Below are 120,869 nucleotides of genomic sequence, written 5' to 3' on the forward strand. Positions count from 1 at the left end.
AGAAGGAAAAATGTGCCTGGGGTATATAAAATGCATCCACCTATATATTCCAAAGAAGTAAAAATAAAAAAAATAAATAAAAAAAACATACACTGGACTTCGTTTCCAAGTTTGAAGAGGTTTTGCTTCCCATTTAGGAAGATTTCTCAATTCAAAATTTCAGAATTTGAGGCTTTATAGAGTGGACAAAAACAAAGCCTTATTTTGGCTTAGAAAAGATGCAAAATTGAGCTGGAAGAGGGGGTCTGCCGCTTGGGACTGGGGATTGTTTGGGCTATTTGTGAGCCTGTAATACCCGATACTGATCTCTGCCTCTGGAAGAGGGGTAATTAAGGAGAATTGTTGACCTGGCTTAACAAGCAAGATGTTCTGGTCCCCTGTAGGGGGTGTGGTTGTGATAATAGTTGGTAGGAATGAACTCCCGTAAAAATTCAAAAAATATCCACTGGACTTGGTTTTCAAAGTTTGAAAACGTTTCGCCACCTCTCCAGGAAGCTTTCTCAATTCAAATGTCTGGATCCGCAGTGAGTTTGAGTCTTATATGGACAAGGCCTTGTATTGCCTTGTATCGACAAATTCCGGTTCGTCAAATTAAAATATAGCAGCAACCGATCGGTGACTAGAAATTATAGCACAATTCTTATATATTAAAAAAACAAACTAACACCGTTTATTTAAATGATTGGATCCAAACTATTGGTTATTCACCAACGAGGAAGCAGATTTCTCATCTCCATCAAAATATTTATTTTATACCGAGGGACTTAAACTTTAATCAAATCCATTCAAAAGAAACTTCTTATTACAGGAATGAAAAGAGATGTTTGGGAGAAGAGAACAAGTTCATTCAAAAAAAAGCAGTTTTGAATTATCCTTATCCCCGTTACAAAAATCTACAAAAATATAAATATATATTTGGGCAGAAACTGAACATATGCTGGATGATGGTGGGATTTTTTTAATATGTCATATTAAATTAAGCGCTCACAGGGTTCATACAGGAATGAGTGACTCTAATTTAATGCTATTTGAAATGATTTTAATGCCATCAACAAGAACCATGTACACAAGTTATTAGTGTACATGAAATATGAAGGAGCTGTAAGCAGAGTTCCATGACTCCTGTATGTATGTAAACACACACACACACACATATATACGTATATATATATCCTCTAGCTTTTTCTCCGCCTGGAGCGATATAATATATCTGACGAAATTGTTTTTATAAGCATTTTTATTAAAGAATTATAAATACTTCCATAAACATATTTAAATAATTTTAGTGCCAATTAAGGCCTTGATTTAAAAAAAAAATTAATGATTTTTTAATTATTTTCATTGATCCGCAGAAACCCTGGTTCATCTCGCGCATGCTCTTTACGATCTCCAAGAAACTTAGAGCGGCACGGTGTGCAGCCACAGTGGAGGATGTATGCTTTGCTTTGTGCAGGCGGTCTGGAGCGTCTGGATTTCGGGGTAAAACTCCTCTTGGACGCGATGGCCACTCTGCATCGAACAAGACGAACTCAAAGAAGAGATGCTAGCGGTAAATATATGTTCGATTACTGCCTGCTAGGCTAAAAGCAACCTGGCCTAAGCTACGGCTAATAGCAGCCTAGCCTAAAGCTACTGCTAATAGTAGCCTTGCAAGAACAAGCTTTATTAAAGTGTATTTTTTGTGATTCACAGGAAGCAGTACGCCGTCTTCACAACTCGGAGACTAATTGCAGGCGCTATGAACCGGAGCAAGGGTAAGATTTAAAGAATATGCTTTCATTCTGTGTTAAAAGGCAATGGATACGGATGGATACCGATCAAAGCATAGCATCATTTTGTTTTCACAGACTACTGTCGCCTCACAATGAGGCGGTGACCTCCTATTTGCTAGGAGCCATATCAGCAAGTCCAGATTTGCACGATGTTGATAAAGACGACATTGTGTGTAAGTGACTTGTTTTAATGTTTTCTCCTTCCTTGTTACTGTGACTTGCGTTCGATTTTTTATTTATACCACTCTCATTTAATTGTTTTCCAGCTGCCTGTAAGACGTATTTTCAGACGGTACGCAGGAGCTTCAGATATACGCAGCCAGCCAACACGCTGCGTGCGGAGGCAATCTGCTCGGAGTCGGGCCAGAAGAAAGAGGGTAAGACTTTATTTGGTGACTATTTTTCAGGTGCATTAATAGATGTGTTGTGTCCATACGCAGTGCGCTGATTCATTGCTTTTTTTCAGCTGCTGAAAGCGAGGCAGAGTGTGCTAGCAGATGAGGAAGTGGAACTCTGGAAGTCCGCCGTCATCGGCGGTGTCTCTGGATGGATTGTACGTAGGGTGGCCATTTCTATAGCACCAAAAAGGAGGACATTGTGCGGCATATCAATAAATTACTAAGGTGTACATAAGAATCGGTTAAAGTCACATTTATAGCACAATTCTTAGTAGTTTAAAGAGGATGCTTGTGTAGCTGAATAGAACAAAATATTAAAGAAATGTAAAAAAGAATTGGTTCCCAGCAATTGTATTTATTTAATACATTTAAAAAGTGACCATTTTTTAACACGATTAATTTGCGCAGAACTGCTGCAATTGATCATAAAGCAGTTGTTTGGAAAAGAAGCTCGAGAAAGAGCTAGAGAATAGGACGATGCAAACTGCAAAAAGTGGCTGGAAAAGAGGAATTCATGACATGGCTGCAGCCTGTCGAGAGTAAAGATGATTTCACCATGTTCTCTATCTATCCATATCTATATATATATAGATATATATATATATCTATATATATATATATATATATATATCTATATATATATAAACTTGAGTCATGGAACTGTGCTTACAGCTCCTTATTTCATGTAGACTAATAACTTGTGTACATGATACTTGTTGATGGCATTAAAATTATTTCTAATAGCATTAAAAGAGCATTAAATTAGAGTTCCTCATTCCTGTATAAAACCTGTGAACGCTTAATTTAATCACACATATTAAAAAAATCCCCATCATCATCCAGCAGATGTTCAGTTTCTGCCCAAATATTTTCTTTCTGTTGTAGATTTTTGTAACAGGGATAACTAGGATCATGCATAGTTTTTATGAACTCTGTTTATTCTCTGCTTCCAAACTCATCATCTCTTCATCCATTCCTGCAATAAGAATTTTCTTTTAAAGTTGTGAGATTCACTCTAGAATCTCACAACTTCTTCCTGGTCTGTTGAAGCACCAATAGTCTGCATCCAATTATTTAATTAATTGCTCTTAGTTTTTGGGAATATATACAAACTATGCTCTAATTTCTAGATACCGATCTGTTTTTACTATAATTTAATTTGACAAACCGGGTCTTCTCTACATTCTTTTTCCTGTTTGGTGCGATTGCAATAGTGGGTCTTGATCTGGACGGACCGGAGGGGAGCAAAAAATAGCTCAGCTCCGTATTTTGATGGTGAAGGACGGAGAAGACGTACGTGGGCGGTGACGAGCGGAGGATGTGGAACAGCTCTCATTGATTTACATGACAGACAAGGACTCCGTACGTGAGCGGGGCGGAGCGCTGACAGAGTATATGGAATCTGGGGGTAAAAGAGGACAAATACACGTCCGGCTGGGTGCAGCGCCGGACGCCGGACAGTGCAATGAAAATCCGGACTGTCCGCCCTAAAGCCGGACATCTGGCCACCCTAATTGTACGGTCGCCGCCATTTCGTAGGCCGGATCTCACTGAACTATGTGTTAAGCTGCAGTCCCGGTTAGAAGCGATGCCGAAGTACAGGGCCGCGCACAGTAGGCGTCTGCACATCGGACCTGCCTCGGAGGGAATGCTGCCAGTTACCTCCAACCCCGAGGAAGCAAACGGACCGTTCACGGACTTTTAATTTTTAGAAACGCATGTGTTTGGATACACGTTGTATATAGTTGTGTGTGTGTGTGTGTTTCAATAAAGCTCTTTCTTTGCATAAACAGCTTCCTGCAAATGTTCATTTCCTGTATAAATTCATTCATGTCCTTCATGGTAGCATAATAATTGTGTAGTAGTGTAGGATAACATAAATACACACCATATGAATGAATAAATATATGAATGAATAAATATATATATATATATATATATATATATATATATATATATATATATATATATGTAAATTTATATGTAAATATATATATATGCCAACCAATCACGAGCAACTTTACTTGTTTAAAAAGAAGTGGTTCCGTCCAATACTCAGTAAGAAACTTAAAGCCTGGCGTGGCCACGTGTGGTTTTGCTGCCAATCACGAGCGATTTCATTTGTTTGAGAATAGTGGTTTCAGCCAATACTGAGTAGGTTATTCAAGCCAGACCTGGCCAGCCGCGCGGGTTTGCTGCATTCATATGCTAATTAGGGCCATTAGTACAGCTGATCGCTCTCCACATACGTCAGAGTCCGTTTCCGACAATTTGTGGCACGACAAACGCGGACAAGCACGGGTTGCAAATTGTCGGAAACTGACGAAAATCAGGCAGATCTGCGGGAGTTTACGGGGGTTTACGGGGACGAAAATCTCACTTTTCATGCAGTGCGTTAGCCTGTAATATCTGATGAACTGAGGAATGAACTCTATTGCTGCATTGTAGGTTTTTGAAAGCGGACACCTGAGTCCACCCCACTCTATTTAAGGTTGGTTTTTCTTTCTTAACATAAATGGCTTCCTTCACACCCCTCTCAAACCACCTGTTTTTTTTGTCCAAAATGTGAACATTCTGTTCCTCAAAAGCATGTCCTTTGTCCATAAGACGTAAATAGGGGGAGAAGGTCGTATCTCTTTTGTGTTGGGCCATGCATCTGTGGAGAGTCTGTTTGGTTTCTTCGATATAAAGATCAGACCATTCCTCAATGCATTAAACTTCATACACCACTTTGCTCATTTGGTCTAGGCATTTTGTCTTAAGGATCCACTAGTCTCTGTTTAAAGGTCTTTTTTGGTTTGAAATGTACCAGGATTTTGTGCTTGGAGAAAATCCTTTTTCAGGGAACATGTTTTTGTGTCCACCCTATCTTGCTGTCTTTTCTCAACATTATGTTCAGCTGCATGTTCTTTGTATTTCCTTGTTGATTTGACAAACACCCAGTTTGGGTATCTACAGGTTTGGAGAGCATCTTTGATGCTCTTCAACCCGCTTGTCCGGTTCAATTTGTATGTTTTCTAGGCCATAACAAGGCTTTGTTTTGGTCCAGTCTGTAAAGCCTCGAACTTAACACTAATTCTGAGTTTTGAATCGAAAAAGCTTCCTAGATGGGAAGCGAACATTTTGTCAAACTTGGTAACAAAGTCCAGTGGATTGTTTTTTTCAATACATTTTTTTGGAATGACTAGGACCTGAATGACTGAGAATCTTCATTGGCATAACCACATATATACATAGTCAATCGAGAGAAAAAAAAAATTGTTACAAAATTGTTTTTATTAATTGTTACACCTACAGTATATTAACGTCAGTGCACCCTACCACTAGAACTGAAGAAGCTTCTTGGATGAGAGGCAAAACTTCTTCTAGAAAACTTCAGTTACCTAAACAGAATCTTTCACACCTAAACATTTCATAGTAAAATTGCAGAAAAGAAAAAACTGTCTATGCTGTCTTTGCTGTCTATTTAATGAATAGAAACATTAGCTCTTATCAAAACAAAACAGCCACAAAGTCTGTACAGCTTCTCTATAATAATTATGGTTAATAGATGCTGGTTTTGAGAGTAAACCATTTCTAGTTAGGGCAAAGATTAGGTTAAATATGGGGCCATTTCTTCTATCTTTTTGCTCCTGCCTTGATAATTTTTGTGTTTTTTGTTTGTATACTTTTGATACTTTTCTCTCAAGTTAAACATTAACCAGACATTGTAAAACTATATAAAACGGGAAACAACACATCAGGTCAATTAGAGTTCTGGAGGCACTGTAAGAGAACCAGGATGAATTTCAGAGTGTGGTTGTTAGTGTGGTTTTGTGGTTTAACTTTGGCTGAGGATGAGTTAGGTGAATCACAAGTAACCACTGATATAAAGTCCTGCTTTCCTAACATGTGCAAGCTCCTTAAAGAATTTAAGGCCATGAAAGAGAAACTAAAAGCTATGGAAACAAATATGAATGAGAAGCAAGAAGCTCTCGAAACAAGGCTGAATGAGAATGAAAGTCTGGTTCTGGAGCTGAAGAAGAAAGGTAAAGTTCTTTCTGAATTTATCAACAATGTATTTTTGAATAGATGCAGTTTTGCAGTTTTTTCATTTCTATTGAAGAAGCACAAAAGGTCGCATTCAGCGCTGCAACAGGTGGAAATGGAGCATGTGGGCCTTTCACCACACATACAACCATAATCTACAGAAAAGTGATAACAAATGTGGGCAATGCCTATAATCAGAACACAGGTGAGTCAATTTATATTTGTAAGGATGTATTTTTTTAGATTATATTTCTACTTTTAATTCTTTTTCATAGAATCACCACTTTAGTGGAGGAGTTAGTAGGGATAATAAGAAGTCCCCATCGGCCTGCCCTAGTTTTGGAATCCTGATTTTTGTGCCAGAGTATCAACCCTTTATGGCTTTGATTGACAGGAGGGAAGTTTCAGTCCAATTGCTTAGCCTTCTAAGGATTTTGGCATAATGACATAAAAGGGGTCTAATTATGAAGAATGGTTTGAGATGAAACAAAGGCAAATTAAGTCTTAACACATTCTACCTACATTTCTAAATAAAAGTACTAGAAATACATGTAGGCCTATAGATTTTTCTTGATCCGAATACCTATGGATAAGTTTTATTTATTTCCTTTGGTCAATAAACCTATTAGTGCTGCTTAAAAAATATCACTCGAGTTTTTGGTATAGAGCTGTCCAACTTTAGTAAGTGACAAAATAACTAGAAATATATCGCTAGAAATAAATTGTGAAAAAAAAAACTTGCACGTCATTTCAGGTACCTAGCGTATAGTATGTCATTATTGTCAATAAATTTATTCCTTTTTTTTGTTTTTTTTTAGCACAATTTATTTAACCAGGTAAACAATATTGAGAATAAAACCATTTTTAGAGTTTTTATTTAAACAATCTGTGTTGGGAGGAATTGCAGCACATATTTAATGGCATTAGTAGCCGAGCTGCTATTGGTGTTCATATATTGGTAATGCCTTTAAGCTACTTGCAAACTAAAGCAGCACTTTACTTATATGCATTTAATCAAAGCTGCCCTCTCTCTGCAGCAGGAAGAGATTTTTACTGCAGAACCACCAGCAGGTTGCTGAAATACACATATGTGACACTGATTGGTTTAAAGGACCAGTTTATTTGTTCTTCTTAGAAATGTACTTCTCCACCTCTACACCATGCAAGCAGTTTTTTGATGGCATTCGTGACACCATCATGTAGAATGTCTTACATTTACATTTTTTAAAGTTAGTATTTGACATATAAACTACTAACAAATGCAGCAATTAATTATTCAAAACAATGTACTACAATCAAAGAGGACTAATACAGAATTCTTGCTCTTTTATGAATTAATGTTTAATGGGGTAGAGTTTGTCTCTGCAGTCAATTAGGAGTTTTACATCTATTAATATGTTCGTAGGTTTTATTAGCAAGGGCCTCATCTAGATCTAAATGTAGGTCCAATGTTTTCAGCTATATAATCTTTTTAATAAATTATTTAATTCCTTTATTAATATAAGACTAATTGATTTCATAATTGAACTTCCAGTTATAATTGAAATCATGACAACAGTCAGGTTTTCAAATTCTTTGACATTTTAAAATGTAAAAACTTTGTAACTTTGAGTAGTAAGTAGTTACTTTGCGCAGTAACTGTGCTACTAACTCAGTTACTTTCTTGAAGAGGTAGTTACTGAAACCATAACTAATTACCTTTTTAACTAACATTCCAAACACTGAAACAAAACTCTAATACTACTGATATTAAACATGCTATCAAATGTACCAAAGTCATAAACTGGTTAATCACTGCAAACTAATAATAATAATTTTATTTTATTGATCTCACATTGGAGAAATATACCTCTGCATTTAACACATCCCCTTGGGGAGCAGTGGGCTGCCATTGTGAATGGAGCAATTGGTGGTTAAAGGTCTTGCTCAGGAAACCAGAGTGTAGGCAGTGGGATTTGAACTGGGTTCTTGCAACCTTTTCAGAGCACAAGCTCTGCTCTAACCCACTAGGCTACCCCCCCCCCACCCCCCCACCCCCCCGCCCCCCCCCCAAAAATTATGCATTGATTTGCAAAAATATTCAATGTAATTCATTGTCTGTTTTGTAAATATCATGGTCTCTATTTGTAAAACAACAGCCCAGTTGAGAGAGAGTCTTACCTGGAGAATGCTGAAGTGCCTAAGAGATTAGTTAAGTTTATAGATAAAACTCCATTGCTACAGTATCAAATATAGGTGGTGATGATGATTATATTTTTAACACAAGCTATCCAAATATAGTATTTCAATTCTAATTGAAAACAACATTCTGTCCATGTTGTTTTCCACGTCACATATTCATAGTAAGAACAATGTAACAGTTTTTCAAACTGGCATTTAAAATGTTAACAATATCTATTAAACTTATATGTGGTTTCTTCCAGGTATTTTTGTTGCACCTGTTGCAGGCATATATTACTTTACCTTCTTTTATCATGCTGGAGGAAACCAACCTGTAAGTCTAGCCCTCATGAAGAACAACGAACTTATTGTGACTGCCTATGATCTTAAGTCATCTTACGATGGGTCTGATAATGGTGGAAATGCAGCATTTCTGCAACTGCAGCAAGGAGACCATGTTTATATGCGGCTGCTTGCTACCACTCATTACTTTGGGAACAGCCACATCACTACATTCAGTGGGGTTCTTCTGCATCCACTGTGAAATGTATACATGAGTTTCTTTTTGTTTGTGTTTGTTTTTATTAATTAATCTACCTGCAAATAAAACTGCATTATCGTAATAATATTTCTGATCCTTTTGGTAATGTATGTGCACACACTGAAAACAACTAAGATTGTAAATTACATCCAATTAAAAACAAGCCTTAAATTTAATTAAATAATAAAGTCTTCTGTTTAAAGATGTTTTACATGTTGGCATTATTTTAAGAAAAATTCCTGATCACTTAAAAATAAAATGGACTTAAATGGACAGCTGGATCAAGCATTTTGTCTTCATCAAAAAACGTGCCATATTGACCACAGTGATACACCACATGCCAAGCTGGGGCCTGCGTGGTGGCACCTGGGGTTTTTCTCCATGGAGTTTGCATGTTCCCCTGTGCATGCGTGGGTTTACTCTTTGTACTCTAGCTTCTTCACATAATCCAAAAACTTGACTGTTAGGTTAATTGGCATCTCTAAATTGTTCTTAGCTGTGTGTGCGTGTGTGTGTGTGTGTGTGTGTGTGTGTGTGTGTGTGTGTGTGTGTGTGTGTGTGTGTGTGTGTGTGTGTGTGTGTGTGTGTGTGTGTGTGTGTGTGCAAGGTTGTAGGTCTTTGAGTGTCTCTATGTTGCTCTGTGACCGGCTGGCAACCTGTGAACAGTGTACCGTTCTCGCCCATAGAGTGCCAGAGATAGGCACTGCCCCCAACGGAATAGGCAGAAAAGATAGAATGGAAAACAACAACAACAACAAAAAAACAGTTTCAGCTGTGAAATGTTTTTTTGTGAAATGTTTTTTTCATTCATGTCATTCTGTCATAAAAGTTTCAATTAACTAATTACAAATTTAGTTAATTTCTAACAAAATATTCAAGTCTTTCTAAAATGATGATTGCCTCAGTGCTGTCCTTCAGTACAACTCTGTCTAGCCATTGGTAGGATTTCCTGATATCTGCCACTTCGAATATGTTTTGGTTGCACATCACATTTAGGGGCTTATCCTCCCATGATGGAGTCTCTGGCACCTCATCTTCTGTTTCCCATTGTCTGAGACATTGACAGAGGATGCCGTCTGTTGGAGCCTTGTCCTTTATGTACTTATGGATCTTGGATGTTTCATCGTGTATAGTGGCTCTTACGCACATTAGTCCTCGGCCTCCTTCCTTACGTCTGGCGTAATATCATAAAATCTAATGATTTAGTTTCCCCTTTGAGATTGCACCCCAAATAATTCTTAGTAGAACCATATTTAGTCATTGCTAACATTTCACTATAACATCTGAAAAAAGAAGATAATGAAAACATGGAAAACACAAAGTTCATATTTTTCTAATTTGTGATGCTTCTTTTTTAAGCAATACATACATAGATAGACAGACAGACAGACAGACAGACAGACAGACAGACAGACAGACAGACAGACAGACAGACAGACAGACAAGCAGACCTCACGATTCCTGATGGGGAGGTGGCCGTGGGAGGCTGATTGCTCCTCATTACCCCCTGCACACTACACAACGCACGATCAGGCTGAAAGTCAACCCCAACAGAAAATTCTTGCACGACTGGAAAATCACACCGAACAGGGCAAGAAAACAAAACTCGTACAGTTTATGGCCATGGAAGTGAGGGGGAAAAGTGGTCCTGAATACCCAGGGCCCACCTAGGAAAGGAGGCTAATGAAAAACATTTTTTTTTTAGTTTTTATTTTGAATAAATCTGGCCCTAGAATTAACTGGTGTCAAAATGTATTTAAAATGTATATATAGATTACACCAACTGAGAGAACACACTTAATGTCACAGTCCACCAAACCCGTTCTGAAAGCCCAACTTGAAAGTGCAAAATGGTTTAAACCGTTCAGTCAAACAATGGTGAAAAGAATAATGTCAGTGAGACAAGACTGAATGACCTGGAGGCTAGACATCCATGTTGCCCAAAGGAATAAATCAAGGCATCAAAAGAACAAGAAAGAAAAATACAGAAACAGAAAGAGGGGAGGCAGCTAATGACTGCTTTCTTTTCCAAAGGCGAACCCAGTTTGCCTGTTATGCAAAGTCAAATTAAAATTCACTCCAGAGAGCTGCTGCTGTCATATTCTCACCTCAAGCAGCTATTTAGCTTAGCTTGTTGCCAACCAGGCTACTTGCTGCTGTAACTATGCAGACAATTATGGGCCAGCTAACCTTTGTTGTTAACATTAACCAGGTTCAGAAACTAATACTGGTGCTAGATCAGATGTAGCAGCTGGAGCAGTGGTGGCCAGTCCTGGAGGCTCTTCAGCAAAGACAAGGCAAGATCAATGTTTAGGTATTCAAGGAAGAGCAAGTGTCCTCTTGTGGATGCTTAATGATATGACTGCATGGTTGACACCCTTAAATTTCTGCCCCTACCAAAACAAAAATTTACCGAATTTTAAACATAAACAATCAACATTATGAATACATTTTAGACCATATGTTTTATTAAATTTAGCAGTTGCTCTTGTACTGACATGCCTCTAGAAATACAAAGTGAGCTTGCTCTAAAAAGCAGGGTTATTTGTATGTTAAGAATCTAATACCAATTATTTTTTCTTGCTGGAAAATTAGTTCTGCACCAGTTATTAATTATAGTTCTGCACCAGATGCTGAAGTCAAGGGCGGGTGTGAGCCTGAGGATGTGAAACAAGGTGAGGTCATTGAGGCAACATGAAGGTACTTGCAGCAATTGCGTGGACATCTACTAGCAGTCTGCCCTAAAAGAGCATCAGCCTGCGCTAATGTTAACTAGGATGTATCTAGGGATGGGTATAAGCACAAAAATGTCAGATGCATTCAGCTGGTGAATAAAAGAAACATTCTACAATATATTAAAACCCTATGCTTCAGGCACTGGCACAAATGGAGGCCAATTGGCACTGACTGTGTACAGGGCCCACAATTTGGTGTTAAAACCCTGCTCAGGCTACTTCTGGAAAAAGTCTTTGTGTGTTTCTCCCTTTTAGCAATGATTTGACAGACCAATAAAAAAAAAAACTTATTTAAAAATCTGAGATGAACATAAAAAGACGCATAGGGTTCTAAAAATGCTACCAATGAAAGTGTGTGAGATGTGTGAGCATTTGTATTAAGCTCTTAGCTGTGCTACCACTTAAATAATAATAAAAGACATTCAGCAATATATGAAACTTGAGCATTTGCTAGCAAAGAAGCCAAGAAGCATTATCCATAGGAGCTGCAGAGATTCAGTGCTCAGATTAATGTGTGCTTTGAGAGAGCTCTGATAAATAGTGAGAAGGCCTTTACTGAAATAAAGACATAAAGCTCCATTTAGTTTTCTACTTGACATGTAGCAAATACAACAAACATGTTGAACAAGGTGCTCTGGAACTCTTTGGCATTCATAAAAATATGTTGTGTTGGAAAGCTGTCGCCGCATATCACCATGAATATATTATGTTTACCATGGCAGTGTCATAATGTGCATGACGGGGCATTTACTAATGAAAGGGAAGCTACTCAGAGATGGATACAGCTAAATAGGGAAATCTCTGAAGAAAACCAGTAAAAGGTGGATAAAAGTATTTGAGGTAGGGTGGAGGTTCATCGTCAGCTGGATGATAAAGGCTGAAAAAGGATGGTCGACCCGGTGGGTTTTGCATAAAATTCCACAGGTAAAATTTTTACCAGCAGGTGGAGCCATTGTGCGCAGCTCCAAGCTGACACCAAAAGTTCCAATCCCATCAGTTCTGGAACTGTTATAGCTAGAGGTCTAACATTTTCAGCACTTTTGGTTGACATGATGTAGAACAAATATAATACAATAAAACATGCTTTTTCTCAAGAATGTCTTAATTACTGCTGTTCAAAAAAGACCTATCATTTCCGAGAATAAAAAAACAACTTTGAGTCATGTTCATTCTTTTTTTTTTTTTCAACTCTTTATTTAGTCTTTTTTATAATACAAAAACAAAAGAAAAAACAAGAAGAAAAAACAAAAAACAAGCTGGGGGGAGCATACATTACCATATTTTCCAAAGTTTTTTTTTTTTTTTTTTTTTTCCTCTTATGGTTGGGTTTTGACCTTGAACATAGACAACTTCTGCCATTTTTTCTCAAAGTCTCCTTCTTTAAGGCTTAGACGAAAAGTCAAATTTTCCATGGCTTATATTTCGTCTACAATATTCAGCCATTGTCCATGCCCATGTGGGTCACTTTTCAACCAATTCCTTGTCAATGCCTTTTTGGCAGCAATCAGTAATATTTTGCAGAGGTAAATGTCTTTTTTTCCAATGACTTCATATGCCATAAGTCCTAGGTATACAAAGCTCGGATCTTGGGGTATAGATAAGCATAACATTTCCTCTACTGTCTGAATGACACTGTTCCAGAATAACTGCAGTTTAATGCATGACCAAAAGATATGGGAGTGATTGGGATCTACATGTCCACACCCTCTCCAGCATTTCTGTTGTTGACTAAGTTGTTTAGATTTTATATATGGGGTGATAAAAAAACGAATTAGATTTTTCCATCCAAATTCTCGCCATCTTCTTGAGCTGGTTGAAGATTGTTGTGTTTTGCACATGGAGGACCAGTCACTCCCAGTTAATGTAATGTTGAATTCTCGTTCCCACTTTTTTTTAACATAGAATGAATTTCTGCCATCGCATTTTTGGAGACTATTGTACAACTTTGATACAATTTTTGAGGGAGTTCCACCATATGCACGTGTCAAGAGTATAATCACCTCACTAATTCCTTCTAATAGGTCCCTGTTCACCTTTTTTTCGTAAAAGTGACGCAATTGTAGGTAGCGATATAGGTCTCTGTTTTCAAGATTTAATTCTTCTTTAACTTTTTAAAATGATTTAAATATTTTCCCTTCAGTGAGTGTACATATTGCCGTAATTCCCCTCTCCATCTACCTGTTAAATGTAAATCATAAATCATCTGACCCACTTGGGCCAAAACTGGGCATTTGAGATGGCCATATTAACAATTTAATATCACCTTCAATTTTGTTTTTCTTAACGACCTCGTACCATTTTTTTTTTCGCCCAGGATAGTTCCCTCCTCTTTACTATCTGTTAAGATTTTACACCCCAATTTTGCAGGAGGTGGTATTTTACCCAGATTGAATTCGATTTGCTTCCACTTTGCGCTATATGTTGGAGAGCACCAATAAACAACGTATCTCAGTTGGGCCGCCCAGTAGTATTTTTTAAGGTCAGGTAAAGCGAGTCCTCCTTTTTCTGAGTCTTACCCTAGGTTTAATACCCCCCCAGAGAAATCTAGATAACACCTTGTTTCATGTGGAAAATTGGGTTTCTGGGAGCCTTATGGGGAGGGAGAGGAAGACATATAATAATCTAGGCAGCAAATTAATTTTTATCTCCTCTATTCTTGTGCTAAAATTTAAAGCCAACATTGACCAACGTGTTACATCTTTCTGAATTTGATCACTTAGAATACCATAGTTTGACTCATAGGTCTTTTAGATGTTGGGTGATATTCACACCTAAGTATTTTATTGATTTTGTGTCCCATTTTATTTTATAATTACTCCTCATATTACTGCTAGGTGTATAATTCAAACATAGTACCTGTGTCTTTTTAATATTGAGTTTATATCCTGACATCTCACCAAAATTTTCCATAATGGAAAAAAGTTTAGGGATTGTTATGTTTGGGTTCTTTAAGTAAGTGATAATATCGTCAGCAAACAGGCTTATTCTATGTTCCTCTGTTGCTATGTTGATCCCCTCCAAATAATCATTTTGTCTAATATCCTGAGCCAATGGCTCAATGAATAATGCAAAGAGGGAAGGACTAAGACAACAGCCTTGTCTTGTACCTCTTTTAAGGTTAAAGCTGCCAGACAATGAGCCATTAATCCGCAACCTGGCTGTAGGATCACCATAAAGAGCTTTAATACAGCTAATAATTTGATCATTGAAGCCAAATGTCTCCAGCACTTTATAAAGAAAAGGCCAGCTAACTCTATCAAACGCCTTCTCTGCATCAAGGCTAAGCAACACTGCACTGAGCTTTTTTTTATGTATTTGATCTATGACATGCAGTGTGCGTCTGATATTATCTTGGGTTTGCCTGCCCTTTATGAATCCAGTTTGGTCTTCATTTATTAGTTCAGGGAGGATATGCTCCAACCTTTTAAAGATTATTGATGTGAATATCTTGTAATCTACATTTAGTTTAGAGATGGGGCGATAAGATTCGCATAGTGTTTTATCTTTGTCTTCTTTTGGTATCACTGATATCACTGCTTCTTTCCATGACGGGGGTACTTTGGCGTATTTGAGAGTCCAATTCAGAGATTCAAGTAGAGTGGGCGTAAGGTCCTCCTTGAAGACCCTGTACCACTCATTTGGAAAGCCATCGCTCCCTGGGCACTTATTATTTTTCAAATTACTAATGGCTTTATCCAGTTCTTTCTTTGTAATCGGAGTGGTCAAAGACTCATTTTGGACTTGTCCAATGGAGGGAAGATCCAAGGATAATAAATATTTTTTGATCATCACTTCATCTACAGGGTCTGGATTAGAGTATAGTGTCATATAGTATTTTTTGAAGCAGTTTTCAATTTCTTCAGGTTTAAAAGTCAAATCTTTACTCATTGGGTCCCTAATCTTCGATATACAATTTTTTGTTTGTTGTATTTTCAGGCGTCTTGCTAGAATCTTTGTTGCTTTAGGACCTGATTCATAAGCGGTTTGTTTAACATATCTAAGTTTCCTTTCTAATTCATCTGACAGTGTTGCATCTATTTGTTTTCTGACATCCTTCAATTTTTCCGTTAGCCTCATATTATTAGCTGTTTGTTGTTGTTTTTCTAACTTTTTTAGTTCTTCCTGTATTTTTTCATATCTTAATCTCTTTGCCTTAGTTATGTATGCCATCCGTGAAATCAAGTTCCCTCTCATAGTGGCTTTAACTGTGTCCCATAATATTGTTGGGTCAACCTCACTATTTATATTATCTTTAATACAATTTCTAATTTCCCCTTTAATTTCATCCATAGTTGTTTTGTTATTCAAAATCCCAATATTCATTCTCCACAGTGTGTTTTTACGAACACTATCTAGGTGTATAGTTAAATAAACCGCATTATGGTCAGAGACATCAGAGGTTCCTATTGTACATTCTATCACCCTATGTCTATCCACAGCACTCATCAGGAAATAATCTATTCTAGAATGAATCTGATGTGTAGCTGAAAAATGGGTAAAGTCTTTTTCTGAAGAGTGGAGATTCCTCCAGACATCAAACAGGTTATATTCTCTCAGTAAAACATTGAGGCATTTTGACATAGGCAGTTTATGCTGTTTTTTGCTTGTTGTGTCTAAGGAGTAGTCCAAGACTGTATTCCAGTCTCCTGCATAGACTATTATACCCTCACTGAATCCGACAATTTTTTCAAAGAGCTGTATAAAAAAATTTTTTTCACATTCAGGAGGTACATAAACACAAGCAAATGTGATTAATATGTTATCAAGTCTTCCCTTAACTAAAATGTATCTGCCTTCCTTATCTCCTTCTTCCTTAATTAGGTCAAAATTCAGTGTGTTTGACATTAAAATAGCCACTCCCCTTTTTCTGCTATTTTTACAGGAGCTGTAAAAAGAGTTTGAATATCCAAACCTCCTTAGCTTATAATGTTCTTTATTAGACATATGCGTCTCCTGAAGCATTACAACCTCTGATTTATCCTTTTTTAATTTTCCCAGCACCCTGCTCCTCTTAATTGGATTTCTTAGGCCATTTACATTCAAGGATGTGATCTTTAAATTACTTGGCTTTGGCATATAAAAACTTCTAATTAAACATTGGTCTCCCTCAGAAAAGTATGTACTTTCACAAACACAATGAAATAACATAAATAAACACAACAGAAAAGTGACTCCCAACAGTGGAAGAGATCTAACTCTTCCAGGCTGACCCAGTTGGAGGGTCGAGGGTGTAGTCTCTCCTCTAGAGAGGGCCGAATACTAGAGATGGTAATCAATTTTAACAAAAGAAATAACACCATCCTATAAGTCCAACTTAATAAAGCTACGATTGCTATCTCTCCCCCTGATCAAAAAATGAGGTCAAATGATTAATTAATTAACAGGCGTAGTCCGACAATGAAAGCTACCTCACCAGAATGTAGTAAATTTACAAGAGAGCCTCAGCTGTTCTCCTCCGCGTCGTCTTTCTGAAACCCCTTCAGTTTCTCCCTCGCTCTCTGCGCCGTAGAGTTACTCCTCTCCTGACGATCTGATCTCCGCTCCCATCCGAGAAGCTCCGACAGAGCGGCGTCCAGCGCATGTTGGCTGTCCCTCACCCGCGGCGGGTCCACTGAGATACCTCGTTTCTGTAGCTCTTTCCTTGCTGCTTCTGCGCTGCTGTAGGTCTTAACTCCAGTGTCCCAGTGGATTCTTATGCTTGTGAAAGGCGTCTGAAAGCGCACTCCTTTTTCCTTTAAAGCTTTCTTGACAGCGTTGAATTCTTTGCGCTTTTTTACAATCACGGTTGCGTAGTCATGATCAAAGTAGAGAATACGATTGCATTATTTTCCCCTTTTTCCAAGCCTCCCTCAGTATCAGCTCCTTGGTTATGAATTCCTGAAAATTAATAATAATTGGCCGAGGCGGATCTTCAGAGCGAGGTTTCTGCGCCAAGGAGCGATGTGCCCGTTGGATTTTCAGATCCACCTCTTTCAGGAGTGGCAGTTCACGTTTAAGTAGGGTCGTAATGAACTGGGAAACCGAGCTTCCCTCTTCTCCCTCTGTCAGTCCAAACATTCGGATATTGTTTCTTCTAGATCGGGACTCCAAGTCCGTCACTTTGGCTTGGAGGGCCTTCTGTTGTTTAACTGAGGCAGAGATCACGGCATTTACCTCTGCTGCCCAGTCCTCCATGCACCCCACACGAGTTTCCACTTCATTAATCCGGCCAGACAAGCTTTGAATCTCTTTTGTAAGGTTGTCAAGTTTGCCGTTGAGTTCTTGGCCCATAAGGTTGATTTCTTGACGTAGGGAACCGTGATCCTTTGTCAGATCAGACTTCAGGTCTTTAATCGCTGCCATTAGGTCACTTGAGTTCACGTCAGTCCCAAGCGTCGGGGCGTCCTCTGAATTGATAGCGTTAGCTTTTGCCGAGCTGCCTTTTTCTTGACTTTTTGGCATATTTTCTTTCCTCTTTTTGCCTCTTGTGAATCTCTTCCCACTCATCAAACATATAAGCCGCACAATTTTGGTTAACGAGTTTTTGGTGGGGGAAAATAAATTTCTAACGGGGGAGCAATCGTAACAGCGTCTGTCTAGTCCATAGGTGAACCGGAAGTCCGAGTCATGTTCATTCTTATACTATATATTAGGAAACTAGAGGGTGTTAGCTTTCAAATAATATATTGCACATGTAATTTGGGCTTACAGTTCCTAAGATATTTGCTTTTCCATTTGGGTATGCAAAATAGGCGAGGATTATCCAAAAGGAGGTGGATGTTAAGAGGTTAATGACAAGGTCACCAAACATATATTTAGAGCTTCAAAAGAATGGTCGATATCCAGCAAAGGAGACAGAAGCAGAAGCAGAGATACAAAAAGCAACTGTCAAACTAACTTAATATTACTTTTTGGAGGTGTTATGCTGGTAGAGATCTACTAGTGACTGTATTAAATCATTGTTTTACATAGTTTTAAATGAACAACCACTGAGAAATTAAAGAGTATTTGTTAATCGGAAAGAAGTCATAATCTAAAAAAGTTAATGAACTGCTATTTTGTTTTTGCAGTTAAGTTTAGTAACCACGTAAAACATATAATTAAAAACCCAATCTATGTTTTATTACAAGTCTTAATATTTATTATGTGTACAAAATGTTGCCCAAAATGTTGCCCACCTTCAGATCTGTGCCATCTGAAAGTGAAGTCCTTCAGTGGGAAATTGGAAATGCCTCCTCCCTTTTATACTTCTGCTGGTCTATAACAAATGCCCAACATTTGATGTTAAAATTCAGACATTTTGTACCTCAGAGGGTGTACGTTTCCTTTTCCTTGAAAGAGAAGTAATCGTAAAGAGGAAGTGAATCTTTCTCTACGGTCTGATTTTTAGACCTTGCGTTTTATTGGTCACTTGCTCTTTTATTCTGTTATTGTTAAACACTGATTACTGGAACTTCACCATGATGTAAGTTGTGTGGCCACCAAACTCCTCTGCTTTTTTGGGGGGGGCAAATCATAAAGTAAGTCAAGTATAGTTTCACAGAAAAAATAGTTGCAATTTTTTTTACACAAAATGAAAAAAAATATGAGTAACGTGTAATAAGTATTCAGCTGTTAGATGGCTAATTAGTTGAGACCTCTGGTCATGTATCCAGCATGGAAGTGCTACTGTACTTCACTTCCTATACCGTAGCCACTTGATTTTGATGGGATAATTGCTGCCGTTGACAGAGGCTAGCTTAAGAGGCTAACTGCAAAGGATTGATGGAGGACAGTAGAGGATTGATTAAGTCTTTCAGGGAAACAAAGGAATGGTGGAGGCTATGGATGGCCAGGAGGAAGACAGCCGTATTTTGGAGAAGCCTGTCAGGTAGACTGAGCGTGGTCAGGCTAATGCTGGCCACGGCTAGGCTCTAGGCTAACTATGGGAGATGGAAAGAGGACTGCAGACAAAGCGGCTTCCAAATTTTGTAAGGACACTATTGGTCTGACGTCATTGGTCCTATACAAAAATATGCATGCTTGATTTTTTTTTTTGCTTGACTTGAAAATCGGTGTATTTTGTTTAAAGAAAAAAGCAGCATTTCTTTTTTTTTGTCCATACAGAATTTACATCCAGGATACAATATTATTCTTCTTTCTTTTTCTTTTTCCCCTTAACCCCCCCCCCCCCCCCCCCAAAGAGAAAAAAAAATAAATAAATAAATAAATACATCAGCCCACCCATTCTCTCTATGTGGCAACACACTTAGTAACATTACATTTAGCAGTATCCATATTCTTGAAAGGCCAGATTAAGAAATAAAGGATACAACAAAAGTATTAGAGGAATTAAACAAGACAGTAAAGACCAATCCGGATCAGTCTCTCAGGTCAAGGCTAGTAAGAATGTTAGATATGAAACGTTTTTTGTGGACTTTTATGGACCTTTCTGCCTCGGGCGCTGGGCACCTCCATTATTTGAATGTCAGCAGACAGCAAGAAGCCTCCCAGATTTCCAGATGCATTTGAGATATCAAAAAAGTACTCTAGGGTGTTGTTCAGCATGGGGGTGAGTAGAAAATGAAGGCTAATCATGTTTTGGGCGTACTATTCCTTTAAGTGGAAACGCTTCACTTTTGGAGTAATTGATTTTTTAGCCAGAGACTGCACTGTATGTCCCAAGGCATGCCAGTAAAGGTGGAAAGGGTTTAGACGGTTGAGATATAAATGCTAATAGATCGTCTGCATACAGCGCAACTTTATGTTCTTCTGTACCTACATTTATACCTGTAATGGATGGGTCAGAACGGATAGCAATTGCCAATGGTTCTATAGCAATGGAAAATAGGCTAGGAGAACTTGGGCAGCCCTGCCTACAACCTCGAGAAAGCGAGAAGGCGTCCGACAGAACCCCATTGGTCAAGATCTGTGATCTAGGGCTATTAAAAAGTGTTCTTACATATCTAATAAAGGTTTCACCAAAATTCATAGCTCTCAGGGTCTCAAAAAGGAAATCTGGTTCAATTCTGTCGAACGCCTTCTCAGCGTCCATAGAAAGTATTACCAGGGGGTACCTCTGTCTTTTAGTAACATCAATAACATGAAACAACCTCCGAATATTGTCCGCTCCCTGTCTGTTCTTAACAAAGCCTGTTTGGTCTGCATGAATAATTTTTGGGATTATTTTCTCCAGTCGGGATGCTATTATTTTAGACAAGATGTTATAGTCGGAGTTGAGAAGGCTCAAGGGTCTATAATTACCGCACTTTTGTACATTTTTTCCTAGGCTTTGGAAGCAATGTTATTGTTGCCAGTTCTAAAGATTGAGGAAGTACTGTCTTTTGGAATGCCTCCTTAATCATACTTGTAAGGGGAGTTAATAATTTATTTGAAAAAGTTTTAAAATATTCAATTGGGAAGCCATCTGGCCCTGGGGCTTTATTACTGTATTTTGTAATGATTTAACAGCAAGGCGAACCTCTTCCTCACTTACCTCACTGTCCAATATGTCTTTATTGGTTATATTAATCTTGGGTAAAGGTAACTGATTCAAAAATTGTTTTATATCTACATTGTCTTTGTGAAGTTCAGATTTATATAACGATTGATAATATTTTCTAAATTCCAAATTTATGTCTTTTGTAATTTTCTAAATGTCTACCATCATCCGTTTTGATACTCTGAATAATTTTTTCATTGTCCTCTTTTTTTATCTGCCACGCCAGTAGTTTGCTTGTTTTATTGCCGAATTCATAGTAATGATATTTTGTTCTAGCCATTGCTGGCTCAGCTTTTACTTGTACACAAGTTGTCATATAAAATCCGTTTTTGTTTTAAAGCACTAAGTAATTCTGGGCGTTTTGTTCTTGAATGGTCAATTTCCAAAGTCCTTATATCTTTTTCTATTTGGGAAAGCTGTTCCCTTTTTTGTTTGTTTTTATATGAAACATATGAAATAATATGTCCCCTCATATAAGCTTTCAGCTCTTCCCATATATTTGAGTGTGAGGAGGTATTTAAATTTACTTCTAGATACATATCTATTTTGGTATTCATGAAAGTAACAAATTCTGGGTCTCTGAGAAGATATTCTCTGAATCTCCATCTAGGAGAAGAGGAAACAGGTTGATAAAATTCTAACTTCATCTGTATGGGGTTATGATCTGAAATCGTAGCTGCTAAATAAGAACAATTTTTAATTTGTGACAAAAGTGGGTGCGAGGTTAAAAACATGTCTATTCTTGAATAAGTATTGTGGACATTGGAGTAGAATGAATAGTCTTTACTGGATGGATTACGTAAACGCCAGACGTCCCCCAATCCTAATTCCTTCATGCCCCGTGTCAGAGCAGCCGCAGATCTGGACAGAGTAGCAAGTTTAGGAGAGGAACGATGTATTGATGGATTAAGAACATGGTTATAGTCGCCTCCCAATATACATGGAGCTTCAATCGCTGCCAGTTTTAGAATTAAGTCATTAAAAAATTCTGGGTTGTCTAAATTTGGGCCATACAAAGATACAAGTACTACCCTGTTTGTATTTATTACACAGTCCACCAAAATTAATCTGCCGTGTCTGTCATTCTCCATATAATTTAGCCTAAATCTGAGATTTTTATTGACAAGCAAGGCTACACCTCTAGCTTTGGATGAAAAGGAAGAATAAAATACATGACCAACCCAGTCTCTGCGCAGCTTTAAATGTTCTATATCTGTGAGATGGGTCTCTTGAATAAATATTTCAGGAGTAAGTTCTATATCTAGAGCAATGTAGCTACTGTCATGATGGGTTCACTGGTGTGACCCAATTATGCAGAACACCACTGAGACGGAAACTGGAGTAAAAGGTTTAACAGAGTTTATTGACACAAGCACAGAGATTATGACTGGTTCTGGTTCAGGCCTGGGAAACTGGTTCACCGGAGTCTGCGTGAGAAACAGTTCAGTTAGCGTTGCGCATAGGAGTTTGATTCTTGACAGTTTCAGATTTGTACCTTGAGGGTTCTTGATTAAAGCCTTGAGAGGGAGGCTGTTGGATCTGGAGAGGATTTGATCAGCAGAGTCCGTAAGCTGCTTCAGCGTCTTACTTCTTAAGAATGAGTAGACCTTGGCTTTGAGTTTCCAGCTCTTGGTCCAGAGCTGCATGGAAGTTCAGAGAGAGGCTTTAGGTTTGGCTCAGAGGGCAGGCTCGGCAGGTTAAGCTCTTCCAGAGCTTCACAGGAGAAAAACTGGTTTCCTGGAAGACAGAGACAAAGGTTAGAATCCAGTCTGGATTCAAAAGTCAACAAAGGTTCACAGAGATACTAGGCTTAGGTGCTAACCAACTGGATCAACACTGCAGCGTTGAGGCAAGGTCTGAAGACAGCTTAAGTACTGTGGATCCTCTGATGATGGAATGGGCTGCAGCTGTGCAGGAGGCTCAACTCAGGAGGATCCACGGCGGACTCTGCTGGAGAAAGGTGGTACTTCTCCAGCTCCCAACAGTACCCCCTCCTCAACGACCGCCCCTTGGCGGTCCGGAAGACGTCGATGGACAGGAACGCTCGTACTCCTCAATCAGGGATGGATCGAGCATGTAAGAACCGGGAACCCACTGGCGATCCTCCGGGCCGTAGCCCTCCCAGTCGACGAGGTACTGCCAGCCGCGACCTCGCCGACGGGAGTCCACGATTCGACGGACGGTGAAGGCAGGATGAACATCGACTTCCAGGGCGGGTGGTGGTGAGTCGGATGGTGGGCACAGAGGACTTGAAACTACAGGTTTGACTTGGGAAACGTAGAAGGTAGGATGAATACGGAGAGACTGAGGCAGTTGAAGACGTACGGCTGAAGGGTTGATGACCTGGGAAATCTTATACGGACCAATGAATTTGGGAGAGAGTTTACGAGACATTCCCTTGAGGGGAATGTCTCGAGTGGATAGCCATACCTCTTGACCCACGGAGTACTCGGGGGCGGGGCGTCTTTTGGAGTCGGCAAAGCGCTTGGTAGTCTCAGAAGATCGATTGAGGGTCGTGATGGTTTCTCTCCATATCCGTTGGCAGCGTCTGATGTGCTGGTTGACTGACTGGACCGAAATCTCTCTCTCGTCTGCGGGAAAAAGTGGAGGTTGGTAACCGAGACTGACCTGGAATGGTGATTGGCCGGTGGAAGCAGATTTGAGGGAATTATGAGCATATTCAATCCAAGTGAGATATTGGCTCCAGTTGGTGGGGTTGTTAGATGTCAGACAACGGAGGGTCGATTCCAGCTGTTGGTTCATCCTCTCTGTTTGGCCGTTGGACTGTGGGTGATAACCGGATGTTAGAGAGGACTTACAGTCGAGAGCAGAACAGAATGCCTTCCAAACTTGGGATATAAACTGGGGGCCACGGTCAGAGAGGATCTCCTGAGGGATGCCATGCAGACGGAAAACGTGTTTCACTAGAAGCTGAGCGGTTTGGAAAGCCGTGGGAAGTTTCCTGAGAGGGATGAGATGACAGGATTTCGAGAATCGATCAACGATGGTGAGGATTGTTGACATACCTCGGGAGACAGGGAGACCAGTGACGAAGTCGATAGCTATATGGGACCATGGACGCGAGGGAACCGGAAGAGGCTGTAGCAGGCCTGAAGGAGGCTGATGTGAGGCTTTATTTCTTGCACAGGTGGGACAGGCCAACACATACTCCTTGACATCTCTGTGAAGAGTTGGCCACCAGAAGCGTCTCGAAATTAAGGCAACGGTTCTACTGACCCCCGATGGGCGGAAAACTTGGCTGCATGCATCCATTGAATTAGACGAGACCTGACAGAAGATGGCACATATGTTCGGTTAGCTGGACCATTACCTGGGTCGGGTTCTGTAGCCAGGGCGGCGTTAATTAGATCAGTGATCTCCCAGGTAACCACTCCAACTCTACAAGATGCGGGAAGGACAGGTTCAGGCGTCTCAGGTTGATCGACGGAGTATAGACGAGAGAGAGAATCGGGTTTGACATTCTTGGATCCGGGTCTGTAGGAGATAATGAGATTGAATCGTGAGAAGAAAATGGACCACCTGGATTGACGGGGATTGGCTTGTTTAGCTGACTGGATGTAAGCAAGGTTCTTGTGATTCGTCCAAACTAGAACCGGGTGCTCATCTCCCTCCAGCCAGTGTCTCCATTCCTCCAGCGCCAACTTGATGGCCAGCAGCTCACGGTCTCCAACATCGTAGTTTTGCTCTGCGGAAGAAAGTCTACGAGAGAAAAAGGCACACGGATGGATCTTTTGATCAGAGTCGAGTCTCTGAGATAGGACAGCTCCTACACCTGAATCTGAAGCGTCCACTTCGAGGATGAATTGTTTGGATGGGTCAGGCTGAATTAACACGGGTGCTCTGGAAAACAATGATTTCCGTTTCTCAAATGCAGTTTGTGCCTCAGGGGTCCATTGAAAAGTTCGTTTGACTGAGGTTAGCGAGGTTAAGGGAAGAGCTGTCTGGCTATAGTTCCTGATGAAGCGGCGATAAAAATTGGCGAAACCCAGGAATCTCTGTAGCTGCTTGCGGTTTTCAGGAACTGGCCATTCCAAAACAGCCTTTATTTTGTCCTCAGAAGGCTTAACCTGCCCGCCCTCGAGCACAAACCCCAAAAAGGTGACTAAAGGCTGATGAAACACATTTTTCAGCTTTAACGAACAGTTTGTTCTCCAGTAATCTTTGCAACACAAGGCGGACATGTTTCTTATGTTCAGAAAGGTTCTTAGAATAAATGAGTATGTCATCAATGTAGACGAACACGAACACATTTAAAAAGTCTCTGAGAACATCATTCACAAGGGCTTGAAAACAGGCAGGGGCATTTGTTGAACCAAAGGGCATGACCAAGTATTCGAACTGACCCAATGGGGTTTTGAAGGCTGTTTTCCACTCATCTCCATCACGGATTCTAAGAAGATGATAAGCATTCCTCAAATCTAGTTTGGTGAAAACAGTTGCCCCTTGTACAGGTTCAAAAGCTGAGGCGAGTAGAGGAAGAGGGTACTTGTTTTTAATTGTTATTTGGTTCAAGCCTCTGTAATCGATACATGGTCTTAAGGAACCGTCCTTCTTGCCAACGAAAAAGAACCCAGCACCCAACGGAGAAGAAGATGGGCGAATTATCCCAGCAGCTAGAGACTCGTTAATGTACTTTTCCATGGTTTCTCGTTCTGGTTTGGAAATATTGTATAGTCTGCTGCTGGGTAGAGGTGCTCCAGGTAATAGCTCGATCGCACAGTCATATGGTCTGTGTGGTGGAAGGGACGTAGCAATGACCTTACTGAAGACAGGAGCCAAATCATGGTACTCAGAAGGGACAGAAGAAAGGTCAGGAGAGTCCATCTCCCCCCCACCTCTAGGAGGCCCCACCACGGGGGCAGCCGATCGGAGGCATGTTTCATGACATAACGTAGACCATGACTCCACATGACGATCAGTCCAGTTAATATGTGGATTATGTTTCTCCAACCATTCAAATCCAAGCACCAGGGTAGAGCATGCGGAGGGAAAAACAAAAAACGTTATGGTTTCACGATGGTTACCTGAAAGTAGTAGCTCGAGAGGTTGAGTTTGATGGGTAACTTGGTGGAGTCTTTTCCCATCAATGGCAGAGACACAAAGAGGTTGGGTCAGGGGAATAGTTTTAATCTGAAGTTGTTGAACGAGGTTAGAATCAATTAAGTTTCGTTCACAGCCTGAATCGATGAATGCATAGAAAGAAAGGCTTTGATTAGCACAAAACAAAGTGGCAGGAAGCATCAGTCGAGGAGATTTCTTAGAGTTAGTATGGCCCGCCAGACTCCTCAGAACCTCTGGCGGGCCCAAGCTTTTGATTTAGCCGGGCATGAAGCGATGAAGTGTCCACTCTCACCACAGTAGATGCATAGTTTACTCAAAAATCGTCTTTGTCTTTCCTCAGGAGTGAGCCTGGTGTGTCCCACCTGCATGGGTTCGGCATCCATTTCCCCAGAATGAGAGGCCTGAACAGGCAGAGTGAGAGACTGGGCTTTAGATCTCGATTTGGGCAACTGTTCTGTGGGAGAAGAAAAAACAGTCACATTATTTGAGGTAGGGGCAGAGGAAAATGATCCCAGACTTTTTGACTTGGAGCTGTTTCTAGCTCGGATTCTGTTGTCCAATTTTATCGTCAAACGGATTAATTCTTCGAGAGTGGCTAGTTCATCCTTAATGCTTTCGTTTAAAGCCATAAAATAAGCCCCTTTCAGAGAGCTTTGGTTCCATCCGGAAGCTGCCGCTTTAACCTTTAACCCGGAAGTTGATGGAGAACTCCGCCACAGAGGAATTTCCCTGCTTAATGTTGAAAAGAGCACGAGAGTCAATGGTTTTATCTGTTTCTTGATTAAATACCTGAGAAAATTCAGAAATAAACTCAGAATACGGGCAATCGAGGCTTTCGTCGGAGGCAAACCTTGCCTGAGCCCACTCCAAGGCTCTTCCTGTTAACTGGGAAAGGATGAAAGTTATCTTCTTATAGTCCGTGGAAAAAGTACCAGGCGAGTTCTGAAAAATTAAATGACACTGAAACAAAAATCCCTTACAGTCTTTCATATTACCAGAGAATCTTTCAGGCAGACTAGGGCGGTACTCGGATGACGTCACTGCCGGTGACCTCGGAGGGGGAACTGGACCCGGAAAATGGTTGCGCTGCCGGCGTGGCATTAGCATTGCTCAAAAAATTAGCATAACTCTGAAGCATATGATTGTGAGTATCAACCAAACGATATAACTCACGGAGGGTTTGGGTTTGTCCTTGGATTTGGGCATCTTGCTCCTCCAACGGCGGAGATGATCTGCTGGGCCTTGTGTTTGGCCGCAGTGTTCTGTCATGATGGGTTCACTGGTGTGACCCAATTATGCAGAACACCACTGAGACGGAAACTGGAGTAAAAGGTTTAACAGAGTTTATTGACACAAGCACAGAGATTATGACTGGTTCTGGTTCAGGCCTGGGAAACTGGTTCACCGGAGTCTGCGTGAGAAACAGTTCAGTTAGCGTTGCGCATAGGAGTTTGATTCTTGACAGTTTCAGATTTGTACCTTGAGGGTTCTTGATTAAAGCCTTGAGAGGGAGGCTGTTGGATCTGGAGAGGATTTGATCAGCAGAGTCCGTAAGCTGCTTCAGCGTCTTACTTCTTACTTCTTCTTTCCAGCTCTTGGTCCAGAGCTGCATGGAAGTTCAGAAAGAGGCTTCAGGTTTGGCTCAGAGGGCAGGCTCGGCAGGTTAAGCTCTTCCAGAGCTTCACAGGAGAAAAACTGGTTTCCTGGAAGACAGAGACAAAGGTTAGAATCCAGTCTGGATTCAAAAGTCAACAAAGGTTCACAGAGATACTAGGCTTAGGTGCTAACCAACTGGATCAACACTGCGGCGTTGAGGCAAGGTCTGAAGACAGCTTAAGTACCGTGGATCCTCTGATGATGGAATGGGCTGCAGCTGTGCAGGAGGCTCAACTCAGGAGGATCCACGGCGGACTCTGCTGGAGAAAGGTGGTACTTCTCCAGCTCCCAACAGCTACTAGTATAAAGTCAAAAAAAAAAGAAGCAGCATTTCTTGCTACAATTTAAAAATTTAATAAGCGCTACATACACTAGACGCTGTTTATCAATGTTTGAAGCATCATCGGCTCTGATGAATGAGGAATTATGACTTTTTTTCCTCTTTGAAAAGGTTTGCATTTGAAATTACCAGCGACTAAGACAGAAAGTAAACCTGTGCCTATTTAATAAAATATAGTCTAAATATGCCTCTTAAAGTTAGATTTACCGTTTTTTCTTTTGAAGATATACAATTGTGCAGAGGTAAAACCCACACTTATCTTTTAAATATTCTCTCTGTATCATGAAACAAAGCAAAATAATATATTCAAGGGACACCAAATAAATTTATTGTATTTACATGAGCACTGGAACTGACACTGAGCATTTAGAATATTAATTTCACTCTACAAGTCATCTAGGCTGTAGTTACTCTATTTAACCCATATAATGTATTTTATCTTGCTCTGAAACAATTCATTGTAATAATCGATTATTAAAATGTCAACAAATTTAGTGATCAATGAATTGTTAACTGGAGTATAGAGACCCTAAAACATGTCTTTAGCTCACAGAGCGACCCACTTAGAGCAGGAATTATACAAAATTGTAAAAAAAAATATATATATATATAAAGAAAAATTTTTTCGTATGTCAATATTCTCCATCCCCTCTACTGCTGCAACAAAGCTGTATTGTAAATTCTAAACATGTTATTCACTTCTAACTGTTGGTAGGGACAAGTAGGTGGGTCCAAAATGTTGGTAGGGACATGTCCCTATGGTCCCTATGCAAACCTATGCCCATGTCTAAAATAACCAGACATTAGAAATGAAACATGAAATTTGACAGAAATGACAATAGTGGCAGTCCCATGAAATTTTCAGGCCAATCAAGGACGATGTGCACTGGGGGATGGCCCAAAAGAAAAAAGTGGGAAATTTCATTTGTTGATTTGAAGAAGAGGATCTGGTCGTTGACTCACGTTTCCAGAGAAGTGAAGGATCTTTGACTCCAATCTGTGTGTTGTTTGTCTGATTCGGTGGATGGCCAAACAGGGTTTACCCAGAACTCGGACGGTGTAGGTGAACGGAGATGCTGATTGCCACTCAGATTTCCTGCTGTACTTGAACGGGTCGTAGTGAAGATGATTCCCTTGCTCAGAGAGTAATTTCAACGTCCTCTCAAGGAGACTGACTCAATTTAAGGCTCAGTTGATCCCTCCTAGGAGTGGAGGTCCAAAAAAGTCCAGTTTGCAGGATGACTTCCTGCCGAGAGGCAAAACCAAAAAACAAAGTTAAAACAAGAACTCAGTCTTACTCAGTAGAAACTCAGCTTGGCTAGAGTACCAAAAACTGGCAAACACTCTGGCGTCGAGGTATTGGCAATCAGCAGCTTAAGAGCACTACGTTAACGAGGTAAACGTCAGCATGTGTGTGAGGAGGCGGACCGGAACCAGGCGCCTAATGTAGGTGGAAGGGAGAGAACACAAAAACAGACACACAGACTGGAGCCTTGACACATAGGCTTCATATCCTCAAGATCTAAAAGTTGGGGGGTCAGATCTTTCAATTGGAAAGGATGTGTCAGTGGGAAAAAGTTATACATTTTTAGTTTGTGTATATTTTTATATACAGATAGATAGATAGATAGATAGATAGATAGATAGATAGATAGATAGATAGATAGATAGATAGATAGATAGATAGATAGATAGATAGATAGATAGATAGATAGATAGATAGATAGATAGATAGATAGATAGATAGATAGATAGATAGATAGATAGATAGATAGATAGATAGATAGATAGATAGATAGATAGATAGATAGATAGATAGATAGATAGATAGATAGATAGAAAATTGTGAACAGTATTATAATTCCCGAAGCTTACCCTGAATTAATCACACGGGACTAAGATAAATAAATAAATTTTTAAGCTTACCTTCTCTCTCTTGAGTTGCGTTATTTTTGTTTTGTAGATTTTCTCAATCTGTGTGAAAAACACTGCTTTCTGCTTCCACTATAATTTCATCCTGGTCAACACCTTCCCCCCGCATCCAGTTCCGGGCTGTGATTGATGCCCACTGGTGAGTGAGCTTGCGCTGGAGACTGGGTGATTTGAGGAAGCTGATAGTTGAGAGTCCGGTCAGAAGTCAGGGAGCTAGGTGGGTGGCAAGAGAGGACGCCTGGCCCGGATTTCTGATGATGAGGTGAGAGAGCCGGTTGGTGGACTGGTCGAGAGCCAGGGGGGGCTGTGGAGATGGATGGACGATTGTTGGAGGATCGGATGTTAGGAGAGGTGAAGGGTGGTTTGTAGTAGGGGAGTTGCCGGCTGCCCTAGTTCTCTGGGTGGTTGTGGAGCTGATTGAAGTGGGACCTCTGGAACCGTGGGATGTTGCGGACCCTGGAGTGGGGTCCATCTGTGCTGAGGTAAGCGCCTGTTTGCCACACCCTTTTCATCCATTAGTGAAAAGTCCCCAAAATAAACAGCTAGATTATTATTATGTGAAAAAATGTTTGCTTTTGAGGAAGAGCGGGTATCGGCCGCTGTGATGGTATCTGAAAAAAAAAAATGTTTGGTAAAGATTAGTTTTTTCCAACCTGTTTTCATTTGCTTTCTCAAAAGCCTTACCTAAATCAAAGTCTGACAGTTAAAAATTGTCAAGATCAGAATGTTGAAATAGATGGGAAAACAATTAGAGCTTTTAAAATGTGAGAAAAGAAAGCAGATCTTGTTAAAGTTTTTACCTAAGACTATTGTTGGAATTAATGGGTTAACATCGGCCACTGTGATCTACCCTTAAAAAAGAAATTGAGTAATTGAAAACGTTTGTGTTTAAATCTAAAAATGTAGAAAGAAAGACTACTAACTTCGCATCAGGGTCGGGAGGTGTCCGAAATGGGGAAAGTTTGAAAAATGTCCCCATTTTACGAGGGACGTACAATGGACGTACGGTAGACGTCCGATGGATGTACGGCCTTTGTAGATTTCCCCCTGCATGATTCAACTCTGAGGTGTGAATTAGTTGTTGTTGTTGTTTAGATGTTTTTTTATTAAAGTTACGAAGGTATATATTTGAAATGTGGAAGGGAATTGTGTTTGTGTGGGAAGTGTCTTTTTTTATTACCCTGCAAAGGAACAATGTGGGTGAAGAGCTGGCATATGTTTTTAAGATTGAATGGGATTGCATCTGTAATGTAATAAAGCCATTCTAAATCACAGTCAGACTCCAAGCAGGCTCCCTGTGGAATCGTTTGGATTGTTTTAAACATTAAATGAAGCCTTCTTCTATTGTGTGTGTGGTGATGGTGTTCCTAAAAGAAACATTGCAGTACGTCTTAATACGTCTTGATAATGAGTGGTGAAACTTTACAATAATCAGCATTAAGCAATAACTGAGATCAGCTAAGCAGTTGGACAGAACCTTGTGGACTGTCTTCTTATGTTTTTAGTTGTTTTCTTTAGTAAATCACTGATGTCATTCAATTTATTGTTAATTTAATATGTGAGTCCCTCATTTAAAAATGCATTAATTTAGATAAACACAATTTTATATTTCCGCCAATGAGAGCTAAATCAGTATTTTATCTCTAAACACTTAAGATAAAGAAAGACTAGTAAAAGAAAGACAGTACAAGTGGTGCAAAGTCACAGCAATTTGTTAAGCAAATATGCTACATTCAAAACATGTGGTAACTCACCTTATTCTGCCCAAAATGACTCACAAACCTGTGCTACCTGTTTGTATTTCTTTTTTCTTTTTTATTGAATGTTTCCCCTGAAATGAAAGTCAAGTCATCACTATTTTTTTGGGTGTGTGTTTTGTTTTGGACAAACACAAGTTATTGGAAACTGAAAGCATTTAGATTTATGTATGATGACTAACTGTTTTGCACAATTCTTCAAATGATAATCACAAAGTGACTGCCACTCCCTGTGTATGCCACCCAGTCAGGCTGCATCAGCAGTTGCACTAAGAGGTTTCTAGTTTCATTTCAGCTCTGCTATTAGAGAAAAGAGACAGAGAGTTCCCTGACAGAGGCTCAGAGACAATTCCACAGAGGTAAGAAGAATTCAGAATATATATTTCTTAGTTTATAATATGCACAATCTAAACACTTTAAATGAGCCTGCTAAAATAACCTTTAAAAGTAATATTGTATTTCTCTATTTAAAATGTAATGAAAAGCGGTATGGATATGCAGATGATTAATTATTTTGATCACAGGCGGGTCTGTGGAAAAACTGGTAGTTAGAGGTACTTTGGCTGTAATGAAACCTGCATTTTCAAAATCATTGTTAGCCTTAGCAGTAAAACACTAGAGAAAATAAAACATCTATCCATCAATTAAGCCATCCATCCATACATGGACAAAAGTTTCATGTGACTTGTTTATTTAAAGAAAACACTTGAACAGTTACAGAAATAACTTGAATATGACAAAAGTGATGATAAATAAAAAAAATCTATTAAAAGTCTAACTTTTCAACTATGTTTCAATAGCATGATTTAAAAAATTAACTGATGAATGGACAAAAATTATTCGGCCTCTAAATGAAGACTGAAAATAATGTGACCAAAGGGATGTGTTAAATCCAAATGTGTCAATTAATTAGCTTTATTTTGCCATCAGTCAGTTGGCCTATATAGAATCATATTCAATACACAATACATAAATAAATTAAATTCACCTTAGCGGCAATTCACAACACATTGTTTGTAAGAATTATACAGAGACAATACAAACACAAAGCATGTATGAGCAACAGTGGAGAGGAAAACTCATTTTTAACATGAAGAAACCTCTAACATAACTAGGTTCAATTTGAGTGGCCTTCTATTTAAGCCAACTGAGGTTCAAGGACAAAGAGGCTCACATACAAAAAGAAACAGATAAATGAAAGTTAACTAGCTCCACAGGTGGCCCTGTCCAGGGAAGACACAGCAGGCACTCGAACTCCGAGCCATTTTTTATGTCAGAGGATAAAGACACAGTTAGACACAGTTAGACACAGTTAAAAGGAACAGGACTACCCTGAAAAAGGCCAAGCACCAACATTTATAAACAGAGATGAGGATTTCAGCAGCATAGCTGACATTCAAATCCAGGATGGAGTCACAGTCAAACAAGCAGAGACTAGAGGAGGCAACTCTGACACGAAGCCTGCATGCAAGGGCGTAGGAATATGTTTACTATTGGGGGGGACACATGTCGGAAATCTGAGATTCGTATTTAACAGAAACATATCTTAAGTACGCTACTTAAAAAAAGGCTATTTAATCTTTTACTTTATTCCTTTATAAATGTGTCTTGCAAAAATAATGCATTAAAAATTTACCTAATGCATTTGTTCATAAGATGTGAGCATATCACCAGACAAAATGACTGGAGTCTTTTATTAAGCAAAGGGAGATGTCTTTAAGGGGCTTCAGCCCTTCATGTTTAGTGTCCGCATACGCACTAGAAAATCTAATATTTCAGTTGGATTAAAAACAATTCAGTAGGCCACACAAGTTTGATATGTTTTATTTTGTCAAACTTGCAATAATGGTCAAAAAGGAATTTATATAGGTTGACTGACAGAGGGAGCTGACAGTGTGTTGAAGAATTATGGACAGGGCGCTTTGAAGCATCTGGTTCAAAAACGCATTATCAACCTTTGGTAGAAATCCATCTATCCTTCCATTTTCTGTACACCCTGTCCCTTAGTGGGGTCGGGAGGTGCTGGTGCGGGATACACCCTAGACAGGTCGCCAGTCTGTCCAGACCTTTGGTAGAAATGGCGCCTTTAATTCCAGTTTGCAGTACAGAGCAGAGATAACTACAGAGTTTTCAATGTTGTGTTAATCAGTTTATAGTCTAAAAAGAGGAGCCAGCAGTTTATTTGAGGAAATAAAGGTACAGAAGTTAATTAGTTGGTTAATTAGTGGTTGCACAACCAATGCGACCGCCGCTGCTAAGAATTAAAATTAATTCTCCCCGTGGTTTTAACTAACGATCAGGAGCACGGCAGGTATAACATCTGTCCATTTTGGGGAATCAAAACCACGCAAAAAATAAAAAAATCCTCGTTAAACGTACACCCAGACCGGGCTAATTTCAACTAGGGTTGTCAAAAGTATTGATACTTAAAAAAGTATCGATACTGAAACGTTGTATCCGGATACAATACTCATTTTCAAAAGTATCGATACAGCCATCTAAACTGCAGAAAAGTGGAAAATGCACTTTCTGAACACTGTGTGATTGAATAATTCTGTGCATTTTTCAGTTTCAGACTTTTTTTGTAACAGGTGCAGCTGCTGAGAATTATTTTTGTTTAACTTGTTTGCCTAGTGTCATTGTTATGTCTGCAAAACATAGCCAAGGAAGGAACACTTAATTTTAATTTTGTAAGTTTTTTTTATCAAGCTTGCTTAATACTGTGCACAGCATACAACCTCAAAATATCATTCTTATTGTTTTTTTTATTTATTTATTGTATTTTTTTTAGTAATGAAAATATTTCTGTTGAATTTTAGAGTCTTTGTTTTTATTCTTGTGGTATCGAAAAGGGTATCGAGTATCGAATATTTTACTTAGTATCGGTATCGAGTTGAAAAGTTTAGTATCGTGACAACACTAATTTCAACACAAGTTGTGTTGTGTGACTGTTACTCACACTGACATTTCTCTTTTTAAAAAAGCTGAGTAAGTCCTGCTGCTGTTTCAGCCTTTTAGTTGGTGGTGGCATTGTACTGAAATGAGATATAAAAGAAAAAAAAAATTTTGGCTAATGTGGCAAACGTCTAGAGAAAGTTAGCAGTTAAATATTGGATGAGTGATCATCCCAAGACTACGGAAGAGGATTAGGGCCGCTGAAAAAAAAAAAAAAAAAAAGTTAAGTGATTTTTAAATTTTATTTCAGTTTAATATGGGAAAAATGTCAGAATTCTGACTTTTTTTTTTCTCAGAATTATGACTTTTTTCTCAGAATTAAGACTATTTTTCTCAGAATTCTGACTTTTTTCTCAGAATTCTGTCTTTAATCTCAGAATTCTGACTTTAATCTCAGAATTTTGGATCTTAATGTAGATGGGCACCATGAAGGAAGAGATGCGGAGCACTCAGCTTCACTACAAAGATGTGAGCTGTTTGAGGTGGCCAGTGACACATTGGTGGAAAATGATGGAATTAGGCAACTTTTTACATGCCCGAGGGGTCCCCTCATTAATGGAGGAGCAGAAGATCATTAAAACAAGAGAGCTAGTCTCTAAAACAGACATGGCTATGGCTTGATGCTAACATGTTTGTTTTAAACATACTTTTGTTATATTACATTTGTGTTGTGTTTTCCAAATAGTGTAGAAAATGAATGGTGGGTTTATAATATTTACCTTTTATGAGCAGGACAGGAAGCAGAGAAGTGTAGCATTACCTTCAACTAGTTAAACTCATAATTATGAAGTTATTGAACAAATTCCTCAAGTAAAAAAGTGCAACTTTTATTTTTTATTTCTTTTTTTTTTTTACCAGATTTGTTGATTAATTTCAAAATTATGTATTCCTTCCAAATTTCCAAATCTGAAAAATTTTTTAAACCAATATCTACATTATTTAACATTTAGTTTATGTTTTAGCAGTACTTCCTGTTATATTTCTTTATACGTATATTTTACATTTTCTTTCACAGCAAGTTCAGCAGATTTGAAATAGTGTGCTTGTGTAAACACAAGTAGTCAATCTTTACTCTAAACATATATTTTGGTTATTTTTTAGTTAGACCTTCTTGTTTTTATATATCTGTATAGTACCCCCCCAAAAAAATAAAAACACTGTAAATTGATTAGAAATATTAATCATCTGTCAGATTTCTGAGAAAAAAGTCAGAATTCTGAGATTAAAGTCAGAATTCTGAGAAAAGTCAGAATTATGACTTTTTCTTTTTCCCCCATGTTAAACTAAAAAAAAATGTAAAAATCAGTTAACTTTTTTTTTCAGTGGCCCTAATCCTCTTCCGTACAAGATGACTAAACCAAAAAGATTCAGTTTCTATATATGAAAGTGAACTGACAACAAGACGTTATAAATAGGCAATATTCATAGCAGCATTCCCGACAGACCATTTTACCTCATTCACAAGTTTCTGACTTCTGTGTGGCCGTTTCCCTCCCTTCTGAGTGCTCAAACACTCAGCAGATTAGAGAGGGGAGGGGGAGTACAGTGACGTAACGCTATGCTGCGCCTTCAAAATAAAAGCACGCTAGTTAAAAAAATGTCAAAATCTAATATTTTGCGGTACAATTTTTGGGGGGGACATATCCACCTGGCTTTTATATTGGGGGGGACATGTCCCCCCCGTCCCCCCGCTTCCTACGCCGCTGCCTGCATGTTTCGTGTCATAGTTCTATTCTATCTCATGTTTTGTGTCATAGTTCAGTTCTATTCAATTTTTCTATTTTAGTTCCACGAAGTAATAGAATAGAATTTAATGCTGGTGAAGATTCTCAGTCATCCAGGTCATAGTCTTTTGAAAAAAATAAAATTAAAAACAGTGGATTGTTTGTAATTTTATTTTTTTTGGAATAGAATTGAATAAAGCAGAATGAGAAAAAGTGGTTTTCGATCATAGTTCTCTACCATTCTTCTATCTTCTAGCAGTAAAAACACATAGCAGCACAAATATAGAAAATAGCTTAGGATAACTGGCAATTTTGATAAGGTATGAGGAAGGTAGTGCTACAGTAGGGCCAAGGTAGAGCCAAGGAGAAACGTCTGACTGGACTGAAATCTACCCTGCCGGACTGTTCATGACCTAGTTTTAAAAGTAGACAGGGTGTCTGCCTCACTGCATAAATGACCACAAATACCATGGGTTAATATATGGTACCTTAATTAGCTAATAATCCCTATCACAGTATTATTGTATTGGATAACACTGATGCAAAGACATTCAATGTGATCAAAGCAGTGAGTCTTTGTTTGGTTTTACAGTGAGAAATTGATCAGATATGCATTAACATGTAGCAGCACTGGAACAAAGGGTGTTAGCTCAGACATCACCAGGACAATGGCTTCTGGGGGTGACCCAACTAGAACAGTAGGTTCTAAATTCACAAAATGGCTTCTACCGTGGGGCCGAAGATGAGTTAGTTTGGAGCTAATGATGCTAACCAGTCAGACAGCAGCTTGACTCTTCAGACAAAAAAATAAAATAAATAAAAGTAAGCAGACAGTAACATACAGTACAGATTGTTGAGTCAGGCTCATTGAGCATTAGCATTTAGTTTCACAGTTTAGAACTCTTACTTAAAACCCATCAGCAGTTGAATTAGAAAGCTTTTTTCAGAAAAGCACTGTTGTGTTTTTATGTTATGTTCAATTCCCAGCCAGCTGGGAATATATATTTCTAGGGCTGGGTATTTTCGCCAAAGTCCTGAATTGTTGAACCATAATGAAAGTGGTTCAACTGTGTTTCAAAATACTCATGTATTTTGTTTTTTCCTGTCACATTAAACACAAAGTACAAACTTTTAAATCAGACAGTTTAAAAATGAGATGTGAAAAAAACTGTCTCAAAAGTGCAAACTTGTTTGTGAAAAGTGAAAAAGTGAAGCCTCACTCGAGCAAGCAGGTGTGACATAGCAGACATGCATGAGCTGCATTATCTTCACTGCACAAACCATTTTTGCAGTGTTGTCGGTAACAACTACAGGGTGGTTTCTGGTCAGCCCCATTTGTTAATGTCTTCAGTCAACTTATTGGGTATATTTGCAGCTGTCTGGCTTGAAGTAATCTTGAGTGCATATTTCCTGCTTATTTGAATGTGAACGTCACGCGGGTCACTATAAAATTAATCAATCTCATTCCCTAGGCATCCATTTTGCAAAAATGTAAAGGAATCGATTCAAAATCAATTAAATAGATTTTTTACCCATCCCTATATATTTCTGATACTTTAAGATGGTTATTGCCCTCCGATCAGCAATCCTACTACAGATTGTTTAGTGTGAGCTGACAGAATTAAGAAAGACTCCTAAATGAACCATTAATCCTGCAAAATGTCATGTTGTATCGGTGTCTGCTTATGTGCGGTAAGGTGATGTTTTTAGAAGTCTCAAACTGTACCCTGCTAATGATAAAGTATGAGTTTTGTTTCTCCCCTCCCATATTATGAAAATTTTTTCAAAACTGAGTAGAATCCTCCAATTTTAGCCTATATTTGTGATAACCAGGCTGACTTTAGTAATACAATATATTTAATGGTTTTGAATTAGCTGTACAAGCTTTACTTATTTCAAATATCTTCTTTAAATGTCTTTGTCTATAGGTGAACAAACAAAAGGAACAATGGCAAGAAGAATGGCACTGTCCACTTCTACAGGCAACAGCATTTACTTGGAGGAAATCATAGATTACTTTACTGTTTTGGATGTCGTTTATCCAAATCAGTTTGAAGAACACACCATAGACAAAGAAACTGTTCAGCAGACAGAGGAGAGTTTTTTCAGAGGAGCACCCCCTGAATGGCTAAACTTTCACATTAGTGAACTGTCTTACTCAAGTGGCACTGGTTTGTCATTAATCAAAAGAGATGGATATAATAGACTTGTGCAGCAGGTACATAAACGGAGGAACCAATCTGGAACTTCAGCAGTTAAACTGTTCCACCAGCAAGGATGTGGGGGGACCACGCTGGCCATGCAGGTGTTGTGGGACATGAGAAAAACCTTCAGATGTGCTGTTTTAACAGGTTCCCCCTTAGAGAGCTCAAAGATAGCGAGAGAGGTGGTTCATCTTTACATTGGAGGAAGCAAATATGAACTCAACACTGTGCTGCTTTTAATTAATGATGAATTCAATTTGGAGCAACTTCAAGACAGCATAATGGCAGAGATTGTAGGACAGGAGATCGATGTTGACATACCTGTGGTGATTTTATTCAACTGTGTGAGAAGTGACTATGCCATCCTCAAAGCAGAATATTACAGAGAAAAAGAAGGGTTAAAGGATCGTGACAGCGACTATGTTATCCTCAAAAGAAGTCTCTCACACAATGAACAGAAAGAACTGGACTCCAAAAAGGAGGACCTCCACCGGATTTATGGGGCTAAAGCCTCCCAGTTCCATGGTTTCAACATATTACAAACTAATTTCTCACATAATTATATCCAGGAAGTGTGTGCTGTCTTTAGCACCATTGAAAGGAAACATAAACCCTTGAAGACCCAGCTGGCGTCATTCCTTTCATTGCTGAATGCCTATGTACCAGGTTCATATCTGGTGGAGTCTGAGTGCTTAGACTTCCTCAGACACAACGACTCACTGCCAGATGACATTTCATTGATGACCCTAATGCAACCTTTTAGCCATCTCATTCTCTCTTTCCAAAATGACAAAAGGAGTGATAAGAAAATCAGGATGGCTCACCCAATGATCGCAAAGCACTGCACTGAACTTATGGCCAATGCAGGAGTAGCCAGAAGTGACACAATAAGAAACTTTTTGAACGGTTTTTGCACAGATGACGTTTCTCCATATTTGCTTGGGTTCATCAAAGATTTGCTGACCAAACGAGAAAACAAAAAAGATGGAATGGTTGAAGATTTGGAAAAGTTTTCTAATCTGATTTTAGAGATCAGCAAGATGGAAGACAAAAATCAGAGTGCATAAGTCCTAAAGGTTGCATCAAACAAGTTTGATAAGAACTCTTTTTTCCCCCAGGCACTTGCCAGATTTTGCTATGGAGAACTTAAAGACTACAAGGAGGGAGAAATTTGGGCAAAGAAGGCAATAGAACGTGAGCCCAAGAAATCTTTTATTGCTGACACACTGGGCCAAGTTCATAAAAATCATCTAAGAGAGAAGAAGCTGTTAATGGAGCCAAGAGAACTATTGCAGTTGGCCCAGAAGGCCATCAAAGCTTTTGAGCATGAAGAACAGCTTGCAGAAGAGGAGCATAGAAGGAACATGCCAGAAGATGATAAATCCAAAGTGCTATGGGGTTTAAATACCAGAGGGCAGTTTGGTTTCCTACAGGTCTGTAACATTCTGTTTGACAGCCTGGTCCGCCAAAATCAAGACTGGGAGGCAGTGCTAACAAAGAATGTGTCCATGGGCTTGGTGTTGAATTCACTTGGCGACAACAAACTCTTTAGATTCAGATATCTAATAGAGAATCTGAGGGAGAATGTTGAAAAAAAATTTGAATTTTTTGACAACTTCCTCACTTACTGACAGTCTGTTTCTAGAAATGACAAGGCTTATGTTTCTAAACAAGCAGCGGAATGCTACAAAAAGTATGTTGGCAATTCCATCCCTAAACACGATGACAGAGACCACCAGACCTTTCAAAAACTCAAACAAAAACTGGCCTTCAACACTGCTGGGGTTCTCTCATGTCTTGACAGAACCTGTACATCAGACATTGAGCACATTGTAGATTTGTGGAAGGGAATCCACCAAAGAAAATGTTCTAATACACATGCATTGGTCAACTTTATCTTTGCCCAGATGATGCTTTCAAACAAAAACAGAGCTACATTCAATTATGATTATAAAGACACTATTAAAGAAAGAAAGCCACCATCCTCTGCCACACAAGCAGAGTATTACATTTTATGCTTGCTTCTGTTTTGGCCTGCAGATAATGAGGACAAACCAGTCTCTGATCTCAATCAGTTAATCAAGCATGCAAGTAATGCTTATGATCGAGAATACAAGACCATGTTTAGCTCAAGATACCTACGACCCCTGTTTTTTATTGGGCCAGGCAAAGGCTTAAGCCGATTCGTTCAACGCCGGGAACTTGAGATTGTGTGGACTAAAGATGCACTTCAAGAGTCAAACATAAACTGGAGGAATGAGAGCATCTTCAGAGATCAAACAGTTGAAGAACGGCTTCTCAAATTTGAAGGAGTTGTGCATGACTACCGAGTCTATGCAAAACTCAGAGGTACTGAAGTTGAACTCGAGGCCAACCGAAAAGATAGCCTATGCAGATCAGGACAGGTTTACTTTCACCTCGGATTTACCATCAGAGGTCCGGTAGCCTTCAGAATTCAGAGGAGATTACCAGTTACTAAGGGTAAGAAAACACCTCACAAAAAAGAAATGACTACATGCTATGTCACTTTATATTATAATGCCACAGTATCAATAAGTTTTAACATGATATGAAATTTTGGTTATTAATTTTCGGGTCCCACGCAGAACTAGCAGGGCAACCGAAGTAGATATATAAAAGATATATAATAATATGTGTATGGTTCTTTGTTTTTCTGTTTTGAAAAAACAAAACAAGACAAAGACTTTGTCCGACTGTGGTTACACTAGCCTGATAAACCAGACTAAATGGGAGATTAAATGTATAATTTATTCTGGCCCCAATGAATGAGACCTTGGAAGATTGTTCATTTGAACAACCCGTTGTTTGTAAAACCATTTCTGTGCCTATTGGCCAACACTCTGACCTATGAGCGCAACTGACTGTGATGTCTTAAGTGCGACAGAAAGCTGTTGGGGGAGTGTAAACAAACCCGTCGGTAAAACAGAAAATACGTCCTTCTTAAAAATGAATGAGTGTAGAGACTCTTCCTGCTCACATTGCAACGAAAACCCCAAGTCTAATCCTTCCAAAACTGATTCCAAACCAGAGTCAAATGAGAACTGTTCAATAGTTGTACCATCTTCCTTGTGCTTTCTCCAGTGTCTTGCAGCTTTGTCGTCACGCGCTCAAAACCCTGCCCGCTTTGCATCCAGAAATTCAAAACACATCTCTGCATTGTGATTGGCCCACCAGTTCTAAAGCCTGGGGCATTGAGCGAGGCTCGAAAACTCGCAGGCAAAAAAGTATTTTGACCGCTGATGGGTGGAGCTAGTTTACTAGGCTTTGGTTACACCATTTTAAATGTGTGTCCTAATGTCTAGTAGATGTCTAGTTGCAATTTCCCACAATGGACCTTGAAAAGTAGTGATCATCCATGGTCACTAAATGAGCAAAAATATACCGGAATGCTTTCTGAGAGTTTCCTCGCAAAGTATCATGAAATTTGTTGTCAAAAATGTTGCACGCACCATACAGGGAGGGATGGTCATGCAGCCCGCAGGGAGGTGGAGTCCCTTGACCAACGGGGAGTGAAACGTGGTGATCATCTGTCTGAATGGTCAGTTAACTGAGTTCAGTGTAAAGTCAACTATATAGTCCCAGCTCTATATAGTGATTGAGGGATTTAGGGGTTAGGACGAACGTTCAGGTCTCACTGGGGCGTGGTTGGGAGGAATGGCTGCCCTGATCTGAACTCGAGTGGTGTTCTGTTGTTGGACTTCTGTGCTCGTCATGGATTGTCCATAATGAACACTATGTTCAAGCATAAAGGTGTCCATATGTGCACATGGCACCAGGACACCCTAGGCCACAGTTCGATGATCGACTTTGTCATCGTTTCATCGGACTTGCGGCCATATGTCTTGGACACTCGGGTGAAGAGAGGTGCTGAGCTTTCCACTGACCACTACCTGGTGGTGAGTTGGCTCCGGTGGTGGGGGAGGATGCCGGTCAGACCTGGCAGGCCCAAACGTGTTGTGAGGGTCTGCTGGGAACGTCTGGCAGAGTCCCCTGTTAGGCGGAGCTTTAACTCCTATCTCCGGCAGAACTTCGAACACATCCCTGGGGAGGTGGGGGACATTGAGTCCGAGTGGACCATGTTCCGTTCCTCCATTGTCGAGGTGGCTTATCTGAGCTGCGGCCGCAAGGTTGTCGGTGCCTGTCGTCGCGGCAACCCTCGAACCCGCTGGTGGACACCTCCGGTGAGGGATGCTGTCAGGTTGAAGAAGGAGGCCTATCGGGCCTTTTTGGCCTGTGGGACTCCGGAATCAGCTGATGGGTACCGGCGGGCGAAGCGGCATGCGGCTCGGATGGTTGCTGAGGCAAAAACTCGGGTGTGGGAGGAGTTTGGAGAGGCCATGGAGAAAGACTTCCGCACGGCTCCGAAGCGATTCTGGTCCGCCATCCGGCGTGCAGCACCAACACTGTTTATAGTGGGGATGGTGTGCTGCTGACCTCGACTCGGGACGTTGTGGGTCGGTGGGTGGAATACTTCGAAGACCTCCTCAATCCCACCAACATGTCTTCCATTGAGGAAGCTGGGCCTGGGGACTCTGGACTGGGCTCTCCAATCTCTGTGGGCGAGGTCGCCGAGGTGGTTAAAAAGCTCCTCGGTGGCAGGGCCCCGGGGGTGGATGAGATCCGCCCGGAGTTCCTGAAGGTCCTGGATGTTGTAGGGTTGTGTTGGCTGACACGACTCTTCAACATTGCATGGACATCGGGGGCAGTCCCCCTGGATTGGCAGACTGGGGTGGTGGTCCCCCTATTCAAAAAGGGGGACCGGAGGGTGTGCCCCAATTACAGGGGAGTCACACTCTTAAGCCTCCCCGGCAAGGTCTATTCGGGGGTGCTGGAGAGGAGGGTCCATCGGATAGTCGAACCTCGGATTCAGGAAGAGCAGTGTGGTTTCCGTCCTGGTCGTGGAACGCTGGACCAGCTCTACACCCTCAGCAGGGTCCTGGAGGGTGCATGGGAGTTCGCCCAACCAGTCTACATGTGCTTTGTGGACTTGGAGAAGGTATTCGACCGTGTCCCTCGGGGGCCCTGCAGCTCTCGCTGGATCGGTTCGCAGCCGAGTGTGAAGCGGCCGGGATGGGGATCAGTGCCTCCAAATCCGAGGCCATGGTCTTGAGCCGGAAAAGGGTAGAGTGCCTTCTCCGGGTCAGGGGGGGTGTCCTGCCCCAAGTGGAGGAGTTTAAGTATCTTGGGATCTTGTTCACGAATGAGGGAAGAAGGGAGCGGGAGGTCGACAGGCGGATTGGTGCAGCGTCTGCCGTGAAGCGGGCGCTGTACCGGTCCGTCGTGGTGAAGAGAGAGCTGAGTCAAAAAGCGAAGCTCTCGATTTACCGGTCGATCTACGTTCCTACCCTCATCTATGGTCATGAACTCTGGGTCATGACCGAAAGAACGAGATCGCGGATACAAGCGGCCGAAATGGGTTTCCTCCGTAGGGTGGCTGGGCTCTCCCTTAGAGATAGGGTGAGAAGCTCGGTCATCCGGGAGGGACTCGGAGTAGAGCCGCTGCTCCTCCACGTCGAGAGGAGCCAGTTGAGGTGGCTTGGGCATCTGTTTAGGATGCCCCCTGGAGGCCTCCCTGGTGAGGTGTTCCGGGCACGTCCCACCGGGGGGAGGCCCAGGGGAAGACCCAGGACACGCTGGAGAGACTATGTTTCTCGGCTGGCCTGGGAACGCCTTGGGGTTCCTCCTGAAGAGCTGGAGGAAGTGGCTGGGGAGAGGGAAGTCTGGGCCTTCCTTTTTAAGCTGCTAACCCCGCGACCCGACCCCGGATAAGCGGAGGAAGATGGATGGATGGATGGAATTAATAAAAAAAAATAAAAAATTAAAGTGCGCCTTTTTCTCATTTTTTGACGGTTAATATCAAGACATGTTCAATATTTTGTTTGCGCTCCTTTCAGACCTTTTAGTTCTAAATTATGGTTTTAATCTGACACATTATGTCTTCAGTCAGCACTAGAATGGCAAATGTTTTACTTTTGACATGGCTGTCTTACTTAGAAGATTCTGTGATTGGCCTGGCAACCACACTGTTTTTGCGTTCACATCAATATCCTAGACTTCAAAGTAAAAGCACACATGAGACCTTTCTAATGTAACAGAGGGCTACCTTCTTTTAAATCTTGCTCCATGGAAAAACCTTTATCACATATTAATGTGGAGCTCCACGGCAAATCGAGGTTTTGCTGTTTTTCCACTCCTAAACTAAATCAGTAATCACTGCAGAATAAGGTTTGAGTGCAGCAATTCCCAATACTTTAAAGATGCCAAGTCACGCCTTACACAAAAAAACAAATGTTTATGTTAGAATGAAGTAATAAATTAAGCAATCTATGCCAGGATTTGTGAAGAGCTTGTCATGTTTATTAATGGACATTAGATATTTACTTAATCTTGGCTTTTTCCTTTCTCTTCATAATATCACTTAAGCCCACAATACACGAGCGGTGTAAGTTTTTTTAATCTCCGATTCGATTTTTTTCCATGTCACACTGAATGCATACAGAGAGGCAACAACTAGGCAGGGTTGGAAGATATGCAAAGATATTTTTCATTTCTGTCTCTGTGCTACACACAACTTAAAACAATTTCACCACATTTGACTTGGACAGATTATGAAAAGTGTTGTGAGACTCAAAGCGGATCACTATTTTATCCGTTTTCTGTCATTCTAAACTTCTATCGTGGGTAAAGTATTATGTTGTCATGATGGGTTCTCAAATGGAGACCCAATTATGCAGAACACCACTTGACGGACACAAGGATGAAAGTTTAACACGTTTATTAAGCACAACACACAGAATGTACTGATGACAGGTTCGGGCCTGGGTTCTGGTTTCACCGGAGTCTGCGTGAGAGACAGAGCGGTTAAGGACTGCTGACAGGATTAGATTTCCAAGTGAGCTCTGATGTACCTTGAGGGTTCTTGAGGCTCTCTTTGGGAGAGTCACTGTTGGTTCTGGAGAGGTGTTTATCAGCAGAGTCCGTTTGCTGCTTCAGCGTCTCACGTCTAGCTTGAACAGACCTTAGCCTTGGTTTCCCAGCTCTGGTCCAGAGCTGCTTGGAGGTTCTCAGAGAATCTTCAGGGTTTGGCTCAGAGGGTCGGCTCGGCAGGTTAGCTCTTCCTGAGCTTTCACGGAGGAGACACGGGTTTCCTGGAAACACAGAGATAGTGGTTAGAATCCAACCTGGATTCAAAGTCATGGAGATACTCAAGGATCTAGGCTTTAGCGCTGACCAACTGGAACAACACTGCGGCGTTGAGGCAAGGTCTGAAGACAGCTTATATAGTGGATCCTCTGATGATCTAGATGAGCTGCAGCTGCGCAGGAGGCTCCCTCAGAGGATCCACGGCGGACTCTGCTGGAGAAAGATGGGATTTTCTCCAGCTCCCAACAGTACCCCCCCCTCAACGACCGCCCCTTGGCGGTGCGGAAGAGGTAGATGGGCAGGAACGCTCGTACTCCTCGATCAGTGTGGGGTCGAGGATGTACGAGCCTGGGACCCACTGACGATCCTCCGGTCCGTAGCCCTCCCAGTCGACGAGGTACTGCCATCCGCGACCTCGTCGACGGGAGTCTACAATGCGGCGCACTGTGAAGGCCGGATGGCCATCGACCTCCAGGGCGGGTGGTGGGGAGTCGGACGGTGGGCACAGAGGGCTCGAAGAAACAGGCTTAATCTGGGAGACGTGGAATGTAGGGTGGATTCGGAGGGACTGAGGTAATTGGAGACAAACAGCTGAGGGGTTGATGACTCGTGAGATCTTGAAGGGTCCAATGAATCTCGGGGAGAGTTTTCGAGACATCCCCTTGAGGGGGATGTCTCGAGTGGAGAGCCACACTTCCTGGCCTTCAGAATACTCGGGGGCGGGGCGTCTCTTGGCGTCGGCGAAACGTTTAATTGACTCGGTTGACTGGTTGAGTGTGGCGATGGTCTCCCTCCAAATCCTCTGACAGCGACGGATGTGTTGGTTGACGGACAGCACCGATATCTCTCTCTCATCTGCAGGGAAAAGAGGTGGTTGGTAACCGAGACTAACCTGGAATGGGGACTGTCCAGTGGATGCAGAACGGAGAGAGTTGTGGGCGTATTCTATCCACGGGAGGTATTGACTCCAATCAACGGGGTTATTGGAGGTGAGACAGCGGAGGGTGGATTCCAGCTGCTGGTTCATTCGTTCTGTCTGGCCGTTGGATTGAGGGTGGTAACCTGAAGTGAGGGATGGTTTGCAACCGAGAGCAGAACAGAAAGCCTTCCATACCTGTGAAATGAATTGTGGACCTCTGTCCGAGAGGATTTCCTGGGGAATGCCATGAAGCCGGAAAACATGTTTAATAAGTAGCTGGGCTGTCTGGAAGGCCGTGGGAAGTTTCCTGAGGGGTACTAGATGGCAGGACTTCGAGAAACGATCAACAATGGTTAGAATGGTGGACATACCTCGGGAGACAGGGAGACCGGTGACAAAATCAATGGCTATGTGGGACCAAGGACGAGAGGGAACTGGTAGTGGTTGAAGCAGGCCTGAAGGAGGTTGGTGTGAGGCTTTGTTGCGGGCACATGTGGGGCAAGCCAACACATACTCCTTTACGTCTTTGTGGAGTGTGGGCCACCAGAAGCGCCTGGAGATGAGAGCAACTGTTCTACTCACTCCTGGATGAGCGGTGAATTTGGCGGCATGCATCCACTGGATCAGACGGGACCTGACAGAAGATGGGACATAGGTACGATTAGGCGGACCGGTACCTGGATCTGGTTCTGTGGCTAGGGCAGAGTTGATAAGATCCGTTATCTCCCAATTGACCACTCCAATGGTACATGAAGCTGGAAGGACAGGTTCAGGTGTCTCTGGATGATCGACGGAGCAGAGACGAGAGAGAGAATCGGGCTTCACGTTCTTGGATCCGGGTCTGTAGGAAATGATAAGGTTGAAACGTGAGAAGAAGATTGACCACCTGGATTGGCGAGGATTTGCCTGCTTGGTTGACTGGATGTAAGCCAGGTTCTTGTGGTCTGTCCATACAAGAACCGGATGCTCAGCTCCCTCCAGCCAATGTCTCCATTCTTCCAACGCCAACTTAATAGCCAGGAGCTCTCGGTCACCCACGTCATAGTTCTGTTCTGCGGAAGAGAGTCTACGAGAGAAGAAAGCACATGGGTGTATCTTCTGATCAGAGTCGAGCCTCTGGGAGAGAACCGCTCCAACCCCAGAATCAGAAGCATCCACCTCTAGGATGAACTGTTTTGTTGGGTCAGGTTGTATCAGAACGGGAGCTCTAGAAAACAAGGATTTGAGTTTCTCAAAAGCAGCTTGAGCCTCGGGAGTCCACTGAAAAGTTCGTTTAATGGAAGTCAGAGAGGTTAATGGGAGGGCGGTTTGACTGTAGTTTCTGATGAATCGGCGATAGAAGTTAGCGAACCCTAAAAACCTCTGTAGCTGTTTTCGGTTTTCAGGAACTGGCCAGTCTAAGACTGCTTTGATCTTGTCTTCTGAAGGTTTTACCTGGCCGCCCTCGAGCACAAACCCCAAAAAGGTGACTGAAGGTTGATGGAACTCGCACTTCTCGGCTTTCACGAACAGTTTATTTTCCAGTAGTCTCTGTAAGACAAGACGGACATGTCTCTTGTGTTCCTGGAGGTCCTTGAAATAGATGAGAATGTCATCAATGTACACAAAAACAAACACGTTGAGGAAATCTCTGAGAACATCATTAACCAAAGCCTGAAAGCAGGCAGGAGCGTTAGTTAAACCGAAGGGCATCACCAGGTATTCGAATTGCTCCAAGGGTGTCTTAAAGGCAGTTTTCCATTCATCGCCCTCTCGTATCCTAAGGAGATGATAGGCGTTTCTTAAATCCAGCTTGGAAAACACTGTTGCACCCTGTACAGGTTCAAAAGCAGAGGCGAGAAGAGGCAGTGGGTATTTATTTTTAACTGTGATCTGATTCAAACCTCGATAATCAATACAAGGTCTCAGGGAACCATCCTTCTTGCCCACGAAGAAGAAACCGGCGCCCAATGGAGAGGATGATGGGCGAATTATTCCAGCAGCTAATGATTCGTTGATGTATTTTTCCATTGTTTCTCTTTCGGGCTTGGAAATGTTATACAATCTGCTGCTAGGAAGAGGTGCACCAGGTAAAAGTTCAATGGCGCAATCGTATGGTCTGTGAGGAGGTAGGGACGTCGCACTGACCTTACTGAAGACAGGGGCTAAGTCATGGTACTCAGAGGGAACTGAAGAAAGGTCAGGAGAGTCCATCTCCCCCCCACCACTAGGAGGCCCCACCATAGGGGCAGCAGAACGAAGGCAGGTTTCGTGGCACGTAGTGGACCATGATTCCAGAAGACGTTTAGTCCAATTAATGTGAGGGTTATGCTTCTCCAACCACTCGAACCCGAGGACCAGCGGGGAACATGCAGAGGGAAACACAAAGAAAGTTATTGTCTCTCTGTGGTTACCTGACAGAAGTAGCTCGAGGGGCTGAGTTTGGTGGGTAACACGGTGGAGTCTTTTCCCGTCTATGGCGGACACACTGAGAGGTTGAGAGAGAGGAACGGTTTTAATCTGGAGTTACTGGACGAGGTTAGAGTCGATTAGGTTACGCTCACAGCCTGAGTCGATGAAAGCGGAGAAAGAGAGACTTTGGTTATCACAGAAGAGCGTGGCAGGCAGCAACAAACGAGGAGATTTTATTGTATCAATTTGGCCCGCCAGACTCCTCAGATCCTCTGGCGGGCCCCGGCTTTTAATTTTGCCGGACAGGAGGCGATGAAGTGTCCACTCTCGCCACAGTAGATACATAGCTTACTTAGGAAACGCCTCTGTCTCTCCTCTGGAGTGAGCCTAGTGTGTCCCACCTGCATAGGTTCAAAATCCCTTTCCCCCGAATGAGAGGCTTGAACGGGCAATGGTAGAGATTGGGACTTAGACCTCTGAGTGGGCATCAGCTCTGTAGAGGGAGAACACACAGTTACATTTAGAGAGGCAGGAGAGAAATTACTCAGCTTCTTAGAACTGTTTCTGGCTCGAATCCTATTATCAAGCCTAATGGAAAGGCGAATTAAATCCTCGAGGGAAGCTGGTTCGTCGAGGGTTGCTAGTTCATCTTTAATCTGTTCGTTTAATGCCATGAAGAAGGCTCCCTTCAAGGCGCTTTGGTTCCATCCGGAAGCTGCCGCCTTAACCCGGAAGTTTATTGAAAAATCTGCCACCGATGAATTTCCTTGTTTAAGGCTGAAAAGAGCTCTGGAATCAATAGTTTGGTCAGTTTCCTGGTTGAAAACCTGGGTGAATTCAGCAATGAAGTCAGAAAAACGGCAATTTAAACTGTCGTCAGTGGCAAATCTTGCCTGAGCCCATTCCAAGGCTCTTCCTGTTAACTGAGAAAGAATGAACGTTATCTTCTTGTGATCTGTGGAAAAGCTACCAGGAGAGTTCTGAAAAATCAACCGACACTGGAATAAAAATCCTTTGCAATCTTTCATGTTACCGGAGAATTTCTCTGGAAGACTAGGGCGGAACTCTGATGACGTCACAGGTTGTGACCTCGGGGGAGGGACTGGACCCGGAAATGGTTGCTGAACAGATGCAGCATTAGCGCTATTCAGGAAGTTAGCACAACTCTGTAGCATTTGGTTATGAATTCCAACTAGATGGTATAACTCACGGAGCGTTTGGGATTGTCCTTGTAGTTGAGCATCCTGTTCCTCCAAACGACGGGTGAGGTGATCTGCTGGGCCTTGAGTTTGGCCGCAGTGTTCTGTCATGATGGGTTCTCAAATGGAGACCCAATTATGCAGAACACCACTTGACGGACACAAGGATGAAAGTTTAACACGTTTATTAAGCACAACACACAGAATGTACTGATGACAGGTTCGGGCCTGGGTTCTGGTTTCACCGGAGTCTGCGTGAGAGACAGAGCGGTTAAGGACTGCTGACAGGATTAGATTTCCAAGTGAGCTCTGATGTACCTTGAGGGTTCTTGAGGCTCTCTTTGGGAGAGTCACTGTTGGTTCTGGAGAGGTGTTTATCAGCAGAGTCCGTTTGCTGCTTCAGCGTCTCACGTCTAGCTTGAACAGACCTTAGCCTTGGTTTCCCAGCTCTGGTCCAGAGCTGCTTGGAGGTTCTCAGAGAATCTTCAGGGTTTGGCTCAGAGGGTCGGCTCGGCAGGTTAGCTCTTCCTGAGCTTTCACGGAGGAGACACGGGTTTCCTGGAAGCACAGAGATAGTGGTTAGAATCCAACCTGGATTCAAAGTCATGGAGATACTCAAGGATCTAGGCTTTAGCGCTGACCAACTGGAACAACACTGCGGCGTTGAGGCAAGGTCTGAAGACAGCTTATATAGTGGATCCTCTGATGATCTAGATGAGCTGCAGCTGCGCAGGAGGCTCCCTCAGAGGATCCACGGCGGCCTTTGCTGGAGAAAGATGGGATTTTCTCCAGCTCCCAACATATGTTTTTTAATATTTCATCAATTCAGGCTTTGCTTTGTGCAGGCAGTCTTGAACAAAGAGGTTATGGAGGATGTGGGATTTCGGTGTTAGGCTGGGGTCTATCTCAGTAGGACCTACCCAAGCCCCTTTTGTAATATTGTATCGGATGTGATCATCCCCATTGATATTCAATTAGTGCTAAACGCCATGACTTGTCCGACACAATTTTCTGTCAGAGCAGGAGCAAAATCAGATTTGGTGTGTTCTAGCTTTAGGGGGGAACATCGTTTTTTTACATTGGCCCCTTGATTTTATGTTATTACATCATGTTCTACTCACCCATATGAGTTTTGTGTCATTTGGAGCTGTTCAAAACATATTCCGTTAGGTTATATCCAAGTAACGTCTTCCTATGGGCAACGACTTGAAGGCACAAACTAAACTATTCATAATTTATCATTTATGCTACGCCAGAATTCATAACATTTAGACGAATCACTGTCCCCCATCCGCGGTTATATTTTTCTTAATTTATATTTTTCTAAAACAAAGCAGCCCATGTATGACGTCGTCCGCCCTGGAGTTGTGATAGGCCCTTCTATTCATTTGGCTAGCTAATCTGAATTGTTCAATTCCATTTCGAGAGCGAGATCATCTGTGGTTGTAGCACTAGACATCTTCCAGGCATGTCAGTAAAACTAGCACCAGTTCAGGGAACAGGATGAATGAATGGTAGCTGGCGTGCGCGGGTGACGTCAAACACGCATCAAAACGGCAAATATCCCAATTTTTAACCATACATGTGCAATAATTATTATTATGTTATCCTAAACAAACATCCATGTTTCATTTACAATATAATTTCCAAAATGTTTGTCAATGTCTAAAATGTTCGACATAAAAGAGAGACAAACCTCTATTAAAGCTACAGTGTGTAATAATTACAGGGATATACAGTCAGAAATGTAATATATTATACATAACTATGTTATTTATCATCATCTAGGAGCTCAGCCTCTTAACCTTAACATTTGCGTTGCCTTAGAATTCGTTATTTATCATTACATAGGAGCGGGTCTCGCAGCCATGGAGGCAGACATCTTTGCGCTACGGCAGCGCAGAGCCAACAAACTAGCGATTGCGAGCTCGCCCATTACGCTCGAAAGTAACTACGGCAAGTTGAGAGAGATGAACTGAGACGGTACTGAAATCTATACCCTACACAGACTAATGAAATACTATCTGTAAAATTATCTATGTAAACAAACCTCATCACTTAAGAAGGTAGGTGATGCGGACGTCATGGAAGACATTTTGTTAACGCTCGCCGTACTGTTGGGGGGGAGAAGCGGTGGGGGGGAGATGTTCATGTTGCTGCGGTCTGCAGTCTGGACGTTAGATGTCGCTGAAAATTACACACTGTAGCTTTAAATCCCTTCGTAAATAAGGTTTATTTTGTTGAATGTTGACCTCATTGTAGCACAAATCTCTTTCTAGAGAGATATATTAAAATAGCAAAAACCTAGCATTAGATTTATAAATCCAAAGAAAGAAAATATAATACTGGATTTTTTATCAGTCCATAATAACATAATAATTACATAATATTAAATTTTTACATAAAAGTTTTGAAAAGAGAAAGACATACACCGAAAAGGATATTTTTATGCAATTTTACCTTGAAATTGAACAATAATATAATAATTTGGTTTTAATAGTAGCAGAAATAAATTTAATCATAAAAGAACACACATAGGTTATGTGATAGCATATATGATGTGAAAGAAGATACCTTGTTAGCTATACAAATGTTGTTAATAAAATTTTTTCTTCTTTGATATAATGTTACCATCGATGTGGTAAACTTTTTTTTGTCTTTCATTTTAGGGGATCTCAAAATCAAAACTCCTGACAACATACATGGTAAGACAAATTGTCTCTAACGACAATGCACCCAAATCACAGCTTTTTCAGTTGCACTGCTCTTTGTAGCACTGACAACTCTTTGTTTATATTGATTTATGATTGCAACAGACAGCAGCAGAATCACTGAAACAGGACTGAATCTAGGCACAGATATGGCCTAGTCAAAGCCCAGAAATGAACCTGACACCAGTGCTGTGGGGAGAACGTATATATTCTGGGGATGAACAGATGTTGGAAAGAAGATGAGCCTCATTTATGCACTACTATAGATGACTCTGTGATACTGTCTTTATATGTTTTTTTAGGTTTTTACACACTGTTCTTTACAATGCAAGTGTAAGACTGGGTTTTATGACTGGAAATACACACACATATATATATATATATAGCAACAAGAAACAAGTGGTACATTTCATCACAAGTATTAACTGCTCGCACTTGCTTTGTTGAGCTGTGTCTTTTTTATTCTTCTTTATCAATTAAAAGTGCAAGACAGCTGTAATGTTTAGAGGGTCCCCATGAACGCTTACTGTATTCTTTTTCACTTACTCAGCTTTAAGCTACGTACATTAATCTCATAAAACTTGTTTGGGTGTTTCAATTCGTATTGAGACTTACTGTAAAACCATTAATTTTAACCAATATTCTAAAATCAGCTATTTTCATTATTTCAAAAAGATTACATTTCTTTTAAAAGAAGGCAAATTCGTACTTGTAATTTAAAAGATGCACAAAAGAGACAAATTTGTTTGACATTCAGCTTACTGAAACTTTTCCATTTTCTCATGCAAAGTGAGGGACTTAAATCACATGTCTAATGTATACTTTAGTATGTAACAGACTAAAATAATAAAAGTGTGATAAAGAACCAATCTTGTTTGTCTTTTCAACTTTTTGGTCTCTAAGTTGGCTTCTAACAGTAATTGTTGGGTTCTTTCCAGATGCTGAGACAGTAGATATTCCCTTGCATCTCCATCTCTGAGCCAGTGTGCCATACAGTATATCAAGTGTGCATGGGTGGATCACGTACAGAGTTGGTTTGTTTATTGTGGCGATTGGGCGACCTACTGCCAAAGAGAGAAGGAGATAGTAAGCAATTAAAAAAAACGATAAACCAATCAATCCACGTTTAATGTTACATTGAGTATGTTGCCTCCTATGTCCAGCCTCATTTTGGGCGATTTCAACATGGCTGAATATCGCCCTGATCTCTCTCATAGACGTTCAATTCAATTCAGTTTATTTATATAGCGCCAATTTACAACACATGTCATCTCGAGGCACTTTACAGTTCACCAGATCATACAGTCAAATTTATTCAAAATGTTTTTTATCTAAGGAAAACCGGTTGATTGCATCGATTCATTGACTCGGATGCAATCCTTCACACTAAGCAGGCTTGTAGAGACAGTGGAGAGGAAAACTCCCTTTTAACAGGAAGAAACCTCCAGCAGAACCAGGCTCAGTGTGGGCGGCCATCTGCCGAGGCTGACTTGGGTTCAAGGAGACAGAGGCAGAGATACAAAAAGCAGCTTTAAAAGGCGGCCCCGTCCAGGAAACACATAGCCAGGCAGACCAGCTCTTAGCCAACTCCCATGTCAGAGGATGAGGAGAGCACATCCAGCCAGTCACAGTCAGAGAAACAGGACAAACATCTATAACCAAGGGTGTTGATGGCAGCAGCACAGCTGATATTTCTCTCCAGGGTGGTGTCACAGCCAAACAGGAACAGAAGAGGCGAAGCTACTATAAGAAAAGACAGAGAGAGCGTAACGTTAGAGATTGAACTAACAGATTCTGCAGAGTGGAAGAATAGAGATAGAGTGAAGCAAAATGATGAAACAGGGGACCTGTTAGACCTCCAGAAGTCTAAGCCTATAGCAGCATAACTACAGAGATAGCTCAGGATAACATTTGCCACTCTAACTATAAGCTTTATCTAAAAGGAAAGTTTTAAGCCTACTCTTAAAAGTAGACAGGGTGTCTGCCTCACGAACTAAAACTGGTGGTTGGCTCCACAGGAGAGGAGCCTGATAACTAAAAGGTCTGCCTCCCATTCTATTTTTAGAAATTCTAGGAACCACTAGTAAACCTTCAGATTGAGGTCAGTGAAGTGAAGTGCTCTGTTAGGAACAGAAGGCACAATTATATATCTGATATAAGAATGACTTGACAGTTTAAGGCTTTATATGTAAGAGGGAGGATTTTAAATTATGTACTTTATTAAACAGGAAGCCAATGAAGAGAAGCCAGGATAGGAGAGATATGATCTCTCTTTTAAATTTTCATTAGAACTCTGGCTGCAGCATTTTAGATCAGCTGACGGCTTTTAACTAAAGTTTGTTGACTTCCTGCTGGTAAAGAATTACAATAGTCCAGTCTTGAAGTAACAAATGCATGGCCTAGTTTCTCAGCATCACCCCTGGACAGGAGATTTCTAATTTTTGCAATATTAAGCAGATGAAAGAAGGAAATTATAGAAACCTCTTTGATATGGGATTTAAACGACAGTTCCTGATCAAAAACAACACCAAGATGTTTTACTTTATTATCTGAAATCAGTTTAATCCCATCCAAATAAAGTGACTGGCTAATCATCTTCCTTTTTAAAGACTCTGGTCCAAATACTATAACTTCTGTTTTGTCTGCACTCAGAAGCAGAAAGTTAAGAGTAATCCAGGATTTTATGTCTTCAAGACATGCCTGTAATCTATGTAATGGGTTAGCTTCATCTGAATTTATAGACAGATATCATTAGCATCATTAGCATTACAGTATAAATCAATCCAATGCTATCTGATAATTCTACCAATTGGAGTCTGACCATATATATATATATATATATATATATATTAGTGCTGTCAAAATTATCGCGTTATTAACGCGTTAACGCGAGGCAATTTTAACGGCGATAATTTTTTTAACGTGAGATTAACGCTATGTGGTTTTATGGTACAATTTTTCCAAGTACATCCCGCTGCAGCCTGCGGGAAGGCGGGGCTATTTTCCCCCAGTCTATGCATTTCTCATAGGCTTCTAGAGCGGAGCTCCTCAAGGTAAAAAGACGCTCATACACTGGGTGACGCTAGTGCCTTTTCTTTAAGCCCCACCACCAACAAACAAGTTGAGTGTCTGGTAACTAGTAGCAACCTGAAATACGCTGAGAAAACTGATTACTGAGGTGAAATGGAATCTCGTAGCAGCCCTCTTGCCGTCTGTGTACGCAACAGGTCAGTATCGCGTGTGTGTGTGTGTGGGTGGGTGTGTCTGTGTGTGGGTGAGTGGGTGTGTGTGTGTTCTCATTTTTGTTAAGAGGCTGAAAAGTAACTTTCTAGAGAGCATAGACTACCTTCATCTAGTGATGTCGGTCTATTGATTTTGATGTATTGATTGAAAATTGTTCATTATTACCTTGGTTAATTAACATCTAATGTTAACTCTACTGCATTTTATAGCGGTAGGGTAAAATGCTTGTCTTTGTTCAAAAGACTGTATTAACTGTAAAGACTGTCTTTTACATCAGCCTGTTTTCAGGGCCTTTTTTTTGGCTACATATTTGTTATTTTTTGCTACATGCCTCCCCATCTTCTTGCCATATGTTTCTATGGCATAAATCAGTATCTGTGACCTGTTTTCATTTTAAAAAAAGAACATTAGCACAAACCTAGCCTGTATGTATTTTTTTGTATGTCATCGAGAGTATTTAAATGATTTTCAATCAGGAAAAAAATGTGCGATTAAAATGCGATTAATCGCGAGTTAACTCAGGCATTGATGCGATTAATCGCGATTAAAAAATTTAATCGATTGACAGCACTAATATATATATATATATATATATATATATATATATATATATATATATATATATATATATATATATATATAGTAAAGAGATATATTTATATATATAGTAAAGAGAGTCGGTCCTAGCACTGATCCATTGAACATGAGGAAGATTTGTCATTATCGTGAACCATTGAAATCAATCAGATAGATAAGATTTAAACCAGTCTAGTGCTGTCTTTGTGAAAGAGTATTATGATCAACTGTATCAAATACAGCACTGAGATCTAACAGTTCAAGTACAGATACAAGTTAATTATCTGAGGCCATGAGAATATCATTAGCAACTTTCACCAGAGCTGTTTCAGTGCAATGATGAGCTCTAAAGCTGAAACTCTTCAAAAAGTTCATTATGCAGCAAAAACACGCATGTTGCTTCATTTTTGATACTTGTACAAGTTTAGTTCTGACCCTGAAGCATCTCTGATGCTCCAGCTGAGCGGTGCAAAAGTGGGTCTGATGCTCGTTGGGAGGAGCTACCCTATCCTTTCTTTGCCTGTAACAATGGCAGCTATATATGCTGTGATCAGTGGATAAAAAGTAGTTTTAATATGTTTTTCAGTGAGAATGTCCACCTGAAAACTTAATCTGTGCAATCAGTTCATCCAGATTACCATCCCGCCTTCAAATATTATTTTGCTGCCGGAGCAGCTCAGACCCCCACATACCGGTGGTCAAAAGGAATCCCATTCAACAGAAGCCTACGGTCTGTCATGTTGGGTTTCAGAAGCTAAACCCAAACGCAGAACACCACAGAGACTGGATGAAAGTTTAACAGTTTATTTAAAAGAAACACAATCCAGATTATTACACTGATACTTAATGAGTCCGGGCTGGTCGCACAGAATACTCTGATCTGTGGTTCAGGCTGGGAGAGGAAACCAGAAGAGTCCAGAGGCAGAGGGATTAGCAGAGGGCTAGGTAGCAGCAGGGCTAGGCTTCTGACTAGCTGGGATTCAGGCCTTAAATACTCTAAGTTCTCTCCCAGAGAACAGGCAGGCAGATTCAGACTGGTGTAAGTGATAGCACACTTGTTTGGCAACTACTTTCTCAAGAATTTTAGATTAGAAAGAATGATTGGATATACAATAGGTCAGCGTTCAGTAGCTACCCTTGCATTTTTTTTCCATCCTGATGGATGCCCTGGAGCAGACAAGGCTTGGACAACGACAGGTGTCACTGATATGCATCATCTTACACAGAAGGTTAGAAAGCATGAAGCATCCAAGGTTCATATGGACAGTTGTCTTAAATATGCAGCTCTTGGGAGGGCAAACATTGCAACATAGTTGGGTGAGAGCTATAGGATAGCAGTGCGTCAACACAATGACGAGGTCGGATAGAATCGCCACATTCTTATCCGTCTAATTGATTGTGTGTAGTTTTGTGGAGTGTTCGAGGTAGCTTTGAGAGGCCGAGATGAGAGAGAGGGCTCTAGTAACCCTGGGCCGGTCGATTTTGTCGCCTCACTAGACGAGGTGTTTGAGGAGCACTTGAAAACTGCCACAGTCTTTAAGGGCACGTTAAAAAATTTACAAAGTTAACTACTGGATTACATGCTATCAGTCATCAGGGAACATATCGTGGACGAGATGAAATCATCAAAATTTGTAGAATAAAAGCAGATGAAACCACAGATGTTGCAGTATACCAGAATACCAGTGCTTCCATATGTAAACATTTTGCTTTCACGGCACTGAATAAATATACAGTGTATATAAATACATTTATTTTTTGACAGATCTGTGACACAATCCTGGCCCATGCCAAAGAGAGTTTCTCATTTCCTGACCACCTTGTGAGTGCAACGCTACTAGAAGGAGAGATGTTTGAAAAGCATTGCCTTGCATTCCCAGTAGAGGCTCTGAACACCACTGTTAGGGCATACCCCATGCTGAACCAGGCAAAGCTCGAGACTGAACTGTCTCTTATTTATGAGAGTCCTGATTTCAAGAGCTGCTGTGGTGCACTGGCATTGTACAGGTCTCTACAGAAGTAAAACCTGCAGGATACTTTTTCTGAAACCTTAGTTTTGCTGAACATCCTTATAACTACTCCAATGAAAACAGCTGAAGCTGAGATGTGTTTCTCAACACTGAAGAGAATAAAGACCTTGCTGAGAAATGCAATGGCACAGGAACATCTGAATGCACTGGCCATGCTTTCGATGGAAAGGGAGTTAGTCAGGAGCATGCCTACTTTCAATGAAACGGTGATTGACAGATTTGCAGCATTGAAAAAAATCAAAATTTCAAAATAAGTTAGTACATATATATATATATATATATATATATATATATATATATATATATATATATATATATATATATATATATATATATATATATATATATATATATATATATATATATATATAGTACGAACCTGTATATTTGCTAATCTGCAATTGTAAATCTGTACTGACTAAATATCTGTAATGTTTACATATCAGCTGCAATTAAAGTGAAATGACAACTGAATCGGATGATTTTGAGTACTGTAATTTTACTATTGCTAAAAGAGGTGACTACATCATAAAGTGTGAAATGTTAATTGTAAGACCAAACTCACAAAGCACTGATGGTAAACAGGGTTTACGTAGCTGTCAATTTACCCATTAGATGGGTCACTTTAGTCACTTTATAACCTCGACTATTTCTCCCCCTGACACATTTGGCAGGAGCTGCTACTAGTCATGTAGTCATTTTTGTTATCTAAAAGCTGTAGGTTTGTTTCCAGCCACCTTCTGCCACATGTCGATGTGCCCTTAGGTTATGCGTTCAACATCTAAAGTGACCAATTTAAAAAATCAAGGCTTTAAACAACACTGAACTGTTTCAACAAGGCATTAGCTGAATTTGAGATATGTTACAGTAGTAGCCATTCAAAATTTCCCCACTTTCCTTGATGGGCCCTTAGTTTGTCCGTGGCTGATCCTCTACAATTCCTATTTCAAAATCAATCTTTGTACTAAATATTCTGTCATGATTTGTGAACATTAAGATCAAAAGATAAGTGTAGACCCTGTAATTAAGTGAAATTCAAGAGGAGGTCACTCCAGCGGCTGAAAGTTACAGGGGATCTTGCTAATGCTACATTCAGACTGCAAGAGCAGCAAAAACACGCATGTTGCTTCATTTTTGATACTTGTACAAAACCCTGAAGCATCTCTGATGCTCCAGCTGAGCGGTGCAAAAGTGGGTCTGATGCTCGTTGGGAGGAGCTACCCTATCCTTTCTTTGCCTGTAACAATGGCAGCTATATATGCTGTGATCAGTGGATAAAAAGTAGTTTTAATATGTTTTTCAGTGAGAATGTCCACCTGAAAACTTAATCTGTGCAATCAGTTCATCCAGATTACCATCCCGCCTTCAAATATTATTTTGCTGCCGGAGCAGCTCAGACCCCCACATACCGGTGGTCAAAAGGAATACCATTCAACAGAAGCCTACGGTCTGTCATGTTGGGTTTCAGAAGCTAAACCCAAACGCAGAACACCACAGAGACTGGATGAAAGTTTAACAGTTTATTTAAAAGAAACACAATCCAGATTATTACACTGATACTTAATGAGTCCGGGCTGGTCGCACGGAATACTCTGATCTGTGGTTCAGGCTGGGAGAGGAAACCAGAAGAGTCCAGAGGCAGAGGGATTAGCAGAGGGCTAGGTAGCAGCAGGGCTAGGCTTCTGACTAGCTGGGATTCAGGCCTTAAATACTCTAAGTTCTCTCCCAGAGAACAGGCAGGCAGATTCAGACTGAAGATCTCCTGGTTGGGCAACCATGTGCAGGAAGGCAGGTTTCAGAAGATGAGCTCCTCCAGAGCTCCTGAGATGCGGTAGGCAGATTTCAGCAGGGGAGACTACCCCAGAGTTCCAGGGTTCAGTCAGGATTCTTCCGTGATTAACTAAAACACTCTGGCGTCGGGGTGTTGTCCACAGCCCACTTAAGTACTGGTCCCCTGATGAGCAGATGAGAATCAGCTGGTGAAGGCAGCTCCAGGTTCAGGAGATCCAGTACGCCCCCTGGTGGAGGAAAGTAGACAGCACCCCAGATCCCAACAGAAAAAAACATACAAACAGGAAGGGATCCTCGGCGCCCTCTGGAGGGCAAGCCTCTGGATCCCAACACAGTCAGGGGCGCCTCTAGAAATGTTTCATAGGGGTGGCCAGATAGGGCCTCTTAAATTCTTGGGGTGGCACACAGAAACATAATTTCAAGGTTTTATTCTATTGCTGAGGTAAAACAGCCTGTGGAAAACTATCCTAAATATCTAATTAAACACCTACTCATATATTTTGGCTTATTGTGTGATTATTAATGTTACTACTGATCTAATGTGCACAGACATAGACCAGTTAACATTGTGAGTTGATCAATAGTTGTGTTTTATTTATATTTGAAATAAGCTGTACATTTATTCACAAAAAATCACTGCCGGTCCAGAAACAGGTGGTACACCTGCTTTCACTGAGTTCTGCCATGCTTCTGTAATCAAAGGTACTGACTGTCCCTGGTCTGCTGCTGTTTGATGCTTTTCCTCATCACTGTTTTTAACGAATGCTGTCTCTGTGTCCTCATCATGCTGGTTGGTCTGTTTCTCTCCTCCATCCTCCTTCTCTCTCTCCTCCTCCTCCTTCTCCTCTTCTCCTCATCCTCCTCCTCCTCCTCTCTCCCCATCCTCCTCCTTCTCTCTTCTCCTCATCCTCTGCTCCTTCTCTCTCTCCTCCTCCTCCTCCTCTCTCTCCTCCTCCTCCTCCTCCTCCTCCTCCTCCTCTCTCTTCTACCCATACTCCTCCTCCTTCTCCTCTCTCTCTTTTCTCATCCTCCTCATTCTCTCTTCTCCTCATCCTCTGCTCCTTCTCTCTCTTCTCTTCCTCTCTCTTCTCCCCCTCCTCCTCCTCCCTCACTTCCTCCTCCTCTCCTCTTCTCTCTTCTCCTCATCCTCCTGCTCCTCCTCCTTCTCCTCTCTCTTTTCCTCATCCTCCTTCTCCTCCTCTCTCTTCTACCCATACTCCTCCTCCTTCTCCTCTCTCTCTTTTCTCATCCTCCTCATTCTCTCTTCTCCTCATCCTCTGCTCCTTCTCTCTCTTCTCTTCCTCTCTCTTCTCCCCCTCCTCCTCCTCCCTCACTTCCTCCTCCTCTCCTCTTCTCTCTTCTCCTCATCCTCCTGCTCCTCCTCCTTCTCCTCTCTCTTTTCCTCATCCTCCTTCTCCTCCTCTCTCTGCTACTTATCCTCCTGCTCCTCCTCACTGGTTATCTGTTGCTCCCCTGTCATCTCTTTCTCTGCTTCTGTTGTAATTCTCTTCTTAAAATAAGAAGAGATGTCTGTGGACTTTCTCTTCATCTCTGAAAATTGACAAGTCAATCACCAACTCATCCAGTTGGCTACATAACTATGTCAAAAACACACTAAAAGCTGCTTTAACAGTATAATGTTACAGTTAACATATCCCCCTTTTCTTTCGCAAACAAATGACTTGACTTATTTACTTACTGTTAGTTTTAGATGCTTTCTCACCGTTAAAGTGCGCACGGGCTGAGCCGTAGTTCTCTGAGCTCACAAGCGCCTTCTGTACCGGTAGCTAATATGCGCATGCGCAAGCTAATATCGGGTAGGGGAGAGGGAGAGCAGGGGAATTACAGTGTGCAAGAAGGACAGGGAAAGGGGCTGCTTTGCTGGGTGCATAATGGGGTGAAACGCTAATAATATAATAATAAGGCAACTCCTTCAAGCTATTTAAATTTTCACATCCCCAGAAGTTCTGGGCGAGGAGGAGGAGTAGCAACAATCTTCCAGTCTGACCTACTGATTACTCCCAAAACAATTAATACCTACAACTCTTTTGAACATTTAACCCTTAATTTCCCTGATCCAAATTTCAAGGCAAGAAAACCTCTTCTTTTTGTAACTTTGTATCGTCCACCAGGTCCTTACTCTGAATTTTTAGATGAGATTTCAGAGTTCCTTTCTGATTTGGTATTAAATACTGACAGGGTCATCATAGTGGGAGATTTTAACATCCATGCTGACATTGAAGGCGATAGCTTAAGAGCAGCCTTTAATGCTATCTTAGACACTATTGGCTTTGTTCAGAGTGTGAGTGGTCCCACACATTCTCATCTTCATACTTTGGATCTTGTGCTGACATACGGCATAGAATGTGAAGAAATAACAGTATTTCCTCACAACCCTGTCCTCTCTGACCACTTTCTAATAACCTTCAGGATTACTTTAACAGAGTTCTCCTCCCCCAAAAGAAGGTTCAATTTTAGTAGATCTTTATCAGATAGTGCAGTTATAAATTTTAAAGAATCTGCTTCACTTTCTCTCTCCTCTGTGTCGCTGAGCAGTGCTGCAGAGTGCAAAAGCATAGCTTATTCCCCTTTACAGGTTGATGATTTTGTTGATGGGGTTGCTAGTTCTCTGCGTATTGCCTTAGACAACGCAGCTCCTTTGAAAATGAAAACTGTTAAAAATAGAAAGCTTGCTCCTTGGTTTAATGCAGAGCTGTGTACTTTGAAGCAAGATGCTAGGAAACTAGAGAGAAAATATCGCTCCACAGGCCTGCGGGAGTCCTTCCTAGTCTGGAAAAATGGTTTACTGCTGTATAAGAGGACCCTTTGTAAAGCAAGAGCAGCAAACTTCTCCTCATTAATAGAGGAGAATAAGAATAATCCTAGATTTCTTTTTAATACAGTTGCCAAACTCACCCAGAGCCATAGCTCTGTTGAACTGTCCATTCCACCTGCTCTTAGCAGCAATGATTTTATGGGATTCTTTATAAATAAGATTGATCTTATTAAAAATAAGACCATAAGCACTCATCTATCCGCGATTGTACCTGAGGTAGTCATGGAATCTGAACCGAGTTTAGACTGCTTTGATCCAGTTGAACTTTCTGAATTAGCAAAATTATTGTCTTCATCTAAGCCTTCAACTTGTATGTTAGATCCAGTTCCAACCAGGTTATTTAAGGAGATATTCCCTTTGATCTCCTCCTCCATTTTAGATGTGATTAATCTATCTCTGTTACAGGGATATGTACCTAAAGCTTTTAAGGTTGCTGTAATTAAACCTCTGCTTAAGAAACCGTCTCTTGACCCAGATGACTTGGTCAATTATAGACCTATATCCAATCTTCCTTTCTTATCCAAAATTCTTGAGAAAGTAGTTGCCAAACAAGTTTGCGATCACTTACACCATAGAGTTTCAGTCTGGCTTTAGAGCTCATAATAGCACTGAAACAGCTCTGGTGAAAGTCACTAATGATATTCTCATGGCCTCAGATAATGGACTTGTATCTGTGCTCGTCCTGTTGGATCTTAGTGCTGCATTTGATACAGTTGATCATAATATTCTTTTAGAAAGACTTGAATATTTTGTTGGAATTAAAGGAACAGCACTAGTATGGTTTAAATCTTATCTATCTGATCGAAATCAGTTTGTTCATGTTAATGATAGATCTTCAACACGCTCAAAGGTTACCTGTGGAGTACCACAGGGATCAGTGCTAGGACCAATTCTCTTTACTTTATACATGCTCCCAATTGGTAGAATTATTAGACAGCATGGGATTAATTTCCACTGTTATGCTGATGATACCCAGCTATATCTGTCTATAAATCCAGATGAAGCTAACCCATTACATAGATTACAGGCATGTCTTGAAGACATAAAAACCTGGATGACTCTTAACTTTCTGCTTCTGAATGCAGACAAAACAGAAGTTATAGTCTTTGGACCAGAGTCTCTGGAAAAGAAGCTGATTAGTCAGTCACTTCATTTGGATGGGATTAAACTGATTTTAGATAATAAAGTAAAAAATCTTGGTGTTATTTTTGATCAGGACCTGTCATTTAAATCCCATATCAAAGAGGTTTCTAGAATTTCCTTCTTTCATCTGAGGAACATTGCCAAAATTAGAAATATCCTGTCCAGGGGTGATGCTGAGAAACTAGTCCATGCATTTGTTACTTCAAGACTGGACTATTGTAATTCTTTACTATCAGGAAGTCCACAAACTGTAGTTAAAAGCCTTCAGCTGATCCAAAATGCTGCAGCCAGAGTTCTAATGAAAATTAAAAAGAGAGATCATATCTCGCCTATCCTGGCTTCTCTTCATTGGCTTCCTGTTATATCAAGAATAGAATTTAAAATCCTCCTTCTCACATATAAAGCCTTAAATGGCCAAGCTCCATCTTATATCAGAGATCTGATTGTTCCTTATGTTCCTAACAGAGCACTTCGCTCTCAATCTGCAGGTTTACTAGTGGTTCCTCGAATTTCTAAAAGTAGAATGGGAGGCAGATCTTTTAGTTATCAGGCTCCTCTCCTGTGGAACCAACTACCAGTTTTAGTCCATGAGGCAGACAACCTGTCTACTTTTAAGGCTAGACTTAAAACTTTCCTTTTTGATAACGCTTATAGTTAGAGTGGCTCAGGTTATCCTGAGCTATCTCTATAGTTATGCTGCTATAGGCTTAGACTTTTGGAGGACATAGGGACCCCCATTTCATCATTCTGCTTCATTCTCTCTCTGTTCTCCTATTCTGCAGAATCTGTTAGTTCAATCTCTAACCTTCTGCTCTCTCTGCTTTTCCTCAGAGTAGCTTTGCCTCGTCTGTTCCTGTTTGGCTCTGACGTCATCCTGGAGAGAAACATCAGCTGTGCTGCTTCCATCAACACCCTTGTTTATAGATGTTGGAGATCGGCCTGTTTTCCAGTGTGGTCCTGTTTCTCTGACCGTGACTGAGTGGATGTGCTCTCTTCGTCCTCTGGCATGGGAGCTGCCTTGGAGCTCGTCTGCCCGGCTGTGTGTTTCCTGGACGGAGCCGCCTTTTATAGCTGCTTTTTGTATCTCTGCTTCTGTCTCCTTGAACCCCAGTCGGCCTCGGCAGATGGCCGCTCACACTGAGCCTGGTTCTGCTGGAGGTTTCTTCCTGTTAAAAGGGAGTGTTTCCTCTCCACTGTCGCTACAAGCATGCTTAGTGTGAGGGATTGTATTTGAGACAATGAGTGAATGCAATCAACTGGTTTTCCTTAGATAGAAAACTTTGTATCAATTTGACTGTATGATCTGGTTGAACTGTAAAGTGCCTTGAGATGACATGTGTTGTGAATTTGGCGCTATATAAATAAACTGAATTGAATTGAATTGAATTGGGGTGGCCAGGGCATAGTCCAGGGTGGCCGTGGCCAATCCCTGATGGTGCCCTTGCCTACGGCCCGATTGTCTCTTCGCGATTTGCCGTGGTGACTGGAAGGTGGCTTTCCTGTACATAATCTAAAATGCAGACACCAGGATAATAAAAGTGAACATGTTTTGCCAGCAGATTACGGCATTTTAAGTTAATTTAGGTGTAAATAAACAGTTTCAGAGGAGTGGTCATAATGATCTGTATCATCAGCGATGTGTCGGTCTCCCTGCAGCTCCCAAATCAGCTTCTCTGATTGGTTGATGTGGCGAATCGAGCAGCAAAAGTTCAATTTTTCCAACACCACCAGCAGCTGCGTTTGCAGAGCGTCGCATGTCAGATGCTCAAACGCTCATGGCGCGCTGCCCCAGCTGCTGTAGACACACAGCGAGATGTTTTGCTGCACCTTGATGCTCGTCAACCATTGACTTAATATGTAAACTTGCTGCTCCTGCTGCCTTTGCTGCTTTAGGTGTGAATGTAGCATTAGAGTTCCACTCATAGAGATACCTTTCCTAACCAACTTCAATTTAAAACGCTCACAGAGGAAGTTAAAAAGGACCTGGATGAGGACATTACAGTGGAAGGGCTTTTGCAGGCCATAAAAGGTATTAATTCAGGTAAAGCTCCGGGGCCCGATGGCATACCAATAGAGTTCTATAAAACTTTCCAGATGCAGTTGTTGACTCCACTTTTGAATATGTTCACCGAGTCTCTTAATAAAAGTGTATTACCACCAACGTTAAGACTTGCTACAATAATCCTCTTCCTGAAACCGGGGAAAATACCAACTATTTGCTCCTCTTACAGACCTATCAGTCTTATGGGAGTAGATACAAAAATATTGTGTAAAATTCTTGCTAAAAGGCTAGACCCACATATCCCCTTTTTGGTACATAATGAACAGAATGGATTAGTACAGAGCCGTCAGGGATTTCATAATATTAGAAGAGTCCTCGACATAATCCACTCTAAAGACAACACTAGAGACACAGCGTTGTTATCTCTAGATGCTAGACAAGCGCTTGATAGAATTGAGTGGACTTATTTATTTAATTTGTTACCAAGATATGGACTTGGGGCGAAATTTTTGAAATGGATAGAACTATTGTACACTAACCCTACAGCATGAGTAATGACGAATAACAATCTATCAAGCCCGTTCACATTGGAAAGATCAACCCGTCAGGGCTGCCCTCTCTCCCCGCTATTGTTCGTACTGGCCATTGAACCATTGGCAATTAGAGCGGAGGCCAATTTGTCGGGCATAACTATCGGGGAGCAGGAACATAGGATATCGTTGTACGCAGATGATGTGATTCTCTTTTTGTCTGATTTATCAACCAGTGTTCCAACATTATTACAATTAATTCACAAATTCGGTCAGTTTTCTGGATATAGTATTAATAATACAAAGTCCTCTATACTTTTTTTGAATAAGGAAGAGAGAACTAATCCAGTGGTAAGTACACCCTTTCTTAACGCAAGGGAAGGCTTTACATACCTTGGAATTAAGATTACCCCTCGAATAAATACAATTGTAAAAGCAAATTATGACCCACTGATGAAAACAGTACAAGACCAACTTGAAAAATTGAAAATAATGCCGATAATAATGATTGGCCGGATCAACATAATTAAGATCAATATCTTACCAAAATTCTTATATTTGTTCCAATCTCTCCCAATGCCACTGCCAAAATCATTTTTTAAAGAGATTAATAATGCATTTTGTAGATTTATCTGGAACAATAGGAAACCCAGATTGAGACTTTGATTACTATATTTGCCTTACGACAGGGGTGGATTACAGATGCCCAATTTACAGTGGTATTACTGGGCCGCTCAGCTCTGTAGTGCTATGTTTTATTTTGTCACACACTCACTTCCATCATGGGTTCTTAATGAACAAGCATCAACACCTATGCTATCATTAAGCTTATACTTATATTCTGCAGATTTTAAAACTTTAAAGAAAAAAACAACAAACCCTTTCCTCAGAAACTCTGTAGATATATGGTTTAAGGCTCATAGACATATTGGTGATACTCCTGTCATCTCTCAGTTTTCATCTATTTGGAAGAATACGCGGTTTACCCCTGGCAGGGCAGATGGCGGGTTTCAAATGTGGGCTGACAAGGGAATAAAAAAAATTGGAGACTTAAATGTACAGGGCACTTTATTAACATTTAATGAGCTCTGTTTGAAATATTTTATTCGAAAAAATCACTTCTTTAAATATTTGCAACTGAAGCATTTTATCTCATCAATGCAGCACCAGGCTACAAATGAACCAACTCTGTCCTGCTTGGAAGACATTATGCTGAAATACATGAATGGGAAAAGACAAATATCTATACTATATACAGCACTTGTCTCGCATGATGAGGAGTCTAGCCATGATAGAAGGAGAGCATGGTGCATAGATATTAAGGAAGAAATTGGAGAAGCTGAGTGGATGTCGGCTTCTTTAGAAGCTCAATCACAAATTATTGATACTCAAATGAAGATACAGTACTACAACACAAGTGGTTGATGAGAACGTATATAACCCCTGAGAAACTCAATAAATGGTCACCTGATGTTCCAGACTTGTGTGTGAAATGCTTGACTGAGAAAGGAACCCTGATCCATTGTGTATGGGAGTGTCCGAAAGTGATGGATTTTTGGAAAAGGGTAATCTGCACTCTGAGTACAATCACAGGTACTCAGGTACCTCTCATAGCAAAACTTTGAATTTTAGGAGTGTATCCGGATCGCTTTCATGTGAACTCTAAGTGTAAGACCCTGATCAACTTTGGCCTCCTACAGGCCAGGAGGATGATTGCACTATCTTGGAGAGAGACTGAAATGCCCTCTACAAAAACCTGGATCAGAGAAATATCAATGTGTGTCACATTAAAAAAGTTAACCTACCGTAAATTCTCTAATATAGGCCCGGGCCTTTATTTCACTCAAGTGCATCGCGGTCCAGGCCTTTATTGGAAGGAGGCCAGAATTAGAGACAGGCCTCTATTGCTATTTGAGCAAAACAGACTACCAGTGGAATGAATAAAAAATGAGATTTTGTGTCTATTTGAACCTATAAAACACTAGGTTCATTTATTGAACAAGAACAGTTACCATAACGGTATACAGAAATTTAACAACAAATAGCCTACCTGTAATTCAGGCTTTCCAGTGGAAAAAAATGTAGCAAACATACCAGTAGTGCAACTAGTGCAATGTAAACACTTAACCATACATAGTGATAATTAGGCTGTTTTATAACAAAAAGCAACTTACAGGTTTAGACACCTCCTCGCTCACTCAAATTGTCTCGCTTGGTGTAAAGTAAAAAAAAAAAAAATCCTCCAACTCTGTTTAATCCTCCTCCTCAGTTTCCTCCTCCTCTTCGTCTCTCCCTGTATTCTCCTCATCACTCGCGCCAGTCTCTATCACAAGTTCATTATTGTACAGTTCCTCTTCGTCCTCCTCATGTTTTGCTGCGTGTCTGTTTTCTTCCTCGCGCAGACGGGCAGCAGTCAGGGCCTGTCGTCCAGCAGTGCAGGGCTGTGGTACTTGTATGTTACTACCACAAGTATAATGTTGAGGTATGCCCAGAAAAAACATTTATAGCCCCGGCCTGTATAAGAGACCGGCCATTATTTACCTCCGCCATCAGCGAGACAGGCCATTATTAGAGACCCGGCCACTAATGGAATACAGGCCAATATTAGAGAATTTACGGTATATAATTAGAGGTAAAGCACAAGAATTTGAAGTAATATGGACACCCTTAATGAACTTTCTTAAGCAACAGTAGATTGCATTTATTTGTAAGGCTATTGAGTGTAGTAGTTTTGATTTATTTGTTTTATTTATACATTTTATTTCTACATGATTATTTGTAATTGTAATTATTTTTATTGGTTTATGTATGTACTTTTTGAAATCTTAATTTGAATTAATTTAAATCAAATTTTTTTATTTTTATTTTATTTTATTTTTGTTTTATATACTTGTGTGCAATGAGGTTGACCAGCTTTTCATTATACAAACAATGTAATGCTTGTCAACATGTGTTTGTATGTTCTTATTGGAAATTAATAAAAACATTGTTCAAAAAAAAAAAAAAGAGTTGCAGGGAAGTGGCCTGCCATTCAGCTGGGAAGGGCCATTTTGAATGGCTGCTACTGTAAATAATATTTCAGGTCAATATTAAGCTCTTGGCATGTATTAATGCTCCATGCAGGCTGCTCTTCTCAAAAACCCTATGTATCTGCTACTAAAAGTCACGTAATGCTACTTTATGGCAGTCTGACTTCCCTTTAAACACAAAACTTAACTAAGCTAAAAGTTGTTAGAAACCAAGCCTTCAGACATACACTATATTGCCAAAAGTATTTGCTCACCCATCCAAATTATTGGAATCAGGTGTTCCAATCACTTCCATGGCCACAGGTGTATAAATTCAAGCACCTAGGCATGCAGACTGTTTTTACAAACATTTGTGAAAGAATGGGTCGCTCTCAGGAGCTCAGTGAATTCCAGCGTGGAACTGTGATAGGATGCCACCTGTGCAACAAATCCAGTCGTGAAATTTCCTCGCTCCTAAATATTCCACAGTCAACTGTCAGCTGTATTATAAGAAAATGGAAGTGTTTGGGAACGACAGCAACTCAGCCACGAAGTGGTAGCCCACATAAACTGACGGAGCGGGGTCAGCGGATGCTGACGCGCATAGTGCGAAGAGGTCGCCAACTTTCTGCAGAGTCAATCACTACAGACCTCCAAACTTCATGTGGCCTTCAGATTAGCTCAAGAACAGTGCGCAGAGAGCTTCATGGAATGGGTTTCCATGGTCGAGCAGCTGCATCCAAGCCATACATCACCAAGTGCAATGCAAAGCGTCGGATGCGGTGGTGTAAAGCACGCCGCCACTGGACTCTAGAGCAGTGGAGACGCGTTCTCTGGAGTGACGAATCGCGCTTCTCCATCTGGCAATCTGATGGACGGGTCTGGGTTTGGCGGTTGCCAGGAGAACGGTACTTGTCTGACTGCATTGTGCCAAGTGTAAAGTTTGGTGGAGGGGGGATTATGGTGTGGGGTTGTTTTTCAGGAGCTGGGCTTGGCCCCTTAGTTCCAGTGAAAGGAACTCTGAATGCTTCAGCATACCAAGACATTTTGGACAATTCCATGCTCCCAACTTTGTGGAACAGTTTGGAGCTGGCCCCTTCCTCTTCCAACATGACTGTGCACCAGTGCACAAAGCAAGGTCCATAAAGACATGGATGACAGAGTCTGGTGTGGATGAACTTGACTGGCCTGCACAGAGTCCTGACCTCAACCCGATAGAACACCTTTGGGATGAATTAGAGCGGAGACTGAGAGCCAGGCCTTCTCGTCCAACATCAGTGTGCGACCTCACAAATGCGCTTCTGGAAGAATGGTCAAAAATTCCCATAAACACACTCCTAAACCTTGTGGACAGCCTTCCCAGAAGAGTTGAAGCTGTTCTAGCTGCAAAGGGTGGACCGACGTCATATTGAACCCTATGGATTAGGAACGGGATGTCACTTAAGCTCATATGTGAGTCAAGGCAGGTGAGCAAATACTTTTGGCAATATAGTGTATATTATGTTCTCTGCTGTAGGATTTAATCTAGAAGGTGTGAATTACATCTTGTCTATATGAGGAAATCAGTGATTCACAATCAGAACCAGAAGGGAGGGAGTTTAATTTAGCTACAGTGAAGTGCTGCAGGTTACTTTCTGGGGCACCAAAGATGGAGGTTAGGCCCAGCGCCCCTGGTGGCAATATCTTAAAGGAATAGTACACCCAAAACATGATTAGCCTTCATTTTCTACTCACCCCCATGCTGAACAACACTCTGGAGTACTTTTTTGATATCTCAAATGCATCTGGAGATCTGGGAGGCTTCTTGCTGTCTGCTGACATTCAAATAATGGAGGTCTATGGTGACCGAGACAGAAAGGTCCATAAAAGTCCACAAAAAACGTGTCAATATTCCTCCATACTGCTCGTCCAATGTATTCCAAGTGTCCTGAGTGGGTAGCATCCAGAATTTACTCGAAACGAAGTCATTTAAAATGTTTTTAGAGCATAAACAGTAGTGTATAGGATTTCCTGAAATAGCGCGTTCATGGCGCTACGGAAGCCGGCAGACCAAACCAGATGAAAGTGCGCATTCAGCGTCTGCTCTGCCAATAATGCAAGCGTAGAAGAAGAAATGTGCTTTTTACCTGTGCAAAGAAAGAAACAACGAAAGAAAAATGTCTGAGGACTTCAGTGTTGAGGAAGAGCATGAGTTCTTTGCCGAGCTGAATGCGCTGGTTTGGTCTGCCGGCTTCCGTAGCGTCGGGAGCGCGCATGTGCGCTCTTTCAGGAAATCCTATACACTACTGTTTATGCTCTAAAAACATTCTAAATGACTTCGTTTCGAGTAAATTCTGGACGCTACCCACTCAGGACACTTGGAATACATTGGACGAGCAGTATGGAGGAATATTGACACGTTTTTTGTGGACTTTTATGGACCTTTCTGTCTCGGTCACCATAGACCTCCATTATTTGAATGTCAGCAGACAGCAAGAAGCCTCCCAGATCTCCAGATGCATTTGAGATATCAAAAAAGTACTCCAGAGTGTTGTTCAGCATGGGGGTGAGTAGAAAATGAAGGCTAATCATGTTTTGGGTGTACTATTCCTTTAAATAGTGTTGCTTTAAGTTTCTGGAGACAAAAACAAAAAACTCTTTTAAACATTTTCTCCCATCATGTAAAGGCTGATTTTATTGGTGAAAATATTTAATGACATGCATAAAACTGAAACATTACATCATCTTGATCTGATCTGATAAAAACAGATTTATCTTTGAATATTGCAAAACACATATCGTTAATTTATAGATTGGATACAATATATTCAGCCTGTGGTTGTTGCTATCGTAACATGTCATTGGTTGATCTGAGCGATGAGGCCCTCCAGCTCCGGTCGTGCCTTGAAGTGTGCTTGAAAATCTGCCTAAGTGTGCTGAGAGGGGAATAAAAAAAAAGAACAAAAAAGAGAAAATTAACAAGCTTTAGAGAGACTTAACAGAATTAATGTTTATTTACAGCTGTTTATTTTGGTAACGAAATGTTATTGTTTGAATTCACCCACAAGCCAATTAATGCCTATTTCACACAGCAAGATATTCGTGCTGATTTTTGCTAATCTTGTAGTGCAGAGATGTTCTGATTATTGGGATGGCTTACAGACAATCAGATGAGAGCCTATGGTGTGTTCGGCCAACTCAGAAGAACACGACACCTCTCCAACCGCTGGGAAATTAAATGTGTTATCTGTATCCTAACATGTGTTGGATTGCTGGAGTGGAGTTTAGGATGCTGCCTGTTGAAATGGACATGTAGCCAATCAGATAGTGTTTCCCAAGAAAAAAAGGACTAATCAAAAAGGTCACCAGTGTAACAGTCTTCACATATTTTCATCAACATCTTCACTTATTCATGGGTGAGTGTGTGCATGAATGACTGAATGTGGAGTGAGGTGCTATAGGCCATTTACAATTTATCTTAATGTTTTTTCTACATTACAGTTAGTTCACAAAGTATCTCCAAGGCTTTTTCTTACACTGTGTGCAGAATTATTAGGCAAATTAGTATTTTGACCACATCATCCTTTTCATACATGTTATCCTACTCCAAGCTGTATAGGCTTGAAAGCCAACTACCATTTAGGAATCAGGTGGGTGTGCATCTCTGTAATGAGAAGGGGTCTGGCCTAATGACGTCAACACCCTATATAAGGTGTGCTTAATTATTAGGCAACTTTCTTTCCTTTGGCAAATTGGCTGAGAAAAGAGATTTGACAGACTTTGAAAACTCAAAAATTGTCAGATGTCTTTCAGAGAGGTGCAGCAGTTTGGAAATTGCCAAGCTTTTGAAGCGGGATCATCGCACAATCAAGCGTTTCATGGTAAATAGCCGACAGGGGTGCAAGAAGCGTGTTGAAAAAAGACGACGCAAAATAACTGAATTGAGAAGGATCAAGCGTGAAGCTGCAAGGAAGCCATTAGACACCAGTTGTGCTATATTTCAGAGCTGCAACATGTCTGGAGTGCCGAGAAGCACAAGGTGCTCAGGGACCTGGCCAAGGTAAGGAAAGCAAAAAAAAGGTCACCTTCGAACAAGACACACAAGACAAAACGTCAAGACTGGGCAAAGAAATATCTGAAGATTTGGTCAGAAATGAGAGTGATGGGCCAGATGGTTGGGCACGAGGCTGGATCAGTAAAGGGCAGCAAGCTCCTTATCGACTCAGAAACCAGCAAGGTGGAAGTGGGGTACTGGTTTTGGCTGGTATCATCAAAAATAAGCTTGTGGGACCTGTTCGGGTTGAAGATGGAGTAGAGATCAACTCCCAGACCTACTGCCAGTTTCTGGAAGACTCCTTCTTCAAACAGTGGTACAACATTCAAGAAAACCATGATATTCATGCAGGACAATGCTCCATCACACGCATCAAAATACACGACAGCGTGTGTTCTGGCTCCTGTCAGTTTTTATTAGTAGCCCCCTTCTGATGTTTTTATGTCACTGTCGTTCTAATGACCAGGCTTTTCCAGTGTTCATACATATAGCACTACATGCTACACCACAGGTTAAGTTGTCTAGATCTTGGAGCGGAACCAACAGTGAGTATATGCATAGTAGGTTCTTGTAGTTGTTTCTTACCCCTCTGTATTATTTTAGATTGTTTGAGAAAGCTCTTTTTTAAGTTTAAACCCTGCTAACAATGCTAACGCTAATCGCGAAGCTAATCACTAGCATGAGGCTAGTCAGGATGCTAATTTCAGTTCATTTTTGAGCTTCATATTTGTTGTATTGTTGAATGTGGTGCATTTTTCTTTACAATTCTGTTTTGTGCGTTCAATAGAATGAGAACTGTTAAATCAAAATTGTAACAGACTGTATATCTCATTTGTATTGCAGTTTTTCAAAAAATAACTGAGAAGAATCAGTAAAGCAGCCTCAATCACAGCTACTGGCTCTCTCATTTGTTTGCTATCTGTCAGCCAGGACAGAATAGCGTGGCTGGCCAAATAATGACATGACCCCTTGTTCACCTGATCTGAACCCCATCAAGAACCTGTGGTCCTTCATGAAATGTGAAATCTACAGGAAGGGAAAACAGTCCACCTCTCTGAACAGTATTTGGGAGGTTGTGGTGGCTGCTGCCGCAATGTGGATCACAAACAGATCAAGACACTGGCAGAATCTATGAATGGAAGGCTTTTGAGCGTCATGGTGAAAAAAGGTGGCTATATTGGTCCCTGATTTGTTTTTTTGTTTTTGAATGTCACAAATGTTTATTTCCTACATTTTTAGTTATTATATTGGTTTACCTGGTAAAAAAAAATAAATAAACAAGTGAGATGGGTATATATTTTTGTTTTTTATAACTTTGCCTAATAATTCTGCACAGTAATATTTACCTGCACACTCAGACATCCCCATAACATGGCCCAATCTAATAAAAAACAAACAAAACAAAAAAACACATCAACTTCCAAAAACTATGAAACTTGATATTAAGGAGTATTTTGGGTTGATTGAGAACACAATTGTGGCCAATAATAAAAATAACCTCTAAAAATGTTGGGATCCTGAGGCTTGCCCACCAGAGGGCGCCGAGGATCCCTTCCTCGGGATTTTCTGTTACTGTTGGGATCTGGGGTTTTTCTGTCTACCTTTCTCCACCAGAGGGCGTACTGGATCTCCTGAGGCTGGAGCTGACTTCACCAGCTGTTCTCCATCTGCTCTTCAGGAGACCAGTATTTAAGTGGGCTGAGGACCACACTCCGGTGCCAGAGTGTTAGTCAGTCACGGTACAGCAAACCCTGAGCCAACCAGCCTGTCTGATTCTCTGACCCCCCTGAAACCAGAACCCGAACCTAATCAGTTTTTGTCTTCTCTGCTTCTTAGGAAGAAACCTGACTGAACCCTGGAACTCAGAAAGAGTTTCCCTGCTGAAATCTGCTTGCCGGCCCTCAGGAGCTCATCAGAGGAAGCTAACTGTCTGAACCTGCCTGCCCACCCTCAAGGAAGAGGATCGGAACACTGAAAGGTCTGAAGTCGAGCCCTGCCATTGCTCAGCCCTCAGTCTGCCGTCTGCCTCTGAACCCTCCTGGTTCCCTCCTTCAGCCTGCTCAGCTCAAACCTCAGCCATCAGTCTGTCGTCTCCCTCTGAACCCAAACCTGGTGATCAACAAGCCCCAGCCAAGCCAAGCTGCCTCCAAGGCCTCAGCCTGCCGCCGGCCTCAGAAGTCTCCTGGTATTATTCCCCTCTGCTGCTCTGCTCACCTCCAGGTCAGCAACCCAGCCGTGACCAGCCCTGGACCTGATAACACCCTGACCTGCTTTGTCCTCATTATTCAATAAACTTTTGAACTTTTTCCCTGCCTCCTGAGTGTGTTCTGCATGTGGGCTAGCATCTAGTAACCTATCATGACAAAAAATAAAACTTGCCTAATACTTCTGGACACAGTGTAGTTGGTTGTCTTTATTTACTCTGAGCTTGTTTAATCTGTTTAATTGTCTCTTCCTAGCTGCAGCTAGTAGAGTTAGCATAGCTTTGTCTTTCTATCATTCCTTCATTCAAGCTTCATTTTCCTCACTATAAACAATGAAGTTAATGTTAGCTTTGCTCATACAATGTTCCAAATTTCACAATCATTTCAGAGCCTCACTGTCTGAACACATTCATGACTGTGTTAAAACAACCTTATTAGCTGTTACTTAAATAGTACAACCTATAATAAGAGAACAGCTATTAGCATAAAGAAACCTTGGCTAATTTTACAAGCCACAACTAGGAAGTAAACACTACTGCCTAAATGGGGTTGGATTTCCTGAATAGTAGCCAATCACAAGCGGTTTAATTTGTCAGGTTGGTTCCATCCTGAAAGCCATAAAAGTTAACACAGAAACAGGTCCACACATGTGTAGCAGAGAATCTGCAGTCACAGAGAAGCTCTGAGGGCAGAAAAGGAGCTTGGACTATTGGATCTGACATATTACTTGTGTTATGGTGTTGATTTTGTAAAGATAACACTATAAATGTGAGTGTAGAGTGATTTAGGTAAGTGTTTAATAAAACTGCTTGTTTGAGTATTTATCAATGTTGCAGTACTCGAGATCGGTCTGGGTCGGGCTGCAGCACTTTGATTGAAAGTCACAAGTGGTTTTCTGAGAACGGGATAAGATGTCGGCCAAATCATCGGTTATAAAATTCGACTAATTAAATCACGAAGAATATATTTGTAAAGCAACATTGAGAAAAAAGCATACAGCGCAATGTAAGTTCTGCAGTGCTTCACTATCAGAGACGGTAGGGACTACGTCCAACTTTTATCGACACCTTGAAAGAAAGCACAAAGAAAGGTAAGCTACGTACATATTTAAGTCATTATGTCGTGACAGTATGTTATGAGACCGACAAGCTGTGAAAATATTGAGCACTTCTGCCTTTTCTCCATGTTCCCAGTGCTAACTAGAGAAATACACCGCTTGGTCAAAAACAAACCATTTGATCCAGCAACAGGGTCTTAGAACTGAAAAAAGTCAGTCAGGCTTTTGTGCACATATTTCAGTGGGGTCTGTATTTCAGATGTCAGTAGTAGCTCAGGGAGGAAGTGAAGGAGATCAATTAAATTTTTTCAACAAATTATCTGTCTCAAAACATATTATCTGTCTCATAACATATTTTTACAACTTGGTGACAGATATGGATTTATTTAAGAAAAGTTATATAATATAGCTTTAATCTGTATATGAGAGAGAAACAAGATAAATGATTGGCATTTTTTCAGTTTTATACATTTGCACATTGTTTTGAAATAGCACATTGAAAAACAACATAAATGTATGTACTGTTCATGAAAGGCAGAGAAAGTACTATTTTGATCGACTTTGATTAATTGTTTGAAATTCTGTGATTACTACACAGAAGTACTAAATAAAGATGTTTATGTTTATTCCAGTTCTGTGTGTTAAATATCTAGGTGTTTTTATGTGAATGTGGGTCTTTTTGGTCAATTTTAGTGAATTTGATCATGTTTCACATTTTATTGTCACATACTGGCGCTGGTCTTGACTCGGTCTCGACTTCCCTCGGTCTTGGTCTTGACTTGGTCTCGGACCCTAAAGGTTTTGGTCTTGTCTCGGTCTCGATACACTCTGGTCTTGGTCTTGTCTTGGTCTCGGGTGAGGTGGTCTTAACCACAACACTGGTATTTATTACGCCTGTACATTCTGGCATAATCCTGCCTTCATATGATGTCTCTTGAGGCCTACATCTTCCTTTCTTTTTCACTGTCTGACTTCTGCTTGCTCTCTCTTTAACTCTTCTAATTAGATTTTTTTTCCTTCTCTTCAACTGTTCTTTCCATCACTGTTCATATTTTCCTCCTCTACCAGTATCCAAATCTTCTTCTCTTCTATCAATCTAACAATAATCTAAAAGAGGGACATAATACTTTTTATCATTACTCATACTGACTCCCATCCCACGGGAATCCCGAAAAAATGTCAGTCTCTAGTGTGCCCCCTAAGCCCTGTAGCGCAAGTTGACATTACATACATTTCCCCTATTTAAAAAATAAATAAACTGCTTCAAAGAGTGTCAACAATGGGCGGTGAGGTTGTTTGTGGACCCAGATGCAGAGGCAGATAGGCTGAGGTGATTTTTAGCAGTTTTAATATTAAACAAACAATAGAGGCAAAATCCAAAAATCCAACTGAACTACACAGACCAGAACCATGGAGACATCAGGGGAAAACAAGCACAAGGAGCCAGGGAGTGATAAGGTGAGAAGAACAGCGACGACAGGACCAGCAACAACAAGGAACCAACAAAGAGTGACAGCAGAGGGAGAGTATATATAGCTGGCTGAGACAAAAGCAAGGCTAACGAGCTGATTAGGAGCAGGTGTGAGTTGAGACAATGAGGAAGCAGAGGGAAAGGTACAGTACACACACAAGAGTGCAACAGAAGACAACAACAGAAAAATCTGAGAACTAAAATAAATCTAGAAACACAAAGTAGGAAACAAACCAATAAAACACAAGGATCAAAGCAAACCAGAAAGCAAGACCGTGACAAAGAGGACCTCCCTTTTGGGATAAATGACGCATTTTTTCTTTTCCTAACTTAACTTTTTCCTAAGACTAGCTCTTTAACAATACAAGTCATATCTAAATCTTTTATCTAGGCAAACCTATTGAACAACCAGATATCATACGGGTCCTAGTTCCTGAGCTGAGAACAGGTTATAACCATGCCTTTCCAACAAGACAAGGCAGAGCCTATTTATATTGTCCAATCACCAACAGACTCATTTATATTGCAAAGCTCACCATGGGAAAGAAACTTAGAGAAAAATTCAATTTTGTCTTATCTCACCTTTTTACGTCATTCAACATTTCAGCTTAGAAAATGACGAACAGAATGATTTCAGCATCGGAGTAACATTTATTTCACCCAAGGAAAAGCACTACATATGAAGCTACAATTGTCCCATTTAGTTTTCACAAGCCCCAGGTGAGTCCTTCCTGCATTTATGACAAGTATGCTTTATGCAGTGCACACAACGCTCAGTGCTGTGGTTCCAGTGGTTCCTGTTGCACCTGGCCTGCTTATAATAAAAATTAAAAAATCTTAAAAAAATAGAGTTTAGGCAAGGCAAGGCAAGGCAAATGTATTTGTATAGCACAATTCAGTGCAAAGTGCTTTACATGATTAAAATACAGTAAGATAAAACAGAAACAAAAAAGAATATTAAAAACAGTTGGACTAAAGAAATCTGTTTTAATTGAACTGTTTATCTAGAACAGTTGAAGGCAATCCTAAACAAATGTGTTTTTAGTCTTGATTTAAAGGAACTCAGGCTTTCCGCACTTTTACAGTTTTCTGGAAGTTTGTTCCAGATAAGTGGAGCATAGGAACTAAATGCTGCTTCTCCAAGTTTAGTTCTGGTTCTAGGTAAGCAGAGCAGGCTGGAGCCAGAAGACCTGAGTGGTCTGGAGGGTTGATACACTGATAGCAAGTCTGTTATGTATTTAGGTGCTAAGCCATTCAGAGATTTATAGACTAACAGAAGTATTTTAAAGTCTATTCTCTGAGATACAGGGAGCCAGTGTAAGGACTTTAGAACTGGGGTGATGTGCTCTACTTTCTTAGTCTTGGTGAGGACACGGGCAGCATTCTGGATCAGCTGCAGCTGTCTGATCCACTTTTTAGGCAGACCTGTGAAAACACCGTTGCAGTAATCAATTCGACTAAAAATAAAGGTATGGATTAGTTTTTCCAGATTGTGCTGAGATACTAGTCCTTTAATCCTGGAAATGTTCTTGAGGTGATAGAAAGCCGACCTTGTAATTGTCTTTAAATGCTTTTGGAGGTTCAAGTCTGAATCCAGTACTACACCTAGATTTCGTTTAGCACATCTTCCGAAAATAAGTTGTAGTATAAACTAGATGAGGTTTATCTATGTGTGCTACAAGTTTTGTGGCACTACACTGATCTATAGTGTAATTATTGGCTGTTATATGCTTATAATAACAAAGACAAAAACTCCAAAAATACAGTTTGGCCTATCTTCCCAAAGTAAGAAAAAAAAGTATGTAAAAAGTGTAAATATACAGTCATATGTTTACTGTATATTACTATTTTTTAAATGTATTTCTTACTGTTTTCAAGGCTGCACTTTAAAATATGAAATTGTCTAGAGCTGTTCTAAACAAATTTCTTTTTGTTTACACTTTTGTATACAAAATGACAAAATAAATCTGTCTGAGGCATAAGTGATTATTGGCTTTTCTATGCTTATAATAACAAAAACAAAATCTCAAAAAATACAGTTTGGCCTATCTTCACAAAGTAAGAGTTGTAGTATGATCCGGATTAGGTTATCTGTGTATCCTATAAGTTTGGAGGAATACAATGAGCAATAGTGTAGTCATTGCTCATTTTACTTGTTCTAATAATAGAGTAGAGGTGCCATTTGTCATTTAGGCTTTGGAAATTCCTCAGAAAAGTATTATTTTCAAATCCAATAAATGTGATAATAATCCACCTCTCCTTGGTGACGCTTTTAAATGTTTCTCTCTGATTATTTTGCAACTTGCAGACTTTGCGGAAGAGCAAGCTCTGCATAGGTTCCAATGTAATTCTCTTAGGAGACTTGTTTTTAGGAAACTACGATTGTAGCTCACTGTCTGCCCTGCTGTGGTTGTGGAGAGGTGTCTATTTTGTAGAATAAATCATTCGCTGGTGAGTTATTAATCCGGAAAAGCCAAATCTGTGAATATATTGCCAACTTTACTGCAGTTTCACAATACTGTCTGTATGTCTACAGCGGAAGAGAGAGGAGAGATCGCTTGAGTTATATTTGCCCCATAGTAAATAGGGCAGTTCATGGTCATTATTGTATAAATATTGTTGCGTTCTACAGCGTTCCAGCTCATGCAGCTATTTTCATTGTACACATCAGTTATCGTCTGATCGCTGCGCTGCTGGAAATCATTGCGGTGTTGGCGACAATGATGATGTAGACCTAGTTATATGTAATTACAAATATGATTCCCCCCCCCCCCTTCTCTCAGGTAAAACACACTGAAGAGAGAGACTTTAGCTAAAACCGAAAATGAAGGGGGTGGAATAGTTCTCCAGCCACGGCCCTGATGGGGCATTTACATCTGAAAAGGCATTCATGAGTTGTGAAGTACTGTTGGGGGGACTGGCGGCTGAAGAAAATTCTGGTATCTCCGGGATTTCTAGTGTTGAAAACCCTGTTTAAAGAAGCACTTACCTGACGTTGGCCCACATCGTTGCACCTGAGGGATCTAATTATCATTTGACTGCTCTTTACCTTTCCCCTCCTTTTCTGACTGCTGATCGCTTTCAGTTTCAATTCATCCAGCTATTACTTAGACTTATAAAACTTTATTGTCTTTTTGTGTACATAGTGTACACAAAACGAAACTTCGTAAATGATGAGACCTAAAAGGAAAGGTAGTTAGAAGGATCTGTTAAGTTAGGAGGGTTTTATGATTATGTCTTGTTGGAAAACTTTTTAATGCATCCAATAAAGAACACATTCACATGTCCTGGGTCGTCCAATGGGCCTCCTCCCTGTGGGACATGCTGCTCCATCCAGAGTGATAAAAAAAGGAGGTGCTATGTCTATGGAAGTAAATATGTGCCATCAGAATTTGAATAAAAAATACCTCTGAAATTTGAATGTTGTATATTAGTGCTTACTTTTTCAGTATTAAAATAAATTCAGAATATATTTTTAACCTAAAAAAAATTCAATGTCATTATTTGTACATTAAAAAAAATTCAGTGTAATTTTTTTTACATGGTTGCAATTTTCAGTTATTAAAAAAATTCACATTCCTATTTCAAAGTGATAAAATTTTCAATATACATATTTTTCACAGTTTAAATTTTCAGTGTTAAAAAATTCAGCATATAAAAAATTCAACTTTTCAAAATTCAAATGCAATATTTTCGTTGTCCTCCAATTCAACTTGCTCAAATTCACTGTCTCAAATTCAGCGTCTAAAAATTCGCTGTAAAAATGGCCAAGGTTACTTCAGGTCACAGACATTAGCAATGGATGTCCGATTCCAACATCCACCTAATCACGTGACACAACCGTCATATTGAAGAAGTACCAGTATCACCCAGGCTGGCGACCATGGAGGCGAACTCAAACCCAATGGTGAGTTTAATGCTTTCATATTTCTGTAGTACCTATATTTTATTTTGTGCATGAAGTTTTGAATTTTTTATATGCTGAATTTTTTAAGAGGTATTTTTATTCAAATTCTGATGGCACATATTTACTTCCATATATGTCCTCCAGCAGTCTAAGCCAAGCAGCAAACTATAGAAATAGCTCAGCAGCACAAAGACAAAGGAAAGCAACAGACAACTTGAAAAATATGTTTTTGTTTTCTAAAAGCAGGTTAAGCTAACCAAACTAAATCTTAACTTCATTCAAAAACCAATGTCCAATCCATCATCTGAAGATGGAACTTATAAAAAAAAACCTGAGGGCTGACTGCGACACCTGTCTTCCATCTGCTCATCAAGGAAGCCCTATTTAAGGAGGAGGAGGCTGACACTTCCTTGCCAGAGTGTTTGCCAGTAATGGTAGAGCGAGACCTTAGCCAACCAACCTGATCTGTATCTCTGATTTTTGTGAACCTGCCTGACCCTGTTTCTCTCTGCCTCACAGATCGAGTCCTGTCTGAAAACCTGAAATCCTGGAGATTTATCTCTGTCTGTAATCTGCCTGCCTGCACTCAGTTAAGCCTCTGCCTTTACCCTCAGCCCTCTGCCTGCCGACTAGCCTCTGGACCCTCAAGGTTTCCCCCCCAGCATCTCAGTTCCACCTTTGAGCAGGTATTTACCCCTTCATCTGTAAAACTGCAGTTTACCTGGATAAACTCTAACTCCTCTGTCCTCCTCAGTGATGTTCCTCCCTTGACCTGTCTACCGAGCCAAGAACCTGTTCACAATAACTGTAAATTTGTAATTAAACCTTTGAACTTTTTCTCTGTTTCACGAGTGTTTCTGCATGTGGGTTAGACGCCTAGAACCCAACATGACAGAACACTCTGGCCAACCAACTAGCCCCGCGGAAGCACTCAAGAGGACTTTGGAACAACAGCATGTCTTCATTCAGAGCCATGACTCCGCCCTCCGTGAGCTTAATGAACGCCAAGCTGAAACCAACCGCATTTCTTGAATTCCCCCCATCTCTCCCTGAAAGATTCTCTGGTGATCCAAGTAAGTGCAAAGGATTTTTGATTCAGTGTTCGATTATTTTTAATCATTCACCTCAGAGCTTTTCGTAAGATGGAAGAAAAATTTATTTTAGCACTTTGAGATTTTTTTTAAATGTAAAGTGCAATACAAATAAAATGTATTATTATTATTATTATTATTATTTTATTTTGTCTCATTTGTCTGGTAAAGCCTTGGAGTGGGCAGAAGCTAAATTCTCTTCCGAGATAAATTATGGTTGTACTTTTGAGGAATTCATTAAGGAATTCAAGCCAGCTTGCAACCAAGACACAGATAAGACCACTGAATCCCGTGGATTGCTTGAAATAAAGCAGGGAAACAGAACAGTGGCTGAATTTTCTATTGACTTCCGGGTTAAAGCGGCCGCTTCCGGTTGGGGAAAAACTGCGCTTAAGAGCGCTTATTTTCACTCCCTAGATGAGTCTATTAAAGACCAGTTGGCTACTCTAGATGAACCTAAAACCTTGGAGGAGCTGATAAAACTGACTATCCGCCTAGATAACAGGCTGCGAACCAGGTCTGTAGCCAGATCCAAGAGCCGAATTTTCCCAGTCTCTGTTCTTCCTGAAAGAGCTAATGAAGTCTCTTCTTACACAGAGTCCTCTGAAGCCGAGCCCATGCAGATCGGTCACACCAGACTCTCGTCTGAACAGAGACAAAAGAGGTTCAAACAGAACCTCTGCATGTACTGTGAAGAACCAGGACACTTTGTCTCAACCTGTCCCGCTAAGGTAAAAGCCGGGGTCCGCCAGAGGAAATGAGGAGTCTGGCGGACCATCTTCAAACTGAAAAATCTCCTCGACTTCTGTTACCCGCAACTCTGTTTTTCAACGATCAATCCCTCACTCACTTCCACCTTTGAGCAGGTATTTACCCCGTCATCTGTAAAACTGCAGTTTACCTGGATAAACCCTAATTCCTCTGTCCTCCTCAGTGATGTTCCTCCCGTGACCTGTCTGCCGAGCCAAGAACCTGTTCACAATAACTGTAAATTTGTAAATAAACCTTTGAACTTTTTCTCTGTTTCACGAATGTTTCTGCATGTGGGTTTAGACGCCTAGAACCCAACATGACAGAGGCTATATAACTAAAGTAGCACAATCAGAACTTTGAGTCAATAGATGTGTAAAAGTGGTAAAGAAATGCCCAAAAAGACAGCTATTTCTGAAAACTCTTTCTAGAAAGTGTTTTGAGAAACAACTCATTGCTCTATTACTACTTCACAGTGATGCTTTACTTTGCTACTTTATTACTACTTTTTTTACTAATGTAGAATAGTTCAAGGGGTATGAATTACTTTGAAAGATATTATTTTAATTTCATCACAGTCTAAAAGCTCCAAGGTACTGATGACCAGATAATCTGTACAGAACCACTGAAATAAAAAATACTTCTAAGCACAGTGGGTAATATTTATATAATAACAAGTAAACCAGTAAATACTATTGAGCTGTCAGAAGGTAGAAACTCACAAACACAACACACCCACATATTGTGGTTTCTCTTCCAAGGAAAACTGAAACTTAAAACCTCATGGAGCAGAATACTGACTGCAAAGGAATCACATGGAAACTATTTTTGTTTTCTAGACTTTGCCTCTGTGGTTTGACATGCCCCAACAGTGATCAGTCAGGTTGCTCAACACCAGTTCCAACAGAGAGTCGGGCACAGGTAGAGCTGCTCATCCTGATGATGTCAGCAGCAACAAGGTTAGATATGTAGGGATCTCTGCTGGTTTTTAGAATAGAAAACAATAATCCTTTATTGTCCCAACATGGGGAAATTCTGGTGTTTACAGAAGCAAAAAGATTATAGAAAAAATAGTCACACAAATATGGACCTTATTTACCTATATAAGAATAACATAACAGTAAAGAGTTATAAGATAAACAACAAAATACTGTACTGTAAAGTGTTTTAACAATATAAAACTGTACACATGAAAAATAAATAACCAATATTCAGCTATGGACATTTTTACAGTAATGGATATTTCAAAATAGCAGCAAAATCAGAGATGTGCAAAATGACAGCAACATGTTATCTAATGGACTAAGGTAGAAACTGTGCAAAATAGGCATGAATGTAACAACTTATTGAGATTGTTGGGAACAATGGTGGTTATATAGTCTTGCAGCTGCTTGGAAGAAGGATCTGTGATAATGCTCCCTGGTTCATTTAGGTTGCAGCAGTCTGTCACTGAAGGAGCTCTCTACTTAAGCAACAGCTTCATGCATGGGGGGAAACATTATCAAACAGAGATGTTAATCTAGTTAGAATCCTTTTGTTTCTCTCTTCCTACACTGAGTCCAGAGAGCAATTTTAAAAGAGATGAAAAAAAATAAAATTAACAAATGCAAATAGTCGTTTATTTGCTTATTCACTTATTTATTTATACTTTTATTTATTTAAATGCATACTTAGTTCTAGATTCATTTATTTATACTTTTATTTATTTATTTTAAATTTTTTTTCATATTTGTACATTTCCACAAGTATTTACTTCAGTCTCCTCTTGATGAGGTGGGTGATTCTAACATTTGTCTTCAGTACTATTGGATAACTGTGAGAATCACACAGAAGCATTATTACATGGATGCACATTCATGGAAGACATAAGATGCATTCAGAATGAACCTTGCCTCGCTGGGAATGTGGACTGTGTCACTGAACTTATTGATGAATAAAGATAAGCAAAAAATTTGAAAATAAATTTCCCTTGGAATGTATTGAGTGTGTCTCATAGTTCTATCATTATTCTGTCTATTAACAGAAACTTGTATTGATTGATTTAATTTATTTAATTTCAGACTCAAGGGTCACACACTACTATCAACCAAAATACAATGTAAAACAGGAAAGAAATGTAGAACAAAAAAATTATTTAAACATTATAATTTATCCAATTTTTTATTTTTTTTTTGTAAACCTACCTACAATCAACAAATAGCCTGTTAGTAATAAGACTACACCATGCAACACAAAAGTATTGAACAATTAACTATAGCCTGATACTGCATATTCATTCTATTTGTGGATTTTTTTTTCACATTCTTTATATAACATCTGTAAGTTTAACATGTATTGCAACAAATAATCTCCATCTATTAATCCGCAGCCCCTCTCCCCCACCTTTAGATCTCTCTCTGCCAGGCAGACTGATCCGATCTGGCGGACTTATCCAATATTCCGCTGTACCTCCGCGGTTAGCCTCTAGCTTGCCCGGGCCAGCTGTAGCCTCTTCAGGGCCAACAGTGTTCTGTTTGCCCAGTAGGCTTCTAAGATCTAAAGAAAGCCTATGATGAACAAATATTTGGAATAAATATGCCACTGATAACTTTTTTCAGTACTGCACATTTTGAAATAATGAACTGAAGGAGGACATGTATAGGGGCTTTTTTATTTACAAAATTTGGATGCAACCTGTCCATTTACCAGTAACAGAAGAGCATTTTCCCATAATGCACCATTCATTGCTGTCACTTTAGTTGCTTCAGATCAACTGTGGCTGCTGTCTCAAATGACTGGTCTTCGTCTAATCTCTTGAGTTTCTGATGTGTTCCAGACGTCCGACGCAGACGGGAGCACATACATATAAAAAGTGATCAGATAGGCTGCTGAATCACATGATTCCCAGGGGAATCCAGTGGGGCAGGAATAGATTTGACCCATGATCATATGGTCGGGAGCATACAGCTCTAAAAGGTTAATGGGAGCAGGCGGTAGTGGGAGCCTGTATTAATTCATCAAATTAATATTCAAATAAAATCATGTATCTTTTGATTTTATAAAACATGACACCGGGCTACAGGAGACCCAGTATTCAGCCTCCTTTCTTTCCCTCTTTACCCCTCAAACCCCACTAATGTGCTTGTAGAGTTGTCAAACTCCCTAGCCAACCGGAGCCTTAGCGTCATTATGTCTGCTATAAAAATCATTGCGGGGGAGAGGGGCTGAAGGTCTCTAAGCAGATACACCCCCAATCGCTTCAGTTTTTTGTTTTGTTTTGTTTTTTTGCTACATATAAGAACCCAATTTCTGCTTTTCAGAAAAAAATCTGCATGTGTGTGTACTATATTAAAAATCATGACTAAACTTTTATTTATTTCTTGCATTAGAAAGACCTTGTTGATTCAAAGCTTCGGAAATTATAGTGAGATGTATCATTAAATTAACACAATGGAAACAAATACAGTAAGTTTGCATATGACTTTATCTAAATGAGAATAGGAAAAGGGTCATGGCAATAAAATGACCATTATTTCTTCCCCTTTAATGACTCATAAGTTTACAATTTTTTATATTTCTTTTCAGAGTGGACTTGCTTCTTTCTTGATCCACGTTTGTTTTGGTCACAGTTCTCAAAACGGGGATGAATCACCAGCAAAACAGAGGTACTGTGAGATAGCCTTCCTGAGCACCTGGAAATCATTGTGAGAAAAGCAGCTGAGAGAGCTCCATGACCGATAAAAGGCAGCCAGCTGTGCCCCCTCCATTTCTAAGGAACCACAGCGGTAGAGGAAACAATTTGCAGCTCCTATCTCTGAAAGGGAGCTGAGAGCATAGCAGCAAATCATAGAGGGCTACCGGGCAAACAGAGCGCTATTGGTCTGGAAGATTCAACAGCTTGGCCGGAATACCTGCTTGGTTGACAGAGTTCTTAAGGTAAGGAAGAGGTGTTGCTTCTGACTATAAGGAGCACGGCGGGACATGGGTGAGGCCTGCTGTGCGGGAGTCAGAGCAGGAAAAGATGGTGGAGGCTAGAGGCTACCTGCTGCAGAGTAAGGATCATAGGCTAAGGATCAGAGGAGCCTGCGGGCGGGCAGAGCAACAGAGTGGGATGAGAGAAGGCATCAGCCTGTTGGCGTCCGTGTTGGAGGTAGGACGGTGAAACAGCCCTTCTATGGCTAAATAAAAAAAAAGCTTTTTTAAAAAAAAAAAAAAAAAAAAAACATCCACCACACATCTCTTGAGAACATTCCCAACTTTATTTATTTATAAAAAAAATAAAACTGGTGTCCACTGCCTCATCGACTAAAACAGTGGTGAACTCAGTATTTTTTCAGCTCCTAATTTTTATAACACAATGTCAATCTAGTATTGAAGAATTTATTAATTCGATCCTGTCAACAAATGTTGTGGTTCATGTTGATGCATTCTGCAGTTGTGCAATTTTATCAAAATATATGAATATGAATATATTTCAATCTGAAAAACTCACACAGAGAGAAAAGATAATTAGAAGAATTTATTGATAAGTAAGTATAGTCTTTGGCGCTCAGACCTCGGCATTAACATTCATGCAACATTATGCTTTAACATGCATGAGTAGATGAATGTGAATAGGGATGTTCCCCCAAGGCTTGTCCCGATCCGATACGTGGATCGGATCGGGACGCCGATATTGGCAAAAAAATGCGTATCGGCAAAGCATGTAAAATGCCGATCCAGACTGCCGATCCAGTTTTTTCTTAAAAATCCGGTCCGTATTTTCCAGTTTCGCCGATTGAAACGATCCATTCCACTATTTTGCGCCAGTGTTCCCCTGTTTTGCATTTTTATTAAAACTTACAGTAATACTTGCACCTTTAACTGTTTACGGTTTTACTGTTCACTGTGCAATTTCAGATTGCTATTCATAATTTTGTCCAGTTTGTGTTTATCTCTTAATAAACAGATAAGTTTGTTGTTACCAAGCATTGTGTTTTATTCAATCTCACCTAATTTAGCTGGCTAGATGTTATCAAGAGTACTAAAACCCTTTTCAACATGAGTCTTACAACTAAGGCTAAATACTTTAACTTAAACTTAAACACATGCTCGGATAGGCTGGTATCGGCCAGTATCGGTATCGGATCGGAAGTCCAAAAACAATATCGGTATCGGATCGGAAGTGCAAAAACCTGGATCGGGACATCTCTAGTTCCCCCCGGCCTGAAACTGGTGGTGGTTTGATCTGAGCTGGTTGACAAGGTGATCTGCTGGGCAGGATTGTGGGACTAGAAGACTGAGGGAGCTGACGCCGGGGCTTCACTCAGACTCGGGATATAGAGGTCCTGCTTGGTGATGCAGGTACCGTGAACTGTCCATGATGAGCAAGCATGAAGCGACAGTGGAGAGGAAAAACTCCCCTTTGGGAAGAAACCTCTGGCAGAACCGGGCTCAACATGGTGGTCTTCTGCCGGACCAATGCGATGAGACGAGGGATGGTGACAACTGGGATTAATACTCTCTGATGAGGTTGAGGTGAAGTCGTGTCATGAAGGACGATTCAGCTGCGATGGCGGAGAAGGGGATGGAGGTGGGTGAATTGTCGTCTGAATCGAAATCCAACATTGCGATTGCAGGATAGCGGCTGGGGTGAGATTTGAGGGAGTTTATAAAGTGGAAGCAGGACGCTGATTGGGCTTCGTGGTGGAGTAGTTCGAAGCTGATTGGCTCGCTTCAGAGACGGATCAGCTTCTGATTGATGGAGGTAAGTCAGAGTTTCTTCAATTGAACTTCCGCTAGAGCTTCATTAAATATGAATATATTAAATAACTAGAACTGGAAGTTATAGATAGATAATATGTCATTCAAATGCACGACAAAACCAATAAATGATTATCAGTTATATTATTATAACAGTAATTTGGGTTCTTTGTTCTTTCACATTAAGGTTGGACTCCTGGATCCTCTGTTTAAACCCGTTGCCTTCACCAGATTAATCATTTAGACTATGGTTATAAGCAGAGTTAATAATCACCAATCAAATAAATTGTCTCATTTCACTCAAATATTAACCAAAGGCATATGGATTTGCCTGGAGTTATAAATCGTTCACTGTATAAAATAACAACAAAAGACCATTGGTTAAAATAGAATGGTGCCTTTATTAGCTAATAACTGCTGCCCCAGTATTATTGTAATGTGTAATAAATAACAAACTCTAAGTACTACCGAAAATAGTGTTATTTAAAACATTGTGAAGTGTTATTTAAAGAGTATGTCCTGAGCGATCTCAGGAAAAGAAACAGAGAGAGAAAGCTTCAAGGTGTAAACACAGGCGTAAATTTCCCCCAGTAATTTTAGAATCAGACGTTATGAATGCAGTGGAATCTAGAGATGGTTGTTCGACTACTTTAGATAAGTAGTCACTTTTAGCACTTAGATTTAAACCTGCAGCTTAATCCTTTTTGATGCAATAAAACCACATGTTATTCTTCCAGCTGCTTCCAAGACAACCATATGTTTTTTAAGCTTAAAATCACACACTGTACACTGGACCACTAAATACAGATGTGGGAGGCAAATAACAAGCGAGATCAGCAGACAAAACATTGTTAAAGTATTGTATTCGAAACTTTATGTCCCATAAACACAACCTGCTTGACAACCTAATGCAACACCCGTCATTTTTCCTTTCTCATACATTTCACATCATTTACTTTTAAATCTTAAAAAAAAAATCAAAATATAAATATAGATTTTTACAAAACTCAGCAGTCAGAATTTCAATGCAACATCTACAAATCAACACACATTCATATTCACTTCAAAAAGTAAGCTATATATTTCAAAATGCTTTGATTTATTTTTCTTTACAGGATTTATTGCCACCAGGTGTGACGACAGTGATTCTATAAATGGCTGCTGTTTAGTTATAGTGTCTGGTAGTTTTACATGGTGACCTTTTGAATTAATGTAGTCTAATGGAAAGGTTGTATTTTCTATTGCATGGAGAGGCAATATTTACTAGTGGTGCCTGTAATTACATTATCCACTCAGGACAAGTTAATCATGCTCTTTACTGAATGACCTCTGATCTTACACAGCAGATATAATCAAAGGATCAGAATTTTTATCATCCTTTTTAAGATGTGGACTAAAATATGGGCAAATGTCATCCCTGAACAAACACTCTGTGAATGAGAAAATGTGCAGCTCGTTTATCACATCATAAAAAGACACAACACCTTCCTCATAGTCGATGAACACTCCAACTTTCTGAGGTTTCTCCTCCATAGGAAGGCTTGTGGGCGGTACCGTCAGTGCTGCGTATTTCCTGTCTTCAAAATGCACAGCCACCCAGTAACCATTGTCCGTGTTCACATCAAGTATTCCTTTGCGGTTTGCACTGCGCCGTGCCACACCTAGATCCCAGCCGGTTTTGTTTTTGACATCCACTTCCCAGTATGACCTCCCACAGTTAAAGCTGTTCTTCCCAAGGACGCTGCCGAAGATGTCAAACCTCCCCGGAGAATCTGGACCTTTTATCTTCTCTCCTCCATCTCTCACTTGTTTGCCATCATTGGACAGTACAAGACTCTGATGGGCCGTGGCTGAGTCCAACTTTACATCCACTGTAGGTAAAACAGAAAACAATTGAAGAGTTGCTGTAAAGCATCATCAGACCCCTGTAAGGAGGTCTCTGACTTTAAAAAAGCTTTTGCTTTAAAAAGCAACTCTAAGCTTTTAAGTTCCCCTTGAAAGTTTATTTAATTATTGCAAATGTTGTAGTTTATAGCCACTTTAAACAAGTTAAATGCTATTTTTTGCACAAACTGTCAGTTAAGCTGAATCTGAAATGTTTAACTAAAAAAAAAAAAAAAAGGAGAAAAAATCTGTAAAAGTATCATATTATCTTTCAATGTAAACGTGTCCCTTCATTGTCCCACAATGGGGAAATTCACTCTCTGCATTTAATCCATCCCCCTGGGGAGCAGTGGGCTGCCATTGTGTGACGCCCGGTGAGCAGTTTGGGGTTCAGGGACTCAGAGTGGCAGTCTGTGGGAATGAGTAGGAGTCAAACCCAGAACCCCGAGGACCCACACAAAATGCTCTAACCACTAGGCCACCACTCCCTAGCCTGACGTAGTCCGACTCAATTCTAGTCAGAATATGAGTCTGATACTGCTCCATAGAGCTGTGATTATGGGGCGTGTTTCGAACGAACCAGGAAAAAAAATGCCTCTGCACTCAATTGGATAGACCTACAACCAATAAGAGCAACGGAGTGCGTGACGTATGTTAAGCCAGGCATAGTTGTTGTCCACAAAAATCAAAGCGTGCAGTTGCACGCCTATAATAAGAAGATGAGACTTGATCGCGTTTCTCTGTTCCTCTTTTAAAATTAATTTGCTGTCGATATCTTCTAGAACAGACCTAATAGCAGAATCTACTCACCTAAACTCTCCAGCGGCAGCCATTATTGTTGTCACCCAAGCGCGCATTGGTCACGTGGTTGATTACGTTACTGTTGGTCATCTGTCCATCATCGTATGAAGTCCGCCCTGACAATTTGATTGGATCGCCTGACAGTGGGCGATAATACTCGCGCTACTATGGAGCAGAGCCAGACCGAACTTCCCCGACCTCAAACTTTGTGGGCGGGACTAAGTTCGGAATGGCACCCAGGCTAACCACTCCCCCGATTTATACTTAAATGTAACATACCTACAAATGATGCAATCCTCTTCAGCTCTGTGGAAATAGAAGTAAAATATAAATGGAACAGAAATCATCTTACTCTAAAAAACAAACAAGGAAGCTAAGAAAGAAAAAACACAAAACAAAGGCAAAAAAAAATAAAAAATGACAACAAATATTCACCTAGACGAGAGAGATTTTCCAGATGCCACTGGATCTCTTTCATCATACTAGATGTTGTAGCTCTCAGGGTGCCAAAGGAGAAGGAGGTGTCAAGATCTAGATTTTTTAAGTCTTTGAGGTCAGTCAAGGCTGGAGGTTGAGAGGTCTGTGGGGTTCAGAGGGAGTTTGAGACGGAGTGCATTAGTAGTAGTAGTTATAACTAGCCAGGGAAAAATGCAAAGATTTGAAATGCTAAATGGAAAAGATTGTTTTTTTTTAAGTATGCTAAAGTGGCCCAGAAGATACATTCTTCTACCTGTGTAGAAGGATTTCTGTCCAGTTCATCCATTGATTTTCTCAGGCTATCAATTTGTCCTTGGAGAGTCTGTAGAAGATGCTCTGCCTCTCTTTTGACTTTTTCTTTCCTGGGAACAGAACAGGATTTTAGTTGGAGTCTGCCATCAGTTTATAAAACATAATCAGATACTGTAGGGCAGTCATTTGAAGCACGTGTAGTTAGTTATTTTATACGTCACAATGGGAGGCAGTGTAAAAGCATCTCAAAGGCCATCACAACAATTATTAAAAACAGTTCTGACCTCTTCTCCAGAGGTTCCAGGGCTTTCTGCCGAGCAGCCTCCACCGCCATGCTCACCTCTGTGAACACACTGTTGATCTGCAGCCACTCAGCATCCAAACTGCCCTAAAACAGGGATGGGAGCATGCAGTATGTGTAACAGATGTTCTGAAACTAAAATCCAAAAACTGCAACAGTTCCTACAGCTTACCTTGCAACCTTTTGCAGCTGATTTAACTTCAATCATCTTTCGCTCTCGGGATTGAATTTTCTGCTGTATCTGGACCTTCATCATGTTTTTCCTTGTCTAGACGGGAGGAAAATATATAGGCAGAATTTTTTTATACTATATAATGTTTTATGTTGCATGTTTTCTGCACTAGATTTGCAAAGCAACTAGTACTGGACTTGATGGGTAGGAAGATGGCAGTCTGTTTTATTTTGGTGTTTTCATTAGTTCTTTGTTTTTCCACAACCTGAACAGATCCATAAAATGATTAAAATAATGCAGTTTAGTTCATTTTCATTGTTATTATAATAAACTCTCCTGCACTCGTAGACATCTTTGGTTTTCTTATGTTTTATCTTTATTTTTGAATTTAAGATATTGTTTGTGCTGACACAAACATTATAACAGGTGTGTTTAAAAAAAAAAGGAAAGTTTCAGGATTTTGTTTTTATGTTTCATATTTTTTCCAACTAAATGAACCTGCGTCCCCTCAGCACTGAAATTTGTGTCTGGGTCTTAAAAGCTGATTCCTAATAGAACTGTTTGATTATTAGTTTTGATTTGATTTTGTTTTTGATTTTTATTTATGAAGAAACTGAAACCGGTGTTTAATATTGCAGATAATTCTTTGGTTTTAAGAATTATCTGGTATAAATGTTTTGACCTGAAAAATCTGAAACCACCAGTAATATACGGATTCTTCTTTCTTTGCTTAACATACCTATAGAAAACATTTTTTTTTTTTTATCAATGCTCTTACTGTGATAAGCATAGTGCAAAATATTCACCTAAATGGATGCATAATGCCTAAATTTCAAATGACGTAAAGTGTAAGTGCATTTTGTTTGACACATCTATTTTCAAAAAAATTTTATTTTTTTTTTATTAATAGTTTCATAGTTTTAATCAAACGCCCGCATAACCCCAGGTTGAGAAGCATAACCACAAATCCTGCCCAATCTGACTAGGATTTGTGGCAAAATATGGTGTGATCAGATACATAAATATAACCAAAATACACTGGAAAAGATAATAGGTGAGGTTTTAAAAGATAGAGAAAATAGCAATCAGTATTAAATCTTATGAAGATGTTGGTATTTCCTTTATCATAAAACATTAATGTTTTAAAGGGATCATGATAACTCAGGGAAAACATACTAATATGAATGTGACTTAAGAAGATGATGACATTTCCATTATAAAAAAACTAATATGTTTCAGTCTGCAAATATTGTTCTGTCTTAGATAAAAAAAAATTACCTGACATCTTTCAGCCTCTCTTTCTTTCTCCTTTTCATCAATCACTGCTTCTTCCTCTGTGTTTTTGAGAAGCTGCTTGTTTTCAGAGACCTATTTGGAAAAATGAGCAAATCCTTTAAGATAAAACAATTAACTACCTTTAGAATCTACTATTAAAATTTATATTGACCAGTGGGAGGACAGTAGAACAGACAAACATAAACGTCAACATAGGTGGTTCTCCAAAATTAGATTAAAAGTAAAAAAAAAGTAAAATAAAACATCATTCCAACTACGGTTCAAAACTTGGTAGTGACAGCATCAAGCTAATCAGATTTTCCTGTAACACTGAGTCTTGTTTCTTCTGAGTTCTGGTCATCATCTTTTTTTTTTTTATTCAGTGCTGTTATCTAAAAGAGTCAGGACTGTGACCATAGAGTTTCCAATATCTGTTTTATAGTATAGCAACACCATCTATAGGTGTTAATATAATTACACCACCACAGCGGAGTAGAGGATTCATTTATCCTACTATGACTGGGATAAGGGTCGCTCACCACTGCAGGCTTTAGTGTATTTCATGGTAAAAAAAAAAAAACCTTATGTAAAGCAACATCTAATAGCCATTGCATGAAAAGGATTTCTTAGAGTATTTTAAATTTTTTGGTCAGTATAGTCTAGGAGAAGACAACCATAAACAGAATGAATGTGAATTTAAACAACACTTTCTACTACATATGAAATCTATGATACCTTGGGTGCAACAGAGGAAAAGTCAAGCATTCTTCTGGCTTTGTCCAAAGATGCAGAACCTTGATTGGGCGGTGGCGGAGTATGGAAAACTGCAAAGGAAAAAGATGATTCACACAAATGGTCGCTCGGTAATATTTAACATGTTGTTCATGAAACCTACGTAATGTGTTGGTCTCAGTACATGAAATTCCAGGTGAAGAGCTCAGCTTAGTGGTAAAGATGTCTGACGGTGATGATTTATCTGACTGTAAAGGAAACAGGAAGTTAAAATTTAAAACTACATTTTTAAGGGCAGTATCATCTTATGTATATAAAAACTTTAACTAGTTTGTTACCTGGATACCAAATGATGTGAACCCGAGAGATGTTGATGTCTTTTCAAGCGTTTGTTTAGATCCCTCTTCATTTTGGATCACTGTAGGAGCAATAAGAATCATTGAGCTAAAGCAGCTTACCTGTTGTAATAAAAATGTTATGGTAATCCTTACTTTGTGTGCTCATGTCCTGTTCTGAGACTTGTGTCATTCCATAAGTCATTTGTGTTGTTATGTTTGGAGACATTAAAACTTTCTGTCAAACAGAATGAAAGAGTTTTGAGCTTGTTCACAACCATTTAAACCATTAAGTGGTTAATTAGATACATTATCATTAGAATCAGAAATTAGTATCTTCATTTGATTATACCTCTTCCTTAACCGGAGTGCTCTGAAATGTCCAGCTGTTGTTTTGGGTACTTAGTTCACGCTTGTTGCTCCAGGAGTTCAGGTTACTGTCTGGGAGATTTTTATTTTGTGGCGTGTAACCTATCATCCCCTGAGTACTTCCCAGGTCAGTGAAAGTGGTGACTTTGGAGACACAGCAGTATTTGTTGATTAGAAATACAGTGTCTGGGGTTATCATCAATTTCCAGGCAGTGACAGTTGTGGAACATCTGCTTTTTAACTGTTTTGCCAATATAGCTCTGGAAATCCATGTCCCAGAGATAGATAATAACCCAACTGTGTCATGTAACCATTATGATTGTTACATGACACATTTTTGAAAATGATCTAGAGAGTCAAATCATATACAATGCAAACAGTGAAAGAGAGGCGACAAAGGTAGAGGGAGTAAGAATGAAGACAGGAATGAGGGAGGAGAGGATAAAAGAGGGAAAACAAAAAAAAATGCATAAACTCTTAGAACTCTGCTTACGCACCTACAAGAGAGGAGAGGGAAAGAAAACAAAAAACAAAACTACAGCAAAAAAAAAAAAAACAAGACAACCAACAATACCTTCCAGAGAAGTGGGTATCCCTATATACATAGTCAATATGTGTGGAAAGTAAAAACTTATGGTGCTTACACAATATTACACAATATTATACAGTTTATCTGTAGCTGCAGCTTAGTATTTAGTTTTAGTTTGTATCCAACAAGGTTTTGATGTAAGAAAAAATTGTGTTTAAAGCTACAGTGTGTAATTTCCAGTGACATCTAGCGTCCAGACTGCAGACCGCAGCAACCTGAACATCTCCCCCCCACCGCTTCTCCCCCCCAACAGTACGGCGAGCGTTACGGGACAAAATGTCTTCCACGACGTCCGCATCACCTACCTTCTCAAGTGATGAGGTTTGTTTACATAGATAATTTTAATACTGCCATCTATTGTTCAGTACCGTCTCAGTTCATCTCTCTCAACTTGCCGTAGTTACTTTCGAGCGTAATGGGCGATCTCGCAATCGCTAGTTTGTTGGCTCTGCGCTGCAGTAGCGCAAAAATGTCTGCCTCTATGGCTGCGAGACCGGCTCCTATGTAATTATAAATAACGAATTATAATGCAACGCAAATATTAAGGTTAAGAGGCTGAGCTCGTAGATGATGATAAATAACATAGTTATGTATAATATATTACATTTCTGACTGTATATCCCTGTAATTATTACACACTATAGCTTTAAGACAAGACAATTTTATGCGCATATAATGTTTGACAAACATAATTTCTCACAACTTAGTTATAAGTCAAGATTAATTTAGTTACTTTACTTCTCTGCATTTGTTATATTTTCTAGATTTAATTAACAAAAACATTGAAACGGCTTTGATTTATCATGAGGAACTATGGTGATGAGGCCTGCACTTTTGAAAATTTCTTCTCAAAAATGTTCTATAAATCACCACAGAAATTGTGCAGACAATGTTGAACAATTGGATTGGTTTTTTCAACAACTGCAATATGAATGTGTTTCTGAATTGAAGCACTAACCAGACTTTAGAGGAGGCTTGAAGATGTCTGCAGAAGGCTCTTCTAAACTAATCAGACTCGGCTGGTTAAAACTTGAAGGAGTGCTGAATAGTTTGCTCTCCGGGATGTGCATTCCCTTCGGTGTGCATCCCATCTTCCCCTGGTGAATTCTCAGCCCCTGGTAGGTGGTGACTTTGGACCAGCCACAGTGGCAGGTCTGGAGGCTCATATCGAACAAGTTGTATTCACAGTTCTGGCCTGAATAATACATAGAAAATATGTTAAGTTATTTAAAATCAGATATGCAACCAATTTTTTGTTTACTTTCTTTTTTGGTGTGTTGATTAGGTCACACAGGAAGCTCCTGTATATGTAAAACATATTTTAGGAAGAAATTCAAACTGAGCTTAAACATTAAAATAGACCTTTTATTCTTAAATTACTTTATTAAAATGTATGAGGCTCCATGGCTGCAAACACTTAAAATGCTATCATATTAGTGTGCATATGCTTCTCTATGTCTTTTGTATGTCTGCCTCTGCCTGCCTCAAACTTCAGTCGACCTCAGCAGATGGCTCCTCACACTGAGCCTGGGTCTGGTGAAGTTTTTTTTTTTTTTTGTCAAAGGGAGTGTTTTTCTACTCCTCTGTCACTGCATGCGTAGTTGGTTCGAGGGATTGCCTCAAAGTCAACGGCAAAATGCAAATAAATATTTATTTCTCTACATGCTAATCTAGGATGAGCGAGTTTTGCAAGGTTTAAAAATAACTCAATGCAATCAGCTGGTTTTCCTTAGATAGAAAACTTTTAGCCATTATGACTGTATGATCTGAATATGTTGTTTCTGTAAAGTGCCTTAATATGACATGCAATAAAACTGAGCTATAAAAAATAAACTATATTAACTCCTCATGAAGTGAGCCACATTGCACACTTATGTCTAGTATATTAACACCCTGCCTGGGCTTTAGAGAAATGTTTGTCTCTGCTCTCTCTGTTCAGCATCTGATTTGTTTAGATGCAAAAGCTGTTCCTTTTAGGTCTCAACGTTTTAACAATCACTTCACTTTTTTTAAGGTTACTTCTACCTATAGACAAAGAGACATGCCTTTTAAGTCGCCTTCTTTTTTCTTCCTATTGATAGTTTGGGATGACATATATAACCTAAATGGCAACACTGCTGAAACTATGTTTGTAGTTATTGTTTTAAAATAGTGCCAGTCTGAGGATATTATTGTTGTGTGATAATTTCTGACCCCACATTACCACTAAAACATTCTCAAAGTTACAGGATATAATGATAATCACTGAAACATTTTATAATATATTTTAATGTAAAAACAAACTTTAGAGTGCAGACACCTACCTAGATGCGACAGTCGACGGTGCACCTCTGAGTTCTCTGATTTTAATTTCTCTGCTCTCTATCCTTCCCTTCCTTCTCTGCCTGCTGAGTACTTTTGGTTTCAATTCGAACGACATTTAAAGGAGGCAATTCTTTAAAAGTTAATGTGCTAGATCTGTTCTCTTAATTAGGCTTCATTTTTTTTATTGAGAAAGTCATGCTTCTTAATACATTTTTAGCTGATTCCAAGAACTGCAAACTGAGCAGAACACCACACTACACTGAATCCCTCCATCCTCATAGCTGAAAAAAGAATACATCTGTCTTTTTTTATATAATGAAAAAATAATGAAAAATTATTTTAATAATATTTTTTTTTAAATGTTGCCTTTTAATGTATAAAGCTGTTACAAAAATACCCAAATAGCAATAATCACAGAAATGAGAGTTCCCAGGAAGAGTCATTCAGACGAACAATTTAACACTTTACTCCTATTACACAATCATGAACTACTTCATGCAGGTATGTGTCAGAACTAAAAAATATTAGAGGTATTAGAGGTGTTTCATAAATGTTTTTACAATGTCGGCCATTTTTAATCCTTACGTGTGAAATGTTGCAGCCTTACTGTGAAACACTTACCAGTTGTCAAATGAGTCTTGAAGAAATCTGCAAAAGGTTCTTCTATTCTGATTAGACTTGGTTGGTAAAAACTTATTGGATTGTAGCTAAATAGTTTGCTCTCTGGGATGTGCATTCCCTTTGGTGTGCATCCTTTCTTCCCCTGGTGAGTTCTCAGGCCGTGGTAGGTGGTGACTTTGGACCAGCCACAGTGACAAACCTGGAGGCTCATTTCGGACAAGTTGTATTCAAAGTTCTGGTATGAAACACAGAAAAATACTTAAGTTTATTCCCATCAGATATTTAATAGCTGTGCCTTTTACAATCTTTGCTGGTTAAGTAATTAATTGAGTTGGGTAAGAAATTATTATTCAATAAGAGATTGAACTCAGATTGAACATATGAATGCTCCTTTGATGTCTAGGTAATTTTTTGTGCTGAGATGAACCATACATGATGCAGTATGATTACTAACCCTGTAGCCAATGTTTAATTATTAAATTAGTCTCATTATAGCAAGGGCTCAATTTACACTGCAGGTCTTAATGCTTGATTGCGATTTTTTTTGTCAGGTCTTATCTTCTTGTGTGGCTGTTTAAATGATTGTCTGAAATTGTGTCCCCGAAGTCACCTGCATGTGGAGAAAAACAATTAAAATAGGGAGTAAGATTATCTACATCAAACGACGCTGGGGGCAGAAGTGACTGACACAGGCACAAGATCAATAACAAGACTTTTCAGACAGTTCATACCAGGTATCTCCGAGGACAAATGTCTGAGTGCGGCATTTTATTCAGCTGACCGGTTACATTATGACCCCCCAAGTCTCTTTTGCATCTCCTTTCCACGTGTACACCATCCCCCATGTTTATTTGTTTTTTGTAATTATTCTTGTTCCCATGCTGTCAGTACAGAGTGACATCATTGTCACACTCATTTCAATGTGGGTCACTTGGCTGTTTAGACCGCAGAAGTGACTTGAATCGGCTTTAAAACCACATAGAAATTAAGCCCAGATCGAGTTAAAAAAAGTCAGATGTGACTTGGCCTGTTGACACAGTCACGAAAATAATTTCATCTGAATCACTTCAGGGCGAAAATTTGGATTGGGGACACATTTGTCTGCAGTGTGAACGTAGCCATGATGTCAGTCTTAAATCCTATCCTCTTAAATTTTAAAGGCATAATGATTATTTTTAAATCAAGTTAAGCTTTATTTTCACAATGTAACTTGTTTTACTCTATGTAATTATATTTTTGGTGGCCATTTTTAGCATTCAATAAATTTATATTTGGTTCAGTATTTGGTCAGCTTCTTTAGATGTGATGGCTCGTTCAACAAATTTTGCATTTAGATAAAGTTCACTATATATAACGATATTACCCCTGCCCCTAGACAAATGTTGAAACTGCCACCAAAATATCCGTGTTAAGACGCCCTAAGATCCATGGCTAATTGTAGGGATGACTCGTGGGGGCTTTACGTGGATATGTTAAGACAACATTAAATAGCAGCTCACTTAACCTAGCCAAGCTTCATTGAAATACATAAAGAGAGCAGAGCGATGCTGGTAGTTGTGTCATTGAAAAAATATTTGAGGTGAAGTATTCTACTGATGTTGGTCAGAGGGTTTGGGCAGTCTTACTTTTATCAGTGAGTCCCAGGGTAGCTGTGACTACTCTTTGGAGTCCCCTAACCTGAAAGGAGTTACGGTGGATGAAAGGATGAATCGCCCTGGAGGTGTATGTCTCAGTGGGTTTCAGAATAAGCCTATCATAAAGAGTACCTGTATTTGTGATGTAGACGTATGGTAGTTGCATTAGCTTAAATTCTTAGAGCAGCACTAAGATGGTTTTGAGACAAATATTGTGGAACTAAATTATCTCTAATACAATTTTAAAAAGGACGATTACATAAAATTATTGACCCGGTTAATACACTTTGAGTTGAAATGAAGAAATGATCAAATTCTTAACTGTTTCTATCTCTTTAGTGGGACTGACTGTGTTGCACAGCTTGGACTGATTACATTGCTGTTTGCACACATTTAGAAAATGACTGCAGAAAAAAAAAAAATACTAATGAAGAAAAGGTAGAAAAAGACAAAGAACAATGAGCATCAATAGGTTGAACTAACAGTCATTAGTAAACAAGATATAAACTGAAATCCTCCTTGGTATGACATGAAGAGCAATTCTGAGAACATTTCAAATATGGCATGAAGGCCATCATTTAAGTCTGCATAACAAACCACTTTTAGCTGACTGCTCCATGTTTACTCAGGGAGACAAGTTCAATTGTTTAAATGGACTGATAAGCAAACCAACTTTAATATTCCAGTGGAGATCCTGACTATAACCACAGGAGGTAGCTGTAATCCACTCTATCTAACTAGATCACATTCTTTCATGGATGTTTAATTGTTTAATTTAATGTGGTCTGCTCTCCGTTATTCTTTGGAAAACGTAATGCCCTTCCCATCTACTCTGACCGGTATGATGCTGTCACTGATGTTTCCCTCTGAAATGCTAAAAGTTACATTGCATGCCAATTTTCTGCCTCGAGGAGCTTTTTCAAATGTTCAACCTTTACATGTAAAATAGCTCAGGTTATCCAAAGCTATCTCTATAATTATGTTGCTACAGGCTTAGACTCCTAGAGGACATATATAAACCCTTTTCATCATTCTGCTTCATTCTACTGTATCTCTATTCTCCCATTCTGTAGAATTTGTTAGTTCAATCTCTAAGGTTATTCCCTCTCTACTTTTTCTTATCATTATAGCTTCATCTAGTCCAGGGGAAACCAATTAAAAATCAGTGGGGTCCGAATAAAGAAAATCAACAACCAGTAAAGGGACGGAGACATTTGAATTTATGATTAGTTACTTTAAACATTTACTTACTTTAAACACTGAAATAAAATGAGGTGTTCACACATCCATGTTATACATTGACTTTTTAAATAAAAAAAAATATAGAAAAATGTTTCCATTTTAAAATCTAAAGTAGAAACAACAACCGTTCAGTTTGGTATATAGACAAGTTCCTGATTCACATATTTTATAAACTAACCGTTTGTTATTTTTTTGCTTTGTTCTTTATGGCTTAAAGAGAGCAGTGGGCTTTAGGCTGACCTGCAAGGCTTTAAACCTGGGTTTGAATGGAGACAAAGCCATTCTCAAGCACATATTAAGGTGCTAATTTTGAGCCTGGATCCATATTTACTTTTTAAGTATGTTCATGGTGGAGAATCCTGCTTCAGAGCAGCAGGTTGAGCCAAACATACTCAAAATGTGCAGGGTCATCTTTGAGCATGCAATTTCATTTTTCTGTCACCAGTTCACAGCAGTTCTTCCAGCAGTCAACACTTTCTTTCACTTTTTCTCATCATAGTTCAGTGTAGTCCTGTTTCTCTGGTTGTGAGTACTGTTAACCTCTGACATGGGAGCTGGCTAGGAGCTTGTCTACCTGGTTGCAGGAGCCATATTATTTTTTGTTAATGATAGAAAATGTTTTTTTGTTTTTGTGCATAATCTAGCTAAGTTTATTTTACTTTATTGTTTAATATCTGTTATGAGATTATGTTTTTTAGTTATTTAGTCATGTTCCTTTATTTTTTGGTTAGTTATGATTAATTTAGGTTAATTATTTTTTTTATAAATAGACAGTCAATGATAGGACCAGCATGCATCTGGGTGGGCGTATTGTTTTTTTTTTTTTTTACCAGCGCAATAGAAACAAGGAGGAAATGTTTTTCTTTTTTTTGTTTGCTTGCATGAGGAAAAAATAAACTGACAAAGGTAAAGGAGTTTACCTCGAACATTTTTTTTCTTTTTGCCTGCATCAAATAATTCCATGGTGCATCTATGGCCTTTTGGGACTTCCACTAATTTGTGTAATCAAAGCTGGGCTAAAACACTGGTTGTGTTTTTCTGTTAAGGTTGTATATCTTTAGGTTTTTCCATTCTTAAATAACTAAACAGTGATTAGTGTTTTGTGACCCAGCTAATTTGTAGCATTTCTCCAGATCTGTTTGCTGTGTTCCCTGGTCATTTTGATTGATCAGTGTTCATGAATGTTCAGTAACAAATCTCCCACGCCTTCAAACAACAGCTGAATCTATTTACACTGGCAGACACTTCCTTAATAGGTAACATAAAAATATTATCGGTCACACTTTAGAGTGGTATAAAATAAAAATTTGTGGTATAAAAAAAAGCGTTTCAGATTTAAGTCTGCCATTTCCCTTCCATTCTGGGGTTATGTTCTTATTTATACTGTCATTTCACATAATTTCCTACAGACTTATTTAAATTTGTGTCAATACGAGGCATTTTTACCACTACTTGTAGCTTGCAAAGTTGTGTTTTTATTTATTATCCAGGAATAAAATCTTATCTGGTTGAACTCAGTGCAAAATCAGCAGCCCTGTCAAACTTTATACATCATTCAGTTCACATAGTGCTTGAGAAATAAAGGAAACTATTCTAATATATGGCATTTTTTCTTTTTGTAAGCTAGAACTGTGTAAATGCACATTAAGAAAGCCACATTAAACACACAGTCACACCCTGCCTGGACTTTAGACCAACTAGAGAGAAGTTTTGTTCATCTGAGTTGTTTATGTCCGAGGGCAGAATCTGTTCCTGTGAAGTTTATATACATTCCCTTCTAAGCTTAAGAAACACTTTATCCTGTATTTAATACCCTTCTTGTTTTTTTGTTATGGCAACGCTGCTGTTTTTCTGTACTGTTCAGAGTGCATTTCAAAGAATATTCCCGTCACATGAAGATATGTGACCCTATTTTACCTGGTAATCATTATTTTTGCTAAAAAAACACAATGCTCATTTATATAAAAGCCTCTAAACCTTATTTATTTGAAAAAAACAACCTTAAGGAGCAGACACCTACCTGGCAGTGTCTTACGTCGGGATACCTCTAGGTGATCTGATTGTCATGTCTCTGCTTTCTACTTTTCCACTCCTCCCCAACGCTTTCAGTTTCATTTCAGCCAAACATTGAGAAAGGTTTTGTTAAGATACTGGGTGGGATTTGTTGATTCAACTGGGTTTGACTGATCATGACTTATTAGGAAACATCAGCTAATAAGTACTTTACAACAGAGAAATTGTAAGCTTATTTGATCATTTAATAGCTATTAATTTCATACTAAACAACTGGCCTGATATTTTCCTCCCAGATTGTCTGATAAAGAGGAGAATTAATGGTTCTTTTAGTCACATCAGGTCTTGGAGGCCCTGAAACAGGAAAGCAGCCCCAAACTATCAAACGTCCTCCTTCTGTTACTTCTGTTTCCTGATTAAATTGATTAGTTTTACATTCGATATAACAAGATGCATACTTTCTGAAGAAGTCAGAGCTTTCTCTAAATAGTCAGAATTTTCTCCATCATTATCTTAGTTATGATCCAAGTTTTTGGTATATGTTAGATGAATCTTTGTCTTCTTTATGGTTCGCTACACTATACACCTTCAAAGTCTTCAACTTTAGCCTTACTGGTAAAACTTTACAATAAGGCACACAAAATCTAAATAACTACTAGAGAAAATGACCAGAACTTATTTAGGAACCCCCAGTTCCATCTTATTATGGGACTACTGCTTTTTTGCTGGGTAAACACAGAGTAACTAATGAAGAAGTAATGTGTAGTTACCAACAGTCCCCTAGTAAGAGCTGGTTAACTCCCCATTATTTCAACATTAATTAATCTTGTTTCCTTGTGAACTAAGCAGTGGTCCCATAATAAGGCTACTGCAGGCTGCGTGTCCCCTAGTAAGTGCTGCTTAACTACCTATTAGTTCCTAAATAGTTCCATCTTGTAGTTAATCATTTTTCATACCTTATTGTTAAGTGTTACCGTATTTTTTTAATGTTCAATAGTGACTTCGGAGGGCACTAATGGGAAGAATGGCTACTAACTGGAAAGTTTAAAACTTTTACTCCTAAACTAACTAATGGAAATGGCTTCAGAATACTGAAATATTTATCATTTAATTGATTGGGTATTATTTCCCCCCACGGCACAAATTCTGGTTGTTTGACAAACTGATTAATTTCTGTAAACAACATTCTGGTTTCCTTAGAATGTTTTTTTTTTTCTGTGGACACATGTGAAGAAAGTAATAAAATGGATAATGAAATAGATATCAGAATAGATTTGGAAGGTTACTGGTCGACCACATAATTGTGTTTGGCTTTGATAAGAAACCAACACCTGACAGGACTCCTAAAATAGTTATTGAATGTGAAACATTCAAAGGCAAAGGTACCCCAAACAGAAATACATTCAGTTTATTTAATAACACAAGCTTAGATGATTGTATACATGATACAGTTGGAAATGTACACAATGTTAAGAGTCACAAGAGAGCACACAGGTGAAGGAAGTAGCTTAGACCATCAGGTTCATCCTACAGTCAGTCCAATGAGTGCCTGGACAGTTTTGTTCCTCAGATATTTAGACATTTGTACACACCTCGTAAAGAGTTCCACATTTTGATATTACAGCCAAAAACATCTGTTTTATTTTATTATGATATAATCTGATAGGCCAGAACCAAAGCAGTGCATAATTATGTATCGAACCTTGCAGGGTTAACTTCTTTATTACAACTAACAATTTTAAATTGGATTTGTATTCATACTATAAATCTTTAAACAGTCCAGGAAATTAATATTAATTTAGTACATCTATTCACATATGCAGTTTTTCTGTAAAGGTTTTGTTACTTTATATATGTTTATGGTTGGAAAAAAACAGAATATGAAATGCTTCAAGGCTTAAATTACTTTGCAAGAAATTATTTTGCTTTTAACAGATTAAAACTACATAAAAAAGACGTTGACACATTAACAATAGCTATGTGTGCATTCACAAAATGCCCTGATCCAATTGGAATTTATATTTGGATTAAAAAAAATGATTGTATTGTTTATTTGGAAGTCAGTGATTGGAAACTCGAAGTATCAGATGATTTACACTGAAACGCTATGTCTGAAATAGTTTTGAACTGAACTCAGAGTGTTATAAAAAGTAAACCATTAAATGAAAGCGAGCCTGTCAGAAGGTAGAAACTCATAAACACAACACGCCCAGTTTCTGTGGTTTCTCTTTCAAGGAACACGAAAACCTAAAACCCTGTGGAGCAGCATACAGACTGCACTAGAGAACAAGGAATCACATGGAAACCTCTTTTTGTTTTTCCAGACTTTGCCTTTGTTGTTTGACACGTCCAAACAGTGATCGCTCTGGTTGCTAAACAGCAGCTCAAACAGAGAGTTAGCTAGAGAGCTATTCATCCTGGTGATGTCAGCAGAAACAAGATGAAAACAGGAATCTGCTGATTTTAATAAAGAAGTGACTGTTATGCTGCAGGCAAAATATACAGTACATGTGATAAACTCGCAACTTTGGTTACATTATATCACTGTAAAACAAGAATGTAGTACATTCAAATCCTTGATGATATTTTCATAGTAACTTATTGATAAGCACATGCAACGTTATGTTAGTATGTTACGTATGTTAGTAAAACTAAAACATAGTTAGATACTAGCAGCTACAGACACCAGTTGTTGTACAGTTTAATTTCACTACTCCATTTACTATCCATCATCATCCATCCATCGATCCTGTCCCACTTCATTCATTAGAATCTTCGTGGGGCTGGTACCCGTCTCAGGAAGTCTATGGGTGCAGGCAGGGTACACCTAGCCTGGGTGCCATTCCGAACTTAGTCCCGCCCACAAAGTTTGAGGTCGGGGAAGTTAGGTCTGGCTCTGCTCCATAATAGCGCGAGTATTATCGCCCACTGTCAGGTGATCCAATCAAATTGTCAGGGCGGGCTTTATACGATGATGGACAGATGACCAACAGTAACGTAATCAACCACGTGACCAAAGCGCGCTTGGGTGACAACAATAATGGCTGCCGCTGGAGAGTTTAGGTGAGTAGATTCTGCTATTAGGTCTGTTCTAGAAGATATCGACAGAAAATAAATTTTAAAAGAGGAACAGAGAAACGCGATCAAGGCTCATCTTCTTATTCTAGGCGCTTTGATTTTTGTGGACAACAACTATGCCTCGCTTAACATACGTCACGCACTCCGTTGCTCTTATTGGTTGTAGGTCTATCCAATTGAGTGCAGAGGCATTTTTTTTCCTGGTTCGTTCGAAACACGCCCCATAATCACAGCTCTATGGAGCAGTATCAGACTCATATTCTGACTAGAATTGAGTCGGACTACGTCAGGCTAGGGTACACCCTGGACACACACACATCTCTTATGCAAGTGCATAATATCTAATTATCTTATTTTAAGGGTAAAAATGTTAATTTCAATTGCTATCAACTTAATTTTCTACTCAAATTTAGGGGCAACAGTGCTACAAACTGTCCCATCCTGTATGCACTGTATGCACATATACAGTAAACCACTGAAATATTGTTGGAATGTAGATTTAAAGTTAATTACTGGCAGCTTACAGTATTTTCAATCTTGATTGAAAATACATTGATTTACTGTCAGGATAACTTTTGATCAATAAAATGGTGCTGTCTGTAGCTGCCAGAACTTTATTCGTAGTTTATTAAATGTGTGCTGCCGGCAACAAAGGTGAGATAACCCTAATCCGGGAGACTTTACTTTATATAAATTTTTTTTCAATAAAAATCGTTACCTTAAATGAAATGACAAATTGTTGACACAAAAGCATTATTCACATTTTAATAATCATACATGATACTTTCTTATGATGTCATAAAGATAAGTTAAAAGTCATACTACATTAACATTAAAACAAACCTGGGGTCAACACAGTCTGCCCTGTCCAAGCTTAAATTAAATACATAAAGAGAGCAGAGGGTTGCTGGTACTTATGCCATGGAAAAAAATATTTGAGGCAATTCTGTAAATTTGTGTGTCAGGCTTTACATTGTTTTACGTAAACAGAATCTGTAGACAGAAGAGCTAAAGTGATGGGACATTTTATTTTTTCACATGAACATTTAAAGTCACATATGCCAAACAACAATTTGGTATTGTGTTATTTGTATCAGACGAGCTGTAGCAGCTAAGATGATCCAGTTTAATACAAGAAATCAAATAAAAAAATGTCACTCAAAATCATTCTATGTCAAATCCATACAGTTTGCGGCCCTGCCTCATGAGAGCATACACCACATCCATGGCGGTGACAGTCTTCCTCTTTGCATGCTCTGTAAAGGTGACAGCATCCCGAATGACGTTCTCCAGAAAGACCTTCAAAACACCGCGGGTCTCCTCATAGATGAGACCAGAGATGCGTTTGACTCCTACACAGCGAGCCAGACGGCGGATTGCTGGCTTGGTGATCCCCTGGATATTATCACGGAGGACTTTACGGTGACGTTTTGAGCCTCTTAACCCAGCTCCTTTGTAGAACGGGAGAAATACCTTTTAGTTATCAGAACATTGGTGTTCTGGGACCATTTTTCAAATCTAAACCAAATCTAGCCAGCCCACAGACCCAAGACAATTTACCTAAGATCACTGCCTCTACAGTTGTTATAAACACAGGTTTACCTACCAGCCTCAAAAGTCCTTGTTTTCTCCCTAACCTCTGTAGGTCTTATTTCAACAGGACTTTGATGCTGCTTCTCTGATGATACAAAAATCATGCAATAATTGGTTGGTTAGTTGGTTAGCAGATACACTATATTGCCAAAAGTATTTGCTCACCCATCCAAATTATTGGAATCAGGTGTTCCAATCACTTCCATGGCCACAGGTGTATAAATTCAAGCACCTAGGCATGCAGACTGTTTTTACAAACATTTGTGAAAGAATGGGTCGCTCTCAGGAGCTCAGTGAATTCCAGCGTGGAACTGTGATAGGATGCCACCTGTGCAACAAATCCAGTCGTGAAATTTCCTCGCTCCTAAATATTCCACAGTCAACTGTCAGCTGTATTATAAGAAAATGGAAGTGTTTGGGAACGACAGCAACTCAGCCACGAAGTGGTAGGCCACGTAAACTGACGGAGCGGGGTCAGCGGATGCTGACGCGCATAGTGCGAAGAGGTCGCCAACTTTCTGCAGAGTCAATCACTACAGACCTCCAAACTTCATGTGGCCTTCAGATTAGCTCAAGAACAGTGCGCAGAGAGCTTCATGGAATGGGTTTCCATGGTCGAGCAGCTGCATCCAAGCCATACATCACCAAGTGCAATGCAAAGCGTCGGATGCGGTGGTGTAAAGCACGCCGCCACTGGACTCTAGAGCAGTGGAGACGCGTTCTCTGGAGTGACGAATCGCGCTTCTCCATCTGGCAATCTGATGGACGGGTCTGGGTTTGGCGGTTGCCAGGAGAACGGTACTTGTCTGACTGCATTGTGCCAAGTGTAAAGTTTGGTGGAGGGGGGATTATGGTGTGAGGTTGTTTTTCAGGAGCTGGGCTTGGCCCCTTAGTTCCAGTGAAAGGAACTCTGAATGCTTCAGCATACCAAGACATTTTGGACAATTCCATGCTCCCAACTTTGTGGGAACAGTTTGGAGCTGGCCCCTTCCTCTTCCAACATGACTGTGCACCAGTGCACAAAGCAAGGTCCATAAAGACATGGATGACAGAGTCTGGTGTGGATGAACTTGACTGGCCTGCACAGAGTCCTGACCTCAACCCGATAGAACACCTTTGGGATGAATTAGAGCGGAGACTGAGAGCCAGGCCTTCTCGTCCAACATCAGTGTGCGACCTCACAAATGCGCTTCTGGAAGAATGGTCAAAAATTCCCATAAACACACTCCTAAACCTTGTGGACAGCCTTCCCAGAAGAGTTGAAGCTGTTCTAGCTGCAAAGGGTGGACCGACGTCATATTGAACCCTATGGATTAGGAACGGGATGTCACTTAAGCTCATATGTGAGTCAAGGCAGGTGAGCAAATACTTTTGGCAATATAGTGTATATACAATTAAGCACAACATAAATAATTACTGATGCATTCTCGTTCAAACTGTATATATTTAACCTGTGCACAGTTTCACCTACCACTTTCAGAAGTAATGGAACCATCCCTGACATCTGTTTTATCTGTGGCGGTGGGACTCACAGGTCTGATTTCATTTGGAGGTGCTATAAAAATAAAGTAATTGATGTTAGTTTGTTAATTCATTACTTTAATTTAATAAACAATTTTTGTGTCCCAAAACATGTCCCAATCCTGTGATAATTTGTAGGTACTCTATAATCTAAATTATGGTCTCTGAGATATGTGGATATAACCCTGACAGGACTAAGCAGGAGAAGATGGATGGATGGATGGATGGATGGATGGATGGATGGATGGATGGATGGATGGATGGATGGATGGATGGATGGATGGATGGATGGATGGATGGATGGATGGATGGATGGATGGATGGATGGATGGATGGATGGATGGATGATTTCAGCAGGACTTTGATGCTGCTTCTCTGATGCTACAAAAATAATGTAATTGATAAGTTAGTTGGTTGATTGATTGCTTTAATTCAGTACACAGTTTCTTGCTCAAACTGTATGTATTTAACCTGTGCACAGTTTCACCTACCACTTTCAGAAGTAATGGAACCATCCCTGACGTCTGTTTTATCTGTGGCGTTGGGACTCACAGGTCTGATTTCATTTGGGGGTGCTACAAAAATCAAGTAATTGATGGATGGATGGATGGATGGATGGATGGATGGATGGATGGATGGATGGATGGATGGATGGATGGATGGATGGATGGATGGATGGATGGATGGATGGATGGATGGATGGAGGAAACAGTGGATGAGACTGTGTATGAATTCAAGTGGGAAGGATTTTTTTTTGGTGTAAAAGGTTTTAAAAATATGCCAAATATATTTTGGGGGAAATTAATTGTATACCTATCTATCTATTGAGCATTTATTTATTTCTGTATTGATTTTTAAATATGGTAAAGCTGGTCCTCCATACCTGTATGCAGCATACACTTAAATATAGGTTTATATAGGTAAACAGCCTTCAGTTATGAACACAGGCTTACCTACCAGCCTTAGAAGTCCTTGTTTTCTCCCTAACCTCTGTTTCCACTTTAGCTGTGATTTCAGCAGGACTTTGATGCTGCTTCTCTGATGCTACAAAAAATAATGTAATTGATAAGTTAGTTGGTTGATTGATTACTTTAATTCAGTAAACAATTTCTTGCTCAAACTGTATGTATTTAACCTGTGCACAGTTTCACCTACCACTTTCAGAAGTAATGGAACCATCCCTGACATCTGTTTTTTCTGTAACGGTGGGACTCACAGGTCTGATTTCATTTGGAAGTGCTAGAAAAATCATGTAATTGATAAGTTAGTTAGTTGATTAATTACTTTAATTTCATAAACAATTTTTGTATCCCAAAACATGTCCCAATCTTGCTAATAATTAGTAAATAACTTTATAATCTAAATCTTGGTCTCTGACAGGACTAAGCGGGAGAACATGGATGGATGGATGGATGGATGGATGGATGGATGGATGGATGGATGGATGGATGGATGGATGGATGGATGGATGGATGGATGGATGGATGGATGAATGGATGACACAGTAGGTGAGGCTGTGTATGTACTCACTGTGGGGATGATCATCTTTGGTGCAAAAGTCAAATATTATATTTAATTTTAATATTATTAATATTATTTGATTTAATATTTATTTCACGAGTTATCAGTTTTGTTACCAAAGTCTCATACGAGACACTAAATAGTCGCTACAATTGTGGCTTCTCTTCTTTTGTATTATTTACTCTTGAGGGGTATGAAAAGTCATATGTATCGAAAAAATTGCTAATTGTTTGCCCAATTAGCATTTTTTTCGATGTAGTGAGGCCAAATTGCAAATCAAATCACACATGCAGAGAGGTATTCCCGTGGTATGTGTCTCAGAAAACCCCCCCACAATATACTGGGTGTTGTAAGTGAAACGCTAGGCGTATAAGTGAATAAAAAACAAAAATTATAACTTAACTGTTGTCTTATTTCAAGAGATCAAATCATGTGTATGTGTTTTTATAAAACTGAAGCTCATTTGAATTAATTTCATCTTATTTAAAAAAAAACTTGGACAGATTTTGCTACAACTGATATATGAATATATTGCACTCAAAATGCAAAGTACTCACCGGTTGTCAAAAGGGCCGTGATAGTACATGTAAAAGGGTCTTTTATTGTGATTTGGGTTGGGTGGTCAAACTTTAGAGTGATGGAGCTAGATAGTTTGGTCTCTGGGATGTCCATTTCCTTCGAAGTTGTATTCAAACCTCTGACCTGAATAAAACACACCTCATAACTTCAGGTCATTACAGTCAGATATGAACATCCGAGTGCTGCTTTTATGTTCCTATTTTTTTAGATCTACAATGCATGTATAGCCAGTCACACTGTCAGCAATATGTAAATATCATATCAGTCTCATTGTAGCATGACTTCCATCTCAAATCCCTAAATATTTTCTTACATTTTAGAAAACATTATTTTTTTTTAACCCAAGTTAAGCTTTCCTTTCACAATGTTAACTTGTTTTACTCAATCTAATTATATTTTTGGTTTACAAGAGTAAAATTAAAACAGTTCTTTATATGTGACAACATCCACAAATAAAGGGTCTAATTAGATAGGAAAAGTAAAAGTAAAAATACACAAAAAAACTGTGAGGTATTGATTCTGTGTAGAAACATTGGGGCCTAACATGGGCGTAGGTTTGCATAGGGAACATAGGGACATGTCCCTACCAAAATTTTGGACCGACCTAATTGTCCCTACCAATAATTCTATGTGAACAATATGTTTATAATTTGATATACAGCGTTGTTGCGGCAGTTGCTTCTTTTCCTCTCCCAGCATCTCTGCCTGGTAGCTGCAGCTGCCTGGTCTTGTAGCAGCGCATTGTCTGTGCTGCGCTGTTTAACTCCACTCTGATTTTTCTGCCTTAAGTTCCGCCTTCTCTCTTTCTGATTGTTTGTTTTCTAGTCTATATGTTTGTGTGCGTGCCTGCTTGGAGCGTGAAATAATAAAAATATTACACTAGAATATGGCGATTATCAATAGGCTACGAAAATAGTACAATTAAAAAACTAAATATTATATACGCTAAAACAGGCGAAAGCTTCTGATTGTAGTTTTGTGAAGAAGCATGAGAGGGTTTTGATTTGAGAAATGTAAGTAACCAACGTTAGGATTTATTTAATGAAACTAAATATTCTGAGTCAGACAGGAGTTCAGAAAACTGCTGTTAAAATAAACAAGCAAAGACTGTAAGCAATCAACATTTCTGATTCCCTTTTATCAATATTTCTTTGCTATTATGGTTTTTATTTTTGACGGCAGTTCAGGTGTTATTTCTTTTATAGAACATAACAACACGAGAAGGATGCAAAAGATTTTTTGTTTTCCACATAAAAATAGTTCTATTTAATTGACTTTACTTCTAGAAATACAATAAAGACAAACAGAGGAACACTATTTACATTAATTCTATTTTTCTAGATTTCCACACGGTCCATAAGTAAATTAGTATAAACATTAATGTCTGGTAAATTTTCTACAGATTGTAAAACTTTTGTTTTACAATCTTGTATGATTCCTGCTCTAAGTGGGTCCCTCTGTCTGCTAAAGGCACATTTTAGTGGCCCTATACTCCAGTTAATGATTAATTACTAAATTAGTTGACGATTATTTAAATAATCAATTAATATGATTAATTGTGTCAGCCCAGATGTACAACTTGTATAGCAAAGTTAATATTTTAAATGTTCAGTGTCAGTTCCTCTTATAGTTCCAGTGAAAATGTAAATACAATACATTTATTTGCCGTCCCTTAAATGTATTATTTTGGTTGATACAGAGAGAGCATATTAGATGAAAAAATAAGAGTGGGGTTGACCTAGGCACAATTCTATATCTTCAAAAGAAAACAAAGGATAAATCCACATATAACAGACATATTTAGACTATATTTGGTTAAATAGGCATGTATTTACCTATTGTCTTTGTCGCTGGTAAGTTTAAATGCAAACCTTTTCAAAGTGGAATAAAAGTCCTAATTCCACATTGATCAGAGCCAGTGATGCTTTAAACATTGATAAACAGCATCTAGGGTGTGTAGTGCTTATAAGATTTGTATTAATGTAGCAAGAAAAAGAGCATGCATATTTTTCCAAAGTACCAATGACATCAGACCAATCAAACTGAAGACCAATAGTGTCCCTACCAAAGTTGAAATCAAACCTACGCCCCACAATTTTTCTACTGTTTCTAATCTTCTCTCAGGTATGAACAAATGTTTCGAGTGCTCAAGATTTGAAATTGGAGTCTTGATCAATCAGTGAGCTGTCATTCAAACCTTGTTTTTTACTAAATAACTACATCTGCTCTCAATTAGAAGTAATTGTTGGTATTATTAGGCTACACTATTATATAGTATGCAAATCTGCAATTATTAATTACTTTTTTTTTTTTGCTGATTAGAGAACTATCACCCAGTACATCTGCAGCTGGCATATCGGTATCCACTGACTTTAGTTAAATTTTTTGTCATTTCATCAAAAGAAAGTGCAGTGCACTCTATGTTAGATGTAGAGTGACATGAAGGGATCATCGACATGGTCTGGAGATGTACAGTACGTGTGTGTGTGTGTGTCTGTACTAAAAAGAGTTTCAGCAGAACATTGTAGTGTTGGCTGATGGTGACTTCATATTAAACATTCACATCATATGTTGCACCTCTTCCCTCCACCAGTTTCTTTCATTAACTATTTTTAGATCAAATTATTTTTCTTTTTATATTACTTTTATTTTTTTTTATTTAACTTATATTTATGTAACAGTGCAACCATGTCATTTACAGCTCTTGTCATTTATTTCCTACTGCTTGGGTTTTAACTGGCCCTTTAATTCTGCTAATCAGCTCTCAGTTAGCAGGACCTCAATCTCCAAAGCAGTAAGGTTTTTATTCTTCGGACAGCATTAGATCTACAAGGATTATTTGCAATTACACACTGGAGTTAAGAAGATTTGTTAAATCTCATGGCGTGAGAAAAAAAAAAGTCCAAGAAACTTATGACAATACAAGAATACAGAGGTTTTTGGGGTGGAGTGTTTTTTTCTCTCTGCAGTCATCTAGGAGTCTTTAATGTAATTTAAGATAAAATGACAACTGCTCAACCTATTTAATGTATATTTTTCATAGAAGTATAATTTTATTTAAACAAGATTGCTCTTTAAACAAGTGTGTAGTTTTGTTAGCTTGAGCCTGACAAACATCTGGTCTGTCTTTGTTGATATATTTGGAAAATATAGAAGTTTTGCAACATCATCTTCCTGCTTGTTTCTTGAGATCAGTATAGATTGACCCTTGACAGATATTAGCGCCTATCTGTTTTTTGCTACCCTTCAGTACCCTGACTGGCCATCCTTTTCAAAAATCTCTACTACTGTAACAGTTTGTCTTTACTGCTCCGACTACCTATCCAAGGATATCATCATCATGTAGGCTAAAGAACTCTGACCCCACATTACCTGGAAATCATTCTTATAGTTACACATCAAAATACTAACTTATATTTAATCACTCTAAAATGTTATAAACCTGATTTCCTTGCAATAAAAAACATCTTTAAAGTGTAGACACTTACCTGACAGTACCTCAAGTCGGAATGTCTCTAGGTGATCTGATTCTCATTTATCTGCGTTCTACCTTTCCCCTCCTGCTCCACGATTTCAGTTTCATTTCAGCCAAAGGTTGAGAAAAGTGTAAAGAAACTGGGTGGGATCTGTTGACTCAACTAGGTTTATTGATCCCTACTTGTTGGGAAATCAGCAAATAAAAGTTTTTTTTTTTTTTTTTTTTTTTTTTTACCTGAGAACTGGTGAATGTATATTATCATCAAATAGATTATATTTTAGAAGACAACAGGCTGGACATTGCCCTACCAGATTGTCTGCACAAGGGCAGAATTAATGGTTCTTTGAGTCGCTTTAGGGTTTGCAGCCCCCAAAGCAGGGAAGCAGCCCTTAACCATGTCACTTCAATTGAACTGTTTACAATTGAAGTGTTTGCTATTGCTTAATCACATACATGGCTATAGCACAACTTCTAGTTGAACCATACCTGGATCTTATCATGCTGTATTCAAATGTTTGTATGTTCAGCATTTTGGCTGACAGATTTTAAGAATTATAGCAGTTTTTATATAAGACTTTGCAGTAGAAAATAGTGATGGTGTCTAAGGCTGGAACCTCCTGTCTTAAAGTTCAGTACATGCACAAAAGACGAGGTTGTTTCTAGCCGACAAGACGCCGCTGGCACTATCCAGAGAGTCCAGGACACTGTAGTCCAGGAGGTCTGAGTACAGCCAAGAAATCAGAACCGAGCAGACGAAGGAAGGCAGGGTAATCAAAAGAGATAAGCTAAAGCTGATGTTGACGACATGCTCAGGAACTAGGATCAGCACTGATGACTGGTTGAAGGCTGGTTAAAAAGAGGCTGAAGCAGGTGGAATGTAGATGAACTGTAATGGGAACTGGGTGGAGCTATGCAGGTAAATGAAATAAATAATCTGGCCAGTCATCAGTGCCAACATCATGATATTTCAGTTAGACTGTTGACTAAAAACTAGTGAAACTCAACTAAACAAAGCTACTATTTACAAAGAAGAAGGAAAAACATGGTTTAAAACCATAATCGATGAGATGATGCAATGACATCACAGTTTAGCATAGATTTTGTGCTTGAGAACCAAAGTATATCTTTAAGAGAAAAATGGAGTCTTTTAATCTTTGCGGAAAAAAAGGAAATACTATAAGAATGGTCACGCATTTCTCTTTCCTAAATGTTGATTTTCCTACATTCCGAAGCATAGACATTCATCTGTATTTTTCTCTTAAAAATATAAACATTGATATATGCACTATAGTAATGATGTGTAATACCGCAGATAATGTATCGGAGTGATTGCATATATATATATATATATATATATATATATATATTAGTGCTGTCAAAATTATCGCGTTATTATCGCGTTAACGCGAGGCCATTTTAACGGCGATAATTTTTTTAACGTGAGATTAACGCTATGTGGTTTTATGGTAAAATTTTCCAAGTACATCCCGCTGCAGCCTGCGGGAAGGCAGGGCTATTTTCCCCCAGTCTATGCATTTTCATAGGCTTCTAGAGCGGAGCTCCTCAAGGGAAAAAGACGCTCATACACTGGGTAGCGCTAGTGCCTTTTCTTTAAGCCCCACCACCAACAAACAAGTTGAGTGTCTGGTAACTAGTAGCAACCTGAAATACGCTGAGAAAACAGATTACTGAGGTGAAATGGAATCTGCTACGGCACTCTTGCTGTCACAGGTCGGTATCGTGTGTGTGTGTGGGTGGGTGTGTCTGTGTGTGGGTGGGTGGGTGTGTGTGTGTTCTCATTTTTGTTAAGAGGCTGAAAAGTAACTTTCATAGACTACCTCCATCTAGTGATGTCGGTCTATTGATATTGAAAATTGTTCATTATTATCTTGGTTAATTAACATCTAATGTTAACTCTACTACATTTTATAGCAGTAGGGTAAAATGCTTGTCTTTGTTCAAAAGACTGTATTAACTGTAAAGACTGTCTTTTACATCAGCCTGTTTTCAGGGCCTTTTTTTTTGGCTACATATTTGTTATTTTTTGCTACATGCCTCCCCATCTTCCTGCCATATGTTCTATGGCATAAATCAGTATCTGTGACCTGTTCTCATTTAAAAAAAAGAACATTGGCACAAACCTAGCCTGTATGTATTTTTTGTATGTCATCGAGAGTATTTAAATGATTTTCAATCAGAAAAAAAATTTGCGATTAAAATGCGATTAATCGCGAGTTAACTCAGGCATTGATGCGATTAATCGCGATTAAAAAAATTTAATCGATTGACAGCACTAATATATATATATATATATATATATATATATATATATATATATATATATATATATATATGCATAGAATTTGAGAGAGAGAGCGAGAGAAAGATTTATGAGTGCTGAGTTTTATTCATTCCTCCTAGAGCTCCAAGGCCACAAAATGTCCAAAAAAGAGCAGTTTGTTATTAGGGAGTGCTTTGGATTCTCATAACATTTAGACTCTTTCTCCAAACTGTCTGTCTTTGTTTTCGGTAGAGATTTGTTTTGCCTCTGACACAGCCTTCAACATTTCCATCATTGTAAGTAAGGAAGACAAACTCTGTCTAGATCACAACAGGGTTGAACACCCATAAGGGCTATGCGATGTCTTGTTTTCACTTTGCTAAAATGAAAAAAAAAAATGCTGACCAAGTGAAATGCATCGATCTCTGTTTGTTTAACTGGAGTGAATAGCTGAATACCTTTTTCCGACGACACTCATGTCATCAGACGAGACACAACTAGCAATGATGCCTTCCCGGGGGCTAATAGGTCGGAACCATTAACAGTGTTGATGTGAGAACCTTGACTTTGGAGTCTCTTTCGACATCCTTTGGACGACGAATTAGAAAACTGTATGCTTATTTATGGGCTGATATTGTCTTTGCTCTGTTCCTGCTACTGGTTCGCACTGTTGCTCTAAACTACTGACTTCTCTTTGTCCGTGCTTTTTCACATTGGCCACACCAGAAACTTATTACTTAAAATTCATTAGTCATTAGAAACACTGAGGCAAAATGAAAATGACTTGTGTTGATTGTTTTCTGATATCACCGCTTTGTTTTTCCAGCTGCACTTAAAGGTAAAATTTAAACAGAAGTATTGTACAATGTCAAAATAAAGAAATAAAAGTTGAAACAGTCAAAAATGCATTTTTGATTTCTTTATATGTCATCTTCAGTTATTTTACCTGTGGAAAAGCTACACTAACATGATGCTGGAAAAGATCTGTACATTATTAAATTTTTTTATATAACAGATAGAAAATATATATCAGACAGAAAAATAATGTACAACTTGGAATACTTGGATCCACAAGCCTAATTTATGAAGATATGCTTGCATACTTGGCAAATATATTTTTATTGGATTTGTAAGGATCTTACCGGTACATCTGAAAGATCCATAAACCACTATCTCACAGTTTTTTTCATGGATTCAACTTATGCGGATCCAGAATAGGTATTTTTCCAGATCTGATCCAGATACTTCACATATAATACTCAGGTAATAAACATGATTAAACATGCAATAGCTGA

At 39.7% G+C, this 120,869-nt stretch overlaps 4 protein-coding genes and 1 pseudogene across 7 annotated transcripts; 3 read left to right on the top strand and 2 right to left on the bottom strand.

The window, feature by feature from the left end:
* Positions 1 to 5,936: 5,936 nt before the first annotated feature.
* LOC119775016 (complement C1q-like protein 2) lies at positions 5,937 to 9,055 on the top strand. The gene is made up of 3 exons (XM_038272862.1): positions 5,937 to 6,198; positions 6,276 to 6,404; positions 8,623 to 9,055. The coding sequence occupies exons 1-3, from the start codon at positions 5,952 to 5,954 to the stop codon at positions 8,901 to 8,903; spliced, it is 657 nt and encodes a 218-aa protein (XP_038128790.1). The 5' UTR covers positions 5,937 to 5,951; the 3' UTR covers positions 8,904 to 9,055.
* Positions 9,056 to 32,161: 23,106 nt separating this feature from the next.
* LOC119775018 lies at positions 32,162 to 40,395 on the top strand (annotated as a pseudogene).
* LOC119775017 (sterile alpha motif domain-containing protein 9-like) lies at positions 40,385 to 65,635 on the top strand. The gene is made up of 3 exons (XM_038272863.1): positions 40,385 to 41,226; positions 53,088 to 53,123; positions 65,580 to 65,635. The coding sequence occupies exons 1-3, from the start codon at positions 40,653 to 40,655 to the stop codon at positions 65,582 to 65,584; spliced, it is 615 nt and encodes a 204-aa protein (XP_038128791.1). The 5' UTR covers positions 40,385 to 40,652; the 3' UTR covers positions 65,585 to 65,635.
* Positions 65,636 to 90,903: 25,268 nt separating this feature from the next.
* LOC119775023 (E3 ubiquitin-protein ligase TRIM58-like) lies at positions 90,904 to 105,599 on the bottom strand. Its single transcript, XM_038272869.1, has 14 exons — positions 105,531 to 105,599; positions 100,635 to 100,869; positions 98,668 to 98,904; positions 97,104 to 97,264; positions 96,908 to 96,989; positions 96,755 to 96,834; positions 96,580 to 96,664; positions 96,420 to 96,508; positions 95,688 to 95,777; positions 94,410 to 94,505; positions 94,221 to 94,324; positions 93,938 to 94,046; positions 93,643 to 93,787; positions 90,904 to 92,426 (listed from the first exon to the last, which is right to left on the bottom strand). The coding sequence occupies exons 2-14, from the start codon at positions 100,843 to 100,845 to the stop codon at positions 91,858 to 91,860; spliced, it is 2,058 nt and encodes a 685-aa protein (XP_038128797.1). The 5' UTR covers positions 100,846 to 100,869; positions 105,531 to 105,599; the 3' UTR covers positions 90,904 to 91,857.
* A 3,753-nt stretch (positions 105,600 to 109,352) lies between these two features.
* On the bottom strand, positions 109,353 to 117,407 carry LOC119775029. 4 transcript variants are annotated; one of them, XM_038272880.1, is made up of 7 exons: positions 117,304 to 117,407; positions 113,794 to 113,938; positions 112,871 to 112,954; positions 112,673 to 112,759; positions 111,666 to 111,749; positions 110,208 to 110,279; positions 109,353 to 110,052 (listed from the first exon to the last, which is right to left on the bottom strand). In XM_038272880.1, exons 2-7 carry the CDS (start codon positions 113,906 to 113,908, stop codon positions 109,766 to 109,768), a joined length of 729 nt encoding a protein of 242 aa, XP_038128808.1. In that variant the 5' UTR covers positions 113,909 to 113,938; positions 117,304 to 117,407; the 3' UTR covers positions 109,353 to 109,765. The 4 variants fall into 4 exon arrangements, with proteins under 4 accessions (XP_038128808.1, XP_038128810.1, XP_038128809.1 ...); XM_038272882.1 differs by lacking the exon at positions 112,673 to 112,759; XM_038272881.1 differs by lacking the exon at positions 110,208 to 110,279.
* Between the last annotated feature and the right edge of the window lie 3,462 nt (positions 117,408 to 120,869).

The sequence above is a fragment of the Cyprinodon tularosa genome, unplaced genomic scaffold (assembly GCF_016077235.1).
Source record: "Cyprinodon tularosa strain WSP-4 unplaced genomic scaffold, ASM1607723v1 ctg844, whole genome shotgun sequence".
NCBI classification, from domain to species: Eukaryota; Metazoa; Chordata; class Actinopteri; order Cyprinodontiformes; family Cyprinodontidae; genus Cyprinodon; species Cyprinodon tularosa.

Excerpts from the sequence above, each read along its gene's own strand:
- LOC119775016 (XM_038272862.1), top strand. The coding sequence starts at position 5,952 with ATGAATTTCAGAGTGTGGTTGTTAGTGTGGTTTTGTGGTTTAACTTTG. Across the intron at positions 6,199-6,275 it reads TCTGGAGCTGAAGAAGAAAG|AAGCACAAAAGGTCGCATTC; the intron begins GTAAAGTTCTTT and ends TTTCTATTGAAG. Across the intron at positions 6,405-8,622 it reads TGCCTATAATCAGAACACAG|GTATTTTTGTTGCACCTGTT; the intron begins GTGAGTCAATTT and ends GGTTTCTTCCAG.
- LOC119775017 (XM_038272863.1), top strand. The coding sequence starts at position 40,653 with ATGATGCTTTCAAACAAAAACAGAGCTACATTCAATTATGATTATAAA. Across the intron at positions 41,227-53,087 it reads GAGATTACCAGTTACTAAGG|GGGATCTCAAAATCAAAACT; the intron begins GTAAGAAAACAC and ends CTTTCATTTTAG.
- LOC119775023 (XM_038272869.1), bottom strand. The coding sequence starts at position 100,845 with ATGAGCCTCCAGGTTTGTCACTGTGGCTGGTCCAAAGTCACCACCTAC. Across the intron at positions 96,665-96,754 it reads TCACATCATTTGGTATCCAG|TCAGATAAATCATCACCGTC; the intron begins GTAACAAACTAG and ends TTTCCTTTACAG. Across the intron at positions 93,788-93,937 it reads ACAGAAATCCTTCTACACAG|ACCTCTCAACCTCCAGCCTT; the intron begins GTAGAAGAATGT and ends TGAACCCCACAG.
- LOC119775029 (XM_038272880.1), bottom strand. The coding sequence starts at position 113,908 with ATGGACATCCCAGAGACCAAACTATCTAGCTCCATCACTCTAAAGTTT. Across the intron at positions 112,760-112,870 it reads TTCCATTACTTCTGAAAGTG|CATCAGAGAAGCAGCATCAA; the intron begins GTAGGTGAAACT and ends TATTTTTTGTAG. Across the intron at positions 110,280-111,665 it reads TTCCATTACTTCTGAAAGTG|AGAAGCAGCATCAAAGTCCT; the intron begins GTAGGTGAAACT and ends TTGTATCATCAG.